The 144,179-nt window shown below is 43.2% G+C and overlaps 4 protein-coding genes across 8 annotated transcripts in view; all 4 read right to left on the reverse strand.

The window, feature by feature from the left end:
* Positions 1-11,389: 11,389 nt before the first annotated feature.
* Positions 11,390-56,280, reverse strand: LOC138767243 (uncharacterized). 5 transcript variants are annotated; one of them, XM_069944633.1, is made up of 9 exons: positions 56,188-56,280; positions 37,382-37,536; positions 35,578-35,715; positions 33,547-33,642; positions 28,458-28,577; positions 28,094-28,346; positions 27,837-27,892; positions 17,008-17,124; positions 11,390-12,962 (listed from the first exon to the last, which is right to left on the reverse strand). In XM_069944633.1, exons 1-9 carry the CDS (start codon positions 56,237-56,239, stop codon positions 12,447-12,449), a joined length of 1,503 nt encoding a protein of 500 aa, XP_069800734.1. In that variant the 5' UTR covers positions 56,240-56,280; the 3' UTR covers positions 11,390-12,446. The 5 variants fall into 5 exon arrangements, with proteins under 5 accessions (XP_069800734.1, XP_069800736.1, XP_069800738.1 ...); XM_069944635.1 differs by lacking the exon at positions 56,188-56,280 and adding an exon at positions 47,913-47,995; XM_069944637.1 differs by lacking the exon at positions 56,188-56,280 and adding an exon at positions 40,333-40,392 and having other exon boundaries at positions 37,501-37,536.
* Positions 56,281-61,617: 5,337 nt separating this feature from the next.
* Positions 61,618-72,118, reverse strand: LOC138767804 (uncharacterized protein C3orf38 homolog). The gene is made up of 3 exons (XM_069945582.1): positions 72,009-72,118; positions 65,324-65,364; positions 61,618-63,396 (listed from the first exon to the last, which is right to left on the reverse strand). The coding sequence occupies exons 1-3, from the start codon at positions 72,097-72,099 to the stop codon at positions 62,968-62,970; spliced, it is 561 nt and encodes a 186-aa protein (XP_069801683.1). The 5' UTR covers positions 72,100-72,118; the 3' UTR covers positions 61,618-62,967.
* A 4,594-nt stretch (positions 72,119-76,712) lies between these two features.
* On the reverse strand, positions 76,713-97,358 carry LOC138767980 (uncharacterized protein C3orf38-like). The gene is made up of 8 exons (XM_069945930.1): positions 97,195-97,358; positions 89,475-89,647; positions 89,242-89,380; positions 87,637-87,864; positions 86,355-86,578; positions 85,283-85,373; positions 82,127-82,234; positions 76,713-78,195 (listed from the first exon to the last, which is right to left on the reverse strand). The coding sequence occupies exons 1-3, from the start codon at positions 97,316-97,318 to the stop codon at positions 89,294-89,296; spliced, it is 384 nt and encodes a 127-aa protein (XP_069802031.1). The 5' UTR covers positions 97,319-97,358; the 3' UTR covers positions 76,713-78,195; positions 82,127-82,234; positions 85,283-85,373; positions 86,355-86,578; positions 87,637-87,864; positions 89,242-89,293.
* Positions 97,359-138,831: 41,473 nt separating this feature from the next.
* Positions 138,832-144,179, reverse strand: part of LOC138767976 (oocyte zinc finger protein XlCOF8.4-like) — an 18,943-nt gene continuing 13,595 nt past the window's right edge. The window contains exon 8 of the mRNA XM_069945926.1: positions 138,832-141,094. Coding sequence (XP_069802027.1) covers positions 140,421-141,094 — 674 coding nt within the window. The 3' untranslated portion in view covers positions 138,832-140,420. The remainder of the gene's footprint in view (positions 141,095-144,179) is intronic.

Here is a 144,179-nt window from a genome sequence, read left to right on the forward strand (position 1 = left end):
GTCTCCTGAAGGCTTCTATATAACAGCTATACCTCCTGTATCCAGGTCCAGTCTCTTAAAGGCAGCTATATTACGGCTATACTTACTGTATTCAGGCCCAGTCTCCTGAAGGCTTCTATATAACAGCTATACTTACTGTTCCAGGTCCAGTCTCCTGAGGGCAGCTATATAACAGCTATACTTACCGTATCCAGGTCCAGTCTCCTGAGGGCAGCTATATAACAGCTATACTTACTGTATTCAGGTCCTGTCTCCTGAAGGCAGCTATATAACAGCTATACTTACTGTATCCAGGTCCAGTCTCCTATATAACAGCTATATAACAGCTATACTTACTGTATCCAGGTCCAGTCTCCTATATAACAGCTATATAACAGCTATATTACTGTATCCAGGTCCAGTCTCCTGAAGGCAGCTACATAACAGCTATACTTACTGTATCCAGGTCCAGTCTCCTATATAACAGCTATATAACAGCTATATTACTGTATCCAGGTCCAGTCTCCTGAAGGCAGCTATATAACAGCTATACTTACTGTATCCAGGTCCAGTCTCCTGAGGGCAGCTATATAACAGCTATACTTACTGTATCCAGGTCCAGTCTCCTGAGGGCAGCTATATAACAGCTATACTTACTGTATCCAGGTCCAGTCTCCTGAAGGCTGCTATATAACAGCTATACTTACTGTATTCAGGCCCAGTCTCCTAAAGGCTGCTATATAACAGCTATACTTACTGTATCCAGGTCCAGTCTCCTGAAGGCAGCTATATAACAGCTATACTTACTGTATCCAGGTCCAGTCTCCTGAGGGCAGCTATATAACAGCTATACTTACTGTATTCAGGTCCAGTCTCCTGAAGGCAGCTATATAACAGCTATACTTACTGTATCCAGGTCCAGTCTCCTAAAGGCTGCTATATAACAGCTATACTTACTGTATCCAGGACCAGTCTCCTGAAGGCAGCTATATAGCAGCTATACTTACTGTATTCAGGTCCAGTCTCCTGAGGGCAGCTATATAACAGCTATACTTACTGTATTCAGGTCCTGTCTCCTGAAGGCAGCTATATAACAGCTATACTTACTGTTCCAGGTTCAGTCTCCTGAGGGCAGCTATATAACAGCTATACTTACTGTATCCAGGTCCAGTCTCCTGAAGGCTGTTATATAACAGCTATACTTACTGTATTCAGGTCCTGTCTCCTGAAGGCAGCTATATAACAGCTATACTTACTGTATTCAGGCCCAGTCTCCTGAGGGAAGCTATATAACAGCTATACTTACTGTATCCAGGTCCAGTCTCCTGAAGGCTGCTATATAACAGCTATACTTACTGTATTCAGGCCCAGTCTCCTAAAGGCTGCTATATAACAGCTATACTTACTGTATCCAGGTCCAGTCTCCTAAAGGCAGCTATATAACAGCTATACTTACTGTATTCAGGCCCAGTCTCCTGAAGGCTTCTATATAACAGCTATACTTACTGTATCCAGGTCCAGTCTCCTGAAGGCAGCTATATAACAGCTATATTTACTGTATCCAGGTCCATTCTCCTGAAGGCCGCTATATAACAGCTATACTTACTGTATTCAGGCCCAGTCTCCTGAAGGCTGCTATATAACAGCTATACTTAGTGTATCCAGGTCCAGTCTCCTGAAGGCAGCTATATAACAGCTATACTTACTGTATCCAGGTCCAGTCTCCTATATAACAGCTATATAACAGCTATATTACTGTATCCAGGTCCAGTCTCCTGAAGGCAGCTATATAACAGCTATACTTACTGTATCCAGGTCCAGTCTCCTATATAACAGCTATATAACAGCTATATTACTGTATCCAGGTCCAGTCTCCTGAAGGCAGCTATATAACATCTATACTTACTGTATCCAGGTCCAGTCTCCTGAAGGCTGCTATATAGCAGCTATACTTACTGTATTTAGGTCCAGTCTCCTGAAGGCAGCTATATAACAGCCATACTTACTGTATTCAGGTCCTGTCTCCTGAAGGCTGCTATATAACAGCTATATTTACTGTATCCAGGTCCAGTCTCCTGAAGGCCGCTATATAACAGCTATACTTACTGTATTCAGGCCCAGTCTCCTAAAGGCTGCTATATAACAGCTATACCTCCTGTATCCAGGCCCAGTCTACTAAAGGCTGCTATATAACAGCTATACTTACTGTATTCAGGCCCAGTCTCCTAAAGGCTGCTATATAACAGCTATACTTACTGTATCCAGGTCCAGTCTCCTAAAGGCAGCTATATAACCGCTATACTTACTGTATCCAGGTCCAGTCTCCTGAAGGCAGCTATATAACAGCTATACCTCCTGTATCCAGGTCCAGTCTCCTAAAGGCTGCTATATAACAGCTATACTTACTGTATCCAGGTCCAGTCTCCTGAAGGCTGCTATATAACAGCTATACTTACTGTATCCAGGTCCAGTCTCCTGAAGGCTGCTATATAACCGCTATACTTACTGTATCCAGGTCCAGTCTCCTGAAGGCAGCTATATAACAGCTATACCTCCTGTATCCAGGTCCAGTCTCCTAAAGGCTGCTATATAACAGCTATACTTACTGTATCCAGGTCCAGTCTCCTGAAGGCTGCTATATAACAGCTATACTTACTATATCCAGGTCCAGTCTCCTGAAGGCCGCTATATAACATTTTCATTCTTGTGCTGGTTGAAAAAAAAGAGACTAATCAGCCAGTACAGAATCACATGACTGCCTTCTCTGTGAGGGCTCAGATGGCCTGGGATACACGGGACTTCCTGGGTTTAGATACTTGAGAAAAAAAGAAAAAAAAAGAATCAAAACACAGGAAGTGCTGTGTTCTCCATGATAACTTAACAAAAAAAAAATAATTATAAATTGCAAACTTCCCATATCTCATCTACTGCTGATTTAGGTTTTGAAAGTTCTAAGATGGGTACACTTCAATTACAGGTGGGATGGCTAAATATGTGTGAATCTGCCCATTTGTATTACGACTTCCTTCTGCAATGTGAGCCCAGCCTTACTCTCATAGTAAAATTGACATCCAAAATGTATCCTACATGTCAGTACGAATCCAATAATACCAAACTTGGCAGTTTTTATTTTGTTTTCCTTTTTTGTTTTGTTTTGTTTTGTTTTAATCGTTCTTACCTCTATAACTTTTTTTTTTATCACTTTTTATTTAAAAAAAAATTCTGCAGTGTGATGTAATAAAGCCTATATAGTATAACCCGCTAAGGCTATGTTCACACTACGTATGAGTCCGGCCGTAGTTCGTACGCAGCCGTACATGTGGGAAAAATAGACATGCGGCCGGATTGCGAACATGCTGGCGAACCGCCCGTAGTACAGTTATGCTTCCCTAGCTTGTTTCGAAGCGATCTGAAACAGGTCATTTACTTGGAAATCTTCGCCCAGCCCCGTAAAACACACAGAACCTTTTTGATCTAAAAATCAAGTTCAATTTGGCTGAAATAAGTACTCCGTACGGGACCGCATGGAAATCCACGGCCGTGAGTTGGAACATTTCCGTCCTCAAACAATGGTCTTGTTCATTTTTCACAGCTCCGTATACGATCCGGCCATGAGCTCATATGTAGTGTGCATTGTGCGGCCGTATATCGTATACTTACGCATCAACCTCAAAACTACGTGCGTATATTCGCGGTTCGCACTACGTAATGTGAACATAACCTAAATGTGTAAATGTGTGCATAAATCATCAAAGTAAAGGAATAAGCTGCCCCAGAGAGGCAGTTACTTTTGTTATTTATTTTGTTACTGCTTTTATCAGCATAAGGGACATAATAAAGAAATCACAAAGGAACAGGAAGATGCCATTCTCCATGTTGTCTTGCAAGTCCTTCAGCTGACTACTGGTGGCCATACATATAGTTACTGTATGGAACAGCAGCCATGGACTTGACTTTTTAAAAAACAAAATTAATTCCTCTAAATTGCTTTTTGCAGTTTTTTTACGCAGCTACATTTTAGGATGCAAGCTAGTGCATTGTTTTTAATCACAAATTAGAAAAAGAGGACTTGGATCTGTATTGTGTGTGTAATAGGCAGGTAGTATAGGGAATAACGGAGAGAAGTAGATCTTCAGAATTGATGGAGACTTACATGAATTGAGCCAAAAGGTTTACAACAGATTATAGATGTGACAATATATTCATTGAAAAGCAAGAGAGAGGCTGTATCCACCGCAGGCAGGGAATAGAGGTGTCACCAGAAGTGAATGTTATGTCAGGCAGGAATCTAAATGGAGAATGGAAAAAATGCGGCTCACAACAGAATACAAAAAAATTCTGATTCCAAAAGAAAAAATTGTGAAATATAAACACCCATGCATATTTGTCATGGACAAAGTATCTACTTATTAGAGATGAACAAACCTCAAGCTTGTTGGGGTTAGTTTGAACTTGAACTCACAGCATTTGATTACTGGTGTCTGAAGAAGTTGGATGTAGCCCTAAGAAACATAGATACATTATTTCCTAGGGCTGCATCCAACTTCTTTGAGGTTCGCTTATCTCTATATCAGTACCATCTATCTATGGAAAATTATGTGCATCTTGTTTGTGGAGGTGCAATGCTGCCCCCCCCCCCCCCCCCCCCCCGGCCTCCCAGGTGCAATGCTGTCCAACCCCCCATGCGATTAAAGGGAACCAATAGGCATGGTCAAGCGTGCTGATATAGCTCTCAGTTGCACTAAGTACTGCTCATACACAGCTTTCCTACTCTATGAGCTGGGTCTTGATTGGTATGCAGAGTTTGGAAAAAAAAAACTTTGTTTTATTCCAGCACAGAGAAAAGGCGAGAGGGTGGGATTAAGACATTTGGGCAATGTTCAGACTGTAAGTAGTCTCAGCTCTCTGCCTATAAGTGCGCTCAGAGGTGATTGACAGGCAGAGAGGCCTCTCTGCCTGTCATTCACTGATGCAGAGCATAGAGGGGGCCTAAGTACTATTTAAGGGCCCAAAAAAGGGCAAAAAATACATGGGACCTGATACACGGGAGCACAAAATAGGCACCGCTATAGTGTGGAACAATATAGATGGGGAGTTTGTATAGAAGTGAGGATGGTACTGGCGTATGTAATATTATACTGGGGGCCTAATACTGGGGTCTGTAGTATTTTGGGGCCTGATACTGGGCTCTGTAGTATGTTGAGATCTGAAAGTGGGGTCTGTAGTATGCTGGGGAGCTGATACTGGGGTCTATAATATGCTGGGACCTGATACTGTGGTGTGTAATATGCTGGGAGCCATATAGTGGGATCTGTAATATGCTGGGGGCCTGATACTGGGGTCTATAATATGCTGGGGGCCTGATACTGGGGTCTTTAATATGCTGGGACCTGAAACTGTGGTGTTTAATATGTTGGGGGCCTAATACTGGGTTCTATACAATGGCGGATTATAATGTAGGCGGTTTGGGCGGCCGCCCGGGGCCCGAGGCTCCGGGGGGGCCCATGCCTTGCCGCCCACATTATAATGCCGCCCGGGAGGCCCCCTCGCCACTGCACTCTTGTGACCGCAAGTTTCGCTTGCGGTCACAAGAGTCTCCGGCTGCCTCCGGCTGATGCGCGGCTGCCGGGGGTGTCCCGTCCTCTCCCCGGCAGCGCGCGCATCTCACAGCTCCTAGTGCCGCCTGGGGCCCTGACTTCCAGTACTGGGAGCGCACGTACCGGAAGTCAGGGCCCATGCGCCACTAGGAGCTGTGTGATGCGCGCGCTGCCGGGGAGAGGACGGGACACCCCCGGCAGCCGCGCATCAGCCGGAGACTGCAGACGGAGAGAGGATCGACGGGGGAACGCAGGGTAGGTGAGTTATATTTTGTTATTTGTGTGTTATTTACTGACTGGGGGGGCTTCTATAAAGGGGAGAAGAGGGGGACCAGCTATAAGGGGGGGGGGGGGAAGAGGGGGACCAGCTATAAGGGGGGGGGGAGAGGGGGACCAGCTACAAGGGGGGGGGGGGGGGGGAAGGGGGACCATCTATAAGGGGGGGGGGAGAGGGGGACCATCTATAAGGGGGGGGGAGAGGGGGACCATCTATAAGGGGGAAAGAGGGGGACCATCTATAAGGGGGAAAGAGGGGGACCATCTATAAGGGGAAAAGAGGGGGACCATCTATAAGGGGGGAAGGAGGGGGACCATCTATAAGGGGGGAAGAGGGGGACCATCTATAAGGGGGGAAGAGGGGGACCATCTATAAGGGGGGAAGAGGGGGACCATCTATAGAGGGTGAAAGAGGGGGACCATCTATAAGGGGGAAAGAGGGGGGCCATCTATAGAGGGGGGAAAGAGGGGGACCATCTATACGGGGGGAAAGAGGGGGACAATCTATAGAGGGGGAAAGAGGGGGACCATCTATAAGGGAGGGGGGAGGGGGACCAGCTATAAGGGGGGAAAGAGGGGGACCATCTATAAGGAAGGGGGGAGGGGGACCAGCTATAAGGGGGGAAAGAGGGGGACCATCTATAAGGGGGAAAGAGGGGGACCAGCTATAAGGGGGGAAAGGAGGACCAGCTATAAGGGGGGAGAGGGAAGAGGGGGACCATCTATAAGGGGGGAAAGAGGGGGACCATCTATAAGGGGGAAAGAGGGGGACCATCTATAGAGGGGGAAAGAGGGAGACCATCTATAAAGGGGGACTATCTCCTATAGGATTAGCACCCTCCTCTCCTGACATCCTCTGTGCTGCTGGGACCTCCCCTATAGATCAGCACCCTCCTCTCCTGACATCCTCTGTGCTGCTGGGACCTCTCCTATAAGATCAGCACCCTCTTCTCCTGACATCCTCTGTGCTGCTTGGACCTCTCCTATAAGATCAGCACCCTCCTCTCCTGACATCCTCTGTGCTGCTGTGACCTTGGGGGGGGCAACATCAGGGGACCAGGTAAGGTGGCGATATGTTTATTGGGGGCAGTGGAGGTGGGGTGGGCAATGCTTACTGGGGGTAGCAGTAAGGGACCAAACATTATGTTTATTGGGGCCAGCAGGGAGGGGAGGCAGGCAGTGTTTATTGGGGACAGTGGGGGGGGGGAGGCGCAGTAGCAGATTATAATGTGGGCGAATTGACTGGGGGGGGGCCCAGGTTGGGTGGACAGCCCAGGGCCCAGGGTACATTTAATCCGCCACTGGTTCTATAATATGCTGGGACCTGATACTGCAGTGTGTAATATGCTGGGGGCCTTATAGTGGGGTCTGTAGTATGCTGGGATCTGATACTGGGGTCTATAATATGCTGGGACCTGATACTGTGGTGTGTAATATGCTGGGAGCCTTATAGTGGGGTCTGTAATATGCTGGGGGCCTGATACTGGGGTCTATAATATGCTGGGACCTGATACTGCAGTGTGTAATATGCTGGGGGCCTTATAGTGGGGTTTGTAGTATGCTGGGATCTGATACTGGGGCGTTTAATATGCTGGGACCTGATACTGTGGTGTGTAACATGCTGGGGGCCTTATAGTGGGGTCTATAATATGCTGGGGGGCCTGATATCTGGGTGTGTAATATGCCCCATCTGTATTGTTCTAACTGTAAGGTCCATACAATAAGAACAACATAGGGAGAATTATGGAGGAAAAAAAAAACACCTGTGACCAGCCACACCCACTGCAAACCCCATCTACTAAAGGCCACACCCCCAGAAACCTCATCTACTAAAGGCCACACCCCCACAAACCTCATCTACTATAGGCCACACGCCCATAAACCTTGCAGACAAGAAGCCACACCCCTCACTGTCAAAGCCAAAATGTCCCTAAAAAAAATTTCAAATGTCAATGTATATCCGTTTGTACTTCCATAATGTAGAAGAACTTATTTTTGCCAGTGCAAAGTGCCAAAGAAGCATTCCCAAACCTCTGAAGTGCTGCGAGCTGTGATGCCTCCATGCTCCTCCCCCCCCCCCCCTCATTCTGTACCTGCCTGCCTAACAGCCGTCTTTATTTAACTATTTTTGCCATATGAGGAAAATATGGTATTGAGACAATTCTACTTTTTTGATAAATCTCACCCACTGTCTTTTTACATGGGTTACCTGAGTATATAGTATCAGATTGAGAAACATATGGGGATGTCTGTATAGTTGTAGGATGTCTTGATGTTTTGGGGGGGCAAGGTGAAAAAAGAAATAACCCCCCCCCCTCCCCCCAGAAATTCTGGTGATGGTGTTTTTGTTTTTTCTCTTTAAGGCATTGACAGTGTCAGACAAATAACATTATATATAAATATTTTTTATTTATTTTGTTTTGTTTATTTTATTTTTTTTCCTAGTTAAAATTTCTTATAAATCATAAATGGGACCAGGTGGGTGTTTTAAATTTTAAATAATAATAATAATAATAATGATAATAATAATAATAATAATAATAACATGATGTAATAGTATTGTTATACTAGGCATTGTTGAGTGGAGAGGCCGAACTGTTCAGGTTGGCATTTACAGCCATGCTGTAGAATATGTTCACATACCGTCAAAACAACAGCCATTTTTATTGGAGGAATAACGGTCGTAGTTATAAAATAAAGGCCGTTATTTGTCATTTTGATGGTGTGTGAACATAGTGATAGGCTGTCTCCATGTTTTCCAGGACTCTCTAGTACTGTATCCAACTTCTGCAGATGCGGGGAGTCAAATGCCGATAGGTCGGGTTCAGCAACATTCAATTCTGCCTCTTCAGTCCACATTAATTCTAGGCCCTCGGCTGCCATGACAAAAACAAGCACCTCCTCTCTTTAGCTTTATCTGATCCTGGGAAAGTTGGGTAACAACCAATATGGCAACTCTCCCCTAGCTTGTATTGAACTTTTCTAGGGTTGTCTACTATGACACATCCTCTTCTGTATGACCATATACAAATTTGCTATATAGGACATTGAGAAAGTTTGACTCTTACATCGTTGCCCATTTTCTCCTCAAAAAAAAAAAACCCACAAATATCACCACACCAAACACTTTCCTCAGATACCTGTGCTCCAGTTCTGCTGCTTTATTTATGACTTCACTAAAAAAAAACAAAAAAAATGCGAATGCATCCAGTCGGCAGATATGTTAATGAAACTCTTCTCAGACTGATTTGAAAATCAAATAATCATATTATTTTCATTCACAAAATCTGCTCGAGTACAAAACTTCAACAATCAGCAACAGATTTAATTTTCCCTACTGAGTCAAATGGTGGAATTGACAAGTAATTCATTTACAGACAATGTAATAACTGTGACAACACTGCCCCTCAGTGGTCAAGTGCTAAGATGGCATGTAGGCTGCAATTGTGGGTTTCTGTGAATGTGTTCAGATTCTTCAGTTGATAGTTTAGGATGTAGCAATAATAAGGGGCTCACAGTAGTAGTCAGACCTGTTTGTATTTAACTGTGAGCCCTAAAGGGGGCAGGAACAATGTAAGCTATATAAAGCATTTCCGGAATATGTTCATGTATACACTGTACATGTTCATATATAAATGAAGGAATTATTATTGTAAACAGTAAGCTGGGGGAAGAAGCTGTAGTAGATATTGCTTTGAAGCTTAGAAATATTGAATTCTATCTCTAGGATAGACAGGGTACACCCAGATGCCTTCAGCATGGTATGGAAGCTGTATTGTATACACCCCAAACATATATAAACAGTTCTGCATTATAACTACAATTGTACTATGCCCCGAATTTTCAAAATTTTCCTGTGAAAAAATGTGTCACTCGATACATAGACAATAGTCATAAAAACCACTGCAGACATAGGGGGAATCGGATACAGCATGAAAACCATAATTCACCAGTTTTCTGGTAAATCATACTCCCCTTTATGATCGGCTGTTTTCCAGAACAGTGCTGCTAGTATACACAGTGAAGCAGAAGAGGAAGCAAACAGCTCCATCCACTGTGTAGTGGCCAAGATCAGCTCAGATCCCACTGACTTTAATTGGAGCTGAGCTAAAGTGACTGATGACATGATATTGATGACCATTCTTAAAAGAGAAGTCCAGTGAAAATTTTTATTAAAGTATTGTATTGCCCTCCAAAAGTTATAAAAATTACCAATTTACACGTATTACAGGAAATGCGCATAAAGTGTTTTTTCCCTGCACTTACTACTGAATCAAGGCTTCACTTCCTGGATAACATGGTGATGTCACTTCCTGGATAACATGGTGATGTCACTTCCTGGATAACATGGTGATGTCACTTCCTGGATAAACATGGTGATGTCACTTCCTGGATAACATAGTGATGTCACTTCCTGGATAACATGGTGATGTCACTTCCTGGAAAACATGATGTCACTTCCTGGATAACATGGTGATGTCACTTCCTGGATAAAATGGTGATGTCACAACCCGACTCCCAGGGCTGTGCGGGCTGTGGCTGCTGGAGAGGATGATGGCAGAGGGATGCTGTGGGACACAGGGCGCTGGAGGGACACTGAGCATCCCCCTGCCATCATCCTCTCCAGAAGCCACAGCCCGCACAGCTCTGGGTGTCGGGTCGTGACATCACCATTTTATCCAGGGAGTGACATCACCATGTTATCCAGGAAGTGAGTCACATGATTGCAACATGATTTCCTTCCCTCTCTGAATCTATTAAGTCTGAAATGTCACAGATTTTCCAATGATTTCTCTATGCAGAGTTACGCCCGGGGAAAGTGCACAGCATATGGTAGAATGTTGAGCTTTTGAGCAATGGTCTCCATACACTTTATACTAAAATTGGCCGCTGGTTGCGGGTTCGGCCATCAGTATAAGGTGTAGGGAGGCCCCCTGAGTCTTAGATGATGTCGGTGAAGACAAGGGCCAGGTATGATGGATTTTTAGTGCCTTATCTCTTTGTTCTTGGAGATATAATCTAGTGCCACAGCAGTCTAGATGTGACTTAACCCTTCCTATAGAAAACTTCTTGGCAAACGTTCTGTGTATAGGGAGGGCCAGAAGAGATAACTGGTATTGAAGATGCACATACAGTATAGGCATCTATACTGGTCAGTGGAGATCATCAGGTGGGGTGGGGGACTGTGGAGTGATGCAAGGGGATGTGGAGTAAAACAAAAGGCGAGATTTATCACACATGGTGTAAAGTGAACCTGGCTCAGTTGCCCCTAGCAACCAATCAGATTCCACCTTTCATTCCTCACAGACTCTTTGGAAAATGTAAGATGGAATCTGATTGGTTGCTAGGGGCAACTGAGCCAGTTTCACTTTACACCATGTTTGATAAATCTCCCCCAAAGAGGCGAATCATGGGAGATGTAGTCTCTTTCAGTTTCCTATCCAGGGCCACCCAGATTTATCACATATATTAATAGTAAGAACGATGAAAACATAAAAAACTGAACAAAGGCAAACAAAAGGACAAGGAGGCATGAATGAGTATGAATTCTGCCATTTCTGTATTTTATTTATTTCAAAGGTTTTATTTACATTTTCGGCATCTTGACAAAGATAAGTAGAAGGCACAAGAATACATTACCATCATCATGAAAGAACTAGCGGCATTTCAGTCTGTTTACAAAATGAGTCCAATATAAGGCTATGTTCACACTACGTCAAACTACAGCCGTTGTTGCCCATGGCATAGTTTTTGCGAGGTGGAACAATGCCTTAGTTTCAATGGGATCCCGCCCAGAGCGTATATACACATCGTATACGCTCCGGCCGGGATCCCATGGGGCCCCGCACATAACTGACATGTCAATTTTCTGCGGCCGCAATTCAATGAATTGCGGCCGTAGGAAACCCTGCATCAGAGCTCTGCGGCCGGACAAATCATCCGGCCGATACTTAAGTACCGGCCGCGATGATCCGGTAGACATAAATGCATGTAGACATAAATACCGTAGAACATGGCAAGAGTTAAATGCATAATATTCCATATTCCAAAAAAAAAAAAGTTACATTAAAAGATAAAACTCTGTATTTTATTGAAGACAGATAAGTATTTCTAACAGGCTAAATATTATACTTTCTCTTATTAAATGAATAACTATCTACGGCATGTGATAACATTAGGCTTGATTCACACCGTGTTTATTGGCAAATATTGTTGGTGAACATTAGAGGAAACATATATGGAACCTTGCGTCCATGGCATGCGTCAGGGAGAAGACGTCGATTCGCCACTTCTCCCTAGCGTACGCCTGCCATATCCCCCATTGGGCGGGGGTGGGCGCAGCAAGGCTGGAAGGAGGTGTGGCCACCTGATTAATCCTGATTTATGCCTGCTCACATATTTGTTGCAACGCGCACAGGGCCCGCCATGTTTACTAAGAGTAGAATCTGGCTGGGGGGGAAGGGGCGGGCCTAATTTAAGACCAGCATGCTGGTCTTCATAAATGTCCCCCTAGGTGCCTCAGTTTATATGTATTAAAAGAAAGCAATAGCGCACATACATACTGCCCTCTACTCTATGAGCATAAGTTGTTGCTCATTTGAATTCCTGCAGTTCTTCGGTGGTATACTGTAATGGGGGCACGTGAGAATTATGATCGAAAATGAAATCCACTTCTAGATAAATTGATCTGATCCTGTAGGTACCCAAAGATGGACACTTAATAAGTCCAAATTTCTGGCTAAAAATCCCTGAAAAGTTGTCATTGTTGGATACAACACCAGTGACGGCCACCACCACCAGTCCATGCTTGGAGTTCACACATTTAAACCTTTCGCTGTCGAGCTTCGCAGTGAATGTTAGTTTTTCCCTTTGTGACATTTCGAGCAGTTTTGGGCTCACACATTCCACTCCAATGTATTCTTCGTGGTTATTACCATGTACAAATACAAACTTTACTTCATCCCAGAACATATCGGTTGTCCAGTCAAGTCTCTCTTGTCCATGAGAGGGGTTCTGAGCGTTCAGTCGGCTGTAGAACCACTTACAGAACTCTTGTCCAAGTTCATAACACTCAAATAGCTGAGACGGTTTCTTGTCTCTATTAGCTACCTACAAATAGAGAATTTTTAAGACTGAGTTTAAACAGTAATTTAATGACGATAGAATGACAGGAATATACAGTGGTACCTTGGTTTAAGAGTAACTTTGATTGAGAACATTTTGCTAGAAGAGCTCACAGTTTTTCAAAATTGTAACTTGGTTTAGGAGCATTGCTTTGGTTTAAGAGCTCCCTGTACTGGGTGGGAGCGCGAGTGGGGGAGGGGCATGGTCTGCATAGCGGTCTACAGCCCTCTACTCTGACCCAGGAAGTCTCCCTCACCTTCCAAATCATAGTAGATCCAGGCTGGGTGTTACATCAGGGGACAGGACTGTGGAGGTCATCTCTTCATAGATGTAACCTCTCTCTTCCCGGACAGAGAATGCTGCATTTATGTGCCCACATATGTCCTGCTCATTCCTTCCTGCAGTCTGTCAGCCCTTGTATTTCCCATCCTCTACATTCCTGCTATAATGTGCCTGCACTTGCACTCAGCTATACACACTGCTGCTATAATGTGCCTACACTCACACTCAGCCATTCACACTGCTGTATAGAAAAGTTTATGTTACTGTCCTCCTGCACAGCTCTGTGATTCTCATTTCTTTGTATCTACAAACTGCTACTGTTTTTTTCAGGATTATGCACTTACTATACATTATACTCCACATTATGATATGACATATCAAGCTCTTTCTAAATGTTTGTTTCATTTGTTTTGCATGTTTTTCAGAATAAAAAAAGGATTATTTTGGGGTGTGGAACCAATTGTCTGCATTTCAATGATTTCTTATGGGAGAGTTGGCTTTGGTTTAAGAGTGGATTTGGATTACAAGCGCGGTCCCGGAACAAATTATTATATAATTATTATAATTATATTAATGTCTGGGTCCTGCTAATGGTCACTGTGAAATCATTAGTTGCTGCATGGGACTTTAGTGTTTCTATATGCTGGTTACAATACCCTATAATTTCACTGTGACCATTGGTCTAAATGTTGCTCAGGAGCCATATGCTAAATAATAAGAACACTGCAACAATAAAGACCGTAGTTTAATTTTTTTTTCTATGCAGTTCTACTGATTACAATTTACTCAACAAAGCACTTAAAGGGGAACTCCAGCAAAAAAAATTAAAATCTATTTAAAAATCTCCAGTCTTCCAGTACTTATCGGCTGCTGTGTAAAGGAGGGACTTGACATGAAGAGGTGGATCCCCTGGATCACCGAGGAGTGCTGACATACCTTCTCCAAGGAGCGGAGTCCGAGGAGCCTCCAGTTTTCACCAGAGCCCACCGTAAGGCAGGATGGGCTTCGCTGCAGGAAACCCCCAGGTCCCTAACCTCAGAGAAGGTCCCTGGTGACCACCGACTGATGGTGGTGAAGGAGTATAGGAGCCTGGAACTAAATTCTCTTCAACAGGACAACAGGACAGAGCGACCTGCAGCACGTAGGAGATATCGGACATGACTGCATGCTGTTACATGCTGTATTACCTGCAGGAAGTGGTGTAATCTTTCAAGTCTGACACAGTGCTCTCTGCTGCCACCTCTGTCCGTGTCAGGAACTGTCCAGAGCAGCAGCAAATCCCCATAGAAAACCTCTCCTGCTCTGGACAGTTCCTGAAACACACAGAGGTGGCAGCAGAGAGCACTGTTTCAGACTGGAAAGATTACACCACTTTCTTCAGGACATACAGCAGCTGATAAGTTCCAATGTCTTATAAATAGACATGTATTGGTAAATAAAATTATTTTACTACCTTTCTGTGGTCTTTCGTGCTTTCCTCCTGCCTTTAATGCAAACTGTCTGCTCTTTCATATTCTTTAGCTTAACTTCCTGTCTGGAGTTTATCCTGTTCCTGTGGGCAGCAGAGAATCCTATGTCCCTCCCACTATACCTTCTTTACTATAAACCTGTAAGCAACTCACCTGCCGTGGATCCAGCGGCGTCCTCCTCGACCTCAGCCCCGTCTGACGGCGCTAGGACACAGCGCCGCATCAGCCGCAGGAGCCGCGTGACGTCACGGAGACCCGACGGCGTCCTTGACAACCTGGGACGCCGCGGCTCCGTGTCACGGCCGGCTTCCGCCCAGCTCTCACAGCTGAGTGCGGTCACACTCGGGCTGAGGGGCAGATCGCTCTGCCATTCAGCCTGCAGTGTCTCAGCTGCACAGACTTTGGATTCAAGAGGCCGGACCAATGAGAGGCTGGTCTGGACTCCTGATCCAGTATAAAGTATAGCCAGTATCAGACTCATTTGCTGGCTATTAGATTGTTCTAGTCCCAGCTCCCCTGATCCTGGTTCTGCCTTCCCTGCCCTATCCTTCCTCTGTTGTTGCTGCGTTTTCTGACCTTCTGCCTGTTACTGACTTCCCGCTTGTCTTTCGATTTTGTACCTCGCTGCCCGTGTGTTACTGACTTGGCTTGTTGACTTCGCTCTATTGGGTTCGTTTGTCTGTCTTTGTTTCATGTTTACACTTATATCAGTATAGGGACCGGCACCGTGGTTGTCCGCGACCGTTTAGGGTCGTTGCGGCAAGCAGGTAGGGTCAGAAGGTGGGTCTAGCTTCAGGGCTCACTGTCTCGTACTATTTCTGCCTACCGAGTCTGACAAAACCCTCTCACATAGTGGCAGGAAGATGGCATCGGCTGAATCTAGTTTTTGGCCAGGACTGTCCCGGTTTTTAAGGGACTGTCCCGGCAAAAGAACGTCCCCTGTCCTGAGGTGCCCTGCTTCCTCTCTGCTCCGGAAAGCCCCGGCTTATGTGCTTAACCGTAAGTAGTCCTAATGAGTGCCTATTGTTGAATAGTGCAGAGGGAGGAACCATTGGCTCCCCTCTTTGACAGTATCTCTTGTGGCTGCAGGCAGTATTCTGCCTCTAGCCACAAGAGGGTGCTCTCTCCTCCCACCTCCTGGTGCATCGCAAGGCGAGGAGATGAGTCACTGGAGGAGTGCTGAAAGCAGGTGAGTATGGCTTTGTTTTTTGTATCATATATTTGGGGATGCCTACCTGGTCAGGAGGTGGTGGAAGGGGGGCTTAAAGGGGGATGTCCACAGTGGAGTCCCAACTACATTACATATTAGGAGAGCTAAGTGCCAGGGAGAGTGCCTTCAGGGAATGCTACTGGGGAGGGGGGCAAACTACTAGGGGGATTACACTAAGGGGATGCCTACATGGGGAAAACTACATACTGAGGGAAACCGTCAGGGGGTGAGAACCTCCTATGAAGGCTATCTACAGGGGAAGAGAGGTACAGAAGGACCTAACTACTATATGGGAGGAACAGAGGGGGCCTAAGTACTATATTGGGGCACAGACAGGTGCCATCTTCTATATGGTGGCACAGAGGGGGAATATCCACTATAAGAGGGTACACATAGGGGGGTTATTACTATATGAGGGCACAGAGGGGGCCTGAGTACTATTTGTGGGGGAAAAATTAATGTTGGCAATGGCAACTATGGGTTAAGGTCTGTTCTACATTTGAAAACTTTACTATACAGTTTGGCTATGGATGCCAACAAGGCTTTATTAAAGTACCCGGCCACCCCCTCACATGACACATATATCCATTGATCCTTTATATTTTTATTGGAAAAAGAAAACCCATAACTGGGCCCAATACAAAATCTGTCACTGGGCCCCCATCTATCATATATCATGTGTATAATATTCCTGTCTGTCCATGTGCTAGAGAATCACTTGGAATAAAAACTTTCAGCAACAAATCTGCCCTAAAATCTAAATCGTTTGGTGTAGCAAAATCTGAGCAAAAAAAATCTGCGCAAAATCGGCTGAATTCCGCCACAAAGCTCTCCGCAACGGAATCCCGCCTGCCTCAGTGTCCCACAGTGTCTCTATGGGAGGGCTTGAATGCCTCCCGTGTCAATTCTTTGAATGGAGAGTGGAGGAAGTGGAGGAAGAGGAGGAAGCGGAGGCGCACAAGTCCTCCCATAGACCCACTGTGGGATACTGAGGCAGGCGGGATTTCCGCCGATTTTTCTCAGTATTGAACATACCCTAAATGAATGAGAAATGAATGTGAAGCTTTACCTCAAAATGTGCAAATGGTGGAAATTGTTTAGCGCAGCCTCTTCCAGAAATAATATTGTGCCCTGTATTGGAATTATATGTGTCTTCTGGTCTGGAAGTCTGATAACACGATGAGTCCTGTGGATGTTAAAAAAAACATTTTATTTAGAGAATTGTAGCAGATATTGCCCATTGACCTTAATGCGGAAGTTAAAATTCACAATAAAATATACACACAATGACGTATTGTTGCAGATTAACCACAAATTCACAATAAAATCTACAACTGCAGATTTCAAAACGATTTGATTTTTTTTTTGTTTTTTGAGGTTTTTGTTTTTTTTGCAGGAAATCTGATTTAAAAGGGTACTCCGGCCCGGGGGTATTTTTCAGCTATGGCCGGGGATGGGGTGGTTATGGACGGCGGAGGTCACTTACCTACCCCATTCCAGCGCCAGGTCCTGGATTGCGCCGCCTGGTACACCCGTCCCGCGGCCGCTTCCTGGTTTGAGCTGCCGCATGAGACGTGACGTCTCAAGGCAGCTCAGCCATTCAGCGGCCGTAGCAAAGTCCCGCCTCGGCCGCTGAATGGCTGAGCTGCCTTGAGTCTCATGCGGCAGCTCACACAAGGAAGCAGCCGTGGGGCGGGTGTACCGGGCGGCGCGATCCAGGACCCGACGTTGGAATGGGGTAGGTAAGTGACCTCCGCTGTCCATAACCACTCCACCCCCGCCATAGCTGAAAAATACCCTCGGGCCGGAGTACCCCTTTAAAGTGTACCTGTCGTGGTTGGAAGTTTAAGTGTCTATGTATACATCCATGCCAGGTTGGTACAGCGCGTGACCCCTATTTTGATACAAATGGGCTTGTGCACAGTCAGCGTGCTTTGCGAGAGATACACTTTAAGTGAACTTAAAGGGAACTTGTAATAAGAAAGTGATTTATTGTTTAAATAATGTTTTTATGTTAAACATATTTGTTTCATTTTCCATTTTTCTATCTATATTATAAAATAATCCTGATATCTTGCAGTTTTCATTCTCACCACTGGCACTAAAACTAAGCTGAGACTTCCTGTTGCATCTGTGGTGATAAAAGGAGGCTGCTGTAAAGTGATCTGTACAGCATTACAGCGACATGCCCTGTGGAATGACCTCCTCACAGGTCACAGAGTACGCTCAGTAATGTTTCACAATTATCTCAAGGGGACAGAGTCTATAACATCCATGTTCATAAGGCTTGCTGTAAAGCAGGTCACTAAATGCTGCAGGCAAGATGGAAGCCGCCATAACAATGGAATAAAAAAAAATACATTCAGAAAATAGAAACAGATTAGAATAAAACAACAAGAAATAAGATTTTGTTACTTGGTTATTGTATGTGAAATCTCACCTTACAATGTGCGAATGGAGGGAATTTGTTAGCAGATCCTCTTTCGGGAATAGAACCATGGCCTGTATTGGAATCATACATAGTTTTTGGGCTGGAAGTCCTATATTGTGTTTTATTAGATATTTTTTCTTCAGTTTGTAGCCCATCACTCATCGACTTGGAGGAGGAGAAGATAAAATCCACAATAATGCAATGTATTGTTGCAGATTATTTACAAATCCACAGCAAAATACGCAAATACAGATTTCAAAACTGATGATTTAGAGGCGTGTCTGGCTGCTCAACAAGATGGCCGCTTAGTTGTGGAGCTCCGCTCATCACCGCCGGCTACATCAGCTTAACTTGAGCTGCTACACCCGTTACCTGACCCCAGAGTGAGGAAACGGCTGGGGGAACACCCGGGGCACCTCCGATCCCTGAGACACTCCTGGTTGGACGTCTGGAGGCTGCAGAACCTGACCTCGCTTGGCGCCCGTGCAGCAGCGCCCGCCATCTTGGAAGCAGGGAGACTCGCTACAGACTCATCCCGTGCGGCCCAGAGCCCCTGCACTGGACTTACCGGCTGGTCTTCACAGTGAGTAACGGTGGCATCCCCCTCACCTCCTCCGGTACCCGCAGTCTGCTTCTCCTCAGGGGTGGCGGCGGCGGCAGTGAAGGACGGGCGCTATCTTAGGTCCGCCGGCGCAGCACTGAGGAGTGCGCCTCCACCCCACGTGGCATGGTGAGACCTGCACCGGCAACTGCCTCCTACAGCTCCCTGGGGGACCCGAACTGATCCACCAGCCACCCCGAGAGCCCCACGATTCCCGGCATTCACGGCCTGCAGGGACAGCGAACGGACGCCATCTTACATACTTGAGCGCCATTACAGGAGACTTAGGTGACCTCTTCATAGTCTCCCTGAGGGAACTGCCTTATTTCCCCCCCTGGACCTTTATCCACCTCCCCCTTGCACCTTGGACTGTAACCTACTGCCATCATTTCAACTGCCTGCAGTGTATCCTCCAATATATCACACATAGGTGGGGACACACCACCGTTATACCCACCATCGGGCTGGAGTGGACAGGGCCTCGATCCACCCCTCCGCTGAGGGACATAAACCCACTGACTTTTCCTGCTAGACATACTCCTCCTTTCAAGTGGCCTCAACAATCATTACTGCGATTCTTTGGCCCAAAAAGAGTGTCTTTACCACTACCTGAGAGAGGCCTGCACACGAGAGAACCCTCTCCTGAACTGGTGAGCAACAGAGGAGTGGAACCCGACTGTGACCCCGACTCCACCATGCCCCTTAAAAGCTCTAGAAATGCCAACTCGGCAAAAAAGGGGACAGCAACTCATGCCCGACATCATGGGGGAGGGCCCTCACAACAGGAAGAGGACTACGGCCTGACCCCCTCCATTCTAGCCCCCGCTAAGGGATGGCGCTCTTCATCTGAATCCTTCCAGGAAGAGGTCCCTGACCCCCAGTCGTCCTCAGCCCCGCCGGAATGGCGTACAATTTTGCAAGCCCTACCCACTAAAATGGACTTCCAGGCCTTGGTCACAGAAGTCAAGGAAACGTGCAGAGCTGAAATTGCCCACATCCGCAAAGATTTAAACTATGTGGCCTCAAGGGTAGATGGCTTAGAGGAAGCCAATGATCACACCAGGAAATACACCTCGGCACTCCAGAAACATGTAACGCTTACCACTAATCACTTACAGGAGACAACGCGCCACCTTGAAGACTTGGATAACAGGGGCAGGAGACACAATATCAGAGTCAGGGGGTTACCTGAAACGACCGCAGAAGACCTGAATATCACCTTGCAGACCATCTTTAATGACGTCTTAGGCCGACCGACGGATGCTACTATACAACTGGACAGAGCACATAGGGCTCTTAGGCCTAAAAGCGCATCCACACAACCCAGGGATGTGATATGTTGTGTCACTGACTATGCTACCAAGGAAACTATCATGGCTAAGGCGCGACAGATAGACGTCATAACCTATCAAGGGGCCACCATACAGCTTTTCCCAGACTTATCCTGGCTGACTCTACAAAAAAGGCGTCACCTAAAGCCACTGCTCTCAGTTCTACGCGACAATAACGTTCCCTATAGGTGGGGGTTTCCTTTTGCCCTTATTGCAAGAAGAAATGGCCAGACAGCCACACTGATTGCTCATGCGGACTTGGAGGACTTCTGTGGAATTCTAGACATTCCGCGTCCTGAATTATCCGACTGGGAGATACCGATGCCACCTAGACCTCCACCACCGGAGTGGCAACGAGTGGAACAGCAGAAGCGGAAATCTACTCCTTCTAAACATACTCCCTCGCCCTCGCCCCGCTGAGGCCCTCTACCTGTGCGACACACTACGCAAGGCGGGCGGGCCCTGAGGGATTCCCTCTTTCCATTAAGATAGTGCCCGAATAGACACTGTTAATTCGGCCTTGTTGACCGGACACTAAGGTGGCCACTCGGTTGGAAGTTGAATGTACCAGCTTATATTTTAGGTTAACGGGTTTAAGTATATTGCCTGGCGTTGCAGCAACGCCATGATTCATACAAAAGTGAAAACTTATTTGGCGGTTGAGTGAATGTTCTATCACAGCTGTTGTTGTTATTATCTAATTGTGCTATCTGGGTTGTAGATCTTGTTGAGTCACCCCAGACTTCGTTTCCCCACACCCTAGGGGTACCTTGTTGGACTCATCGATTCCCTCCTTACCAGATTGGATTGGGGGGGACTGATTGGTCCGTACTGCCCTGATATAAACAATCTTAATACTATCACCCCATAATGGGTTTCCCAGGACGACACTCAAGGAGTTACTGAGTGTCTCCCTGGTCTAATTGCTTATAAATTTAGTTGATCCTCTCCAACGTTCTTCTTTGGACTGGACTACACTGTAAATTTACCTAAATCTTATTTGGTTCTCATTTTTGGGTTTTTTCTTTCTTTTTGACTTAGTATCTGTGTGTCTGCGTCTTCTGTCTGACCCCTCCCTGGTGTTTTTCCCTAGACTGCCCCTGCTCGATCCGACCCCTACGCTTGGTGAGTACTACCTTGTCCTTCGTTTTGGCTGGGGTCTACTGGTACTTGTGCTGTGTGACGATGGTCCGGCTGATATCACTAAACGTCCACGGCCTTCACTCTAACGCTAAACGTACACTAACTTTAACTGAGATTATAGCGGCGAATGCAGAGGTGGTTTTCTTACAGGAAACCCACTATGACTCGTCAGGTAACTTTAATTTCGCCAAACATAAATTTCCTACCTCTTATTCGGCTAGCTGTGATAGAAAACGTGCAGGTGTAGCAATTTTACTCTCCAGACACTGCCCTATCCAAGTCACCGCCACGGATCTGGACCCTGGTGGTCGATATGTCATTCTTCAAGGCCTCTACAGAGGCAACCCCATAACCTTGTGCAATGTGTATGCCCCTAACTCCCACCAAATTAGATTCCTGAACAGACTACTACTTAAGCTATCTCGGCTGCCCCCTTCCACACTCCTTCTAGGGGGAGATTTTAATATGATTTATTCAGAAAAAATGGACCGGTTCTCTCCAACTCAGACACAAACCCCACCCTCATCCATTGCACTAGCTAGGGAGTTCCGCAAATTACTCCGTAAGTTCTCCTTATATGATTTGTGGAGGATTAACCACCCTAGAGACAAATCATATACCTTTTTTTCGTCTCCCCACAGTACATTCACGAGAATAGATTATTTCTTTGGAAACACCCTAGGACTCCGGAGTATGGTAGATGCCTCTATGGGCATAATTACATGGTCCGACCATGCCCCCATCTTTTTAGAACTGAAGGACACTGTTCCCCCTCTGAAATCTTGCCATTGGCGACTTAATGAATCCCTACTAAAAACCCCTCACTTGAAAGAAACCCTCTCTATACACCTACAGACTTTCTTCTCTGACAACGTAGGTTCTGTCGAGTCTCCAGTGGTATTGTGGGAGGCACATAAGGCAGTGGTAAGAGGACATTGCATCTCAATGAGCGCCAAACTGAAAAGGGATAGAAATCTGTTGATAGAACAGCTGTCAGCCCAATTGCGCAAGCGAGAAGCTACATTATTGAAGGCTCCTTCCCTATCTACTCTACGGAAGGTGATAAGCCTTCGAGCGCGAATTAAGAGTTTAACCTTACATAAAGTGGAGAAACTACTCTTATATACTAGGCAAAAATACTATGAGAGAGGCAATAAAGCCCATACACTTCTTGCTAAGCAGTTGAGGGACCGCACAGAACAGCAAACACCGCATGTTGTTCGAGATAATGATGGCACTATGATACATGATCCTACAGCCATTGCTGAGAAATTTCGGGAGTATTTTGCCCGCCTGTACCACCTGCCTTCCACACTACCTGACGACCACACAGACCGCACAAAACTCTTCGACTCCTTTCTTGCTGACTGTCATCTTCCTACTCTCCCCCAGGAGGCCCACGAGGAACTAAATGCAGACGTTACGGCCGAGGAACTAGGAGACATACTAAAATCCTTGCCCAAGGGTAAATCCCCAGGCCCGGATGGATTTACCTATCTTTATTATCTAACCTTTGCTCCTATCCTGATTCCTCACCTGCTATCTATGTTCAATGCCTTTTTATCTGGTGCCCCACTCCCCACGTCTCTAACCCATGCGTATATTTCTTTAATCCCTAAGCCAGGGAAAGACCCAGCGGATTGCGGAAGTTATCGCCCTATAGCTCTTCTAAATGCAGATCTGAAGCTGTATACTAAAGTGTTGGCTACCCGCCTGTCAAAGTGGCTGCCTCAGCTCATTGACAAGGACCAGGTTGGTTTTGTCTCGTGTCGGCAGGGGGGTGACAACACTAGAAGAGTGGTAAATTTAATAGACGCAGTCAATAAGGAACATGGCTCTGCACTCTTGCTGGGCCTTGATGCGGAGAAGGCCTTCGACCGCCTGGGTTGGCCCTTCATGACGAGGGTCCTAGAGACATTCGGTTTACGGGGAGCCTTTCTCAGAGCGGTTGGGGGCCTCTACTCCAATCCGACAGCCTCTATCAAATTCCCTCACGCCATGTCAAATTTGATTCACATTCGCAATGGCACCCGCCAGGGATGCCCTCTCTCGCCGTTAATTTTTGTAATGTGCATAGAGCCCCTGGCGGCTGCCATACGCAATCACCACGACATCCATGGGATCCAAATACGAGGGAAAGAATATAAATTATCCTTATTCGCGGATGACGTACTACTGACACTAACCCAACCCCACATTTCCCTTCCCAACCTACACACACTCCTCTCCACTTTTGGGCGCCTATCTGGATACAAAATAAATGCCACTAAAACTGAAGCTCTCCCTATAAATATCCCTAACTCCTTACTATTAACCCTACGCGCAAATTTTAGCTATAACTGGAAAGATACGTCTCTTAAATACTTGGGAGTGCACATCACGAACACGTACTCTTCCCTCTATATACACAACTTCCCCAAACTATTTGCGGAAATCCGTGCCCTGCTGGACAAATGGAACGCACTGCCTATCTCCCTATTGGGAAGAATAGCAGCAATTAAAATGACGATTCTCCCTAAAATTCTCTATTATTTTGAGACCCTTCCAATCCCTGTTCCTATGAGTGCGCTAAAGGCAATCCAAGCTTCTATCCTGCGTTTCATATGGGCACATAGGCGACATAGAGTTGCAAAAACTATCCTACAGGCTCCCAAGTCTCTAGGAGGCTTGGCGTTGCCGGACCTATCCTGCTATTATTGAGCAGCTCACCTACGCCATATTCCGGCATGGTCAACACCTTTGGCTTATACGAAGTGGATGATGATTGAGAAGCTTTGGATTGCCCCGGTACATCCTAACTCTCTTTTGTGGGCCACCCCGACTACGGCACTACATGGACCAATGCTAGGCCCCATAGTACACACCCGACAGATTTGGCGTACCTGTGTTGAAAAGTTTCCCCTGGTCTCTAAAAACTCCCCTATGACCTCTTTTCTTTATCATCCTGATCTTCCAGCCAGTATGACTAGTGGTATGACTAGAGTCTGGCAGGCTAGTAAACTATTTAGATTTGCCGACATCGTCAATCCCAGAGATAAAACCCTCCTACCATTCTCCACATTAGCCGCTGACCATGGGCTACCCCCTACAGCACAGTACCAGTACCTTCAGATCAAACATTTCATGAGTACACTCTTCACGTCTACTACGGTCTCCTCGCCCACAGACTTTGAAAGGCTGTGTAAAGCGGGAGTCTCTACTAAAGGTTTAATTTCCGATATATACCGCATCCTAAAGAGCCCCTCTCCTAATGAAGACGTTAGATATCCCTATATGTCTAAGTGGGAGGCACTCTTCGGGAGGCAGTTACCTCAATCTATATGGAGTATTATCTGGGACAGGGCAGCCAAGACGTCTATATGCACCACTTATAAAGAAAACCAATACAAGCTGATGTTTTTCTGGTATCACACACCCGAATTTTTGCACGCCATGAACCCAGGGTTACCCAATATTTGTTGGAGATGTGGGAGGGGAGTAGGCACTTTGCAACATATCTATTGGACATGCCCTATGATTGCTTCTTACTGGGCAATGGTACGGGACCTGATACAGGAATTCAGTGGATTGGAAATCCCCCTAGATCCAGTTTTCTATTTATTCAATGTGCCCCCTGTAAAATTAGGCCGCAAGATTATGAAATTGCTGCTCCATGTTCTTACCGCAGCCAGATGTTTGATAGCCAGATTCTGGAAGAGAACAGTCATACCCACCAGGAATGATCTGTATGCTCGTATTCTAGACGTTAGGAATATGGAGCAGTTAACAGCAATGATCAATAATAGACTCGATTACCTTAATAAAGTCTGGAATCTGTGGGACGTCTTTTGGGCGGAAAAGGAATCAGCTCGTGCAGGGACTCACGGATCGGGCAGATTTAAGGATCTATAAGTCCCCAACCTACCCCCCCCCCCACTCCCCCTCCCCCCCCCCCCCCCCCCCCGTTAGGTCTTTTGTCTCTTGTCTTATTTTTCTTATTTCCATTGTTTGTTGTTGATATAATGTTGATGGTTATGCATAACTAGGATTATTGGAAAAGCAGATGATGCTTTAATATTGACTGTATGTTGTTTGTTGTACAATATTGTTCTATCTGGATGGCCGTTTACGCCTTCCAATTGTCAACTTTCCTTATTGTATAAAACAAAACCCCCAATAAACATACAATTTAAAAAAAAAAAACTGATGATTTTTTCCTAGTGCATATTCTGCAAATTTGTACCAAAATGTATATATCTCAGTACAAATTAAGGCTATGTCCACACAACGTATCAGACCGCCCGTTCCGTAACCCGATGTGCCCGGATCATCGCAGCCGGTACTTAAGTACCGGCCGGATGATCTGTCCGGCTGCAGAGCGCGCGCCCCCATCAGAGCTTCCCATACCGCAAAAAGTACGACAACGGCCGTACTTTTACGTAGTGTGAACATAGCCTAAAGTAGTACACCAAAAGAAAAAAAAAATCTTTCAAATCATTCTAGTCAGAAGTCAGAGTCAGAAAGTGCTAGAGATTTGTAATTTACTTTCATTAAACCAGCTGTTGGATATCCTGCAGGAAGTGGTGTATTCTCTCCAGTCTGACACAGTGCTCTCTGCTGCCATCTTTGTCCATGTCAGGGACTGCCCAGAGCAGCAGCGAATCCACAAATCCCCAAAGGAGAAAACATCTCCTGCTCTCCAGACTGGAAAGAATACACCACTTCCTACAGGACATACAGCAGCTGATAAGTACTGGAAGACTGGAGATTTTTAAATTATTATTATTTATTTATTTTACAATAGCTGTACTACTTGTAGTTATTATATTTGTGAAATCTCACCTCAAAATGTGTGAATGGAGGAAATTTTTTAGCAAACCCTTTTTCATGAATAGAACTGTGGCTTATATTGGAATTATATGTACTTTCTGTGTCGGAAGAATTATAACATAATGCGCCCTGTAGATAGACTGTTTTTTTTTTTTTGTTCTTGTATCTCTTTGGCAACATTGTCAAATCCTATGTTGATTGACTGCTTGGGATTGCACAATGATTTGTATGTAAGCAATGTGGCCTTTTTGTTCAATAAAGGTTTCACAGAGCAACATTGTATTATGATTATGAAGATGGCTATTGGTAGAGCCCCATAACACGTCCTTTAACCGTTATTATCAGTAATAACTTGAAGCACCTAGAACCCAGTACAAAACCTTTAACAGGGTGCCCCCTTACCATTTATTATACTGGTGTCTTTGTACAAGAGAAGCCTTTGGGGCCCATCAGTTACCAGAGGGAAAAATATCTCTATCTGCCCTATAACTAAAGTGGTGCTTGAGTTTGTCAGCCCTGAACCATCCGGTGTAGTTATAGGTCAAATTTATGCAGAAATGTACAGTAGAAGGTTCTGGAGGGTTTACAAATGTTTGAACCATTGGACATCCTTCATAACAAATTATCTGTGTATCTAAGAGCCATTTTACATGGGCAGACGCATATAAGTGCCATTCTAAGAGTCTTTCACTCGTTCCCCTACATCATTGTCGTCAGTCCTCCACTCCATTCAAAACAAAGGAGTCAGGGCCCCATTCTGGAGCTGTAAAGTCTCAGAATGAAACCTGAAGTGTCATTTAAGAAAACCTTTTGCATAGCATAGAGACGTGTCAGAAGTTTTCCTGGGGGGGGGGGGGGGGGGTTGTGAACAGACACCTAGTGATCGATAAAACAAATTGATTATAATATGATGCTCCAGAGCAGGTGTAGATTTCTGTGCCCGCTATGCAGCATGCGCAGGTCCCGCCAGATTTACTAAAAAATTTGCGCCTCTTAGTAAACCCGCTGGGGTCAATGTGGGCCGGGCTTGTTTACAAGCGTACATGTACACTAGTGTTAATAAATCCCCCCCATGGTATATACCTGCAGTTCATCCAACTTACCATTAAGGCAGACCATGCAACTGCTATGGGGTCCTGGGCCCCACCTGGCAAAACATGGTTTGCCTCCATGGTAGCTGCGGCTCATATCACCCAGGGTCCCATGAGTAGTAGCTTTGCAGTAGCTGCAGAGCCACGGGAGTCAGGGCATGCTGAGAGATGTAGTTCTTCAATGGCTTCCCAGCACCGACCCTGCCATGGTTTCAGGATAAGAAAACACTGCAGGACTGTGCTGGGTCATGTAAGCATGGGGAGGGGGGACTACAGGATTCATTGGGCCCCTATACAGTTTCTTGCTATGGGACCCCATAAATCCTAGCTACTCCACTCTCTCATATATATATATATATATATATATATATATATATATATATATATATATATTTTATTTATTTTTTTTTTTTATTTTATTTTATTTTATTTTATTTTTTATTTTTTTTTTGCATGACCTATACTGGTATATATAAAAATAATAATTATTACCGTTTTATTTACAATGACTACATCATCATCATCATGAGACGGCTTCTGTGTTTTACCTGTAAGAGAATACATTGTTTCAGTTTCTGTTATAGGGCTATTATCCCACAAAGCATAACTGAAACAAGAAGATGAACTAAAGTTCTGATGATGAGCGGTGGGGACAGGGATGACTCCTGACACTCTGGGGATAACCCTAAAGTTATCATCACTGAAGAAACCTAAAAGTATAGTAACTGGAGAGAAACAAGACGACTCACAGTTACTCAGTGCCTGGGAGAAAAGGGTAACTTGGTTCTCTGTATATTTCATGAAATCCCCCATCAGCTTGGACTGGAAGTCTTGTTGTTGCTGGAGGAGAAGTTCATAGACTTTATTTTGCTGCTGTTGCTTGTGCTGCTCCTGATGGCTCAGGTGGTCCAGCAGGGTCCTGAGTAGCTTCTCCTGGGATTCTTGCTGTTCCTTGTGATGTTCAGCCATCAACTTCATAAATGGGTCCACATCAATGATAATCTAACACACAAGAAAGATTCAGGATTATGGGTACATCTATTGGGAGTCTAACTGACCAGATATTCTATAAATGTGCCGTTTTCTATACGTATGAGGATAAACATAGAGAACCTTGGAAGGACCGGTTGGGGACTGATCTGTCTGGGAAGGCTCCATACATTCCTTGTGTTCAGAACATTTCTCTTCTAGGATATTCTGTTCTCTCTCAACCCCATTGTTAATGTCTGGAATCTGTAATATGAAACACAGTGATTTCCAATATACGACTTAAGACAAAGTTTCTTTATATAATGATCATGTTTCTAGTTGTATATAATTAGATTATTTATATGGAATGATCCAATGTAGCATTCTAAATGATTACCCCACCTGATAGAGAATAGAGACGATTATAGGCTACCTAAAGGGGAAGCGGCTCTTAAAGGGGACCTGTCATTACTCTGGTCCTGTATAATTAACCCCTTAGTGCTGCAGCTAGTTTGGTCCTTAATGTCCAGGCTCATTTTTCAAAATCTGACCTGGCTCCATTTATCCACTTATAGCTCAGTCATGCTTTAACGTATCCTAGCGATTCTGAGATTTCTTTTTTTGTCACATATAGTACTTTATGACAGTGGCAGAATTTGGTCACTATTTTGTGTGTTTTTTGTGAAAAACATAAAAAATTAGCATTTTATGAACTTTGAAATTCTCTGCTTCTAAAAAAAAGGAAGTCATAGCAAATTAATTAGTTACTAAGTCACATACCCAATATGTCTTCTTTATTCTGGCATAATTTGATAAACATATTTTACTTTTTTAGGATGTTACGGAGCTTAGAAATTTATCAGCAAATTATCACATTTTTGTGAAAGTTTCCAAAACTGATTTTTCTAGCGACCAGTTCTATTTTTAAATGGATTTAGGAGGCTTGTATCCTGGAAACCCTCATAAGTGACCCCATTTTGGAAACTACACACCTTAAAGAATTAATCTAGGGGTATAATGGGCATTTTGACCCAACAAAGGCTTGAGGAAAGTATTCACCATTAGTCCATAAAAAAATGGAAAATTAAAATTTTCCAATAATATATCAGTTTAGATTAAAGTTTCTCATTTTGAAAAGGAACATGAGAGAAAAAGTAACGCAGGTTCTCCTGAGTAAAATGGTACCTCAAATGTGGGTATAAACCACTGTATGGGCACACAGCAGGTCTCGGAAGGGAAGGAGCGCCAATTAGCTTTTTCAATGCAGATTTAGCTGAAGAAGTTTCTGAGCACCAGGTGCGTTTGCAGCGCCCTTATAGTACCAGCGGAGTGAAATCACCCATAAGAAACCCCGTTTTGGAAAGTAAACCCCTCAAAGAATTCATCTTGGGATGTGGTGAGCATTTTGACCCCACAGGAAATAGAGAAAAGTATTCAAAATTAGACAGTAAAAATTAAAAACTCGAATTTTTCCAATAATATGGTGGTTTAGTTTGAAATTTCTTAATTTCATGAGGAACAGGAGAGAAAATACACCCAAAATCTGTAACACAGGTTCTTCTGAGTACAACGGTACCTCATATGTGGGCATAAACCACTGTATGGGCACACAGCCGGGCTCAGAAGGGAAAGAGCGCCAATTAGCATTTTCAATGCAGATTTTGCTGAAGAAGTTTCTGAGCGCCAATTGCGTTTGCAGCGCCCCTATAGTGCCAGCGGAGTAAAATTCCCCCATAAGTCACCCTATTTTGGAAATTAAACCCCTCAAAGAATTCATATTGGGGTGTGGTGACCATTTTGACCCCACAGGTATTAGAAGAATGTATTTAAAAACAGACAGTAAAAATGAAAAACACAAATTTTTCCAATAATATGTTTGTTCAGTTTAAAATTTCTTAATTATATGAGGAACAGGAGAAAAAAACGTTCCCCAAATTCTTCTGAATACAACAGTACCCCATATGTTGGCATAAACCACTGTATGGGCTGACATCGGGGCTCAGAAGGGAGGGAGCGCCAATTAGCTTTTGCAGTGCAGATTTTGCTGAAGAAGTTTCTAAACGCCAGGTGCGTTTGCAGCGCCCCTGTAGTGCCAGCGGAGTAAAATCCCCCCATAAGTCACCTCATTTTGTAAAGTAAACCCCTCAAAGAATTCATCTTGTGGTGCAGTGAGCTTTTTGACCCCACAGGTATTAGAGGAAAGTATTCAAAATTAGACAGTAAAAATGAAAAACTCAAATTTTTCCAATAATATGTTGGCTTAGTTTGAAATTTCTCAATTTCACGAGGAACAGAAAAGAAAGCGCACCACAAAGTCTGTAACACAGGTTCTCCTGAGTACAACGGTACAACACATGTGGGCGTAAACCACTGTATGGGCACACAGCGGGGCTCAGAAGGGAAGGAGCGCCAATTAGCATTTTCTGTGCAGATTTTGCTGAAGAAGTTTCTGAGCGCCAGGTGCGTTTGCAGAGCCCCTATAGTGCCAGCGGAGTGAACCCCCTCCCATAAGTCACCCAATTTTGGAAAGTACACTCCCCAAATAATTTATCTTGGGGTGTGGTGACCATTTTGACTCCACAGGTATTAGAGGAAAGTATTCAAAATTGGCCAGTAAAAATGAAAAACTAGAATTTTTCCAATATTATGTTCTTTTAATTAGAAATTTCTCAATTTTCCAAGAAACAGGAGATGCACACCAAAATCTGTAACGCAGGTTCCTCTGAGTACAACGGTACCTTATATGTGGGCATAAACCACTGTATGGGCACATAGCCGGGCTCAGAAGAGAAGGAGCGTCAATTTGCTGGAGCAAAACCGTAGCTAATAATAGTTATTAGAATAGCACAGTTACTAAAATAAAATAAAAAAATGAGATAACACATAATCTGGAGGTGGTTACGGGCAACCTGCGGTGGTTACGGACAATCTGGGGTGACCACGGGCAATGTGCGGTGCTTACAGACAATCTGGGGTGACCACGGGCAATGTGCGGTGCTTACAGACAATCTGGTGTGCTTACAGACAATCTGGGGTGCTTACAGACAATCTGCGGTGGTTACAGACAATCTGCGGTGGTTACAGACAATCTGGGGTGGTTACAGACAATCTGGGGTGGTTATGGGTAACCTGCAGTGGTTTCGGACAACATGGGGTGGTTAAGGACAATCTGGGGTGGTTACGGACAATTTGGGGTGGTTATGGATAAACTGAAGTAATTATAGGTAATCTGGGGTGGGTACATGTAATTTGGGGTGGTTACGGCAATCTGGCTTGGTTATGGACAATGTGGAGGGGGTCACTGGCAATTTGGGGTGTTTACGGGCAACATGCAGTAGTTACAGGCAACGTGCAGTAGTTACGTGTAATCTGGGGGTTATGTGTAATCTGGCGTAATTACGGGCAACCTGGGGCAGTTACGGCAACCTGCGGTGTTTATGGGTAATCTGGGGGGCTACGGACAATCTTGGATGGTTACGGACGATCTGGGGTGGTTACAGATAATCTGGGGTGGTTACGGATAAACTGAAGTGCTTATAGGTAATCTGGGGTGAATACATGTAATTTGGGATGGCAATCTGGCATGGTTACGGGCAATCTGGAGGGGGTTACTGGCAATTTGGGTGGTTACGGGCAACATGCGGTGGTTACAGGCATTGTGTGGAAGTTACAGGCAACGTGCGGTAGTTACGTGCAATATGGGGGTTACGTGCAATCTGGTGTGATTACGGGCAACCTGGGGTGGTTGCGGGCAACCTGCGGGGGTTACGGGTAATCTGGGGGGGTTACGGGTAATCTAGGGGGGTTACGGGTAATCTGGAAGTAAACCGCAATTGTTACTGTAATAAAAAGTGTGTGTTTTATTTTATTTGTATGTTTTTAACTTTTTGTACACTTATATTTTTTTTTTACTATATTAGTATGATCACTGTGATATTTCTAGTAGTTCAGTAACAGGGACCAAATTGGTTTACTGCTTCTGAAGCACATGCACACTTCAGAAGCAGTCTGGACGCTGAGGAGGAAGGACCTCCCTGGATCAGGTGATTATATCTGCTCCAGGGGTGGTGGGGTGACCAGGGGGGATTGGGGGCGACTTGGGTTGGGGGGGTGCATGTATCACTTTTTATCCCCTGTCACATGCTTTTACAAACAGTAAAAAAGATTTAAAAAACACATTGCGAATCATTGTGTTTCATATAACAGATTCCAAAATTCAATGATGGGGCCACAAATGAATGAGGGATTATAGAAGAAGAAATATATAAATGTAGAATTTTCCTTATAAACACAGAATGATATGTAACCAACCATATGTGACCATGACCTGGATGTTACTAGTTGGGGGTGTGTCCCTACGCTGTCCGGCACCGTGAGCTCTGATTGGATAGTGTCAGACTGTCACATATAAAAGAAATTGGTGAACGGCACATCACCTTAAAATGATTCCACCTTTTTTTCCATCATACAGTACAACATAGAAACATCTGAGAGGACCTAACTACTTGCCCACCAAGTGCGTGGGCAAAGAGTGAGGTCCTCTCAGATGTTCTTACTTTGGTCTAGGTGTGTCAGTCTGATTTTCTAAGATGAATAAATAAATGTACAAAATACCATAAATATGTGAATATATAAATAGATGTATGAAAATGTGGGCATAGATAAAAACAAAAAGCAGTAAGGGGGTATTGTCCCTCTGCTGCCACCAGTGGCAGTGTTGGGAACTGTAGGGCTGCATAAGGCCTGAGCTGTGCACAGTTACATATTGTTGCCACTGCTGTATTAAAATAAAAATTTGTTGCGGCTCAGTATTGTTGATGCTGCATGCAGCCGCTCTAGTAATCTGTAACCTTGTCCGCACCAGGGCTTGAGCAACCTTGCAGTTCCCAACACAATCATTGGTGGAAAAAAGTGGCCAGGTTGTCCCTGTATTAAGAAAAAAAAATAACATCAATATGCAAGAATATCCCTTTAAATGTGTTATATAAAACTGGAAAATCATGGCATGTATTTCTTCCAGAACAGAAGCAGCACCCATCTTGTCCATGCCTGGCTCTAAGTCTTGTTCTAATGATTCTCTTTTACAAACGAAAACCTTTTTTCCCTCCTTCTTGTATATTTGAGCTCCTAATGGGACCTTCATAGTACAGTGTGTCTGATCATTACATAATAACTCTATCAAAATAACATAACATTTGCCACGTTTTGTGTATTTGGGGAAGGTATACAGAACCTTGGGAGGAGCGCTTAATGGCTGATGCATCTCTGCTGCTTCCATACACTTCTCCTGTTCAGTACTTTCTTCTTCCAGGGTCTTCTGTTCTTTATTCTGTATTTTCAAATATAATAATTTACAATATGTGTCGAAAAGCTATCTATCTATCTATCTATCTATCTATCTCCTATCTATCTATCTCCTATCTATCTATCTATCTATCTATCTCCTTATCTCCTATCTATCTATCTATCTATCTCCTATCTCTCTATCTCCTATCTATCTATCTATCTACAATATCCAAGCAGAAATGCAGCACTACAATGTAGATAAAAAGTGGATCAGCACTTTTGTGACCAAACAAGTGCTCGTATATACCAAAGCTAGAGGATCGCAGCACTCAGAAAATGGTGAAAAAAAAATGTTTATTTACTCAAAAAACCCGCGATGCTTCAGCTCTACAATTGAGCCATTTTCAAGCCATTTCTCATCACTGCTTGAAAATGGCTCAATTGTAGAGCCGAAACGTCACGTTTTTTTGAGTAAGTAAACACAGTTTTTTTTCACCATTTTCTGAATACTGCGATCCTCTTGCTTTGGTATCTATCTATCTATCTATTGTATCTTACATATCTCTCTATCTAATTTGAATCAGGCTAAAATTAACAATAATAAAAATAACTACAACAGTAATTAATTATAATTTGATTAAAAAGTATTATTATTAGAGATGAACGAGCATGCTCGTTTTAGTATTAGGGTACCCGAATCATCCACAAAGAACCCAGCAGTCCTTCTAAGGGCTACAACTACATTTTTTTGGCCTTCTCTTGGCTGCTGACTGGGACTTGTAGTGCAGCTACCGCCATCTTAGCTGCCCACTGTGCAGAGCGACTGGTGCCAGAAAGGGAAGAGCTTGTGGTCCACATAAACCCCAAAGAAATTGCACAAAGTCCTCTAAGTACAAATGTTTGCTGCTGCTGTACCTTGGCTTGCTGAGATCTGTAGTGCAGCTACACCTATCCTGGCTGTGCAGTGTGCAGTGTAACAGGTCCTCTAAAACAAACAGCACCTGGTACCTGGTACACAGAGACTCCATAGACTACACCAAAAGTCCTCCCAGTTGCACCTAGTTGGGTGCTTTAGGCAGCATCAGAGGCATCCATGCATGCTGCCCCTGCTGTTTCCTGTCCATTTCCATCCATTTTCTGAGGTTTCCAGGTTTTCACGCAACTTTCCCTGTGCAGAGGTTTGGTCCCCTGCAAAAATGCTTGAGTTTCCCATTGACTTCAATGGGGTCCGTTACTTGAAATGAGCACCCGAGCATTAAGAAATATTCGTCTCGAGTAACGAGCACCCGAGCATTTTAGTACTTGCTCACCACTAATTATTATTATTATGCTACTTTTAATGTGAAAGAAATCATCAATTTCTAAAATATAAAAATTTTCTGTACTGTAAAGGAAATTGATAGATAGAAAATAGAAACACATTTTTACTCTATTCATTTATTTATTCATTAATCCATCCATCCATTTATTAATCCTGACAGTTAACCCTAAAGATGTAGGACCAAAGAATCTGTAGGGATAACAAAAGGAGAAATTTCCCCTCTGTTCACCATCAGGGCTCTGCAAAAGGATTGCAGAATCCTCATTGTAGCCTCACTGAGGAATCTGATGTCATAACTATGGAAGCCGATCCCATCCTACTAGCTTCACCCCCTAGATGCTGTAGTCACTAGCACCCATTTTATCTAGTGATTGGTTACCAAGTGTTGGCACCTTCTGGATGCTGCATAGGAGTCAGCCTGGGAAATAGTGAAGACCCATAGCTCTGCCTTCTTTGTGCTTCTAGTACATGCTTCCTGGTTCTGGTGTCCTGCTGTAGCCATGTGAGACACTTCTCTTTTGTCATGTACCATTTATTTAAAACATACTGTATATTCTTAATGAGGAGAAATTCTTCTCTTAGAATGTACTGATGTGACTTTCAGGTTTGTCTGATTTTTATACATTCTGCATATAAACAAGGAAAAATATACAGAACCTGGATAGGACTAGTTGATGGCTGCTGTAGCTCTGCTGATTCCATACATTTCCCTGGTTCAGTACATTCTTCTTCTTCTTCTTCTTCGTCATCCATGTCCTGCAGTGCTCTTTCATCCCTATTTTTACATTTTGAAATCTATAATATGAAACACAATGATCTACAATTTGAGTATAAAAGCTATTTCCAGTGATGTGTGTGTGTGTGTGTGTGTGTGTGTGTGTGTAAATGCATGTAATAGTGATCATTTTAAACTTCAAAAATCATCTTGTTACTGCCAGGCTAGGTGTATCAGCCTGACTATCTAGGGTGAATAACAAGATGTGCTAAATACAATGACTATGGGAGGCATTTATTAAGTCCGGCGTTTTTTACGCCGGACTTAAAAATGCCCCCGCAGCTCCGGCGGTACGGGGATTTATGTAGAGGCGGACTGCCTGTACATAAATCCTGTGCGCGCCGGTGCGCACCGCCGAAAACCTACGCCAGCTGAGGACTGGAGTAGGTTTTCGGCGTACATTTGGGCGGAACGGATGATAAATCGCGCGGACTCTGAGTCCGCGCCCTCCGTTCCGCCCACTTCCCGCCTACTTTCCGCCCCCTTTCCGCCCCCTGGCGTACTCGGCGGAAAGTGCCGATTTGCGATTATTTTATTCGCAAATCGGCCATTTGCGTATAAAATAATACGCAAATCGGCACTTTCCGCCAAAAATCATCCGTCCGCCGGATGATAAATGTGGCCCTATGTGACTATACAAATAGATATTGTTTTAAATTTTAAGCATTGTCTATCAGGTAATAGAAAGGATTTGCTAATTCAGAAATTATTAACAAGAGTGGCTGGATCTCTGTCTAGGGGACTATATGCATTACACATTGGTATATTAACCCCTTAAAGAAGTATTCTGCTCAGATAAAATATATGGTGAATCATCCCCCCTCAATTCATCCCATAGTTGTTATTACTTTTTTAGTCTCCTTCCCCCAGTTCTGAGTTGCTGCTTTCTGCTGAAGACATGAAAATCTGTGTGAGCTTTTCTCACTGTCTCCCCCTCCTCTCCCCTCTCTTCAGAGACAAATCCCCATGAGGGCGGATGATTATCCATATATTTTACCTGAGAGGAATACCCCTTTAACCCATAGCTGCACCAGGACGTTACTAAATGTCCTGGTGCAGCTATGGGAGTTCAGAGGGGAGTCGCGCGGCGAGCCTCCTAGAAACTGCCGCAATCCCGGGTGCCGCTTGTTGTCCAGGACCGCGGCTATTAGCAGGCACGGTCCGATTGCCGTGCCCGCTAACAAAGTACTTAGATGCAGCTAAGTACTTACTGTGCCCTATACCTGGTGGTCTAGTGGGGGGATCGGGGTGGGGGGGGGGGGGCGATGAGCCGCTGATATCGGCTCGGCATTCTATTGCAATAGAGCACAGATCTCATGGATCTATGCAGTATACCTATACTGCATAGATCTCTATGAGAGATCAAAGCAGGTATACTAGAATTTCTCCAGGGGGGCTTCTAGTATGTGTGTAAAGTAAAAAAAAAAAAAATAAATAAACATATTTGGTATCGCCATGTGCGTAATCGCCTGAACTACATAACAGTGCCACAGCATGCTAATAGGATTGCTCAGCACAGAGCACCTCTCCCTACAGCAGTGTCCTACTGTCATAGCTCATTGCCACTTATGAGGTACAATGTGTGTGACTGACTATAAAGCCATATTGGCTTCAATCCACAAACAGCCAAGCACTGGATTAAAGGGTGCGGGTGCTATATTTTAAGGAAACTGGACTCTTGCTAACCTTGAACAATGACTGGGTAATTCTAGTCCTGCAATAAGCTGTCACATGGCGCTTTACAAGATCCAGGTGTTTTGCTGGGACAGATGAAAGGTTATTTTTCTCTGCATACTGTTCTATACCTTCTTTGATGACTTTGTTGTATGTAGAAATGAAATCTATAAGGAAAAAAAAATTTAATATATAATGATCACGGGTATCAACATAAAAATTATAAGGTGCTGAATTCTATCTATATCACTTTATATTACAGAATATATATATATATAGTGGTCCAAAAGTAGGAGAACAGTATGTGTAAAAAGGGTTGTGAAGGGGAACAGTTGTCAAACATGGTGTAAAGTGAAACTGGCTCAGTTGCCCCTAGCAACCAATCAGATTCCACCTTTCATTCCTCACAGACTCTCTGGGAAATAAAAGGTGGAATCTGATTGGTTGCCAGGGGCAACTGAGCCAGCGTCACTTTACACCATGCATACCTCCCAACCGTCTCGTTTTCGGCGGGACAGTCCCGATTTCGGGGTCATGTCCCGCCGTCCCGGAACGGGCCCCAAATGTCCTGCTTCCCAAAACACAGCTGGCCCTTTAACTACGAGTGCTCCTGGTGAGCGCTCGCAGATGCGGGGCTGTGATTGGCTGGCTCCTGTGGCCGGAAGCTGCATTCTGCCTCTGGTCACAAGAGTGCGGGAGATACAAACTCCCTCTGATGAGTCTGTTCCCGGCCTCAGGAGTGTATCAGCCGGCTGCACCAATGAAGCAGGGGAACTACTCCCTGCTCCCGCCCACCAGAAGACAGTGAAGGAGGGAGAAGAGGAGCACTGCTGGGAGAGAAGCACTGCTGCTGCATGGCCCAGTATCAGGGGATTGGGGGAGGTTATTGAGGCCGAGCAGGAGGCAGTTTACAAGGAAGGGGTTAAGTTACCTTTGGAGTCAGAACATCCCCCACCTTCTGTGCTGAGCACACAGAGCACTGTACCTGGCTCAGCAGAGAAGGGGGGAGGGGAGGATGGGAGTGACTTAACCCCTTCCCTGCTGTGCACTGAGGTTAGCTGTCTGCTATCATGTCTGTCAGCCAGCTGCTGACACAGACCAGGCACTGCCAGGAGGGAAGGAGTTAAGTGTGATGAATGAGGCTTCTCTGCCTGACCAGCCTGGACCCAGAAAGTGACCTGGAGGGACTGTGGAAATGCTAATTATCTGTGTATTGTCTGATGTCCCCTAAAGTCACTATAAGGAAAACCCCTTCTCTAGGGGGAGTAATCAGATGACTTCTAATACTACTACTCCTAGCAGGCTGCTGCATTAGGCTGAGTAGGCAGAGCCAGAACACATGGCAGCCCAGAGGGTACAGAGAGATGATAATAGAGAATCACTCCTAAATGAGAGGATATCACCTTTAATACTGTTTCCCCACAATTGTGGTCCATGTATGTAGTTTAATCCATGTCCCTATGTGGTCACCAATAGATGTACAATGTTGCCATTATTGCGCAGCTACTGGTGACCACATATATGTCCATACGCTGTACAAACAACGGCCGTTCCATGTGAACAACTGTTGTTTAACGCTAACTATGGTCAAAAGTAATGAACATGTTCAATAACTCCAGCCGTAGGTTGTCTTAAACAACAGCCATTCAAGCTGAACGGTTGTTTGTACAGCATATGAACAAAGCCTTAAAGTGTAACGATCATCTTTTACTGGTGGCAGGATGCTGCCACCATGCTACAGTACCTGTGAAGGTGCAAGTCAGAGGCAGAATTCTTCCAACAATACCATCAATTGCACTGTATGCAACGGCACTGCCGGAAGTATTCCATCTCCGGTGCGCGCATGTACAGGATATCCTGCCACCAGAGAAAGACGATCAGTACACTTTAAGTTTCACAAAGATTTGAAAAATAGGCCTTGGTACTTTTGGCCAAAAGTGGGGAGTTAACAGTTAGAGAAGAACTACAAGAATTTTTTTTTCTTGCTTATATAATGCAACTTGGCAATTACTAGAGGTACTTTAGTTATCATGCTATGCAGTTAGTCTACAGTAGCGGCATTAAAGTGACTGTACCACCAGGCCCAGGCTGAAGCACTGGAGGCAGGCCAACCCACCCTTAGTGGGGGGAAACCCCCGCCCCTCTATGATAGGGTTCCATTGATTCTAATGCAGTCACGTCGTGGAGGGGCTGGAGTTTCTTCCCACTAAGGTACTATTATACCAACAGATCTGACGACAGATTATCTGCCAAAGATTTGAAGCCAAAGCCAGAAACAGACTATAAACAGAGATCAGGTCATAAAGGACAGACTGGACTTCACCTCTTTTCAAATCCACTCCTGGGTTTGGCTTCAAATCTTTGGCAGATAATCTGTCATCAGATCTGTTGGTGGAATAGTACCCTAAGGGTGGGTCGGCCCGCTTCCAATGCTTCAGCCTGGGCCTGTGGTACAGTCACTTTAAGTTATTGTATGGTGGCATTATTTAGTCATATATGTTGGTGATATTTGATCTTTAGCGATAATTGGCGTGTTCAAATGGGCCTTCACAACGGGCGTATTGAGACCTAGTGCAGCCCAAGCTGTAAATACAGCCCTGGTGGTCAGCAGTGTATTATATACTTATCTTCCTCCTGAGTGAGTATATATCTCTCCATGCTATGTAGGCAGCAGTGTATTATATACTTATTATCCCCCTCCTGTATGAGTGTGTATATACAGTATCTCTCCATTCTGTGTAGGTATACAGCAGTGTATTATATACTTATCCTTCTCCTGAGTATGTATATATCTCTCCATTCAGTGTTAGGATGTAATCCACAATATGTTAAATTCTAGGTTTTATCACTTATTGCCAGCTAAAGTCTTCAGAAATTAAAAAGATTTTTTTGCAGAGGAAATGAGCCAAAGCCAAGAGTTAGCTCAGAAGGAAAAGAGATATAAGTTAAAGTGCTATACTTACCATCCTGGTCAAACCATTTTTTTCTGCAAGAAAACCAGTGTGGCACTACAGTGGAAGACGTGATATGGAAGGGTAGGGGCGTGTCTTGGGGGTTATGGGGCGTGTCTTGGGGGTTAGGGGCGTGTCTTGGGGGTTAGGGAGTGTCTTTGGGTGGGGTTAAGGGTGTGTCCATGTCCCTCTTTCCTCTCAGCCAAAGTTGGGAGGTATGCACCATGTTTGATAAATCTCCCCCATGGTGTAAAATTAAACTAGCTCAGTTGCCCCTAGCAACCAATCAGATTCCACCTTTCATTCCTCACAGATTCTTTAGGAAATAAAAGGTGGAATCTGACTGGTTGCTAGGGGCAACTGAGCCAGTGTCACTTTACACCATGTTTGATAAATCTCCCCCATGGTGTAAAGTGAAACTATCTCAGTTGCCCATAGCAACCAATCAGACTCCACCTCTCATTCCTCACAGACTCTTTGGAAAATAAAAGGTGGAATCTGATTGGTTGCTAGGGGCAACTGAGCCAGTTTCACTTTACACCAGTTTTATAAATGTCCCTTTAATGGTATTATTTTTTGTCCATCTACTCTTGGACCTATATATATATATATATATATATATATATATATATATATATATATATCTACTGCCATTGGAGTCTCCCCATATCAATAATAACTTACTGAAGCTTATTATCACATTTCAAAAAAATCCATCAGCCCTCCTTTGACAGATGTATTATGTGTTATATATGCATTGACATAAGTATTTGTGGGAAAATATTCAGCTGAAGTATTTGTTATTCATTTTAACCTCTTTTGGGGGGTTGGGGAGTCCAGGGGGCAGTTCTATGGATTGACTGACAGCTATACATACAGGTTGTCAATAACTGTGTGACACCGCCCACTGGACCTCAAAGCAAGGAAAGAACAGAGGTAAAAATTAATAAATCCCTACTTCTGCTATTTTTTCCCCACATATAGGGAACATTTGAATCAGGCAGGGTCTCCGTGCTGAGACTTTCTGTGATCATAAGAGCCAGGAGTGTGCACTCTTACAGGAGATTATATTATATTTTATAGGTTTATGGAGTCTGTCTCTTGCAATCAGTCAGATAAAGCGCTGAGCCAAAGAGTGAAGAGCGCTGCCAGACACTTCACCTGGCTATCTGTATTGATCATTCAGAGCACTGGCTGTCATGGACTGAACAGGAACGTGCTTAGTTTCGGTTGGAATACAAATATATCTAGCTGTGTTTTAAGGTTATATGGAAAGCAAAACAAGACGTCACTTCTCCTACAGGAATATACATACGCCTGTTTAATTGCCTATAATTGAAGTTGAGAAAAACATTTCTCCCTCAGCAGCCGGGGAATTACTGTCAGAGTGTTTCTCCTTGTTGGCCAGCAGGTGGCAGATCAGCCAAAGCTTTTCACATTCAGGAAATGGGTTAAACTTCCTAAACTAATCCCACGCGAGTTCTGATGCAATTGGGCCACAAATATAATACTGTGCAACAGTTTATAAAAACATTGCGAAAAAGAGGAACGCTTTAGAGAAGTTATAAAATGAGATGTGTGCAATATTATTTTCATTGGTGCAAAATATTAATGCATGTGTATAACGGCAATGATGTGGCTTATCAGATTCCCTAACTTGATCAACTCTTATCTGATGTTATAAAAACATGGCCACTTTTTTCCAGAGACACCACCACTCTTGTCTCTGTTTTGGGTAGTTTTGCAATTCAGTTCCAATAAAGGGAATGGAGCTTAACCCTCTCCCGCCTATGCTGCAGCGACGTTAATTAACGATCCAGGATGACACAGTTGCAGGAGCTGTGCCTGTGTCATCCGCAGAGGGTCCCGGCTCTCAGTGATAGCCGGGGACCCGCCGTAACTCTCAGCACCGGAACCGCGCTCCGGTGCTGAGAGTTAACCCTATAGATAGAAATCTATAGGGCTCCTCTACAGAGGGAGAAATCTCTGCCAGTGTCCATCAGGGCCCTGCGAAGTGATCGCAGAGCCCCGATGGTAGCCATGGAAACCGCAAGTGAAGGCTGGGCGTGTAGGGCGCACGCCCCTGAGCTTGCCCCTCCCCTCTTTCCCCGGCCCTCTGTCACAGGATTGTAACAGCGGCAGGGGATAGAAGAGAGGGGGCAGACATACGGACATCAGCTTATGCGATCATTATGATCCCATAAGCTGATGTCCAAACTCGACCTGGGCATTAAGGCATCAATGACCCCAGGTCATGAAAGGGTTAAGGGAGAAGTCCGACCCAAAGCTAAATGAAAGTATGTTATTGCAACATAAAAGTTATACAAATTCTCATTAAACACTTATTAAGGGAAATGCTTATAAAGTGCTTTTTTCCCTTCTCTTACTACTGTATCAAGGCTTCACTTCCTGGATAACATGGTGATGTCACGACTCACTGTATCAGTCCGTGAGGTGCGGGCTGGGCTGGACAGTGGCGGTTGCTGTGGTGTGCACAGCCTGCCTAAAATCCTGATTTCTGGGGACCTGTACCACCTGCACAGTGTGGTCAGTTGGATCCCCCTTGGGTGTCAGTCAGTTGGTCACTAGAGTGTGTGCCGCTCTGCCTCCTCTCCTACACCCGCCTGCTTGCTGGGACTGGAGTCTACAGTGAGCCACGGTAATCAGGCTACTTGGTGGTGTGGGGCTGCTCCAGATGGCCCTGTCCCCCTCCCACTCCAAATGTCGGCGCTGTCATTCTGTTTACACCCACACACACACTGTACAGCTGGCACCGGGACACAACGGAAGCTGTGGGCTGTGCGGCGGCTGCTGTGTAGGTGCAAACAGGATGACAGTTCCAGCGTGAGGAGATGGAGGGAGACAGAGCCGTCCGGAGCAGCCCCACACCACCAAGAAGCCTGATTACCGCAGCAGGAGGATGCCTTGGCTCATTCAAGACTCCAGTGCAGGCAAGCAGGTGGGAGGCGGAGAGGAGGCAGTCTGGCACTCACTCAGGGGACCAACCAACACCCGAGAGGATTCAGCTGACGGCACAGTGCAGGTAGGACAGGTCCCCAGAACAGGGCCGATTCTAGCTTTTCTGTTGCCTGATGCGAATATAAAAATGGTGCCCCCCCCCCCCCCGCACTCTTGATTGACACCAGGATCAATTGTGTATGAAGTATTCCCTGCTATCAATAAACATATTATTTTGTCATTGTCTATTAAGAGGTTCTGCAACAACTGTGGTGTTGTATGAGGTTCTGCAGCAGCCGAGGTGTATTGGGAGGTTCATTATACACCTCAGCTGCTACACAACCTCATAATACACCTCAGCTGCTGCAGAACCTCACCTTAATACACCTCAGCTGCTGCCTCCTAAGCCTCTTACTTTATAAAGAACTAGACAGAGGGGCTGAGAGCTGCATCCAGTTATGCACTGTTTTTTAACAATTCTTTTAAAATCTTTTTATTTTACAAAAAACTCCTAGTAGGCAAAGAGAGGAGAGAAGCCAGTGTCTGTATATACAGAAGAAAGAAAGAAGAGAAGAGAAGAGAGAGGATAAAGACCTAGACAGAGAGAAGAATCAGCAGGCTTACAGCAGGGACAAAAGATCGTGGACGCTGCACAGAATTGCTGAGGAGGAGGGAGGAGACACACCATCGGAGCAGAGGTCGAAGGTCACCACACTGATGGGGAAGCACGGCCTGCGGTACAGAGAACTTTGCAGCCGACTGATTTATGTCCTGGTGACCTGTCCAGCACACAGCAGCCGCCGCCCCCCCCCTCCTCGGTGAGGAGCCGACCAGGTCAGAGATGGAATACTGTAAGGAGGCAGGGGCAGCTGTCATTTTAGTTAAATTAAACTAAAACGAGAGTGACTGGGAAGATTCTGCCGCCCCCTGCAGGACCACACAATCTGCTGCCTGAGGCAGAAGCCTCATTCCGCCTCATGGCAGAAGCAACCCTGCCCTAGAAATCAGGATGTTAGGCAGGCTGCACACACCACACCCGCTGCACAGCCCTGCCTGCTCCTTAGTGTATCATGATGTCACCATTTTATCAAGGAAGTGAAGACTTGATGCAGTAGTAAGTGGAGGGGAAAAAGCCTTATAAGTGCATTTCCCATAATAAGTGTATATTGAGAATTTGTGTAACTCTTATGATGCAATAACATACTGACTAACATGCTAACATAATAGCTTCAGGGTGGACTTCTCCTCTTGCAAACCACACCTGAACTGGAGACAAAAGACAGAAGCCATGTTTTTGGATAACCCCTTTAAATCCACTTTCCCCTACACTCTAAGCACTTAAATATGCAATAATTAGATTACATATTAAGTGCTACCTTGGTTTAAGAGTAACTTGGATTGAGAGCGTTTTGCTAGAAGAGCTCACAGTTTTTCAAAATTGTAACTTGGTTTAAAAGCATTGCTTTGATTTAAGGGCTCCCTGTACTGGGTGGGAGGAGGAGGGGCATGGTCTGCATTGAGGGGGCTACAGCACTGTAGTCTGACCCAGGAAGTCTCCCTCACCTTCCAGATCATAGCAGATCCATTTCAGGCTGAGGCTTGCATAAGGGGATAGGACTGTGTAGGTAATCTCTTCATAGCTGTAACTCCTCTCTCCCCGGACAGAGAATGCTGCATGTATGTGCCCACATATGCCCTGCTCATTCCTTCATGCTCCCTGCATCCTCTGTTAGTGTTTGCCATCCTCTCCATTCCTGTGTATAATTCCATTCCTATAATGTGCCTGAACTTACACTCAGCTATACACACTGCTGCTATAATGTGCCTGCACTTACACTCAGCTATACACACTGATGCTATAATCTGCCTGCACCTACACTCAGCTGTTAACAATGCTGTATAGAAAAGTTTCTCTCACTATACTCCTGCACAGCTCTGCAATTCTTACTTCCTAATTGGTCCATGCTGAACACACACCCTTCCCTATTGCTGTCATGTGACCACACAGACCTCTGACAGTAGCCCTGCTTCTCTATTTTAACCTGTTGTACTACACTACTACATTATAGGGATCTGCAGTTCCATCCTGTATCTACAAACTGCAGGTGTTTTTACAGGTTTATGTAGTTACTATACATTATACTCCACATGCTGATTGCTATACTGTACAGTAACTTATAATATGACATATTTAGCTGTTTCTGATTGTTTTCTTCATTTGTTTTACATGTTATTTAGGATTTTAAAAAAATTATTATTTTTGGACGGTGGAGCCGTTTTTCTGCATTTCAATGATTTCTTATAGTAAAATCTGCTTTGGTTTAAGAGTGATTTGGATTACTCGTAATCCAAGGCACCACTGTACAGATTAATGCTATGCCATTGCACATTACTGATCACTATTATAGTCAATCTTCTCATAGAGTCTGTCTGAGGCAGATCCAACAGGATGGAGGTATTACTCCTCTGCCTGTCAGGGAAAGTCACACTGTGGGGGTTTTGATCAGTCAATGACAGGTATTTATCCTTCCTCTTGACCCCTTAAGGACCCATGACATATCTCGTACTGCATGGCGCCGTTAGGGGAGTTCAGAGAGGGGCCATACCGCGACCCCACTCTGAACCGATGTGATCCCAACAATCTGTGACCATGTGATCTGTGGACTGCGGCTATTAGCAGGCCGATTGCCGCACCTGCTAATTACGGAAAGTCACCGCAGGGCATTTAAATGCCTATGTTTGACAGCTGCATTTAAATGCCCTGCGGTGTCCTTCCGTAGTAATCTAGTGGGGGGATAGCATCTGTGATGCGATCGCAGAGGGCATATCCCTTCTCCTTACCCAACTGGGCCTTAGCGTTGAAATGACGCTGATCCTGGCTTGTTAATCTATAGATCTGGTCTGCTGCAGACCAGACCAATACAGTACTGATCTAATATACTAGACTGAAATATATGATAGATCAGTGCAGTTGTATTAGATCTAATTAATGTGTATGTAAAAAAAAAAGTTGACAACTGCATCTAAATACTAGCTGTCCCCCATCATTTGTGATTTAGTGGGTGGGATCGCCCCCTACAACCCCCCCCCCCCCCCCCCGGCAATGCATTCACAGAGGAGCAATCCCTGTATATGTCCCAGGCCGGGGTCTGCACCATAATGGCGCTGGTCACGGCTCGGTATTCTATTGCTCTAGGCTGCAGCAGCCAAAAGCAATAGAATACTGATCTCATGGGTCTATGCAATATATCTATACTGCATAGATCTCTATGAGAGATCAGTGTAGTAATACTAGAAGTCCCCCAGGGGGAATAACCCTAACCCCAGGGGGACTTCTAGTATGTGTGTAAAAAAGAAAAATTATTAATTAAAAAAAATGCTCCCCTAATAAAAGTTTGAATCACCCCCCTTTTCTCATTTAACCCCCTCCTACAGTAGGACGTTCCGACACATCCTGCTGCGGGTGGGGAGGTTCAGAGAGGCGTCGCGACCCCGCTCTGAACCGCTGCGATCCCGGCTGCTTTCTGCAACCAGGGACCACGGCTAATAGCAGGTGTGGCTAATTAGGACAGTTAAAGGCAGCTGTCTTTAAATGTCCATTATAGCCCCCATTCCTGGTGTCTAGTGGCTGGATTGCGGAGCAGGGGATGCGTTATACTGTCCGGGCCTAGCCTCAGTGTCCAAATGACGCTGATCCCGGCTCGGCAATCTGTAGATCTGGGCTGCTACAACCCAAGGTAATACAGTGCTGATTTAATGGTTTAGTGCTCTATTAAGTATACTATACTGATTTCTATGAGAGATAGCCGAGGTCATGGATGCCAAATAATAAAGAGTAGTTAGATACAATAGCCGGGGTCAGGGAAGCCAGATAACAAGGGTACAATGATAATACAAGGATAAAGAAGCATTGGACAAGCTGGTAAACTAGGCTTATAGTCAGCAAAGGGTTAACAAACTGGAGGCGTTATACAGGAGGTCAGGGGTCTGGTCCAGAACGTGATTGGACCACCCCCTTGAGTTCCAACCATAGGCAGCTGTGTAACTAGTCTACTGACTGGCAGGCAGACCAGTCACAACAGTACAGAGGGAGATTCAAATCTGCCACTAAGGTGCGCCATTGAGTCTAAATTACATCACCTGGCCTGGAGCGCCGCCTGGAGGGCTTGGAGCAAGTTCATTATGAAGCTGCCAGAGTGCAAATATATGAAAGCCCCACCTCTTCATGTCAGAAATAATTATACACGTTCCTACTGCAAGGCCCATCTCGACTTAAAGAGGTTAACTAGTATTTTATTCATAGAATTCTCTGGTCATTTCTGGCTAAGTAGTCAGTTGGGCGGTCCTACTCAGTGAGTGACAGCTCTGTATGGACACTTGTACATAGATAGTGATCAGTCACTAGGTAGGACCACCCACATGACCCAGAATGAGCAGAGTTGCATGAACACAGTTATCCTGGACCTTTTCTCATTGACTGTATATCAATCTGCTCAGCTCCTCCTGCTCTATAACAAGCTGCCTGGAGATTATAATGTGACAGATTTCCTTTAAGCACACATTATGTTCTTCTTATTTTTATAATGTATATACTGTAGTTATTATATTAAGTAGTTAGTTATATTATCCCTTACCTGCAAGTGATAATGTTTCCATGTTGAGTAATAGATCTCAGTGCTGCCGTGTTGTTTCCTCTATCGACAGTGTTTGGTGAAATGAAACTTAGAAGTGAAAGCTGCGTGGTGTTCTGGATGTGAGGGAGGAGCCGAACAGAGAGGGAAACAGCAGAAACATAGGAGTATCGTAGTATATTAGGCTAAATTACTACTGCGCTCAGTTTATGTCTGGCTGTTCACGCATATGCTGAGATGTATGCAGCTGTGTATCATATGACTGGTTGTAAAGAATTTTATAGATCACAAAAAATACATAAATAAAAATGCATAAACATACAGTATGAGGGACATTTACAGAGGAGTCTAATAAGTTCAACTATTCTAATGGAGATTGGTGTGTATTGTTTTAATATCTTGTGGCTGATTCATTAAAATGTAGCACTGCCATAGTAAATGCATCTAAATAAAAAGGCGCAACTTTAAAAAAAATTACACAGTTTTATTCACCTGGTACTGACCAGACGTAAGATGGCGCCTGTTTATGCGACTTTTTAAAAAGTCGCAAATGATAAATTGGGCGCTAATGCCGGATTATGCAAACTTTTGGGTGAATACTTAAAACAGGCAGATTAAAAAAAAGTTGCATCTAAAAATATTCACTTGTCGAAAACTGGTTCATAAATAGAACTTAGACTAAAAATGGGTGATAAAGGATAATTTTTTACTCACCGTAAATTTTCTTTCCTGTAGTCCGAAGCAGCAGCACAAATGGGGAAGATCCTATTTTCCTGCAATGGTAGGACAGATGGTACTAATAAAAGATTGATTAGGAGCCCTATAAGAAGGCCATACAGACCCCTCCTCCTTGTGTTAATTCTAACGACAAAAAAATTTAAAATTCATAATAAAATCTTAGTTAATAAGGCATTAAAACAATCAAGGTATGCTGCATAAATAATAGTTTGTTTAAATCAGGGCGGGAAGTCTGTGCTGCTGCTTCGGACTACAGGAAAGAAAATTTACGGTGAGTAAAAAATTATCCTTTCCCTTACGTCCTCAGCAGCAGCACAAATGGGGATATAGCAAGCTATGAAAACAGACTAGGGAGGGCCATTACATTACAGAAGACAGAATGGCTGAGCCAAAAACTGGTTGACTCGTGAATATCTAGTCTATAGTTCTTGACAAAGGTAATGACGGACGACCGTGAAGCAGTCCTGCATATTTGTTCCAAGGGTACAGATCTTTTTCCAGCCCATGTGGATGATATTACCCTCATTGAATGTGCCTTGATTGCACCAGGTACCTGTAATCCAGCTTCTTGTTAGCATATGGAGATGACTTCCCTATGGAGAGGACTTCCCTTATCCATCTGGACAGAGAAGCTTTGGATGACTTGCATCCTTTGTTTTTCCCTGCAAAGGATAAAAACAAGTGGTTAGATTTCCTGAAGGAGTTTGCCCGTTCAATATACATGCTCCAAGCCCTTCCCACATCTAAGGGATGAAGCTCCTTCTCTCCCGTGTTGGCAGGAGTAATGGATTGTAACAATGGAGATGTGGAAGAGACTTTCACCCACCAGGCTTCAAACATCTTCTTTACCTTCAGGTAGGTTCTGTAGGCAGTTGTGGCTCTGGACTACAGAAGAGTGGTCACCACTTTGACAGCATATCAATTCCCACCTTGTTGACGGCAGTCAAGCTTCGGACAAGCCTGCCCTCTTGAGTTATTAACTGAGGGTATACAGAAGCCTCCAGATTATTCCTATGGAATTAGCGCCATGCTTTTAGATAATAAGAGGCCATCATGAAACCAGAGACTTGCTACTTGCAAGATTTTTAGACTCTGCCCACACCTGGCAGGGACGCTGGGAGTAATCTCTGCTACTCTGTGTCAGTAGCTGGGGAGACTGGGAGAGTTCCCAGAAGATTCTTAGGCAGGGGGCTCACCATTGTGAACCATGCCCTCTTGGGTCAATAGGGGCAAATGAGGCTGACCAAGGCCCAACCTTGTCTCAGATTCTGCAAGACTCTGGGCTTTTTAGGAGTGAGGAAAAAAGGTTTTCCAATTTGAACCTTGAATAGGAATAGGTCTATCCTCCATGCGATTTTCCAGAAAGCTTCTGGTCCAGAGACCGTTCCTCCGACAGGGTTACATCGCAGCATAGTTTGCCAGTAGACAAAATGCCCCTGCCTCCAGTAGTGCCCCTATAAAGATCGGTATGCGCCATCCTAGATGCGGTTTTGATCTTATACTGATAGCTTACCATAGATTGGTGTGCTGGAGTGGACTAGTATTCCCTTCATATGTTGGATGCCAGCAACATCTCTGATGGGGATTAAGGCTCCTTTGCCCTTTGCTCATACACGCACCCCACTGCTTGATATATCAATGGTTTTCTCTACCCACTTCATTGGGAGACTGCTGCCATTGAGCAGGAAAAGCTATCCTTGTCTCTGGGTGTTATTTCCAGTGTAGACATAAGACCCAAGGGTATCAGATGAAGTGACAGCAACTGGGGAGTGCTGAGAACCCCGACTTGTGTCAACTTCTGTAATCTCTCTGGAGGAAGAAAGTCACAGACTGGGGATCTATTCTCCTCCTTAGGAATTGTTCGATGCCAGAAAACAATGATGAGCTTCAATTTTCTCAAACAGTCAAAGTACAATAGACATTACGTGGTGACTGTAGATGGAGCCAAGATTATTCCAGACAGAAGGGCTGTAAATTGAAAAGAATGCCAATTGCCTTGTACAAAAGGTCTTGATGTAAAGGAATATGCAGCTTTTGTCTGTAGACAGGTACATGCGGGTATACATGGCCAGATAACGTCCTTCTTCTAGGAGGGAACTACAGAGCATAAATCCTCCATACAACCGCCTTCTCAGAGGAGGCTGTATACAGGTACATGCAGGTATACCTGGTCACATAACATCCCTCTAGGAGGGACCTACAGATCATAGATCCCACATACAGCACCTTCCTCAGAGGAGGCTGTATACAGGTATACACGGTCAGATAACATCCCTCTAGGAGGGACCCACAGATCAAAATTCAATATGGTAGCCTTTCCTATCATATAACACTGGTACAGACCTCTCTCATTATGGAAATAAATTGTCAGAAAAGACGTAGTCACAAGTTCTTGTCCCCATCCCCAAGGCCTCCGAGACGTCTGGTCCTTCTTGTGCAGGATTCTTTCCTTTACCTTCCGTACTAGAATTCCTACGGAATGTGGAACAAAAGTAGAAGTTCCTTCTCTTATTAGACTTTCATGAGAATGTCCAATACAGATCCAACTATCTTTATATTGGAGTGAACATCTGCCCCCTTACAACGAAGGACCAGTCTCCAAACTGTGGGGATCGGGCAGCCAAGTATACTGCTCAGCTATAGTAATATAGACATTTTATTTATTTATTTATTATTTTTTAAATTACTAAGAAATTTTTTTTTTTTTTTTTTTAACAAGGACTTTGTGCGTCTGAAGGAGCCATGACCTCGGACTCCATCCAGTTCAGCCTGTAGATTATCATTCAGATGTAAAATCTTAAGCAGTCATTGTCTCTTCTGAGAAAAAGTTGCAATCCACAAATGAATTCTCTGCCACCTGAGAGTGGAATCTTGCAGGATCTGTACGCCAAGAAAGCTTTTTCCCCAGAAGTTCTGTTACCAGAATCCTGCTACATCCAAGGATGGAAGTTGTGCCAGACTGACCGGCCGACTAACAGACTAGTGCAGAGTGCCTGGAATCAGACACACAGGTGCAATGAATATGCAACCAGCAATCCTAAAGCAGTGTTCACACATCGCTTCATAGCTTTACTGCATCCTTCAGTACACAGAAGCTCCATAGGGTCACTGCATCATCTGATATCAGTATTACAGAGAGTAACTAGACAGCAGGTGTACACAGTATTACAGAGTAATTATACTGCAGGTATACACAGTACACATCCAGCATCTCTAAGGATGTAGCTTCATAGGTCACTGCATTATCTGATAACAGTACTAATCAGATAGTACACATCTACAATCCTAAGGCCATGTTCACACACAGTAGCTTTACTGCATTCTTAAATAGCAGCACTGGAGCAGCGCAAAAAAGCTCCATAGAATCACTGCATCATCTGATGGCGGTATTAGGGAAAGTAATCAGATAGCAGGTGTATCCAATACACATCCAGCAGCTGTAAGGCCGTGCTCACACACATAGCTCCATATGGTCACTATATAATCTGATAGCAGTATTAGGGAAAGTAATTAGATAGATGTATCCAGTACACAACTAGCAACTCTAAGGCTGTGTTCACACACAGTAGCTTCATAGGGCACTGCATCATCTGATAGCAGTATAGTGAAAGAAATCAGACAGCAGGTGTTACACAGTACACTACAATGCTAAGGCAGTGTTCACACACAGTGGCTTCATAACTTCACTGCATTCTTAAATAGCAGCACACAGAAGGTCCACATGATAACCATCATCTGATAGCAGTATTAGTGAAGGTAATTAACCAGCAGGTGTACATAGTACACGACTAAATTCTAAGGCAGTGTTCACACACAGTAGCTTCACTGCATTCTTAAATGTCAGCACACAGAAGGTCCACATGATCACTATATCATCTGATAGCAGTATAGTGAAAGTAAATAGACAGCAGGTGTATAGTATACAACTAACAATTCTAAGGCCGTGTTCATACACAGTAGCTTCACTGCATTCTTAAATGGCAGCACTGGAGTAGCACACAGACGCTCCATAGGGTGACTGCATCATCTGTTAGCAGTATTAGTGAAAGTTATTAGACAGGAGGTGTATCTTCCACTACACAATAACTCTAAGGCTGTGTTCATACACAGTTTTATAGCTTCATTGTATCATCTGATAGAAATACTGGAAAAGTAATCAGACCGCAGGTATACACACTACACAACTACAATTCTAAGGCTGTGTTCACACACACAATTTCACTGCATCATCTGGTAGCAGTACTATAGAAAGTAATTAGGCAGCAGGTGTTCACAATGCACAAATAGCAGCTCTAGGGTTGTGTGCACACACAAACACACAGTTTTATAGCTTCACTGCATCATCTGGTAGCAGTACTATAGCAAGTAATCAGGCAGCAGGTGTGCACACTGCACAACTAGCAGCTCTAGGGTTGTGTGCACACAGTTTTATAGCTTCACTGCATCATCTGGTAGCAGTGCTATAGAAAGTAATCAGGCAGTAGGTGTGCACAATTAGCAGCTCTAGGGCTGTGTTCACATACAGTTTCAGAGCTTCACTGCATCATCTGGTAGCAGTGCTATAGAAAGTAATCAGGCAGTAGGTGTGCACACTGCACAACTAACAGCTCTAGGGTTGTGTGCACACACACAGTTTTATAGCTTCACTGCATCATCCAATGGCAGTACTATAGAAAGTAATGAGGCAACAGGTGTACACAATTAGCAGCTCTAGGGCTGTGTTCACACACATACACAGTTTCATAGCTTCATTGTAGCAGTACTGGAGAAAATAATGAGACAGCAGGTGTACTAATACACAACTAGCAGCTTTAAAGCTGTGTTCATGTATACACACTATAGTTACATAGGTCACTCATATAGTGAAGCAGTCTAACAGGACTTGCACAACCAATGTTAAAAAAAGTGAAAGACATTGAAACAAAACATTTGAGGCATAAAAGCCTCATACAACATATATATATATACATATACATACACATATCCATATATCCAATAATCCTCCTGACACACAGGCCAGGCTTCCAGCTCAAAAGAAAAAGCAGCATATCTTACCTTGCTGAAGTATCAAGAAACATTAGCAGCCGCCCAGGTGAGGACACAGGTCTGGCAGCACCATGATACTTACTGCAGCAGCTTCATGGCTTCCCTCACACAGCGGCTCCATACAGCAGAGAAGCTGAGCGATAACTCTACTAAAAAGTAAATAATCTCCTCTCTGATACAGCAGAGCAGGAAAAACAACATTTCTATAAATTTCCCCTCTCCACACGACCATGTGGAAAGGAAGAATCTTTGGAAAGGAAAGTCAGACACAAACATAGGCCTGAGCCTGCTTCCCTCTCCTACCACCTGTCCCACAGGAGGACAGAAAAAAACACAAGGAGGAGGGGTCTGTATGGCCTTCTTATAGGGCTCCTAATCAATCTTTTATTAGTACCATCTGTCCTACCATTGCAGGAAGATAGGATCTTCCCCATTTGTGCTGCTGCTGAGGACGTAAGGGAAATGCAATTATTCACCAGAAATTAGGCGCAAACCCCTTGATAAATGCCCCCCTACTGTATGTCTCTATTTCTCGTAGTAACCAATCAAATATAGCAGCTTTAAATTTTTAGGCCACATTCTTACTACGTATTTTTACATTAAACAACGGCCGTTGTTAAATGACAGTGTACAATTACATTACACTGTATGGAATCAAGGCCGTAGTGTATACACTCTGTTCTCTTTGGCCGCACAAAATAAATGACAGGTCTATTTTGTATTCAGTGAACAGCAGCTGTACAAGATAGGCTGAGCACATAATGTAAAGTGTGGCTCCTGGCTGTACTTTACATTGTGCTTTATGGCTAATTGGAGTGCGGGCACACCCGAATGTGCCCAAATTTTAATTAAAATAAAGTGATGCTTACCTGGCCCATACTGCAGTATCAGCCGGGTAAACATCTAACACCTCGGCCATTGGTTGACACGTCAAACAACGCCATTTCAAACAACGGCCAGTGTTCATACAGAATACGAAAATGGCTTTAAAGAGCAGAATATGAAATAAAAGCTGAGCTGTCATTGGTTGCTGTGGGTCATTCTTATATAGAGCACTGGGTGTTAGCCAGTCTAAAAAAAAATTAGATATCATACGCTGACAATGTTTTATTTTTATTTCTGCTTCAATTGTGCCAGAATATGTAGCGTGTCACCACAGATCTCCCAAAAGCAGGGACGTCGCAAAGCATAAATGTCTGGGGTCCGAAAGTTTAACCAGCTTGAGGGGGAGACCCATCAACTCACTTGTCACCCGCTCCCCAGCAACTCCTCTCACGGCGGGCATTCTCCTCTCTCATCTCCAGGCACAGGCAGCATAGTAGAGAGAAACTGCCTGCGTCGGAAGTGCCCTGAAACCCCTCGATCATTCATTTGTGTGTGTGCCTTTAAGATGCACACATGCAGATGAAACAAAGAGGGGCTTTAGGGCACATGAAGATGAGAGAGGAGAATGTGTGCCGTTAGAGTATAAGCCGTGTTCCGTGGTTGGCTCCCCAAGATACAATGAAGTCACGAACGCGGAAAGTGACTCCAACACCAGGTTTAACAAAACTGTACTTCACTGAAAAGTACTAAAACTGCAAAGGTAATAAAGGTAATAAGGTAAAGGTTATAAATTTGTCATTGCCTTAACTAGCCAGAATCCTGCTCCACACTGACGAGGGGCAAATACCCCGAAACTGCTGTCTGTGGATGGATGCCTGCCTTGGCAAGCCCTTGTCATGATCGCAATACTCGCACCTTGAGTTAGACATTGACAAAAAGGGGCCACCCTGTTGTTTCCCTATTTATGTTCCAATACTCGCTACCGAGAGGGACTAGGGGCTACCGATCAGGGTGGTGTGGTGCTCTCCCCATCATGGAGGCACCCCGTGGCAACAGGCTAGAGATATCTGCCTATCCCGTGTTTTGAGAGTCCGACCAAGGCTCCACGGACTCTTGTTTTGCAAAGATAATAAAGGTAATAACAACTCAAATATCCCAAAATTATATACAATCAGGCTTAAGCTAAGACTTACATCCTTCCTACCCAACGTGGTGCACTAGCAGTCTCTGTACACCGTCCTTAGCCATATTGGTGTACACTACAGGCCTGATGTTGGTCTTAGAAAATATGGCGTGTACGCTTACTGACCCGGGTCTCCTTTAGATATATGGCCAATCACGGTTAATGAGTGGGGGCCCCCTCCTGCCAAAGTTCTGTACCAAAGATGGCGGTCGCTCCTATTCACAACTGGATTTAACACAGCGTCTATGCTTTCTCAGCAAATTTCTCCTCTCTCAATGGGACCCAGTCACAGACTAGTATAGCTGCTATATACAGCAGTTGGGGAATCCCAGAAGAAGGAAACTTCATGTGGATGGCATCAGGTTTCTCAGTCTTCCTCATCTGCTCTTTCTTCTTCCCTAAGGTCACATCTTCCAACTGTCAGGTTCATCTACCTTGACAACAGCACAGCCTTAAATCAACCATAAATATAGTTTTCCCACTTACCATCCCTCCAGAGTCTGTCTCTGTTTGAATTTCCCGCTGTTTGCAGGTCCATGAAGCTCCAATTGGTGTCTTTATTTTTTCTTCCCTTCCTGGTTTGGGGTTTCCCATGATGCACTGCATCTCCTGTGATGTCTAACTGACTCTGTAAAACTGTTAGATGGCTTACAGCTTGCTAAGCCAAGTAGAGCTGAGCAACCTGAGTCATCTGACAAAGGCAGGCTGGCCTAACAGGGCTTAGACCCGCCTCCCTCTTAATGATGTAATTGCCACAAAATGGCCGCCACAAAGCAGCCTGGGGTCAACAGTCATTAGGTAAGAATGAGTTTACTTCACTTCCTGGTGGGAGGTTTAGGGGGGAAAAGATGGGCAGACAGGTGATTGAAGCATAATACAAAGTTATATAACTTTGTAATGTGTTTCAATTACTGGGAAAAAGCTTTTCGCTGGAGTACCTCTTTAACAACACAGGCTGTGTACTGCAAAACAGCGACATCTTGTGGCCAAATGCTGAATGTCAGTTTAAAACCATATATAGTACTATTATACACAGTTACATCTCTCTGGTTGTTTCACCATCTCACAAGAGGATGTGCTGGGGAACAGGTGACAGGCATTAGTATTGTGGCATGTGGAATTGTCAGATCTATTAAAATTTTACAACATTGCTCCCGCACAATGAACAGTAAAAACAAAAAAAGCAAGGGAAAAAAAAAGATTGCTGTTTTTTCTTTTTATTAGATATCACAGGGGGGAAAAATGATAAAAAAACAATCAAAAACTCTCATTTACACCAATCATGGCACAAAAAAATTAGCCCCAACCAGCCCCGTAGGTGAAAAATTAAAAGCGTTATAACTCTTAGTAGGTAAGGAGAAGAGCCCTGCTTCAGAGCTACCTGGACATCCATTCCGTTTCAGGAAAAATTTTATGTTCAAAAAAGTGGTACTGCGATGGGCAGTAATGTTGCACAGACACATGCTAATATGTATATGTTGACACTTAAGAACAGGGCTGTCTATGTATCCCACCATGTCAGGCAATTCCTGAGGTGGTGGAGGTACATATTATATTTCATCATTTGGAAGGGCTCACACAGTCAGCTGGAATGAACCATCTTCACGGATGACAGAAGTTACAGCATATTCAGAGGCAAATAGACAGATTTCTTGTAATAGTCATAGACAATGGCAGGAATTAGGAAGAACTTAAGAATTTCCTCATAATTATGGATTTAAGATGGCCCCAAGGATGGCGCATAGATTTCCAGGAAATTTGAAGGACATGTTAGTTAGGCTGGATATTGGCCCAATAGTGCAGAGTGTACAAAGGTGCATTAGTAACCCTAGAGGTGAGTGCTATCCTTGTCTTAGTTGCAGTAATTGCCCCCTATTGTTGAAAGGCTCTACTTTCACTCATCCACAAACATGTCTATATGATTTTGTAATTCATGTCCTTATCTGCCCTTGTAATGTGCTATATGTGGACAAAACAACTGTGAATTGGTCTGTAGATCTTCCAGGGCCTGGGCATTTTTTTGAAATCCTGAGATTTCCAACGCAGTAGAAGAGGTGGTAATAGAATGGCCCAACTGAAAAGAAAGGAATTAAAGTGGATACGCACATTAGATAATTTGGTAGTTTGGGGACTTAGGGCATGTTCACACTGAGTAATTCAGGTGGAATTCCACGGCGGAACTTTCTGCCACGGAATCCTGCCTGTCTCAGTGTGTCATAGCCCGTATATGGGACAGCATGTGCTCCTCCGCTGCCGTTGCTCTCCACTCATAGAAGTGACACTACATTGATGCTCGGCAGTAACATTCATTGTGAAGGATTACCAGGAACAAGAATCCAGAATGTATATTGCCTCCACATTATTATATTATTTATTATTCTTTAAAAAAGAATTGGTGACTATATGGTCTGCTTTTTTATAGAATAGATCCTTATGCCTGCTATTATATGTAATGATATATAAGATTGGAGGAATTGTGATTTACAGCGGCATATGAGGCCTGAAGACACAAATCTGGCCAAAGTATACCCCTTAACATGTCAGTGGGCCTGCGGTCAAGTCAACCCTGGTGACATGCTCCTGTGGATACAGGAGGAGTTCTAGGGATTGCTGTGAACTTAGTTGGTTATAGCACATGAAAATGGAGATGCCACCAAGGACATGAGGTTTACCAAAGACCAACTAGTGGCGGGTGAATACGGATAATTTATATATCCCCCTTTACTAATGGGGTTCAATGATCACACATACAGATGTGTCGTTTCCCTATATTTATGCAGAATAACCCCTTAATGACAAAGATTGTATATTTACGCCCTACTGCCGGTAAGGGCGTTCAGAACGGGGCCAAGCTTGGGAAGGGAGCGATTTTAAGGAACATATATTTGTTAACAATGGTTTGAATTTTTTACAGGCCATCAGATAAAAGAAAAGTTATACATGTTACATATCGTTGTAATCGTAACGACTTGAGGAACATATATAATAAGTCAGTTGTACCCCAGGGCGAATGGCGTAAAAACAAATACCCCCCAAATAAACAAAATGTGTTGGGTTTTTTTTCAGTTTCACCACACATTTATTTTTTTTCTGGTTTTCCAGTGTACTTTATGAAAAAATTCAGCCTGTCATTGCAAAGTACAATTAGTGGCGCAAAAAATAAGGGCTAATGTGGGTTTTTAGGTGAAAAAATGCAAGTGCTATGGCCTTTTAAGCACAAGGAGGAAAAAACGAAAATGCAAAAATCGAAATTGGCTCTGTCCTTAAGAGGATAACTTGGTCAAGGGTCCTTCTATATACACAATCTTACTAGTTGTGGATACTACCGATTATACATGATCTTGCTTAGATCTGGTGTCTATTTCATACAATACTCACCTAAGTCAGGCCCTGGGCGACACAGCCCTTTTCCAAGATGGCACCCATAGTCTCTTCTGGCGATCTGCCCTTCTGGTGATCTTCTGGTGTTGTTGGCGGTGCATGTCAAATGTTCCTTGGATTGTAATTGATATGCATGGAACTTGACATGGTGGTAAATCATTCAAATGCTTTTTTTTATTGATTTATTGCACATGTAAGACTGACTTATGTACTTAGGGACACGTAGGATAGTTTAAAAACTGTAATATGGACTGATGAAATGAAGTTCACTGTATGAGATGTAGATAATTGAGATGATCACTATAGTGTATACACTGTTATGTACATTTGAATAATTTTGAATAATTTTGTTTTTGAATAATTAGGTGTCATGTGGTCAGAGCTGCTATTGTGTTATTTGATTGCTGTGTAACATATGCAAGTATATTTAAAGTGTCAATGTCGTTATAACGTTCAAAATCTACATCAACAGTAGATGGGATATAAAGCAAGTCTGCAATCTACATTAAAGGTGTTGGCCACTTTTTAGAAAAATAGTCCAGTGTACAGTATTGGGCTGGGTTCACACACAGTACATTTCAGGCAGTATTTGGTCCTCATGTCAGGTCCTCATAGCAACCAAAACCAGGAGTGGATTAAAAACACAGAAAGGCCCTGTCCACACAATGTTGAAACTGAGTGGATGGCCGCCATATAACGGTAAATAACTGCCATTATTTCAATACAACAGCCGTTGTTTTAAAATAACAGCAAATATTTGCCATTAAATGGCGGCCATCCACTCAATTACAACATTATGTGAACATAGCCTTTCTGTGTTTTCAATCCACTCCTTGTTTTGGTTGCTATACAGCCTCAAAAATACAGCCTCAAATATACGTAGTGTGAATCCAGCCTTAGTAAGTGTACTCAGAGCCCTTACTGGCAGCAGCTCCCTGTGTACCTCATAGAGCTATAATCAGACTCCCCTCCTCCATGCTGTGCTGCCCTGCTCTGTGGTGATTCTGTCCATAAGACATGGCCGACATGGGGGAGCATGTGACCGAGCCCCGCCTCCCAGTGTCCTTCATAGGCATATACAGGCTCAGTGTTGGACACTTGGAGAGCGGGGCATGGTCACATCCTCCTCCATGCCGGCCATCTTATGGACAGAATCACCACAGAGCAGGACAGCACAGCCTGGAGGAGGGGAGTCAGGTTTTAGCTCCATAAGGTACACAGGGAGCTGATGTCAGTATAAACAATGTGTACACTTACTAATACTGTACAGTGAACAATTACTATAAAGTGGCCAACCCCTTTAACTTTTTTCAGTTATCATGGAAAATACAGCACTTCCTGTGTTCTGACTATTTTTATTTTTTTCAGAGTCTAAATACAGGAAGTCCAGTGTTTCCCAGTCTCCCCCATCCTCAGATCATTGCTGCCACTTTTACACTGACTGATAACCCATTTACAGCAATCACTGTACATTTTAGACAATCATTTCAGATTCCAATTTACTATAGGACAAGAGTCACTTTGATAAATTAGATGGAAAGGTGCGTGTTCATATCTTGTATAAGAACAACAACATATATGCATGGAATAATCACTTCCTCCCATCTTTTGAAAAATGAAATGAATCTCACCCACTACTTATTCATTTATAACTGTATATTTTATTAAAGTAAAAATACATAGAAAAAGTCTGAATACCTCTCAAAGTTTTGATTACAATATAAGCAGAAATAAGACAGAATGATATTTAAGGATTTTTTTTTTATATTGGAAATTATTTTTAGTAGAAGGATCCTCCAGTAACAAGCTGATCACTGGATGTTTAACAGCTATAACCCCCGCCATGAGATGGAATTCAGCAGAAGTGTTAAAGCAACTCTGTACCCACAATCTGCACCCCCCCCCCCCCCCCCCAAACCACTTGTAGCTTCGGATAGCTGCTTTTAATCCAAAATCTGTTCTGGGGTCCGTTTGGCAGGTAATGCAGTTATTGTCCTAAAAAACAACTTTTAAACTTGCAGCCCCGTGCCAAACAGGAGTATTTGTGCCCTAACTTTGCACCACCCCTCCATCCCTCCTCCCCACCCTCCTCATCATTAGGAATGCTCCAGGCAGATTGTCTCCTATTCCTCAGCTGTGGCAGCCCGGCACATGGTCTGGATTGTTAAGGACCTGTGCAATGTTCAGCATGAAGAAAATGTTCCAGTGGCATTCAAAATGATGAGGAGGATGGGGAGGAGGGATGGAGGGGTGGTGCAAAGTTAGGGGACAGATACTCCCATTTGGCACAGGGCTGCCAGTTTAAAAGTTGTTTTAGGACAATAACCTCATCACCTACCGAACGGACTCCAGGACAGATCTTGCATTAAAAGCAGCTATCTGAAGGTACAAGTGGTTTGGGGGGGGGGGGTCAGATTGTGGGTACAGAGTCACTTTAAATTTGCATATATCTGTGCTGTCCGTTTCGAGATCACACATCAGTATATACTTACTTAATGTGCTGCTGCTGTGATCAGGCATTCTCTTCTCCGGCTCTCCCGTCCAGCCACTGTGTCTTCAGACCCTACCTCCTCTCACTGTCAATCATTCTGAAGGAGGCAGTGCTCTGAAGATACAGCGACTGGATAGGAGAGCAAGAAAAGAAGATGCCTGATCACAGCAGTAGCGCACTAGGTAAGTATGTACTGCTGTGTGATCTGGAAACTTACAGCACAGATATAGGGATAGTAGTGCTGCTAGTTTGACTTTTTTGTTATCGACCCCACATCCCCTATTTACACATGGAGAAGTGCGACCGATAATAAATTTTGATGCCTGCTCTAAAGACTCGATCAGCCGAGGATGGGGCATTGCTGTCACTTTTACACTGGCCGATTATGGGCCCATGTAAAAGGCCCTTTAATGAATGGCAGTACTATCTTGGCTTACTTATATATTTAGATACATTGTTTGAAAAGGTGTCATTGTATTATATATAGTCTACATCAGAGCTTCTCAATTCCAGTCCTCAGGCCTCACCAACAGGTCATGATGTACCTGATGTAAAACAGTGTATAACAGCGTATAATAGTGTATAGCAGTGTATAATAGTGTATAACAGTGTAGAACAGCGTATAATAGTGTATAGCAGTGTATAATAGTGTATAACAGTGTAGAACAGCGTATAATAGTGTATAGCAGTGTATAATAGTGTATAACAGTGTAGAACAGCATATAATAGTGTAAAACATGCATGAGTATAATTATATCACCTGTAACATACTAAGGGTGGTATTACACAGGCCGATGGGGGCCTGATAATACCTGTATACGAGCGCCGATTTGCTAGATCAGCGCTCGTTTACTGGGCCTATTACATGGCCCGATAATCGTTTAACAAGGGCTGCAAGGACATCGTTGCCGATGTCCTTGCAGCCCTTGTTTGAACTATATACATTACCTATCCATGCTCCAGGGCTGCTACTGCGGTCCGCTGCTTCCCGGGTCCCGCGCGCTGTAGCCTCAGAGCGGCCTGTCACCTGTGATTGGCTGAGTGGCCTGTCATCTGACAGGCCACTCTGAAGCTAGAGCGCACGGGACTCAGAGAAGAAGACCACAGGAGCAGCCCTGGAGCGTGGATAGGTAAAGTATATCGTCAGTCGCCGGCCACGCACCGCTATTACACGTAGCGGTGCGTGGTCGGCGCCTGACAAATATAGGTTCTAACCTATATCAACAAACAGCCAATGACAACGATCATCGGCTGATCGTTGTATTTATTACACGGAGCGATTATCGTTCTGTGTAATAGTACCCTTAGGAAATCCTCAAAACATGACCTGTTGGTGAGGCCTGAGGACTGGAAGTGAGAAGCACTGGTATACATAATGTTACTCAGTTATACTGCTACTTATGCATGATGAGTTTTGCTGATTTGATTTCAAAGGTTCCCTTTGTTGGACTACGAACCAATTCAAAAGTGTGTTCAAAGCGACCAATACAGGAATTGCCCTTGTGTACAGTCCCAGAGACTTCCACAGTCAGTATTCCATATCTGTCCATTTGAGACTGCAATCCTCCATAATCCAAGTTTGGACTGAAGCTGAGATTCTCCTCTTTAAATATTCCATATAGAACCCAAATGGTCATTTTAAGTCCTGTGCTTTTTAATCGATTGAGTCCATCTATAGTATATGTGCACTCAAGGTCTACATTATCAGAGAAACAATTGGATGCAAACGTACTGGAAGGTTGTGGAAGCTCCTGTATTTGCCTGGGTAGTATAACGTAGAACCAGTAACAGAACTCCTTTTTTATATTGTCGGCACTGATGTTCTGCAAGACAACAATAATATTTTCAGACTGTATGTTTGTCTCTGACTATAAGCATAGTCAGTGCAGTTATTTGAAAACAGTTGCAGCCAATGAAAGTGACTGGAAAAATGATTACTGTGCACATTCCTGCACTATAATCATTTTCAGTAAAAATGGCTTTAACACCTTAAGGAGGTGTCTCCCTTTGTTTTATGACTAACAGGCCATGTATTGATAAGATTGAACAAAAACATTTTTGTTAGTATTTAGTTTTTTGTTAACATTCAGTATTTCAGTAACAGCCTGTGTCATTTAGGGTACATTCACACTGAGCAATAGGTGAGCAATTTCCAATGAAATCCACGCTTAAATTAGGCGTATTCTGCTTGAAATTCTACCTGTAAAATATGTACATTTATGCTGAATGCGATTTCTACTCTGCTGTTCACACGGTGGAATTTACACGCTTAATATTCTGCCGCGGATTCACTTTCCGCCCAAAGAATTGACATGTCAATTCTTTGAGCAGATTTCACTACAGAAATGCCATAGAAGTCAATGAGATTTTAAATTTTCGCTTTCCACCTGTATGTTTCGGAATACACACGGAATATGTGCGGAATAAGTGTGGAAACTCATAATGTGGAATTCCACTTCAATTCCTCGCCATTGCTCTGCCATTATAAATAACAAAAATAAGGTTAATATCTAATAAGTATTCAAAAAGTACATTAGCCCTTTGATGACCAGGCCAATTTTAATTTATGCACTTTTTCCCCCCTCCTTGTGTTTAAAAGGCCATAGGGCGAGTGTTCACGCCATTCCCCCTATAGTAAAACTGGCATGTTACCTATGTTCCTCAAGTCAGTGTGATTACAATGATTTGCAACTTATATACTGTAACTTTAATTTTATTTGACGGCTTTGAAAAAATTAAAACCTTTTTTAAAAACTTAAAGATTTTTTTAAAATTGCTCTGTTACCATCCTTATAACACTTCACTTTTTTTGTCTATGGGGCTGTGTGAGGTGTCATTTTTTGTGCCATGATCTGTACTTTCTATCAATAGCATATATGCGACTTTTTGAGCACTTTTTGTTACAATTTTGCCTGATTTGATGTGCAGTTTTTGTGCTTACATCGTTTACCATGTGAGATCAAGAATGCAATAATTTAATAGTTTCTACATGCAGCGATAGCAAATATGTATATATATATACATATATATATATATATATATATATATATATATATATATATATATATATATTTATTTATTTTTTAATTTAGAAAATGGGAAGGGGGGTTTATTTAAACATTTATTATGGGATGGGAGTTTTTTATTAATTTAAAAAAAAATTCTTTAACAGTAACTAGAAGTCCTTTTGGGGAACTTCTACGATGACTGCACTTATCTCTTATAGAGATCAATGCGGTACGTTAGCACTGCATTGATGAATTAGATCAGTGCTCGATTACTATGGGCTGCTAGAGCCCAGAGTAAATGAGTGCAAAACCGGGATCAGCGTCATTGTGGCACAGAGCCCTGCCCGGCCAAAAGCAGGGATTACCCCAGCGCAATCCCATCGCGTGAAGAGGGGGGGGGCTGATCCCACCACTAGACCACAAGGTATGTTTTTTTTTTTAGCTTTTTAAATGCCACTGTCAGTAAGCTTACATCATGGGTAGTCAATGGATAAAAACACCCATGTAGCTACGCTACAAAGTCAAAGATATGGCTGTCAGAATGTTGAGAGATAAGAGATAACAAAATGAAGGCCTCATCCACACATCCGTTTTCCTGCAGGATTAGTGAATCTTAGTGGCCTAGCTTTTCATTTCACCAGAGCTGAAAACTGAGCTGTGATTGGTTGCTATGGGCAGTTTACACCAGTCTATATTTTACACACTTAAAATCTGGGCAAGTAATTTTAGAGACACAACTTACTCCAATAACATTATTGTTGCCATAGGAAACCACTTCGCGTCCTGAAATACAAAATAAAAATGTATAAAATAGTTATAGACAAGAGGCAATTACAAAAAATGATATCACACCAATGACAATTCTACTTTTTTAATTTGTTTCATAGAGCTACTGTATATACCTTTGTAATATATGTAACTATTGCTGAGTCCAACAGAATAAGCATCCTCGCCCATCCAGGTCCAGAGCTTTCACAGCTCTTCATCTCCCACTGATCTCCTGTAATTTCCCAGTTCCTGTTCCATGACACCACAGGAGCTGCTTGCTGAGCCAATCAGTGACTGCGGTGGGAGATCACTGCAGCAATTAGTTCTATCTTGTATATTATGGCCTGTTCACTGCAGAAAAAGGCATCTAGATGGTCTGTTGAACAAACACCAACAGACCAATGTATGGATCCTATTGATTTTTTTAGGGCAAATCAGATTTTTGTCTGTTGTCTATGTAGCAGACGTAAAAATACAGCTCACAGCCTCTAAGCTCTGGCTGTTTATTCACATTCTGCAGCAGAGTACCCTGAAAGGAGCTTTAAAGGGTACTCTGGTGGAAAACTTTTTCTTTTAAATCAACTGGTTTCATAAAGTTATATAGATTTCAAATTTAGTTCTATTTAAAAATCTCCAGAATTCCAGTACTTATCAGCTGCTGTATGTCCTGCATGTGTTTTCTTTTCAGTCTTACACAGCACTCTCAACTGTCATCTCTGTCTATGTCAGGAACAGGACAGTTCTTGTCTCGGATAGAGGTGGCAGCAGAGAGCATTGTGTCAGACTGGAAAGAACACACCACTCCCTGTAGGACATACATCAGCTGATAAGTACAGAAAGACTGGAGATTTTTAAATAGTAGCAAATTAACCCCTTCAAGACCAAGCCTCTTTGTACCTAAAAGACCAGGCTCATTTTTCAAAATCTGACCTGTCTCACTTTATGCGCTTATACACTCACTGGCCACTTTATTAGGTACACCTGTCCAACTGCACGTTACCCCTTAATTTCTAATCAGCCAATCACATGGCGGCAACTCAGTGCATTTAGGCATGTAGACATGGTCAAGACAATCTCCTGCAGTTCAAACCGAGCATCTGTATGAAAGGTGATTTGAGTGCCTTTGAACATGGCATGGTTGTTGGTGCCAGAAGGGCTGGTCTGAGTATTTCAGAAACTGCTGATCTACTGGGATTTTCACGCACAACCATCTCTAGGGTTTACAGAGAATGGTCCGAAAAAGAAAAAACATCCAGTGAGCGGCAGTTCTGTGGGCGGAAATGCCTTGTTGATGCCAGAGGTCAGAGGAGAATGGGCAGACTGGTTCGAGCTGATAGAAAGGCAACAGTGACTCAAATAGCCAACCGTTACAACCAAGGTAGGCAGAAGAGCATCTCTGAACGCACAGTACCTCCAACTTTGAGGCAGATGGGCTACAGTAGCAGAAGACCACACCGGGTGCCACTCCTTTCAGCTAAGAACAGGAAACTGAGGCTACAATTTGCACAAGCTCATCGAAATTGGACAGTAGAAGATTGGAAAAACGTTGCCTGGTCTGATGAGTCTCGATTTCTGCTGCAACATTCGGATGGTAGGGTCAGAATTTGGCGTCAACAACATGAAAGCATGGATCCATCCTGCCTTGTATCAACGGTTCAGGCTGGTGGTGGTGGTGTCATGGTGTGGGGAATATTTTCTTGGCACTCTTTGGGCCCCTTGGTACCAATTGAGCATCGTTGCAACGCCACAGCCTACCTAAGTATTGTTGCTGACCATGTCCATCCCTTTATGACCACAATGTACCCAACATCTGATTGTCAGGATGGTATCTTTGCGGAGCGTCATGCGTCCCTCTGCTCATGCTGTGCGGCCGAGAAGGTGCTGATTTTCTTATCCTGTTTCTGTGTTTTGTTTGCAGTGTGTGAACACTGGTTTATATGCTCACCTTTGTTGGGAGACACACCCGACTTCACCTGCTGAGTTCTGTCTGGCCATGTCATGGTTAATCTGTGTTCTGGTTCTGCTGTGACTGACAGGTCATCCTGCCAGTGGATCTGTCTTGTTCTCAGGTGTCTGTGCTTGGAGATCAGGGGGATGGTCCAATTACATTCTGGACCAGAATCCTGGCCTCCTATATAACTAACCCAGTCTGTGCTCTCATTGCCGGATATTGAGCTTGTCTCTGCCTGGTTCTGTGTTTCTATTCTTGCTCTGTTGATTCTGACCCTGCTTTGCCTTTCTGACCATTCTTGTTTGCTGCCTGCCCCTGACCATACTGCCTGTATATTGACTTTGCCTTCGGATTGTGATTTTGTACTTTTGCTGCCCGTTTGTTGTGACCCGGACTGTTGACCATTCGTTATTGTGTTTTGTCTGTCTGTCTTGTCCTTGTGTCCCACCTAGCCAGCGCAGGGACTGCCGCCCAGTTGCTCGCCGCCATTTTAGGGCGGATTGTGGCAAATAGGTAGAGGACAGTGGGCGGGGCTGAGCTTAGGGCTCACTGTTTGTCTTGTCCTGCTGTCCGGTTCCTAACACTGATGGCTACTTTCAGCAGGATAATGCGCCATGTCATAAAGCTAGAATCATCTCAGACTGGTTTCTTGAACATGACAGTGAGTTCACTGTACTCCAATGGCCTCCACAGTCACCAGATCTCAATCCAATAGAGCATCTTTGGGATGTGGTGGAACGGGAGATTGGCATCATGGATGTGCAGCCGACAAATCTGCGGCAACTGTGTGATGCCATCATGTCAATATGGACCAAAATCTTTGAGGAAGCTTCCAGCACCTTGTTGTATCTATGCCACCAAGAATTGAGGCAGTTCTGAAGGCAAAAGGGGGTCCAACCCGTTACTAGCATGGTGTACCTAATAAAGTGGCCAGTGAGTGTAGCTCAGTGATGCTTTAACGTATGCTAGCGATTCTGAGAATGTTTTTTCGTCACATATGGCACTTTATATTAGTGGCAAAATTTGGTCACTACTTTGTGTGTTTTTTGTGAAAAACATCAAAATATCATGAAAAATTGAAAAAATTTTCATTTTATGAACTTTGAAATTCTCTGCTTCTAAAAAAAGAAAGTTGTATCACATAAATTAGTTACTAAGTCACATTACCGATATGTCCTCTTTATAATGGCTTCATTTCATAAACATATTTTACTTTTTTAGGGTGTTACGGGGCTTAGAAATTTATCAGCAAATTACCACATTTTCGTGAAAGTTTCCAAAACTGATTTTTTTAGGGACCAGTTCTTTTTTTAAGTTGATTTAGGAGGTTTGTATACTGGAAACCCCCATAAGTGACCCCATTTTGGAAATTACACACCTTAAAGAATTAATCTAGGGGTATAATGAGCATTTTAACCCTACAGGGGCTGGAGGAAAGTATTCACCATTAGGCCGTAAAAAAATGAAAAATTAACATTTTCCAATAATATATACGTTTAGATTAAAGTTTCTCATTTTCAAAAGGAACATGAGAGAAAAAGCACCCCAAAATTTGTAACGCAGGTTCTTTTGAGTACTACGGTACCCCATATGTGGGCTTAAACCACTTTATGGGCACACAGCGGGGCTCAGAAGGAAGGGAGCGCCAATTAGCTTTTCCATTGCAGATTTTGCTGAAGAAGTTTCCGAGCCCCAGGTGCATTTGCTGAGCCCCTGTAGTGTCACCAGAGATAAAAAAAAAACATAAGTCACCCCATTTTGGAAAGTACACCCCTCAAAGAATTCATTTTGGGGTGTGGTGACCATTTTGATCCCACAGGTATTAGAGGAAAGTATTCAAAAATAGACAGTAAAAATGAAAAACTCTAATTTTTCCAATAATATGTTCCTTTAGTTTGAAATTTCTCAATTTCACGAGGAACAGGAGAGAAAATTCACCCCAAAACCTGTAATGCAGGTTCTCCTGAGTAGAACGGTACCCCATATGTGGGCATAAACCACTGTATGGGCACACAGCTGGGCTCAGAAGGGAAGGAGCGCCAATTTGCTGGAGCAAAACTGCAGCTAGTAATAGTTATTAGAATAGCGCAGTTACTAAAATACAATAAAAAAAATTAGATTACAGGTAATGTGGGGTGGTTTCGGAAAGTCTGAGGTGGTTCCGGGTAATCTGGAGGTGGTTATGGGCAGTCTGAGGTGGTTACGGGTATTCTGGGGTGGTTACGGGTAATCTGGGGTGGATACGGTCAACATGGGGTGGTCACAAGCAACCTGCTGTGGTTACGGCAACCTGGGGTGGTTAGAGGCAACCTGGGGTGGTTACGGCAACCTGGGGTGGTTAGAGGCAACCTGGGGTGGTTACGGGCAAAGTGGAGTGGATACGGACAACCTGGTGTGGTTACAGACAATCTGGGGTGGTTACAGGCAACCTGCTGTGGTTAGAGGCAACGTGGGGTGGTTACGGACAATCTGGGGTGGTGACGGACAATCTCCGATGGTTACGGACAATCTGGGGTGGTTACGGACAATCTGGGGTGGTTACAGACAATCTGGGGTAGTTACAGACAATCTGGGGTGGTTACAGACAATCTGGGGTGGTTACAGGCAATCTGGGGTGGTTACAGGCAACCTGCTGTGGTTACGGATAAACTGAAGTGCTAATAGGTAATCTGAGGTGGGTACCTGTAATCTGGCGTGGTTACGGGCAATCTCGAGGGGGTCACTGGCAATTTGGGGTGGTTAGAGGCAAGGTGCGGTGGTCAGAGGCGACGTGCGGTGGTCAGAGGCGACGTGCGGTGGTCAGAGGCGACGTGCGGTGGTCAGAGGCGAGGTGTGGTGGTCAGAGGCGAGGTGCGGTGGTCAGAGGCGAGGTGCGGTGGTCAGAGGCAAGGTGCGATGGTCAAAGGCAAGGTGCGGTGGTCAGAGGCAAGGTGCGATGGTCAGAGGCAAGGTGCGGTGGCCAGAGGCGACGTGCGGTGGTCAGAGGCAACCTGCGGTGGTTGCGTGCAATCTAGAGGGGTTACATGTAATCTAGAATTGTTACGGAAAGACTAAAGTGCTTATAGGTAATCTGGGGTGGGTACATGTAATTTGGGGTGGTTACAGGCAATCTGGGGTGATTACGGACAATCTGGAGGGGGTCACTGGCAACGTGCGGTGGTTACGGGCAACGTGCGGTGGTTACGGGCAACGTGCGGTGGTTACGGGCAACGTGCGGTGGTTACGGGCAATCTGGGGGGGTTACGTGCAATCTGACGTGATTACGGACAACCTGGGGTGGTTACGGGCAACCTGGGGTAGTTACGAGTAATCTGGGGGGGTTAGGGGTAATTTGGAGTAAACTGCAATTATTACTATAATAAAAAGTGTGTGTTTTATTTTTTTTGTATGTTTGTCACTTTTTGTACTTTATACATTCATTTTCACTGTATTACTATGATTACTGTGATATTTTCTATCACAGTATTCATAGTTTAGTGACAGAGACCAAATTGGTCTCTGTCACTTTAAATTTTTAGCCAGGACATCGAGGAGGAAGGAGCTCCAGGATCAGGTGAGTATATGGGGTGGGGGTGGGTGACTGGAGGACGGGGGGGTGACTGGGGGGGGGGCGACTTGGGAGGTGGGCGCACATCACTTTTTATCCCCTGTCACCAATCATTCATGGTGACAGGGGATAAAAAGTTCCGGGGAGCACATGGCACAAGCGATCAGCGGTATATAGTATATACCGCTGATCGCTTGTACCGGGACCCCACAGGGGGGTCCCCGATGACTGCCCCATGCTCTCCGCTACCTCCGGTGGCGGAAAGCATGGGGCTTTCATTCATTTTTCACCTTTGATCACTGTGAACAGACATTAGTCTGTTCACAGTGATGGCGGCGGCCATCTTGGATCTGATGGCCGCTGCGGGGAGGGGGGATAGTGATCGAGGCACTAGGGGGGCTGATCTGGGGTCTGATTTTACTTATTTCATCTCCCCCCACCGTGGATTTACGGTGAGGGGAGATGAAATACAGCGGCGGCACCGGCCCGTTAGTGACCGCCGTTTCGGCGGTCACTAAGGGGTTAATGGGGGTCAGCTGCAGGATCGCAGCTGATCCTCATTATCTCCGGTGCTGTACACAGATGAGAGCGGGATCGCTATCCCTGCAGCGAATCTGCTCTCATCACAAAGCCCCCTAAAGTCAGGAACATATATATATATATATATATATATATATATATATATATATATATACACATTCCTACTGCACGGGGCATGTGTAATAGGAACGTATATATACAGATTGCTGACGTGAAGGGGGTTAAAAATCTATATAACTTTTTGAAACCAGTTGATTTGAAAGAAAAAGATTTTCGCTAGATAACCCCCTTTAACACAGATGTGAATGAACCCTTAGCTGCAAGATAGTGTGACCAGACCCCTAATATTGCTGGATCATTTCTCCAGATGAACACCACCTTAGAATTAGTTAACACAAGAAGTGTATAGGAAAAGGTTACGTTGCTAAAGGTGGACAATCAACTGGAAGTCAATGTAAAACGACCATGTAAAGATAACTCCCGACAAAGTAACACTCTACATTCACCACAATGCAATAACGTTACCGTAAATTGCTGTCTTGTGGCTTTACAAAGAATATTACAGGGTTAAAGATCTTGGTTATAATGCTGATGTGGAATATCAATAAACTAGTAACATACCTGCAGGACATAAGCGTGTTTCACATGCCCCCATTTCTATTTTCACCTTGGAGGTATCCAGATGGAACTCACCTTCAGCGTACCCTTCCATTCTGACAGCAGCTGCACGTCTGTCTCTGCATATTGGTAAAACTGGGTAAAGCACTTGTGACTGAGGAATCGAAACTAAAAGAAGGGGAGGGGTGTTTGTGCAACAGAGTGACTCCAGTGTATGTGCCTTGCGAATAGATTTGGCTCTGGTAAATGATTTTTTTATCCGTTATATAAAGGATATAAGGTATAAAACTCGGGCGGTATCAGATCATGCTCCTTTGTGCGTGAATATATACTCAGGGGAGGAACAAAGATCTACGGGATGGAGAGTGAATGCATACTGGTTTAAGTTAATCAATAAGAATATCCAGATAAAGGGTGAACTAGAGGAGATGCTAAGTAGAAATTGGGGGACAGCACCGGATAACATAGTATGGGATGCCATGAAGGCTTTTCTCCGGGGCGTCCTCAAGAAAAACATTGAGATTAAGAAAAGGGAGTTTAGAAGAGAAGGAATAGAGTTAGAGAGTAAGGTGGAAAGAATGGAGAAGAAATACCAGGAGGACCCCTGTGAGAAAAGTAAGATGGATCGGTTACAAGTACAGGAGGAGTATAACAAAATGCTAGAAGAAAAAGCTAGAAATAAGATCTTTTTGGGGGGAAAGGAGAAGTACTTAAGTGGAGGTAAACCCAATAAACGAACAATGGCTATAATAGAGAACCAAGAGCCTAGGAAAGGAATATCAGTAATAAAAGATAGTAATTGGAGGCTGACCAGTATGCAGAGGGAGATCAAGGAAGTGTTTGTAAAATACTATGAGGGGTTGTATAGATCAGAGGGGAAAAAGACAGCAGAGGAGTTGGAGAAGTATTTAGATTCAGGGAAATTCCCAGTAGTATCTGAGGACCAAAGAGCGGAAATTGGGGCCCCATTGCAGATTTCGGAATTTGAAAACGCATTGAAAGAAGCAAAAGGGAATACTTGGGAGGAGATGGTCTGCCTTTCGAGGTTTATAGGAGGTTTGGGGATGTACTTTTACCAGCACTATGTAGGGTGATTAGAGGGGCACTGGAAACGGGGCTACTACCAGACACCATGAGAGAGGCGAGTATAACACTCATACCCAAGGAAGGTAAAGATCTACAGGAGGCAGGGGCATACAGGCCAATTTCACTTTTGAATGTAGACGTTAAGCTGTTTGCAAGAGTGTTAGCAAATCGTCTGAAAAAAGTAATACCAGAGCTGGTGCATGAGGACCAGGGGGGTTTTGTGCCCGGTAGAACGATTATGAGGAACATCGGAAGAGTCTTCCATAATATGCAGATAGCTGAGGGGGGGGGGGTCCCACTCCATCCTGTCATTGGACGCTGAGAAGGCCTTTGACAGGGTGGAGTGGGACTTCCTATGGAAGGTATTGGAGTGGTTTGGGTTGGGAGATGAGTTTGTGGGAAAAGTAAAGCTCCTGTGTAATGATGTAAAATCATGTGTAACTGTGAATGGGACTCAGAGTGTTTTAAGTTAAAAAGAGGTACCCGGCAGGGTTGCCCCATAGCCAAAATAAACAACAGGTTTATTTTGGCACTTGAGCCGTTAGCAATAATGATTAGAGCCAACAGGGAGATTGAGGGTTTTGGAGTACGCGGGGAGATGACACAATCAGCCTATTCGCAGATGACACTCTGCTTTTTGTTAGTAATCCTATGAGGACTGTTAAATATGTAGTGAATGTGATCGAGGGCTATGGGGCCTTTTCAGGTCTCAAGATCAATTGGGACAACTCTATCTTGCTACCATTATCCGAGGATTCCGCCAGAGGGGGAGATGTGGGGTATGGGAAGATGAAAGTGTTGAAGCAAGGAGAAAGCTTCAGGTACTTAGGAGTAGAGATCACAGGGAAGATTAATAAATTCCATGAAAAGAACACGCTTAAAGTCTTAAAAGTGATTAATGATAAAGTGGATATATGGATAAAACTAGTGTACTCTAAAGCGGATAGAATCATGCTTGCCCAAACAATAATCCTACCAAAATTGTTATATTTATTTTGTGCCACACCTGTATGGATAGATGAGAATACCTTCAAAAATCAATGCTAAATAGACTCATCTGGGGAAGGAAGCGGGTGAAATTACGACAAAAATTTCTCTGCCTACCCAAAGGAGAAGGGGGAGTAGGGTTTCCCGACATGAGATTGTACTTTTTAGCGTCACAGTTAAATTATCTGTGGAATAGAGGGGAGATAGATCTGTATAAATACCTGAAGAGAAAATTGGGCAGTATTTACAGAGGCATGATGGAGATACTGGAGTCAGGATGTCTAGAAGGGGCAGAATGGAGTAAATATCCGGCAGTACATATGTTAGTGAGGCTATGGGATAAAATTAAAAAGCTATTTAGGAATAAAAATGCCATAGACAATACCCCCATATGGAATAACACGAGATTAATAGAAATTTATAAATTAGGAACCTTAAAAAATAAAAAAGAGCGGGTATTGCAAGAGTGAGGGATGCTTTTATAAATGGACAGCTGAAAACATGTCAACATCTAAAGGAGGAATTTGGTTTGGAGGGGAAAGAGTGGTATGAATATGCCCAACTGTAAATACTGAAGATAGGGCCCTGTTTATGGTTGGGTCTACCCCTAAAAATGATGGTTGGGTATTAAAAAGGGGGTGCCCCGAATTTATGGGAAACTAGTGGAAGGGGCCCAAGTAGGAAAGGAAATGGGATGTAGTGGGAAGTGGGAGAAAGAATTTGGAAAATTCTCTGATGTACAATGGGAGAAAATATAAAAAATTTTTAAAAAAGAGTGTTGGTAAATCAAAACCATCAAATAATACAATTGCATATTTTATATCGATTATATTATACCCCACTTTTTCTGGAAAAAATAGGTATAAGGAATACAGCCGACTGTGTGAGGTGTGGGGAAAGAGCAGAGGACTAGTCGCATATTTTTTGGATCTGCCCGGCCCTGCAAAGCTTCTGGAGGGAAGTAATAACGGCAACAGAGAAAGAACTGAAATTAATAATAGTACCGTACCCATCGTTGATAATCTTGGGGGACGACTCCCAGTTAGTGAGAATAAACAGCAGGTTGAAAAGAATTTTGAGTAGGAGATTGTTTGTGACAAGACTCATGATGTGCGTAGTTGGAATTCAAATGAGATATTGCAAGTAGAAACCTGGAGTAGTCTGGTTAAACAATATGCAAGTTATAAAGAAGTTTGGGAAAGTAGGAGTGAATAGAATGGGAGGATAATGTGAGTGAGGAGAAATTTTTATTTTACCTACTGGTGCGTTTTGGGCCACCCGGGGAAGGGAGGAGGGGGTGGAAAAGAAGGGGAGGGGGATGGGGAGGGAGGGAGTATAAGGGGGCTTTTGTAAAGGGTAAAATATGATAATGTTATTGTTTGTAAACTTGGATTTTGTAATAAAAATTTTCTAAAAAAACACTCCTGACATTATAGGGCTATTACTATGGAAAGAGCACAAGATGGGTCAAAAGAAGGACATTATTATTTTATGGCATCATAAAAGGGACTCTGTTACCACATGGGGCACCAAGTTATTACCCTGTGAAGGCTCAAAGAGGAAACTATTACCTTGTTGAACATTTTTACCTTGTTGGGGCACAAAAGGGGTAACATCACCCTGTAAGGACACTAGCAAAGGGGCAGTAAGGGTAGCATCAGCACAGAAAGATTGTTGGTAGAGATGAGTTGCAGCTGTTTGTGCCAGGGAGAGTAGAACTCAGTTCAGGAAAGACATTTCCTGTGAGGCACTTGATATAATTGCACTGTAATCACTTACAGTATATACTAGGATCCAAGTCAACATAAGAATATATCTTTGATTATGCCATATATTTTAATAGGTGAACATGTAAGCCACAGCTGGCATTTATCAAGCTAAGAATGAACAAAAATAAACATATTCAGAGAGGTGTGAGCATAAACCATTTTATTGAATAGGATTGTATTGATCTACAATGATAAAATATTTACTATTTGATATAAAGAACTAATATCCATTCTTCTTCCATAAGACATTCAATGTAACTATATTATCAAGTTAAAGAAGCATGAACTACTGGAAAACACTGGAGGTCCCATTTTACTTTGCAGAATATATAAATGGAGACTAAACATGATATATATACATGTATTAAACTTCATCTGCTTTTAAATAATACGACCCAATAGCTAACATGCAATATTTGTGTAGACGAATGTAATATACAGACACTGTACAGTGTGGCACAGGTATAAATGCTTTTTTACATAAATTCCGTGTAAATTTTAACAGACAATAATGAACAATACATATAAAAAGTACATAATTTTTCTTTTCTTACGCTTCACACATGTATGAATTGAATCTGTTTTCTCCAGTTTTCTGCTAATTTTAATGGTCATAAATCTAAAGGGGAACTCTAATGTCAGGTTAAAAAAAATGCTGAAGCATATAGCATTGCTTACATGTCTACCCCAGTTTAAAAATCCATTTGTTTTGTGGCTAGGAAATCTTCTCCCCTACTATGCCCTCTTAACATCCCTTGGTTGAGCAGTTGCTCAGTACTACAATTCCCAGAATGCATTGCTTTCTCTTAGCTCTTCATCACAGTACTCCCACCCAGCCTACTACCCCCCTCCCCCCAGCACTCCTACCAGTTCTAAGCCTAGGGCTGCTGCAGAGCATTCCACTACACAACAGACTATTAGGCTGGTATTACATGGAGCGATTATCGTTCGAAAAATCGTTAAATCGTTCGGATTTGAACGATAATCCTTTCATGTAATAGCAGGCAACGATTAAACGACCAACGAGAAATCGTTGATCGTTTAATAGGATCCGGACCTATTTTTATCGTTTGATCGTTCGTACATCGTTCGCACAAGAATTTGCAGCTGAAATGTACTCAATACCGACGACTAAACGACCACAAGAACAATCATAAATAACGATCATCGTTCCATGTAATTGGGCGAACGATTTCGGGTCGTTTGCCTTAGCGGTCGTTTAAGATCGTTTATCATTAATCGTTAGTCGTCGAAAAATTGCTTGGTGTAATAGTACCCTTACTTTGCCGCATTCATTGCCTGGTGGCTCTTCTGGCTGAGGCATCATCCAGCACAAAGCAGCATGCTGTAATCACACCTCATTCTCCTAGATATATATGTATCTGTGTATATGATGGAGAGATAAAGATGTAGGCTAAAGGGTCAGAGGTCACAACGTCACTAAGAACATAATAGTGCAAGTGATAAAAATGAGCCAAGAAAATGACAGGGGTCTTAGTAGGCAGTTCTGCAAATCCCTTAATTCTGAGACCTTTAGTGTTTAGTGATTCTAGATCACGAGAACATAATAAACCTGTTTCCGAGACCTGTTTTATCCCATCAATGATATCTTTTGTATTTTAAATATCTATACCATACATTTCTGGCTTATTAAAGAGTTGCACTTCTCTTCCCATCTGTTTCCGAGCTGCAGAAAATGGGCATGGGCCCATAGACTTTATGTAGATTCTTACACCAGCAGCCACAATAGAGATGTGGAGAGAAGCACCCAGCTGAGTACTTCTCCCCTGCTCTTTCTAGCTATAGGTCTTAGCACTCAGGTCTCGACCAATCAAAACATTTGACAAAATTTTTTATAGTGATAGTAACATTATATGATGTTTTTTTCCTGTAGAATCTTAAGATTTTTTTTGGATTCTTAGATGGACTTTTTTTATTTTCCAATTCTTGGTTCTAGAGTCCCAAACTACTTGAAAGACTTGATCAAACATACCCAGGAAGGACTTATTCTGGAAGATGGTGCCGCTTACCATCATCAGCACACCTTGTGGAGACGTCTCATACTTTATGTCCCGACTTAAAATATTTGGTTGGAAAATAAGTTTTTCTTCTTGTACGAGAGCAAGTAAACATGAACTGGCGCTTCTGCCAGTGTTGTATCTCCTTATGGCTGAGATGTACGTTAGCTGAAGTTCAGCATTCTCCAGGAAGTGCTGGGAACCCCAGTCTCTCTCGTGTGATCCTGAGGATGGATGCTGGGAGTTGAGGAGAGTGAAGAACCATTTACAGAACTCCTTCGTAAACTTTTCACAGTCAGCTGGCCAAATCGATGATGGATCTTTTGCCTCCTGTAAAAACAATACAGCATAAGCCGGGGGATAGCTGATGTTTTTTACAAAAACAGTGTGGTTTCCTGGTTTTATAACAAACCTCAATGATGCATAGTATGAAAGTACAGTGCAGTATGAAAAGTTTTGCAACTTTCTAAAAAACTGTAGATTGGCCAAGATTTACAGACAGGACCAAACAAAAAGTGACCCCGTACGTTATAGGCGCAGAGTATATGAAGATGGCAGGAGAGCCTAACTTTATAGGCAAACTCACAAGCCTGGAGACTGCACATCGCACCCATAGTTGATACTGAAGCTTGTTCAGCTACATTAAAAACCAACATCAGAAGTTAGTATATAATTTGATCAAACCATATTGCTTAATGTACTACGTGCAGGTCTTCTGATACACATGAGTCCCTACTCTAGTCATGGTGCAGTGCCGGCGACCACCACCTGTCCCTATTTCATGTGGTTTTGCACTCCTCCCTGTAAAGGCCCTATCCCACGGAACGATTATTGTTCATAAACTCGCTTTAACGACGCTTGTTAACGATCACTAGACGATTTTTTTAGTGAACGATAACACATAACACACGTGGGAACGTGAACAAAATATGTAGTGTAACGATTTTTTTTTGCGGTCGTTACATGGTCGTTTAAAACGTTCGCTGGGGTGATCATGACCACACGACACACCTAATTTATTTTAAACCTTTTTACGAACGACTAAAAGATTTCTAATTTTATGAACCCATTAGTGAATCATCTTTCAAAGACCAATGATTTTTTTTTCAACATGCTGAAAAACAATTTTGAACGACAAAATAATGATTTTGCCTTTGTCGTTCGCTCGTTTACACCTCTTCTACGAAGCGATTATCGTTAACGAGCGGTCGTTGGAGCGAGTTTATGAACGAAAACACTGGTCAACAGCCAAAAAGGTTCCGACATGAAAACAGTTAATTTTAACTAAATTTGGGGTGCTGAGATCGAAAATGATGTTCAAATTTTGAAATTGGCTCTAATTTTCAAGATATAGACGTACTTTCTATACTTCTCACAGCCTGTGATACAATACTGGGAAAAGTTTGCATCATCAGTATTGTATCATCCAGTGGTATATTGCATCATCTTAGAATGACCAATATGGAAAAAAGGTATCAGGGTAAGGCTAGGTTCACACTGCATTTTTGCAAAAAACGGATGAAAAAAAAAAAACAGATGCATTTGTGTGCATCCGTTTTGATCCGTTTTTCCATTGACTTCCATTATAAAAAATTCTAAACGGATCCGTCTTTTTAACGGACACAAAAGTAGTGTCAGGTACGTTTTTGTGTCCGTCAAAAAAGACGGATCCGTTTTGATTTGTTTGTTTTTTTTATATTGGAAGTCAATAGAAAAACTGATCAAAAAGGATGCACACAAATGCATCCTTTGCAAAAAACGGATTGCAAAAACACAGTGTGAACCTAGCCTAAGGTATCGTGGTAAATGGAACCCATCAATGCTTGCAGAATACTGTTGGACAGTTATCAGAGACAATCCCATGTATGAATACAAAAGACGTGTAAGTGCACCGAGAAGCCATTGAATAAGGACCTACATTCCAGAGTTCAATAAACATAATTAATTTGTAAAAATTCTTGGATCTGCTTGTAAATTTTAGTTGATTTCAGATAGAAGTTCCCTATGAATATATTTCAAAAGTTTATGAACAGTAAACTTGCTTCCTTATGATTGCAGAAGTAATAGATATGTCGGCTATTATACTGTATTCTATACAATTCACAGAACAGTAACATGGGAACTCTTCCATATCATAGAAACTAGAGACAATTAACATTTTTCCTTGTGATATTTGAATTCAGCACATAAAAATCATTAAGAAATGGATAATTTTATTTCTGAACCAAACAACTTTTGAATATTTGTTGGCCAGTGATAATCGTTCCGTGGAATAGGGCCTTAAAACCCATATATGACCAATTAGCAGGAAGTGATGTGCATGGTAAGTTCCTCCTCTTTCCCAGTCTAGCTGGGAGCACATGGAGTGGGCTTTTAGGTCTGTTCACACTAGGTGTTGGCTGACGGCCATTGCTTCTGCTGGCCGTTCCCACAGGCACGGCCAGCAGAGGCCCTAGGGGCTTGGTTCTGCGACCCTTGGGTCTTTGGGCTGCCCCCCCGTAGGCACTCGCTTTGCGGTGGTGGTGGTTGCCGGCCAACGCTGCCAAGAGGAGGCATCAATAAAGTGAAGTTTATTTTACTGAAATTCTTCCACTTTGTTGTAAGAGAGGAGAGACATAAGTACACCTCTCTAAATACAGAAACAAATTTGCCTAAAAATTCTTCAAAACATTATTCAAGTAGTATTGGCAGCTTCTATACAAAATAGCAGATCATTTGCCCCCTTACAAAATAGAAAAACAATACTTACCTAGACCTGGTTCTCTCCCCCCCAGCCCCCCCTCACGGCTCCTACTCCTTCTGGACCCTTTATCTTCTCTCTAATTCCTGCTTCCAAGAGAAGTGCTCGAGTGTAGGACCCACTGGGTCAGTTAATTACTGACCGAAAAAGGACATCAGGACAGCCAGTGATTGGCTGAGCTGGCAGGTCCTGCTCCCAATTGTCTCTGAATCAGATAGAAGAGAGAAGGGAACCGGAAGGAGATGAACAGGAGCCGCGGGCAAAGCAGTAGGGGATCGGGCTAGACAAGTACAGTGGTGCCTTGGAGCATAATTTGTTCTGGGACCGTGCTTGTAATCCAAATCTACTCTTAAACCAAAGCAACATTGTTCCATAAGAAATCAATGAATGCAGACAATTGTTTCCACACCCTAAAAATAATGATTTTATATTCTGAATAACATATAAGACAAATGAAACAAACATTTAGAAACAGCTGAATATGTCATATTATAAGTTACTGTACAGTATAGCAACAGCAGCAGTTTGTAGATACAGGATGGAACTACAGATGCCCATAATGCAGTAGCGTAGTACAACAGGCTAGAATAGAGAAGCAGGGCTGCTGTCAGAGGTCTGTGTGGTCACATGACAGCAATAGGGAAGGGGTGTGTGTTCAGCATGGACCAATCAGGAAGTGAGAATCACAGAGCTGTGCAGGAGGACAGTGACAGAAACATTTCTATGCAGCAGTGTAATTGTGCAGGCACATTATAGCATCAGTGTGTACAGCTGAGTTTAAGTGCAGGCACATTATAGCATCAGTGTGTATAGCTGAGTGTGAGTGCAGGCACATTATAGCAGGAATGGAGAGGATGGGAAACACAAGGACTGACAGAGACTGCAGGGAGCATGAAGGAATGAGCAGGGCATACTGTAAGTGGGCACATAAATGCAGCACTCTCTGTCCAGGAAGAGAGGGGTTACAGCTATGAAGAGATTACCTCCACAGTCCTGTCCCCTGATGCAGGCCCCAGCCTGAAGTGGATCTGCTATAATTTGGAAGTTGAGGGAGACTTCCCGAGTACAGTGCTGTGGACCACTCTTTGCAGACCATGCTGCTCCCCCATTCCCCCTTCCACCCAGTACAGGGAGCTCTTCTTGCAAAACACTTTCAAAGTTACTCTTAAACCGAGGTACCAGTGGATGATTTTTTTTTTCTTTTGTGACCCATCACAATATTCATTTTTAGCCTAGGGCCAGTATACCCCTTTAATGTTTTGGACACAAAAAAACAACAACAACAAAAAAACATAATATATTATTCTGTACTTGCACTGGACCATTATAGTATTAGTTGCAAGTTAGTCCATGCATTGCAGTGGAGAGGAACTGATCTGCATAGAATGCAACCAATCTACGTGGATTTTGCATTGGAAACATTGCATATTTGCAGTAAAATTCTCACCATTTTATTGGTTTTACTAAACCCTAAAATCTTCACTAAAAATGATGCAATAGCTATTTATTATACAGCCTCACCGTGACACCTGTATATGGAATAACAGCTATTTGTTCAGTCTTTGCTACAAAATTGGCAGGTTGGTGTCCAGTCGGCAGCATGGAATAAGTTGTCATGTGTGGCATCAACTGTGAAAGATAAAATAACATTTCAAAAGATTATGTTGAGGGGTTTCTTAAAAATTCTATACATTTTCTGAAATGTTGTTATATTTCTTTAAAAGCATTTTCCAGAACTTTCTTGGACAAACAGCACCACTCCTATCCTCAGGTTGTGTGTGGTATTACAATTCTGCTTCATTCACTTCAATGGAACTGAGCTGCAAAAGCACACCCAAACTGAGGACAAGATTGGAGCTATTTTTAGAAAAAAGTGGTCATCTTTTTCTAAGCCTGGATAACCCCTTTAGGGTATATGTGCACAGAGTAATTCTCGTGGAAAGCTCCGTGCGGAATCCGCCGCTCACTTCCCCACTCTCCCACTTGAAGTTCCGCCCATCACATAGGCTCCATTACATGCTTGGGCGCATTCCGTCGTCCACCCAAAGAAATGACACGTCACAGAGTTTTTTTGGGAGAATTAATCTGTATTCATATACACTTAAGTTGACACTTACTCCACTGAAAGGTGATGGCTAAGGGCCCTATTCCACGGGACAAATATCATTTGCATGATCGTCAACGATAAACGATCCAAACGACCGCTATTGCGAAAGACCTGAAATCGTTCACCCACTTACATGGAACGATAATCGTTACTTATGATCGTTCTTGCGGCCATCTTGTCGCCTCTATTGCGTTCTTCACTACTGCGAACGACCGAACGACGTCTTATTCAATGCGAACGATTTGCCAACGAGCAAAGATAAAAATAGGTCCAGGTCATTAATCGTTAACTGCTATTCAAACGAAAGATTATCGTTTAGATTCGAACAATTTAGCGAAAATCTGAACGATAATCGTCCCCTGGAATAGGGCCCTAAGGCTGCAGGTTCACCTTCCCTCCCATAGTTGCAGTAGATGATGGAATATGATGGCATTCATTTCATGCAGCAGACTACCCTATGCTGCACTATTCTTATAGAATATACACTCACCGGCCACCAATATACACTCACTGGCCACAGGTACACCTGTCCATCTGCACGTCACCACTTAATTACTAATCAGCCAATCACATGGCGGCAACTCAGTGCATTTAGGCATGTAGACATGGTCAAGACAATCTCCTGCAGTTCAAACCGAGCATCAGTATGGGGAAGAAAGGTGAATTGAGTGCCTTTGAACGTGGCATGGTTGTTGGTGCCAGAAGGGCTGGTCTGAGTATTTCAGAAACTGCTGATCTACTGGGATTTTCACGTACAACCATCTCTAGGGTTTACAGAGAATGGTCCGAAAAAGAAAAAACATCCAGTGGGCGGAAATACCTTGTTGATGCCAGAGGTCAGAGGAGAATGGGCAGACTGGTTCGAGCTGATAGAAAGGCAACAGTGACTCAAATAGCCAACCGTTACAACCAAGGTAGGCAGAAGAGCATCTCTGAACGCACAGTACCTCCAACTCTGAGGCAGATGGGCTACAGCAGCAGAAGACCACACCGGGTGCCACTCCGCTCAGCTAAGAACAGGAAACTGAGGCTACAATTTGCACAAGCTCATCGAAATTGGACAGTAGAAGATTGGAAAAACGTTGCCTGGTCTGATGAGTCTCGATTTCTGCTGCGACATTCGGATGGTAGGGTCAGAATTTGGCGTCAACAACATGAAAGCATGGATCCATCCTGCCTTGTATTAACGGTTCAGGCTGGTGGTGGTGGTGTCATGGTGTGGGGAATATTTTCTTGGCACTCTTTGGGCCCCTTGGTACCAATTGAGCATCGTTGCAACGCCACAGCCTACCTGAGTATTGTTGCTGACCATGTCCATCCCTTTATGACCACAATGTACCCAACATCTGATGGCTACTTTCAGCAGGATAATGCGCCATGTCATAAAGCTAGAATCATCTCAGACTGGTGTCTTGAACATGACAATGAGTTCACTGTACTCCAATGGCCTCCACAGTCACCAGATCTCAATCCAATAGAGCATCTTTGGGATGTGGTGGAACGGGAGATTGGCATCATGGATGTGCAGCCGACAAATCTGCAGCAACTGTGTGATGCCATCATGTCAATATGGACCAAAATCTCTGAGGAAGCTTCCAGCACCTTGTTGAATCTATACCACGAAGAATTGAGGCAGTTCTGAAGGCAAAAGGGGGTCCAACCCGTTACTAGCATGGTGTACCTAATAAAGTGGCCGGTGAGTGTATGTCGGCTGCAATTCAGGTTTCAAACTATGAACATTGTTAAATGCTGTTAGGGCAAGGAGACACATGGTACCTTTCATATATTCGTTTGTGCCTCCAGAACATGGAAAATTGCTTTTATTCTATTATATAAAGAGGGAAAGACGTGTTTCTCCGCTTCTGAAGTGCAGAGGGCTGTAGCGCCTCCTCTCTTAAGGGGGTGGGGGCTTAGGAACGCCTCTTTGACACTGTGCACTGGGGAATAAATACATTTTTCTAATTTATGAAAGCACAGACAGACATATGAAAGGTACTTTGTGTGTCCTTGACCTAACAGCTATCTAACAGCAGTTTGGAACTTTAAGGCCCAGTTCCCACTGAGCAAAACTAGCGGAATTCCGCGGCGGACAATTTAATGTTCATTCTTCAGCGCGGACAGAGCAGGAGCGCGCACCTCCTATAGACTCCCAATATGAGCGGGAGGCTAAGGGCATTCCGCGGCGGACAATTCCGCCGCGGAATTCCACTAGTTTTGCTCAGTGGGAACGGTGCCTAACTCTTTGAAACTCCCATATATGACTGCAGGAAGTCTTACAAGGGAGTGTGAGGGAAATTGGATGGAAGGGGCTACTTAATGGTAGGAACTCTAAGACAATTGCCCTTCTTATAATGATCATGCAGTGCTGTTTTGTCCAGTAAAATGGCAACGCAACATTAAAAAAAACAAAAAAACTCCTCATTCAATAAGGTCAGATAGGGTAGTTAGTCTCCATCATTTTTGTTGTTCCTATGTCCAAGCGATTTACAATGTAGATGTATCCAAAAACTAAACTTTTTGAAAAACCTTCACCAAAAATCACAACTTTTTTCTACAGTGCCCAATCTTACCGTAACACCCGTGCATGGAAGGGCTGTCACTATTTCAGTTGTTGCATTAAAAGTTGCTGGACGTTAAGTGGGTTGCGTTGTGCGACACAGTCTATAAAAGATAAAATAACACAAAAAAAGGAGTAGTTCCTAGGTGATAGAAGCTCTTAGTCAGTCACCCCATTGGCCACCCTATGAACTTTAGGCACTATTACCCAAAGCGATTATTGGACGTATTTGGCCGATTATCAGCCAATATGTCCGATAATCACTGTGTAAAAAAAAGGCAATGTTTAGCCGACATGCACGATGTCAGCTGATCGTTGTCTTTCAACATGTTGAAAGACAAATGACCTTAAAGAGGACCTGTCACCCCTGGTGCCGGGGTGACAGGCTCCTGACCCCCCACTGGAGCACCCTATACTCACCTGATCCCGCCGGGTCCCGCTTCTTGAGCCGGTCGGGTGACTGAGATGTCAGTGCCCGAAGCCCGGCGCACTCCTCAGATGAGTCCAACTCCCATAGAGAATGACGGGTGAGTCCGACGCTCCGTTATTCTCTATGAGGAGTGCGCCGGGCTTCGGGCGCTGATATCTCAGTCACCCGACCGGCTCAAGAAGCAGGACCCGGCGGGATCAGGTGAGTATAGAGTGCTCCAGCGGGGGGCCGGGGGCCTGTCACCCCGGCACGGGGGGTGACAGGTTCCCTTTAATAGCAATGATCTACTGCCATCGATCCATGTCACAGGAGCAGTGGCAGCAGTCCGCTGCTATCCCCAATGGGCTCCCCGAATAATCTTTAGATCTTTATCTCCTCGCGCCCCCCTACCCACTTACCAGCTCGCTGTTGGCGCATGTAATAGCGCCGGTAGCAAGCAGGGAACTAGCAGAAAGCGAGCAATGACTTGACAGGTCGGAGCTCGCTTGCTCCCGGAGATCGCCCCGTGTAATAGGGGCTTAACACTAAACCTACATGACTCTGCCCTCAAAGAAGATTTTATCTGTCGATGTAACAGTGGAGATCAAGCTTAGAAACCTTTCTGAGAAATGTCATTCTAACATCATAAAGTTCCACTGAGTTAGGGAAAACTCACCCTCGGGTCCTGTGGTTGCAATTTCATCCTGTACACTTTTCCATCTTCCTTTTGAGAGCTGGATATGGACATTTTAGAAATATCAGACAGAAACGAGGAGGAAAAACACTGGAGACTCTCTGTTCCTGTGGAACTGACACATTGGAGACCTGCTGTTTTAATGGTACTGAAGGAGAAGTAACAGGATCTCTAACTTGTATACGGTTTAATGTCGTAGTGACTTCCTGTAACATAGATAATCCAGGAAAAAATTAAGCATTTTGATTTAATATTTCGTCCTGTTTTGTGACTACAGCTTCTTTGCAGTCTTAAAGCCCTATTACACGAAATGATTATTGTCCGTATTCGGCTGATATCGGCTCTTACGACCGATAATGGTCCCGTGTAATAGAAGACAACGATCAGCCGACATGCACGATGTCAGCTGATTGTTGTCTTTCTACATGTTGAAAGGTAAATGACCTTGATAGCAATGATCTGTTGCAGTCCGCCACTATCTCCTATAAGCTCCCCAGATGATCTTTAGAGCTTTATCTCCTTGCGGCCCTAACCCCCAATTACCCGCTCGCTGCTGGCGCATATAATAGCGCCGGCAGCAAGCAGGGAACGAGGAGCAAGCGAGCAATGACCTGACAGGTAGGCGCTTGCTTGCTCCTGGAGATCGCCACATGTAATAGGGGCTTAACACTAAACCTACTTGACTTTGTCCTTAAAGCGACTTTGTACCCACAATCTGAACGATCAAACCACTTGTACCTTCGGATAGCTGCTTTTAATCCAAGATATGTCATGGGGTTCGTTCGGCAGGTGATGCAGTTATTGTCCTAAAAAACAACTTTTAAACTTGCAGCCCTGTGTCAAATTGGCGTGGCCTAGATTGTGTATGCCCTAGGATTGTGAAACCCCTCCGTCCCTCCTCCCCGCCGTCCTCATCATTAGGAATGATTTCTGGAAGGATTTCAGGGCATTTCTAATGATGAGGAGGGCAAGGAGGAGGGACGTCGCAATCCTAGGGCATGGGTACTCTAGGCCACGCCAGTTTTGACACAGGGTTGCAATTTTAAAAGTTGTTTTTTAGGACAATAACTTGCTGAACGGACCCCAGGACAGATCTTGGATTAAAAGCAGCTATCTGAAGGTACAAGTGGTTTGGGGGGGGGCAGATTGTTGGTACAGAGTCGCTTTAAAAAAATTTTTATCTGTTGATATAACAGTGGAGATCGAGCTTCTAACAAATGTCATTGTAACATCATAAAGTTCCACTGAGATCAGGAAAACTCACCCTCGGGTCCTGTGGTTGCATTTTCGACCTGTACGCTTTTTTATCGATCTTTTGAGAGCTGGATATGGACATTTTCAAAATATCAGACAGAAAAGAGGAGGAAAAACTGTCACTGAAGACTCTCTGTCCCTGTGGAACTGACACATTGGAGACCTGCTGTTTTAATGGTACTGAAGGAGAAGTAACAGGATCTCTAACTTGTATTCGATTCACTGCCGTGGTGACTTCCTGTAACACAGAGACTCATTGCATTATGTATATTTATATAACATTTTTCACATGGTGTGAACCACCACATTGAGGACAATTCAATAAAAATTAAGCATTTTGATTAAATATTTCCTGCTATTTTGTGACTAAAGCTCCTTTGTGTTCCCCACTGCACACAATAGAGCATGCGTCCGGAGCCGCACACTCCATTGTGTGCACTGAAAGGTTCTCTGCGGCCACTATTCAATGTATAGCGGCTGCACAAAACTAACATGTCATTCTTTTGCGGCGCCATTAGGGATCACGGCCAGAGTGTATACTATATGTATACACTCCAGCCAGGATTCCATAGACGGTAGCACTATGTAAGTTCCATAGTAATCACGGCCATTTTTGCAAATTGGCAACAACAACAGTGATTATTACGAAACTTACGTAGTGTGAACATAGCCTTATACTTGACACAGTGCTGCACCATTCTTAACCCTTTCCCGCACGAGGACGTAACTGTACGTCCTCGCACGGGTGCGGGCGTTCAGAGCGGGGCCGCACGGCGACCCCGCTCTGAACCGCGGCGGTCCCGGGTGCCGCTTGTAGCCTGGGACCGCCAGTATTAGCAGGCACGGTCCGATCGCCGTGCCCACTAATACAGTAATCAGATGCAGCTGTCAAACATGACAGCTGCATCCGATTACCGGATTCAGCTTATCCCTGGTGTCTAGTAGCGGAGATCGCTCCTCCGGGATAACGTCACGGGGGAGCGATCTCCGCTACTAGACACCAGGGATAAGCTGAATCCGGTAATCGGATGCAGCTGTCATGTTTGACAGCTGCATCTGATTACTGTATTAGTGGGCACGGCGATCGGACCGTGCCCGCTAATACTGGCGGTCCGTGTGTGCTGCCGGCCGGGGAGCTCTCCACGATGGCGCCGTCCCCGGCTCGGCACTCGTTTACTTCCGGCTGCAGCAGCCGGAAGTAAACGAGTGCCGATCTCATGGATCTCTGCAGCATATCTATGCTGCAGAGATCTCTATGAGAGATCAGTGCACTTATACTAGAAGTCCCCTAGGGGGGCTTCTAGTATAAGTGTAAAAGTTAAAAAAAAAAGTATTGTTATTAGTAAAAAGCCACCTCCCCTAATAAAAGTCAGAATCACCCCCCTTTTCCCAGGTCATAAATAAAAGTAAATAAATAAATAAACATGTTTGCTTTTATCCAGCGTGCATCCCCACCATATACTGGACCTGGTTCCTTTGTGCTGTTGGACTTTTGGTTTTGTTTTTTGTTTTTTTCTTTCTGACATGTCAAAGGTTTTTTGAAACAACAGTGACACTTTAAAAAAACTTTAAAAGAAATGTCAAAAAAAAAAAAAAAAAAAAAAAAGGTACTTACATCCAACTCCTTTGCGGGAGTTCCAGGATTCCATGTTTTGCTGGCACCTTGTTTAGATGATGTAGAGAGGATGAGGGAAATTGAACCCAGGTGTTACTGAAGATGGAGTGAAGGGTCTTATATCTAGTACTGAGAAACTCTGCAACATTGAAAACAGCAATAGTCTGGTTAATTTATTAAAACACATAAAAATAAATACAATAAATACAGCTTTTCAGGAATCTCTCGCTCACCGGTTCACTCCAATGTGCAAGAGTTTTCTGAATGACATCCGCCTTTGTGATGCTTGGTTGCATAGAAACCCCCTCACTTTTCAGGTATGTAATAATGGTGTCACGAAGAACCTTTTTACGGTTTAGAAGCTCATAGGCGCTCAAACTGTGCTCTAGTATTGTGTCTATGGCTCCTAAAATAACAAGGCACAAACTAGAATTTACCATTGTGATACTGGCTATTATAATGCCATAACAATAGAAGAAGAAATCAGGTCAGTTATAATGACTACACATAACATATGTTCAGTGACTTTGCAGCGTCACCATAGGACAAATTAAAGGGGTAGTTCACAAAAAAAAATCTTTCAAATCAACCGGTGTCAGAAAGTTATATAGATTTATAATTTACTTCTATTAAAAAACTCAAGTTTTCCAGTACTAATCAGCTGCTGTATGTCGTGCAGGAAGTGGTGTATTCTTTCCAATGTGACACACTGCTCTCTGCTGCCACCTCTGTCCATGTCAGGAACTGTCCATAGCAGTAGCAAATCCCCATAGAAAATCTTTCCTGCTCTCCAGACTAATACCACTTTCTGCAGGACATACAGCAGGAATTCCCCATGCAGCAAGAAGCCCCTAATGGGCCATGAGCTAGGAAGCTGGTGTCAGGCCTCTCTGCTCAGAAGCTTTTGGCTGGTCCAACAGAAAAATACAATATACTCTTAAGGCCCTATTCCACTGAACGATTATCGGCCGTATTTGGCCGATAATCGTCCTGTGGAATAGAAGGCAACAATCAGTCAACATCGTTCATGTCGGCTGATCGTTGCATAGTTTGTCTTTCAAACATGTTGAAAAACAAATCACTCATACAGCAATGATCTGCTGCTGCTGCTCTGTGGAATAGGAGCGGCGGCAGCAGACCGCTGCTATCTGCTGTGGGTTGCCCGGACGATCTAGTGATTACCCGGACAGCCCCCCCGCACCTCCCGCGGCCCCTCCCGGACTCACCCGCTCGCTGCTGCCGCGTGCTGTCTTTCAACATGTTAAGAAATGAACAATCTGATTGCAGCGATTTGCTGCCATTGCTGCCAGGAGTGGCGGCAGCAGACGGCCACAACCTTCTATGGGCTGCCCAGACAATCTAGCGATCTATGTACACATATATGTACAGCATTTATATCTGTGTATGTATTGTACATATTTGTAATGTAATGTAATGTGCACTCATCTGTAAGATGTGTGTTTGTTTGTGTGTCTATGTATTGACTTGTGATGTGCTCATTTGTGTAGATGTACACATGTATAATCAATATACATCTGCTTAACCCCTTCAGGACCAGGCTTGCGTTTTCATTTTTTCCTCCTTGTGCTTAAAAGGCCATAGCAGATGCATTTTTACACCTACAGACCCACATGAGCCCTTATTTTTTGCATGACTAATTGTACTTTGCAATGAAAGGCTGAACTTTTGCATAAAATATGCTGCGAAACCAGAAAAAATTAAATGCCCAGTGAAATTGAAAAAAAAAAAACAATTCTTTTTCTTTGGGGGGGGGGGGGGGGGGGTCGTTTACGCCGTGTGTCCTATGGAAAAACTGACATGTTATATATGTTCCTCAAGTCGTTAAGATTACAACGATATGTAACATGTATGACTTTTATAATATCTGATGGCCTGTAAAAAATTCAAACCATTGTTACCGAATATATGTTCCTTAAAGTCGCTCCATTCCCAGGCTTATAGCGCTTTTATCCTTTGGTCTATGGGGCTGTGTCAGGTGTCATTTTTTGCGCCATGATGTGTTCTTTCTATCGGTACCTTGATTGCACACATGCGACTTTTTGATCACTTTTTATTACATTTTTTCTGGATTTGATGCGACCAAAAATGCGCAATTTTGCACTTTGGGATTTTTTGGCGCTGACGCCGTTTACCAAGCGAGATCAGGAATGTGATTAATTAATAGTGCGGGCGATTACACATGCGGGGATAGCAAACATGTTTATTTATTTTTATTTATAACATGGGAAAAGGGGGGTGATTCTGACTTTTATTAGGGGAGGGGGCTTTTTATTAATAACACTTTTTTTTTTACTTTTACACTTATACTAGAAGCCACCCTGGGGTTAGGGTTATTCCCCCCTGAAGTTAGGGTTATTCCCCCTGGGGGACTTCTAGTATAAGTGCACTGATCACTCATTGATCTATGCTGTATATACTTAGACAGCATAGATCGATGAGATAGGCACTAGTTTGCTTTCGGCTGCTGCAGCCGAAAACAAACAAGTGCCGAGCCGGGATCAGCGCCATCTTGGCAGAGACCCCGGCCGGCACTACACACAGAGATCGCTCCTCCGGGACAACGTTCCGGGGGAGCGATCTCCGCCACTAGACACCAGGGAAACGCTGGATCCGGTAATCGGATGCAGCTGTCATCTTTGACAGCTGCATCTGATTACCTTATTAGTGGGCACGGTGATCGGACCATGCCTGCTAATAGCCGCGGCCCTGGGCTACATGAGGCACCCGGGACCGCGACGGTTAAGAGCGGGGTCGCCGCACCTGTGTGAGGACGTACAGTTACGTCCTCGTGCGGAAGAGGGTTAAAGGAAACTAACAGCAGTTTAGAGATCTCCTACCTGCTACATTCCCATAAAGCATAGGGATGCTGAAGGTAATTTCCAGTGCATCCTCCTTCCTGACAGCACCATGAATGAAGGAGGATGCTCGCTTTATCTTTGTAGGTACAGGACACAGTTAAAGCGACTCTGTACCCACAATCTGACCCCCCTAAACAGCTTGTACCTTCGGATAGCTGCTTTTAATCCAAGATTTGTCCTGCGGTCCGTTCAGCAGGTGATGCAGTTATTGTGCTAAAAAAACAACTTTTAAACTGGCAGACCCGTGCCCTACGGGAGTGGCCTAGATTGCGTATGCACTAGGCTGGCACAACCTCCTCCCCACCCTCCTCATCAGATTGCCTACTATTCGTCAGCTGTGTCAGATCGGCACATGGGCTGGATCGTTAAGGCACCTGTGCAAATGTTCAGCATTGAGAAAATGTTACAGTGGCATTCCTAATGATGAAGAGGGTGGGTAGGAGGGACGGAGGGGTGGTGCAAAGTTAAGGCACAGATACTCCCGTAGGGCACGGGGCTGCCAGTTTAAAAGTAGTTTTTTAGGACAATAACTGCATCGCCTGCCAAATGGACCCCACAACAGATCTTGGATTAAAAGCAGCTATCCGAAGGTACAAGCGGTTTTGGGGGGTCAGATTGTGGGTACAAAGTCGCTTTAAGTATAAAAAGCCCCTGCACATAGTACACCCCCAGTGTTCCTGCCCCTGGGAAAAGGACACAACTTTTTCTTTCTCCCTGTGGAGAGGTTCGATCAGGGTCGGCGGTGACCCTCCTCCTCCCGATACACAATGTATTCTGTGTGATATTATGCCAGCAGCAGCTCTCTCTGCAGAGGTCTCTAGGGATCGCTAGCTTCTTCTGGAGGCAAGCCTGCAGCGTTTTCCTTCTGAAAATGAGGTGGTTTGGTGCCCTGGGGACAGAAATACCACCAAAAGGGCACCAACCCACCAAACGGTCCTCATCTCCTGAAAAAAATAGGGGCATCAGATAAATATTTGTTAGAAGGGGCACGCTGGCTGGGGTGGGTCACTGCACTGAGGATGGTAGTCCTGCACTACACTGCCTCATTTACATATCTTATGACCTACAATGTTCCCAAAAATGGGACCATGGAAGAAAATCACTCATCCTCAGCGCCCCATGCGCTATAGGTTAGGATGCTTCCAACTAGGGAAGAGCGTATTTAAAGTGCTAGCAAACCACTCTTCTCTGCTCGGTCTGCTTGTCAGCCAACGGCCTCTGAAATTCATGCTGCTCCACTCCGAGTGCCTGGAAAAGCTGGATCCAGTCCTGGGAAAAAGGTCCAACCTCTTCTGCTCTCCAATGCTCTACTTCCTCCCCCTGACAGTGATAACTTTTGTGATAGGAGGAGGGCAGAAGCATATTGCAGGCATTGCATGAGGTCAAACCACTCTGGCATGTAACGTCCAATAGATACCCAATGTTGCTGCAGCTATTGGGTAGCTATTTATCATTGACCACAACATGTTCCCACCTGAGAGCCAGAGTGTAGAAACCCTTTAGGAAACCTATGTAGAATTATGTGCTGTTTATGAGGTGGGCTCGGCCAGTGATGTTATGGTCATGACCCCAGTTCTAGTCCAGCACACAGGTGTGATGTTGATACCTGCTTTATATATGGCCGGTTTATGTCCCCTAATGGTCAGTAGCCTCTGGGTTTGTTGTGGGTCCCTTGGGCTCTTATCACGATAACCTGGAGTAGCAACTGACCCACCTGGATTGTCAGTACCACCACCCACAGAAGGGGGGGGGGTTAAAATAACCCAAGGTGTGCGGTAGTGTGTGTATAGGTGCAGGTACAAGCAGAGAAAAACAGTAGACAGAGTCCTGTGCATTGAAATAAAAGTAGAACAACCAGGGGCGGTCTTGGCATTTCTGGGGCCCCAAGCAAAGTTATGTCTGGGGCCCCCCACTCGACACGCGTTCCAAAACAATAAAAACCAATAAAGAAACAACTGAACCTCTGACATATTATAATAATGATATGTAAATTTTATTGTTAAAATTACAAACAAATGACGAAATAACAAAATACATACACAATGAACCATGGCTGACAAAAAATGTTAAAAACGGAAAACATACAATGAGGGGGCCGCCGGTGGACACCTTGATTCTGATTCTTATTGTTTATGGTAGGATATCTAGTAATCCTTTGTACTTATTGAGATTTATGCATTAATTATTGCACTTTTTTAGTCTATCCAACATATATTATCCACGCATAGTTCTCTTGGTATTATATTCAGCACTTTAGCCTACCATTTATTTATTCACTTATTTATTTATTTATTTAACTACTTATTTATTTACTTGTGTCCACCTGCAGCAGCCCCCTCATTGTATGTTTTCCGTTTTTAACATTTTTTGTCAGCCATGGTTCATTGTGTATGTATTTTGTTATTTCGTCATTTGTTTGTAATTTTAACAATAAAATTTACATATCATTATTATAATATGTCAGAGGTTCAGTTGTTTCTTTATTGGTCTTTAGCTTGCTACTAGAACCCGAAGTTTTTAAACCTCATACTTATTCCCCATACATTAGAGCAGTACAGGTAGTGTCTTGTATGGGGGAGTTCTACAGACTTTATATATGTGTTATTGTTCCAAAACAATAGACCGCTGTGTGTTGCCCCCAGTAGTATATACCCCTTGTGCGCTACCGCCAGTAATATATACTCCTTGTGTGCTGCCCCCAATAGTATATGCCCCTTGTGTCCTTCCCCCAGTAGTATATAGACCCCTGTGTGTTCCCCCAGTTATATATAGCCCCCCCGTGTGCTCCCCCAGAAGTATATAGACCTTCTGTGTGCTGCCCCAGTTGTATATAGACCCCCTGTGTGCTGCCCCCAGTTGTATATACCCCCTGTGTGATCCCCCACTAGTATATAGGCCCCCTGTGTGCTCCCTCAGGGGTATTTAGCCCCTCTGTGTGCTTCCCCACTTGGATATAGACCTCCTGTGTGCTCCCCCACTTGGATATTGACCCCTGTGTTCTCCTCCAGTAGTATATAGACCCCTTGTATGTTCCCCCAGTAGTATATAGACCCCCGGTGTGCCCCACCAGTAGAATATAGACCCTGTGTGCTCACCCAGTAGTATATAGCCCCCTGTGTGCTCCCCCACTTGGATATAGACCTCCTGTGTGCTCTCCAAGTTGTATATAGACCCCATTCTGCTGCCCCAAGTAGTATATAGACCCCCTGTGTGCTGCCCCCAGTAGTATATAGACCCCTCTGTGAAGCCCCAGTAGTCTATAGCCCCCCTGTGTGCTCCCCCTGTTATATAGCCCCCCTGTGTGCTCCCCCCATTTATATAGACCCCCGACTTGCGCTCCCCCTGTTAAACAGACTCCTGTGTGCTCCCCCTCCCATATAGTATATAACACAATAAAACAAACACTTATACTCACCTGGGTCCGGACGTCTCCTCTTCTCTTCACTCTTGTGGCCGCAGGAAGGGTTTTCCCTGCGATCACAAGAGGCCGCACTCCCCTTGTCCTGGCGCCGATGCTCCAGTGATGTCACTGGGGCACCGGCACCACAAGGACAAAGCTGCCACTTGTGACCGCAGGGAAAACCCTTCCTGCGGCCACAAGAGTGACTGACAGGAAGGGGGCCAATGTCTCCTGCCCTGTAAGTGCTGCTGCATGTAACTATGAGCACTCATTACGAGTGCTTATAGTTACAGTTCAGATGGTAGCAGCGAGCGGGGCGAGCGCGGCCCTGTCCAGCTGTCTTGAGCACAAGAGCGGGGCGTGGGGGCCCCCCTGGATGTTGGGGGCCCCAAGCGATCGCTTCGGGTGCTTGGTGCCAAAGACCGCCACTGAGAACAACTTCACTGTAGAACTTTTGCAGGTTACAGTACACGTTTTACAGACAATAATCTGGATACAGGCTTGAGTGCTTAACCTAGTGCTTGAGGTAGGTGCTTGAGAAGAGCCAAAGAAGTAGTAGTGCTTTGTAGAAGGTAGAGAGAAGAAGAGCGGAGTTTGACGAAGGAGCCCAAAGCCCAGTGTAGCCTTGTACGAAACCTTTGTAGACATCTTTATTAGTGAAGTGATACTCCTACTCACGTTTACTATGTCTGACCGCCTTCTGCCCCCTAGTGTCGTAGACATCGTCCTAGGTAAGTAGCACGAGCCCCAGCAATGGTTATCTGGGTGTAGAGAGGTGCTAGTTGCTTTTGAAAAACTCTTGGTCTCTAGCTGCATCTGTTCAAACTCAGTATCTAGTCTCAATTGAACTAACTCACTTCCTCTTGCACAGAGCTATCTCCTCCTACAGGGTGTGTATGTGTAGAGAGCAAGGATAGAGAGGATAGGTAGAAAAGAAAGAGAACTTCCTAGTAGTCAGCACACAACACATGGTACAAACAACTTAACCCATTACCTCCTTCAGCTGTGTGATAGTATACGTACATATAAATATAAGAAATGCTGACACCTAGTCATTGTACTAACATGAAGGAAAAGGGTGCTGGTTTTATCTGTACATTTAGGGTGGGCAGCTATCAAGTTTTCCAGTACTTATCAGCTGCTGTATGTCCTGCAGGAAGTGATGTATTCTTTCCAGTCTGACAGTGCTCTCTGCTGCCACCTCTGTCCATGTCAGTAACTATCTGAGGGAGAAGTTTTTGCTACTGCAATGGGAAGTTCCTGACATAAACTGAGTTGGCAGTAGAGAGCACTGTCTCAGACTGGAAGGAATACACCACTTCCTGCAGGACACGCAGCAGCTGATAAGTACTGGAAGACTGGAGATTTTTAAATAGAAGTAAATTATAAATTTGTATAACTGTCTGACACAAGTTAATTTAAAACCTTTTTTTCTCTCCAGAGTACCCTTTTAACTATACCACCCTGACAAATGACATTCTGTATAAAACATAGGAAATGGAAAAAAAAAACCAGCAAAGTGAACTTATCGGGGATCTTAAAGAGAACAAGGACATATAAGAGAGGCATAAAGTTCCTCAATGATCTATTTTAGCTATGAATACTATATAAAACACACATAACACATAACCCTGTTCTATCACCAGTAAGCAGCACACAGCCTCAGCATCCTACCTGTCTTTGTATACACTGTAGATTTTTTCTTGATGACAGTGCCAGCCAGGGAGAACAAGTCTGCTAAGTTCAGTAACTCTAGTAGCCTCCTGCCGCCTGTTCTTTCCCGAGTACTTAGCCCCATGGCTCCTGTATTATTACAATCTTTATATTATATAAACAGATAAAAGTGAAAGCAGCTAACCAATCCTGTCCGGCCCTTTAAATTCAGGAAATCAGAAACGAAACTTTGGCTTATTGTAATTCCAGGTCCTGCCAGCAGAGGTCACCAGTAACACATCTTTCTTCACTAGTGATGCGTGTTGACAGTTTCATATTTCTACTGAGAACAAATTATCATAATTCTTGTATTTTTTCAATCAGGCAAACAAACAAATCCATGGGCAGAATAATATATGCATATAACTAGTCAAGCCAAAAACCCAACTCAGCCAACAACGAAACATCACAAGACAACAACAAGCAACAAACATAGAGACAAAGGGAAAAAACATTAGGAGCTGGATGAGGTCCGAAACTGAGCATCCCAGGGGGCCCAGATCTCTGAAAATGTATCTATGGCGTTAGCATTTAGGGCGGTTAGGTACTCCATTTGCCTATTCTCTGTCAGCCTTTGAATTAGTTGAGGTCGGGTGGGCGGCTGCGTCTGTTTCCACTTAGCTGATATTAAGCACTTAGCGGCGGTATGTGGAGAAGTAACCACGCAGCAGGCTTACGAAGCTGCTTAGGCGGGACATTACGTAAGCAGGTCAGGACGTCTAGTGGGATCACTACCCGGAGCATCTCCACAATGAGGGTACGAACCTCCTGCCAGTATGGTGTCAGACTAGGAAAATCCCAAAAAATATGGAGCAACGTCCCTCTATCACGGCCATATCTCCAACATGTGGATGGCGTCTGCGGAAAGATACGGTTTAGCAAGTCAGGAGTGTGATAACAATGCATAAGTATCTTAAACTGATTTTCTTTGTAACTAACACAAGCCGAGGACTTTGCAGCCTCAGGACCAAATTATTTGCCACAGGGCATAGGGAATCGGTCGATTTGGGGAGGTCTGTAAGCAGACCAAGTTTGGGGTTCCTAACTGAAAAAACTAGTTTAAGTCTAAGACTAGTTTAAGTCTTTAAGACTAAGTCCAGCTTTTTACCCCCCCCCCCCCCCATTTTAATTACAATTAAGTTTGAGGGCACTTTTAAGAGACTGGCGGGAGGTCTGTAAGCACAACTTGTTTGGGGTTCCTAACTGAAAAAACGGCCGCTGGCCAGTGGTCCAAAGTATGGGGGGGTAAAAATCTGGACTGTCTTTTTTTTGACAATTTTTCCCAAAAGGGTTATTTTGCCGATTTCGGGGAGCTGCCAAACGAGAACCATAGGGGCTAGAATTAAGTTTGAGGGCTCTTTTAAGAGACTGGCCGGAGGTCTATAAGCACGCCTAGTTTGGGGTTCCTAACTGAAAAACAGCCACTGGCCAGTGGTCCAAAGTGGCGGGGGGGGGGGGGGGGTAAAAAGCTGGACTCAGTCTTTTTTTTTTACATTTTTTCCCAAAAGGGTTATTTTGCCGATTTTGGGGAGCTGCCAAACGAGAACCATAGGGGCTACAATTAAGTTTTAGGGCTCTTTTAAGAGACTGGCGGGAGGTCTGTAAGCACACCTAGTTTGGGGTTCCTAACTGAAAAAACGGCCGCTGGCCAGTGGTCCAAAGTATGGGGGGGTAAAAAGCTGGACTCAGTCTTTTTTTAAAAAATTCAAAAGGAGACAGCACTTCTTAGTGGAAAAACGTGAAGTCTTTATTCACATCCTACTCCCGCAATGTTTCGGCTGAGAAAGCTTGAGAAAGGCTGAGAACCAGCCGAAACGTTGCGGGAGTAGGATGTGAATAAAGACTTCACGTTTTTCCACTAAGAAGTACTGTCTCCTGTTGAATTTAAAAAAAAAAAAAGTCTTAAGTCGAGCTTTTTACCCCCCCCCTGCCCCCCCCCCCCCAAATTTGGACCACTGGCCAGCGGCCGTTTTTTCAGTTAGGAACCCCAAACTAGGTGTGTTTACAGACCTCCGGCCAGTCTCTTAAAAGAGCCCTAAAACTTAATTGTAGCCCCTATGGTTCTCGTTTGGCAGCTCCCCAAAATCGGCAAAATAACCCTTTTGGGAAGAAATGTAAAAAAAAAGACTAAGTCCAGCTTTATACCCCCCCCACTTTGGACCACTGGCCAGCGGCCGTTTTTTCAGTTAGGAACCCCAAACTAGGCGTGCTTACAGACCTCCCGCCAGTCTCTTAAAAGAGCCCTGAAACTTAATTGTAGCCCCTATGGTTCTCGTTTCACAGCTCCCCAAAATCGTAAAAAAAAATGTCAAAAAAAGGACTAATAATAAAAGTAGGAGACAGCACTTCTTGTGAAAAAACTAGATTTTTTTATTCACATCAGACACAACGTTTCGGCTGGTTCTCAGCCTTTCTCAAGCATGACTACATGGTGGCCATTCAGTGCCTTATATGTGCTACACAGCAAAATCACAGCAAAAACAGTATTGTATTGTATCATACATTATATATCTGTGAAAAACTAGTCAGATTATCAAATAATCACATTATGTGCATAAAAAATCCCCTCAATCAGTTAATTGGTGCATAGTGATAAATAAAACATAAACATATCATACCAATCCAGCATGACGTACAAAGAGGTTACAAACACCAGTGTGTGGGCGTCACTGCACAAGCACCATCCTATCACGTCACTGCACAGCTCTGTGTGTGACTGGCACATGTGCAGAAGCGTCCACGAGCTTCCGGGCGCCATTTTGGATGTGGGCAAGGAGACTGTCTCTGCAAACAGGCTGAGGGAACCGCATAAATAATATGTCAAACTATCTCAAAGTCACAAGGGGCAGTAGAAACCAGCAGTATTATTATAGTGCTTGAAAATCCCTATATTGTTATCCGTATTGTTCTTCTTCTTCCGTTTCTTCCGATTTTTCTGCGCGTAATATAGCCCGAACCGCTTTGCGCACAGACTCCGTTCAAACTGCGTTTCGAAGCCCTCGGCGGTGTGAGGTGTGCTATCTATTTTTTTCGTTTCGATCGGATTTGTCGTTTGTAAGAAATTTACGTTTAAAAACCCAGAATTTCCCAAAGAAAATAATGGCCCATTGGAAATAATGGCCACACTCTAACTGCTGACAGCCAATCACAGCACATATGCAAATAGCTGAAATAAAGCAGCCAATAGGAACTCTAAGGTCTCGTCAGGCAATGTATCACAACATCCACAGTCACATGTCCACTATTGGCCAATAGAAGATGTAATATATGGAAGGTCCTTAACGATTTTGAGTAAGATTGTCATGGTAACCGAGCAATGATCTTTACCATTATAAGTAGCAGAGTTCAGTCAGTAAAACAGCAGAGCTGAGGCAGGCATGTAGCAGGGACAGTACACAAGCCGCTCTTAAAGCGACGGTACCCCAAGCCACTCTTAAAGGGAGGGTACCCAAGCCGCCCAAATGAGTCCCTTTAAGAGAGACCCGGGTCCCTTTAAGAGCAGCCTGGGTCCCTTTAAGAGCGAAATATGTCCCTTTAAGAGCGATATATATCCCTTTAAGAGCAAAATGGGCCCCCTTAAGAGTGTCCTGGGCCCCCTTAAGAGCGAAATGGGTCCCTTAAAGAGCGACCTTGGTCCCTTTAAGAGCGACCTGGGTCCCTTTAAGAGCGAAATATGTCCCGTTAAGAGCGACCTTGGTCCCTTTAAGAGTGACCTGGGACCCTTTAAGAGCGAAATATGTCCCTTTAAGAGCAAAATGGGTCCCTTTAAGAGCGACCTGGGTCCCTTTAAGAGTGAAATTGGTCCCTTTATGAGTGAAATGGGTCCCTTTAAGAGCGACCTGGGTCCCTTTAAGAGCGACCTGGGTCCCTTTAAGAGTGAAATGGGTCCCTTTAACCCTTTAAGGACATGGCCCATTTTCGTTTTTACGTTTTCGGTTTTTCCTCCTTGTGTTTAAAAGGTCATAGCACTTGCATTTTTCCACCTAGAAACCCACATGACCCCTTATTTTTTGCGTCACTAATTGTACTTTGCAATTACAGGCTGAATTTTTGCATAAAGTACACTGCGAAACCAGAAAAAAATTCAAAGTGTGGTGAAATTGAAAAAAAAAACGCATTTCTTTTATTTGGGGGAAATGTGTTTTTACGCCATTCACCCTGGGGTAAAACTGACTTGTTATGCATGTTCCTCAAGTTGTTACGATTAAAACGATATATAACATGTATAACTTATATTGTATCTGATGGCCTGTAAAAAATTCAAACCGTTGTTAACCAATATACGTTCCTTAAAATCGCTCCATTCCCAGGCTTATAGCGCTTTTATCCTTTGGTCTATGGGGCTGTGCGAGGTGTCATTTTTTGCGCCATGATGTGATCTTTCTATCGGTACCTTGATTGCCCATATACGTCTTTTTGATCGCTTTTTATTAAATTTTTTCTGGATTTGATGCGACCAAAAATGCGCAATTTTGCACTTTGGGATTTTTTTGCGCTGACGCCGTTTACCGTACGAGATCAGGAATGTGATTAATTAATAGTTCGGGCGATTACGCACGCAGCGATAGCAAACATGTTTATTTATTTATTTATTTGTTTACTTTTATTTAAAACCTGGGAAAAGGGGGGTGATTCAGACTTTTATTAGGGGAGGGGGCTTTTTACTATTAACAACACTTTATTTTATTTTTTTACACATATACTAGAAGCCCCCCTGGGGTTAGGGTTATTCCCCCTGGGGGACTTCTAGTATATACACTGTGATCTCTCATTGAGATCTCTGCAGCATAGATATGCTGCAGAGATCCATGAGATCGGCACTCGTTTGCTTTCTGCTGCTGCAGCCGAAAACGAACGAGTGCCGAGCCGAGGACGGCGCCATCTTGGACGCGTCCCCGGCCGGCATCAGTAACGGAGATCGCTCCTCCGGGACAAGGTCCCGGAGGAGCGATCTCCCCCACTAGACACCAGGGAAACGTTGCCTCCGGTAATCGGAGGCAGCTGTCAACTTTGACAGCTGCCTCCGATTAGCTAATTAGCGGGCACGGCGATCAGACCGTGCCCGCTAATAGCAGCGGTCCCGGGCTACACGCGGCACCCGGGATCGCGGCACTTCAAAGCTTTGAAGTGCAAGTGAGGACATAGGACGTACCGGTACGTCCTATGTCCTTAAGAGGTTAAGAGCGAAATATTTCCCTTTAAGAGCGACCTTGGTCCCTTTAGGAGAGACCGAGGTCCCTTTAAGAGCGAAATATGTCCCTTTAAGAGCAAAATGGGTCCCTTTAAGAGCGACCTGGGTCCCTTTAAGAGTGAAATTGGTCCGTTTAAGAGTGAAATGGGTCCCTTTAAGAGCGACCTGGGTCCCTTTAAGAGCGAAATTGGTCCCTTTAAGAGCGACCTGGATCCCTTTAAAAACGACCTGGGTCCTTTTAAGAGCTACCAGGGTCCCTTTAAGAGTGAAAGGGGTCCCTTTAAGAGCTAAATTGGTCCCTTTAAGAGCGACCTGGATCCCTTTAAGAGCGACCTGGATCCCTTTAAGAGCGACCTGGGTCCCTTTAACCCCTTGCCGCAAAATGACGTCTGGGAAACGTCATGTAAAGCAGGTAGTTCCTGCAACATGACGTTTCCCAAACGTCATTGTTTCCCTGCCTCCCCCCGCTGTCCCTGACGGTGATCGGGCAGCAGGAGGAGGCTGTGTCACACAGCATCCTCCTGCTGCCACTGCCCGGAGGGGAGCCGCGCTGCCCCCAGGCAGTTAACCCCATAAACGCAGCGGTCAATGCGACCGCAGCGTCTATGGGGAGATTCAGTGTCCCCTGCCGATTGGGCGGCGGGGGGAGGCTGCAGAAGGAGGCTGCCTCCCCCCACCGCCACTCAATATGTGTCCCCCGGCCCCCTCCCCTCGTCCCCCGATACCGGTACCGGGCATTACCGGCGCCGCCGATAGCTTTCATCTCCCCCCACTGTGAATCCACGGTGGGGGGAGATGAAAAATGTCCCCTCAGACCCCAGATCAGCCCCCCGATCAGACCCCAGATCACCCTACCCGGGCGGCCATCAGTTCCAAGATGGCCGCCCCCATCCCTGCGAACAAACGATGTTTGTTCGCAGGGATGGAAATGAATTAGTGATCAAAGCCCCATGCTCTCCGCCACCGGAGGTAGCGGAGAGCATGGGGCAGTGATCGGGGACCCCCCCCCCCCCCCCCCCCCCCGTGTGGTCCCGGAGCAGGCGATCGGCGGTATATATATATACCGCCGATCGCCTGTTCCCAGTGCTGATCAGCACTTTTTATCCCCTGTCACCATAAATCATTGGTGACAGGGGATAAAAAGTGTCACCGTGCCCCCCCCCCAAGTCGCCCCCCGTCCCCCAGTCACCCCCCCCCCTACCCCACATACATTACCTGATCCAGGGAGGTCCGTCCTCCTCGACGTCCAGGCTGATTCTGAAGTGTGCATGCGCTCCAGAATCAGTTATGTCGGAAAATTTAAAGTGACAGAGACCAATTTGGTCTCTGTCACTGAACTATGATTACTGTGATAGAAAATATCACAGTAATCATAGTAATCCAGTAAAAATTAATGTATAAAGTACAAAAAGTAAAAAACATACAAAAAAATAAAACACACACTTTTTATTATATTAATAATTGCAGTTTACTCCCAGATTACCCCTAACCCCCACAAATTACCCGTAACCACCGCAGGTTGCCCATATCCGCCCCAGGTTGCCCGTAACCACCGCAGGTTGCCCATATCCGCCCCAGATTGCCCATATCCGCCCCAGATTGCACGTATCTGCCCCAGATTGCTTGTAATCACCGCACGTTGCCCATAACCACCGCACGTTGCCCATAACCACCGCACGTTGCCACTAACCACCGCACGTTCCCACTAACCACCGCACGTTGCCCATAACCACCGCACGCTGCCCATAACCACCGCACGTTGCCCATAACCACCGCACGTTGCCCATAACCACCTCACATTGCCCATAACCACCACACGTTGCCCATAACCACAGCACGTTGCCCATAACCACCGCACGTTGCCCATAACCACTGCACGTTGCCTGTAACCACCCCAAATTGCCAGTGACCCCCTCCAGATGGTCTGTAATCAGCCCCGATTGCCCGTTACCCCCCATATTGCACGTAACCACCGCACGTTGCCTCTAACTCACACACGTTGCCAGTGACCCCCTCCAGATTGCCCGTAACCACACCAGATTGCCGTAACCATCCAAAATTACATGTACCCACCCCTGATTACCTATAAGCACTTCAGTTTATCCGTAACCACCCCAGATTGTCTGTAACCACCCCATGTTGCCCGTAACCACCGCAGATTGTCTATAACCCCCCCAGGTTGCCCCTAATCACATGTAATTCCCCCCAGATTGCCTCTGACCACCGCACGTTGCCTCTGACCACCGCACGTTGCTTCTGACCACCGCACGTTGTCCCTCCGACCACTGCACGTTGCCCCCGACCACCGCACGTTGCCCCCGACCACCGCATGTTGCCTCCGACCACCGCACATTGCCTCCGACCACCGCACGTTGCCCCCGACCACCGCACGTTGCCCCCGACCACCCCAAATTGCCAGTGACCCTCTCCAGATTGCCCGTAACCAAGCCAGATTGCCTGTAACCACCCCAAATTACAGGTACCCATCCCAGATTACCTATAAGCACTTCAGCTTATCCATAACCACCCCACGTTGCCCGTTACCACCCTACGTTGCCCGTTACCACCCTACATTGCCCGTTACCACCGCACTTTGCCCATAACCACCACACATTGCCCATAACCACCGCACGTTGCCCATAACCACCGCAGATTGTCTGTAACCCCCCCAGGTTGCCCCTAATCACATGTAATTCCCCCCAGATTGCCTCTGACCACCGCACGTTGCCTCTGACCACCGCACATTGCCCCCGACCACCGCACGTTGCCCCTGACCACCGCACGTTGCCCCCGATCACCCCAAATTGCCAGTGACCCTCTCCAGATTGCCCGTAACCATCCCAAATTACAGGTACCCATCCCAGATTACCTATAAGCACTTCAGTTTATCCGTAACCACCCCACGTTGCCCGTTACCACCCCATGTTGCCTGTTACCACCCCACGTTGCCCGTAACCACCGCAGGTTGCCCGTAACCACCGCAGGTTGCCCATAACCACCCCAGATTACCCATAACCACCGCAGGTTGCCCGTAACCACCCCACATTACCTGTAATCTCATTTTTTTATTGTATTTTAGTAACTGCGCTATTCTAATAACCATTACTAGCTGCGGTTTTGCTCCAGCAAATTGGCGCTCCCTTCCTTCTGAGCCCCGCTGTGTGCCCATACAGTGGTTTATGCCCACATATGGGGTACCGTTCTACTTAGAAGAAGCTGCGTTACAGATTTTGGGGTACGTTTTTTCTCATGTTCCTTGTAAAATTTACTGGATAGAAAGAAGAAAAAATACTGCGGGAGCGGCTAGGTCCTTAACAATGAAAACTCCAAAAAGGAAAAAAAAAAAAAGGAAAAAAGAAACACACTTACACTTGGTGAGTGGTGCAAACACCACTCACAAAGATACAACGGCCATATACATGGATCTGATGATTTCCGCCGGGATCGCTGCACCCTCCGGACGCTGATAAGAGCTCCGGCTCGTATAAGCAGAAGGAAACGGCAACACGCACAAGAAAGAACAAAAATGGGGAGCGATCAACTTCAGAACCAGCTCTACTATGTAATCAAAGGAAAGGTAAAGATAAACCAATATTCACTCACTTCTCAGAGGGGAGATCGACCTACTCCCCTCCGTTGCCCGGATAGCTTGTATTGGGAAAGGTGATATTCTGCTGCTTGAAGTCCTCCCAGAGTCTTCGGTTGCGGCCTGTGTGTAACGGATACCTGTAGTGATCCTCCCGGGTGAGTTCTCCCTACACCCGGATTGGTACACACCGTACTTGGAAATGAACTGTGAGTATTACTATAACAAATATAAAACTTTATTCTGTCCGACGCGTATCAGAACTACAAGTTCCTTCCTCAGGGACGATAATACATATACTGCGCACACACATTTAAATATAAGAGGATACCCTCCCTTTTGTGATGTCACTTCCACTTTCACCTTGTTGGAAAACCCTTCCCTTATTAACCCCTTCCTTTCATACTCGTTCTATTGTTTCATTTAACCCATTTGGTACTAAAGTATTGAGTTTAAATATCCAATAGCTTTCTCTTTTACATAATTTAGCAAATATGTTCAGTGAAAAATGTATTTGCTCTATTGGGAAAACTTTCAGTAGGCTATCATCAGCATTATGAAACATAGCGAAATGACGGGACACGCTATGTTTCCCGTATTTATGTTTAATGTTAAAACGATGTGTATTAAATCTTTTACGTAGCGTTTGACTCGTTCTACCTACGTATTGGAGGCCACACGGGCACTCCAGCACGTAGATCACATATTCTGATCCACAGTTTAAGTGATCTTTAATCTCTATTTTTTCTTTGGAGATCCTGCTTTCAATACTTTTCGTATTATTCTCTAAATAGTGACATGTTTTACACATTTTTTTATTGCATTTAAAGATACCAATATCTTCTTTTTTTGTTTTTACCGTATTTATTTTTTCTCTTTTTAACTCTGGGTATGAAGGAGCTATTTTTTGTCCTACTGTTTGTGCTCTCCTATATATCATGCTGGGACTTTTTCCTATACAGTCTTTTAAAAACGGATCCCTCTGTAGGATACTCCAATTTTTCTTTAAAATATTTTTTATTTGAATATGATTAGATGAAAATCGAGTGATAAAATTTACATCATTCCTTTTATTATCATGTATGTCATTTTTCTCTCCTTTCTTTTTGTCGTCTTCTTTCTTCCTTCCCAAATGTTCTTTTCTATTTAATTCCATAGCTCTTCTCTTAGCCCCTTCTATGATCTTACGAGGGAACTTTTTCTGTAAAAATCTTTTTTCTAGAATATTGGTTTGTTCTTCAAAGATTTTCTCTTCTGTACAGTTCCTTTTCATTCTTATCATTTGTCCAAAGGGGATGTTTTCTTTCCAGCTCTTCTTGTGTTGACTGGTAAAGTGCAAGTAGCCATTGGCATCTATTGGTTTAAAAAAAGTTTTTGTGTTGATAAAATTATCTTTTATATAAATATTTATATCTAAAAACGCAATTTCATTTTGACTGTAACTCTCACTAAATTTAAGACCCCATGTGTTGCTGTTAATAAAAACCATAAAATCTTTTAGATCCTCCTCTGTGCCCTTCCATATCAGCAACAGATCGTCTATATACCTTCCATAAAAAACTATAAATTTTTTAAAAAAACTTTCATAAATGAAAAGATTTTCAAACATGGCCATATACAAATTAGCGAAAACTGGTGCGCATTTAGCGCCCATCGCTGTGCCAAGGTGTTGTATAAAAAATTCTTCTTCAAAAATAAAAAAATTATGCTTTAAAATAAATTCCATTCCATCTACAATAAATTGTTTTTGTATATCTGGCATAAAAACATCCTCTGAGAGGATATCTCTGATTGCTTGTAGACCTTTTTCATGAGGGATGTTTGAATAAAGTGCTGCTACATCAAGTGTTACTAGATAGTACTCTGGTTTCCATATAACTTTATCTAGTAACATAAGTAGATGTCCTGAATCCCTGAGGTATGAAGGAAGGGAGATGACATATTTTTGTAAGAGACGGTCTATATATTCACCCAGGTGGCTAGTAATCGAATTAACACCTGCTATGATCGGTCTTCCTGGTGGTTTCTCTAAATTTTTTTGAAGTTTAGGGAGAAAATAAAAATAAGGGGTGGAGGGGTTATTCAAAATCAGGTAATCTTGTTCTTCTTTTGTTAGGACTCCTTCAATGGCACCCTTTTGTACGAGACTAATAAGTTTCTTCTGAAAGAGTGGTCCAGGATCTTCCTCTAATTTATGATAATAGGTGTTGTCTCTAATAATTCTATACGATTCCTCTATATAATATTCTTTGTCCATGATGACTATTCCCCCCCCCTTATCAGCTTTCTTTATAATGATATCTTTATTATCTCTCAATGTTTTTAGTGCATTCCTTTCCTCCCTTTTTAGATTTGACTGTTTCCCTTGATTAATAGTACCCTTTTTATTACCTTCTTCTAATTCCCTCAAGTCTGCTAAAACCATTTCATAAAAAGAATCAATATAATTTCCTTTGCTTTGTATGGGATAAAAATTCGATTTTTTTCTTTAGTCCTGATGGGATAGGGGTATTGAATAAATTATCTGTTAAAATTTCTATGTTCAAATTATTAGAAATGTCTTCAGAGGGCATGTGAGAATAGATGGGAACCATCTCTTTTTTGTCCTTTATAGAAAAAAACCTTTTCAATGTTAGTTTCCTGACAAAATCATTCAAATCCAAAAACAGTTCAAATAGGTCCATATTTGCTGAAGGGCAGAATGATAAACCTTTTTTTAAAACATTTAATTCGTCCCATGTGATGGAATGGGAAGAGAGATTGAATACTCCTCCTTCTCGAAGACTAAGTGTTCCTGGGACCGTCTCTTCCTTCCTTCTTCTACTCTTTGTCTTTTGAATTCTTTTTCCTCCTCGTTTTCTTCTTTTTCTATATCTGTTTGTTGTCTCTTCCTCGTTCTCACTCTCCCTACTGGTAAAAAATATTGGGTGACCTTTCTGGGACCTTGTAAAATTTAGAAATTTTAAACTAAACGAACATATTATTGGAAAAATTCGAGTTTTTCATTTTTACTGTCTAATTTTAAATACTTTCCTCTAATACCTGTGGGGTCAAAATGGTCACCACACCCCAAGATGAATTCTTTGAGGGGTGTACTTTCCAAAATGGGGTGACTTTTGGGGGGGGTTCTCTTCTACGGACACTACAGGGGCGCTGCAAAAGCACCTGGCGCTCAGAAACTTCTTCAGCAAAATCTGCACTGAAAATGCCAATTGGCGCTCCTTTCCTTCTGAGCCCTGCTGTGTGCCCATAAAGTGGTTTATGCCCACATATGGGGTACCGTTGTATACAGGAGAACCTGCTTTACAATTTTTGGGGTACTCTTTTTCTCTTTTTCTTTGTGAAATTGAGAAATTTCAAACTAAACGAACATATTATTGGAAAAATTCGTGTTTTTCATTTTTACTGTCTAATTTTGAATACTTTCCTCTAATGCATGTGGGGTCAAAATGCTCATCCTACCCCAAGATGAATTCTTTGAGGGGTGTACTTTCGAAAATGGGGTGACTTTTGGGGGGATTCTATTCTGCTGACACTACAGGGGCACTGCAAACGCACCTGGCGCTCAGAAACTTTTTCAGAAAAATCTGCATTAAAAAAGCTAATTGGCGCTCCCTTCCTTCTGAGCCCTGCTGTGTGCCCATACAGTGGTTTACGCCCACATATGGGGTACCGTTGTACTCAAGAGAACCTAAGTTACAAATTTTGGGGTGCAGATTCTCTCATGTTCCTTTTGAAAAGGAGAAACTTTAATCTAAACATATATTATTGGAAAATTAAAATTTTAATTTTTTTTTAAACAGTCTAATTGTGAATACTTTCCTCCAGCCCCTGTAGGGTTAAAATGCTCATTATACCCCTAGATTAATTCTTTAAGGTGTCTAGTTTCCAAAATGGGGTCACTTATGGGGGTTTACAGCATACAAGCCTTCTAAATCAACTTAAAAAAAGAACTGGTCCCTAAAAAAATCAGTTTTGGAAATTTTCACAAAATGTGATAATTTGCTAATAAATTTCTAAGGCCCATAACACCCTAAAAAAGTAAAATATGTTTCCCAAATTATGCCAGAATAAAGAGGACATATTGGTAATGTGATTTAGTAACTAATTTATGTGCTATGACTTCCTTTTTTAGAAGCAGAGAATTTCAGAAGTTCATAAAATGCATAATTTTCAAATTTTTCATGATATTTTGATGTTTTTCACAAAAAACACACAAAGTAGTGACCAAATTTTGTCACTAATATAAAGTGCCATATGTGACGAAAAAACAATCTCAGAATCGCTAGCATACGTTAAAGCATCACTGAGCTATAAGCGCATAAAGTGAGACAGGTCAGATTTTGAAAAATGAGCCTGGTCATTAAGGCCAAAACAGGCTTTAGAGGCAAGGGGTTAAGAGCGACCTGGGTCCCTTTAAGAGCGAAATATGTCCCTTTAAGAGCAAAATGGGTCCTTTTAAGAGCGACCTGGGTCACTTTAAGAACAAAATGGGTCCTTTTAAGAGCGATCTGGGTCCCTTTAAGAGCAATCTGGGTCCCTTTAAGAGTGAAATGGGTCCCTTTAAGAGTGAAATTGGTCCCTTTATGAGCAAAATGGGTTCCTTTAAGAGTGAAATTGGTCCCTTTAAGAGCGACCTGGGTCCCTTTAAGAGCGACCTGGGTCCCTTTAAGAGTGAATTGGGTCCCTTTAGGAGCGACCTGGGTCCCTTTAAGAGCGAAATATGTCCCTTTAAGAGCAAAATAGGTCCCTTTAAGAGCGACCTGGGTCTTTTTAAGAGCGACCTGGGTCTTTTTAAGAGCGACCTGGGTCCCTTTAAGAGCGAAATGGGTCCCTTTAAGAGCTAAATGGGTCCCTTTAACCCCTGAGGGACCAAGCCTATTTGGACCTTAATGACCAGGCTTATTTTTCAAAATCTGACCTGTCTCACTTTATGCTCTTATAGCTCAGTGATGCTTTAACGTATGCTAGCGATTCTGAGATTGTTTTTTCGTCACATATGGCACTTTGTGTTAGTGGCAAAATTTGGTCACTACTTTGTGTGTTTTTTGTGAAAAACATAAAAATATCATGAAAAATTTGCGCTTTACAAACTTTGAAATTCTCTACTTCTAAAAAAAGAAAGTTGTATGACATAAATTAGTTACTAGGTCACATTATCAATATGTCCTCTTTATTCTGGCTTCATTTCGTAAACATATTTCACTCTTTTAGGGTGTTACGGGGCTTAGAAATGTATCAGCAAATTATCACGTTTTCATGAAATTTCCCAAACTGATTTTTTTAGGGACCAGTTCTTTTTTTAGGTTACAAACCCACTTGCCGGATCTGCAGCGAGTCTCCTTGCTGCGTTTTTGCAGCGAGACTCGCTGCAGACCCTGGCCCTATACTTTCAATAGCAGAGAAACTCGCAGCAGGGATGTACATCCCTGCTGCGATTTTGTCTGCAGCCCGCCCCATTAACCCCCCGGCCGCCGGACATTATACATTACCGGGTCCCCGTTCCTGCTTGCTTTGGGGCTCCCGGTGTCTTCACGGCCCGCCCGGCCAATCAGTGCGCTGCGGCGGGGCAGCGCACTGATTGGCCGGGCGGAACGTGCCGGGAGCCGCTGAAGCAAGCAGGAGCCGGGATCAGGTAATGTATATCGCCCCCGGCCGCACGATCGCCCCCAGCCCCGCAGCCCCCGACCGCACCATCGCCCGCAGCCCCCGGCCGCACCATCGCCCCCAGCCCTGCAGCCCCCGAACTCACGATCGCCCCCAGCATCGCAGCCCCCGGCCGCACGATCGCCCCCAGCGGGCAATCGTGCAGCCGGGGGCTGGGGGGCTGCAGGCGATCATGCGGCCGGGGGCTGCGGGGCTGGGGGTGATCGTGCGGCCGGGGGCTGCGGGGCGATCGGGGCTGCAGGGGGGCGGGCAGGATATACATTACCAGGTCCCCGCTCCTGCTTGCTTCGGCGGCTCCCGGCACGTTCCGCCCGGCCAATCAGTGCGCTGCCCCGCCGCAGCGCACTGATTGGCCGGGCGGGCCATGAAGACACCGGGAGCCCCGAAGCAAGCAGGAACGGGGACACGTCAATGTATAATGTCCGGATGTACATCCCTGCTGCGAGTTTCTCTGCTATTGAAAGTATAGGGCCGGGATCTGCAGCGAGTCTCGCTGCAAAAACGCAGCAAGGAGACTCGCTGCAGATCCGGCAAGTGGGTTTGTAACCTTAAGTTGATTTAGGAGGCTTGTATACTGGAAACCTCCATAAGTGACCCCATGTTGTAAACTAGACACCTTAAAGAATTAATCTAGGGGTATAATGAGCATTTTAACCCTACAGGGGCTGGAGGAAAGTATTCACAATTAGGCCGGAAAAAAATGAAAAATAGAAATTTTCATATAATATGTTTATTCAGATTAAAGTATCTCCTTTTCACAAGGAACAGGAGAGAAAAAGCACCCCAAAACTTGTAACGAATGTTCTCCTGAGTACAATGGTACCCCATATGTGGGTGTAAACACTGTATGGGCACACAGCAGGGCTCAGAGGGGACGGAGTGCCAATAAGCAAGTTTTCAGGCGCCAGGTGCGTTTGCAGTGCCCCTGTAGTGCCAGCGAAGTGAACCCCCCTCAAAAGTCTCCCCATTTCGGAAAGTACACCCCTCAAAGAGTACATCTTGGTGTGCGGTGAGCATTTTGACCCCACAGGTATTAGATGAAAGTATTAAAAATTAGACAGTAAAAATGAAAAACTAGAATTTTTCCAATAATATTTTTGTTTAGTTTGAAACTTCTAAATTTCACAAGGAAAAGGAGAGAATCCACACCCCAAAATCTGTAACACAGGTTCTCCCGAGTAGAAAGGTACCCCATATGTGGGCATAAACCACTGTGTGGGTAACAGCGGGGCTCAGAAGGAAGGGGGCGCCAATTAGCATTTGCAGTGCAGATTTTGCTGTAGAAGTTTTTGAGCGCCAGGTGCGTTTGCAGAGCCCCTGTAGTGTCAGCAGAAGAGAAACCCCCCCCATAAGTCACCCCACTTTGGAAAGTGCACCCCTCAAAGAATACATCTTGGGGTGCAGTGAGCATTTTGACCCCACAGGTATTTGAGGAAAGTATTCAAAATTTGACAGTAAAAATGAAAAACTAGAATTTTTCTAATAATATGTTTGTTTAGTTTGAAATTTCTCAACTTTACAAGGAATGGGAGAGAAAATGCACCACAAAATCTGTAATGCAGGTTCTCCTGAGTACAATAATACCCCATATGTAGGCATAAACCACTGTATGGGCACACAGCAGGGCTCAGAAGGAAGGGAGTGTCATTTTGCTGGAGCAAAACCGCAGCTAGTATCGGTTATTAGAATAGCGCAGTTACAAAAAATTTTTTTTTTTAAATGAGATTACAGGTAATCTGGGGTGGTGACAGGCAACCTGGGAGTGTTTACCTGCTATCTGGGGTGGTGACGGGCAATCTGGGGTGTTTATGGGCAATCTGGGGTGGCACGGGCAGTCTGTGGCAATCTGGGGTGTTTATGGGCAATCTGGGGGTGTTTACTGGCTATCTGGGGTGTGTCTATATGCAGTGTGCACGTGTATGTGTGTAAAGTGGGCTTATGTATGTAAGGTGCAGAGTGTAAAAAATTACACAAAACAAGGCTATGTGTTTTAAAAAAATTTTTACATAATTTTATTAACACGATTAAAAAATCTCATAATGTAATAGTGTAAAAAGGATCCAGCAGAGACAAACAGGGGGAAGAACAAATGAATTACGGAAAGGAACAAATGGAATATGGTCATGAAAAGAAAAAATGTACTGTAATAGGATAATATGAGATCTATTACTGCGCCACTATAGCACTTTATCTATTTTTAGGATGTTGGTGCACGGTTAGTTTTTAAATGACACATTATATATGGCACTTTATAATAACAATATAATCATGTTTAGGATAGTAGTCACCTTGATTGTTTTTTGTATTTGTGTATTGTTGTTTTTTGATTATGTAGTGAATTAATAATATGTACACTTAGCACTGTTTGATTATAGCACTTTAAATTATTTATATATACACATGTTTACATTGATATAGTATTTATTGCACTTTATTTATAAATTGGTATTTCTGTCGTTTGCAAGCTATAGAAGACGTGTCCCATTTCAACAGCACTGTGTAAATACATGGCCTCTCAATAGTGTAGAACGAGTACCTTCCATGTACGCGGGTCTCGGGAGAATTTGGCACAGGCGCCCTTCCGACATGGCCTCAATAGTTCGCTGTGCGCATGCCCGCCTGCGTTCCACCGGCGGGCGTGCGTTCCAGTGACGTAGGCCGGGAGGAAGTCGCGTGATTCCTTGCCCCTCCTGTGACCTGCGTCGCTGCCCGGAAGGAATCCTCATCCACATCATAAATAGCGCGAGTTACAGGAGTTAGACACGCCCCTTGAGAAAGCGATCTTACGCGAAACGTGCGTCGGGGTTACAGACACCAGACTCCACTATGGGTAAGGGATATTTATACTTTCCATCTTAGATAGACATCCTCAGGTTATGCAAGTCTGCGTTTAGCAGCCCTGAGGCCAAGTGGATACACTGCATGTGCTGATATTTATGCCCTGTAGACGCTTGGCCATACTTGATTATGTGATTATATGACCGTAATACTGTGGTTTCTGTTTGTCTCTGCTGGATCCTTTTTACACTATTACATGTTATGAGATTTTTTAATTGTGTTAATAAAATTATGTAAAATTTTTTTTAAAACGCATAGCCTTGTTTTGTGTAATTGTTTGCTAAGAAAGGCTATTATATGGTAAATTTCTGGACAGAGTAAAATGTGGTGAATCAATCTCTGCTAGGCAGAAACCAATATAATGATGTAAATGTCCATTGGAACTATTGTGTATAAAGGTGCACAGTGTGTGTATTGTACATGTAAAGGATGTATGAATGCATGTACAGTATATGATATATGTGCAGTAAGTGTATGCATGTAAAGTAATTGCATATGATGTATGTATATGTGTATGTGTACATGTGCAGTATGTGTATATGATGTATGTATATATTATAGTGTATGCATGTTCAGTATGGGTGTATATGATGTACAGTATGTGCAGTGTGTATAGGGTGTTTGTATGTATGTGCAGTGTGTATATCGTGTTTGTATGTATGTGCAGTGTGTATAGGGTGTTTGTATGTATGTGCAGTGTGTATAGGGTGTTTGTATGTATGTGCAGTGTGTATAGGGTGTTTGTATGTATGTGCAGTGTGTATAGGGGTGTGTGTATGTATATGAGGTGAATATGATGTATGTGCAGTGTGTATAGTGTGTGTGTATGTATATGGGGTGAATAGGAGGTATGTGCAGTGTGTATAGGGTGTGTGTGTATGTATATGGGGTGAATATGATGTATGTGCAGTGTGTATAGGGGTGTGTGTATGTATATGAGGTGAATATGATGTATGTGCAGTGTGTATAGGGTGTGTGTGTATGTATATCGGGTGAATATGATGTATGTGCAGTGTGTATAGGGTGTGTGTGTATGTATATGGGGTGAATATGATGTATGTGCAGTGTGTATAGTGTGTGTGTATGTATATGGGGTGAATAGGATGTATGTGCAGTGTGTATAGGGTGTGTGTGTATGTATATTGGGTGAATATGATGTATGTGCAGTGTGTATAGGGTGTGTGTGTGTATGTATATTGGGTGAATATGATGTATGTGCAGTGTGTATAGGGTGTGTGTGTGTATGTATATGGGGTGAATATGATGTATGTGCAGTGTGTATAGGGGTGTGTGTATGTATATGGGGTGAATATGATGTATGTGCAGTGTGTATAGGGTGTGTGTGTATGTATATCGGGTGAATATGATGTATGTGCAGTGTGTATAGGGGTGTGTGTGTATGTATATTGGGTGAATATGATGTATGTGCAGTGTGTATAGGGTGTGTGTGTATGTATATGGGGTGAATAGGATGTATGTACAGTGTGTATAGGGTGTGTGTGTATGTATATGGGGTGAATATGATGTATGTGCAGTGTGTATAGGGTGTGTGTGTATGTATATCGGGTGAATATGATGTATGTGCAGTGTGTATAGGGTGTGTGTGTATGTATATCGGGTGAATATGATGTATGTGCAGTGTGTATAGGGGTGTGTGTGTATGTATATTGGGTGAATATGATGTATGTGCAGTGTGTATAGGGTGTGTGTGTATGTATATGGGGTGAATAGGATGTATGTACAGTGTGTATAGGGTGTGTGTGTATGTATATGGGGTGAATATGATGTATGTGCAGTGTGTATAGGGTGTGTGTGTATGTATATTGGGTGAATATGATGTATGTGCAGTGTGTATAGGGTGTGTGTGTATGTATATGGGGTGAATATGATGTATGTACAGTGTGTATAAGGGGGTGTGTATGTATATGGGGTGAATATGATGTATGTGCAGTGTGTATAGGGTGTGTGTGTATGTATATGGGGTGAATATGATATATGTGCAGTGTGTATAGGGTGTGTGGGTATGTATATCGGGTGAATATGATGTATGTGCAGTGTGTATAGGGTGTGTGTGTATGTATATGGGGTGAATATGATGTATGTGCAGTGTGTATAGGGTGTGTGTGTATGTATATTGGGTGAATATGATGTATGTGCAGTGTGTATAGGGTGTGTGTGTATGTATATGGGGTGAATATGATGTATGTACAGTGTGTATAGGGGTGTGTGTATGTATATGGGGTGAATATGATGTATGTGCAGTGTGTATAGGGTGTGTGTATGTATATGGGGTGAATATGATATATGTGCAGTGTATATAGGGTGTGTGTGTATGTATATTGGGTGAATATGATGTATGTGCAGTGTGTATAGGGTGTGTGTGTATGTATATGGGGTGAATATGATGTATGTGCAGTGTGTATAGGGTGTGTGTGTATGTATATTGGGTGAATATGATGTATGTACAGTGTGTATAGGGTGTGTGTGTGTGTGTATGTATATGGGGTGAATATGATGTATGTGCAGTGTGTATAGGGTGTGTGTGTATGTATATCGGGTGAATATGATGTATGTGCAGTGTGTATAGGGTGTGTGTGTATGTATATGGGGTGTATATAATGTATACACAATGGGACTACCAGCAGGGAATATTAAACCACCTGGGATGGCGGCCAAATGGGGTAGTGTGTGTGTGTTAGGGATGTACGATGCACCAAAATATTGATACTACTATCGATATTTCGGGCAAAAAAACGATTTGATACCAGGATTTCCTGGTATCAATACTCTATGTTAAGTTGTGTAATAGAGCAGCTTAACATAAAGTATAGCTGGCGGCTAGCTGAGTGCCAGCCATGTTCTCTGTGTCACCCCCAGCCCCCTAGTGTCACCACCTCGGGCCCGCACACTGTTTGAAAAAAATGCTTAAAAATACAAATATAATGCCCCCCCCCCCCCCCCCCCCCCCCGCCTGCGGCTATGATGCTAGGAGTTGTGCACAAGGAGGTATGCTGGGAGTTGTTGTGCACAAGAAGGTATGCTGGGAGTTGTTGTGCACAAGGAGGTATGCTCGGAGTTGTAGTGCAAAAGAAGGTATGCTGGGAGTTGTAGTGCACAAGGAGGTATGCTGGGAGTTGTTGTGCACAAGAAGGTATACTGGGAGTTGTTGTTGTGTTGGGAGGCTACTGCAGCAAAACTGCAACTCTGCACAACAACTCCAAGCATACCTCCTTGTGCACTCCAACTCCCAGCATACCTTCTTTTGCACTCCAACTCCGATCATACCTCCTTGTGCACAACAACTCCCAGCATACCTCCTTGTGCACAACAACTCCCAGCATACCTCCTTGTGCACAATGACTCCCAGCATACCTCCTTGTGCACAACGACTCCCAGCATACCTCCTTGTGCACAATGACTCCCAGCATACCTCCTTGTGCACAACAACTCCCAGCATACCTCCTTGTGCACAACAACTCCCAGCATACCTCCTTGTGCACAATGACTCCCAGCATACCTCCTTGTGCACAACGACTCCCAGCATACCTCCTTGTGCACAATGACTCCCAGCATACCTCCTTGTGCACAAGGAGGTATGCTGGGAGTTGTTGTGCACAAGGAGGTATGCTGGGAGTTGTAGCGCAGTCATTGGGATTACTAACTTCTGCACTGGGCTCCTTCGCTAATCTTCGGGCCCGTGCTCCCGATGTTTTAGGACCCTAGCAACGCCCCTGCTGCTATATACCCAGTGTTTGCCCAGATTCTCCCATCAGACGTCACTTAATGTCACAGGGATCATAGTGTGGTAACTTTGCTTGAATTTTATACTGTTGAGACTGATATAATTGTAGTGTGCCCCCCGGATGTGTTATATCGGAGGGAAGGCCGGTCACTTGCTAGGGGTTATAGCGTGACACCACTCCTGTGGTGGATGGCTGAGATACAGCCGGACCTTGGAGTGTTACTTGGTGATGCCAGTGCCTGGTGGGCACACAGGTGTGATGGCACGCATGCTTTTATTTTATAAGGCCGGTTGTACCCTTTTCCTCTGTGGTCAGTGTCCTGCCGGCCTGCTACTGGCTCCCTTGGGATAGTATCATGGATGATGTAGTCACGGATGGCCAGAGTGGTGTAATGACCCTCCCGGATAGTAGGACCCGCCACCCACAGAAAGGGGAAGTGTCCCAAGGTTGTGGTGTGGATGCTGTGTAGGTGGTGGCAAATGATCAGACTCTTGGAATAAAGTTGAATTGGTTTACTACTTGTAAATGTGCAGCAGGTAATACAGAGAGTCTCTGAGATACACTTGACAAAGTTCCAACACACCCTTGATAAGAGAATGACCAGATCTGTAGGATAAGTGCAGTGTAGGAGATAGTCGTGTTGGTTAAGTTGTGCTGAGGTAGAGTAATAGATAGGAGGATGCCGTGAGAGTCTCAATTCATGTAGTAGTGTGCTCTGCCGGGATGTTGGAGGATGAAGAAGAATACTTGTAGAAGAAGAAGAACACCAGTGCCTGTGTATTGACCTTTGACTTCAGTCTTCACACCACCTTATGCCCACTAGACTCGGCCGTAATAATGGGTGACACAGGCCCCAAACCTTGTTACCTGGGTTGAGCGGAATTCTGAGGATTACCTGCTGACACCCACGCTGCGAGACAGAGTTCCTAGGCTACTGCAACTTTGCTCTGTCCGGATCAGTTCCTGGCTCTGTAATGGATACTGTCCTGCTCTGTGACTTCTTGTTCACGGCGTTGGTTAAGGTTATCTTTTGGCTAGTCCTCTCCTAAGAGGAGTTTAACAGTGCATAAGACTTTGGAGTGTCATAGGTAAAGAAGTAGGTGACAGTGTGCTGTCCCACGTCCTTCCCATATGGGGTACTAAGACTGACTAACTTTTCCTGTCTTCCGCGTGACTCACTTCCTCTACGGCGTGTAGGGTGTGCTGTGATTGGTTGAAAGAGTGCAATAGAAGAAAAGAGAAGAGAGGTGATAGGAAAGAAGAAAGCAGAAATCCTACTGGTCTACAGATTCTGGTAACACATAAACACAAAAACCTTTTGCGATCCTTCAGCTGTGCAGCTTCCATATACTCATATACATAATACAGCGACATCTAGTGCCTAACTCCCAATACTACTTTTACCATAATAAGACCACAAAAAGTACAGACGTTTGCGATGGGTGTATATAACTGTAACTACACAATAATACATAATACACTACATAATAAGTAAGTTTTGTCTAGTGTAATGCTTATTGCTTAATGATTACATTGTATTCTATTTTTGTAATTATTATGTCTTTCTGCATCTTTATAGCTTTGTACACTTCTCGTAACAACTATAAAAGCAAAATTCCACTCTGACAGTATGTGATTTACCTTACACTCACTCTTGTATTTCATTTACTGGCCCAACTTCGAATCTAGACCGAGTAAGAGGGTGGTGTGTGCGTATGTGTGTATATATATATATATATATATATATATATATATATTCATTCTACATTCTAGGTATAAATTTGTATATAAATAATAATTCTTACAATAGGACTGGTAGGAAATGGAGTTATAGGAGTGGTAAGAAATGGAATCACAGGACTGGACTTCCAATCTTGGGTTACCTAGTATGTAGATATTGGCTGATTACAGAGAACAATAGTGAGTGAGAGTTGTATATGCTTTGCAGGGTCAGGACCTCTATGAAAACCATCCTGAACACCCAATGTACAGTACCTACCGTGGTTTGCAATAAATAAGAATTCAAGCGTTTATTTCTGTTAAAGTTAATGATTATGGATTACAGCCAAGAAAAACCCAGTCAGTATTTCAGAAAATTAGAATATTATATAAAACCAACTGAAAAAAATGTTTTTAACACAGAAATGTCGACCAAATGAAAAGTCTGTACAGTACATGCCCTCAATACTTGGTCGGGGAACCTTTTGCATGAATGACGGCATCAATGCGGCAATGTGGCATGGAGGTGATCCGCTGATGGCACTGCAGAGGGGTTATTGAAGCCCAGGTTACTTTGATAGCGGCCTTCAGCTCATCTGCATTGTTGGCTCTGGTGTCTTTCATCTTCCTCTTGACAATACCCCATAAATTCTCTATGGGGTTAAGGTCTGGCGAGTTTGCTGGCCAATCAAGTGATGCTGTGGTTAGTAAACTAGGGATTGGTACCTTTGGCCGTGTGGACAGGTGCCAAATCCTGCTGGAAGATGAAAATTCCATCTTCAAAAATCTTTTCAGCACAGGGAAGCATGAAGTGCTATAGAATGTCCTGGAAGACAGCAGAGGTGACTTTGGTGCTGATGAAACGCAGTGACCCTACACCGGCAGATGACATGGCTCCCCAAACCATCACTGATTTGTGGTAACCTTACACTAGACCTCAAGGAGCTTGGATTGTGCCTCTCCACTCTTCCTCCAGACTCTGGGACCGGGATTTCCAAATGAAATGCAAAATTTACTTTCATCTGAAATCAGCCCCTTGGACCACAGATCAACAGTCTAGTTCTTCTTTTCCTTGGCCCAGATAAGATGCTTCTGGCGTTGTTTATTGGTCAGGAGAGGCATGACACATAGAATGCAACACTTGTAGCCCATGTCCTGCAGATGTCTGGATGTGCTTGTGGCTTTTGAAGCAATTACTCCAGCAGCAGTCCACTCTTTGTGAATCTCTCTCAAATGTTTGAATGGCATTTTTTTTACAATCTTGTTAAGACTGCGGTTCTCCCGGTTGCTCATGCTCCTTTTTCTACCACACTTTTTCCTTATACTCAACTTTCCATTAATATTCTTTGATACAGCACTCTGAGAACAGCCAGCTTCTTTAGCAATGAACCTTTGTGGCTTACCCTCCTTGTGGAGTGTGTGAATGACTGCCTTCTGGACATCTGTCAAGTCAACAGTCTTCCCCATGATTGTGCTGCATACTGAACCAGACTAAGGGACCTTTTATTACACCTAGGAAGCCACTGCAGGCGTTTTGGGCTCATTATTCTAATTTTCTAAAATACTGACTTTTGGGTTTTTCTTGGCTGTAATCCATAATCATCAACTTTAACAGAAATAAACGCTTGAAAAAGTTCACTCTGTATGTAATGACTCTTTAAAATATATGAGGTTACTTTTTGAATTGAATAACTAAAAAAAAAAATAATAACTTTTTGTTGATATTGTAATTTATTGCAAACCATTGTAGGTCGTAACCCTGGAGTTTATAGTTGGAGTTCTATTGAATTCTTCTAAAAGTCCCTAGGGGAACTATTAGCAGGTTAGACGAATCTAAACTGATACCCTCCTCCTCTGCGCAATTGGGGGCTATGTGTCTCTAACCTTCCTCTTTGGTGCGGCTCCCGTGCGGTTAGCAGTGTAATCTTCGGTCATGAGAACTGTTAGAAGTGCTGCCCCAGAACGCCGTTATCACTCTGGGGGCGGGGCAGTGCTCTGGATCAAGGATTACACTACTAACAGCACGGGAATGGCGTGGAGGAGGAAGATAAGACATACCTTCTTTCTCAGCGCCCTATGTGCAATAGGAGGCTATCAGCAGGTTACATTCGCCTAACCTGCTGATAGTTCCCCTTTAAAGCACATCTGCCACATCAAGATGATCCAAGCTGCACACATAACTAGATTGCTTATGAAGGGACATAGGTAAACATAACCGTTTTTAAGCCAGTGATTTGTTGAACATTTTTTAAAAACTAGTTTTTTTCCCCCCATCATTCAGGAGGCGGGCTCTTAGAACACAATTCATGCAGGAGGGAGGCTCTTGGGACATAGGTCATGCAGGAGGGGGGCTCGTAGGACACAGGTCACCCATGAGGCATGCTCTTAGGACATAGGTCACTCAGGGGGCGGTCTCTTAAGACACAGGTAACAGGGGGGTGGATCGGGCATATGGGGGGGCCGGGGCGTGCGGGCCGTGCGGGGTTTAAGGGGGCCCATTGAGCTTCACAGTGCAAACTCGCAGCATGAAAATCAGCTGCAGATTCGGTAGGTGTGAACGCACCCTAAAGCTTAGAAAGAGGCAATCAAAACAGGACCGGGTGATTAGTTGTCTCTTCATAAGCAATTTGGCTTTGTGTACACCTACAAATTTCAAAAAGAACCCTGAGTAATTAGTCTTTCCAGTGGGTAGAAATCTCTATTAAGAACCATAAACACCTATATTTTCCACCCTCAACAAAATAAAAACAACATCATACAAAAATAATTAATAAATATCCATTTTATTAGCACAAAAAATCCACATCCAAAAATACAGTAAGTTGGGACTAAGTACCGGTATATTCAGGGCAGAATAGGGCAGAGTAGGGCAGATAATGAATGATGAGTAATAGATGTCACTATGCATTAGATATAATCAAATGTTGTATTAGAATGATATTTTATATAGATGGGGTCCGTGAGGAAGTAAATATAATGTCATGAAAATAAATAAAATTCATGAACTGTGCCAAGTAACCTGTATAGGAATTATATCCAAAAGTATAACCTCAAATATTGTCATACATCCAAATTCATTAGTATACAAGTAAAGTGCAAGTGCTATAGAGTAAATCAAAATGAATCTGAAGACATAATGACCCAATTTGACATATATAAAGTGCCAATGCAAATGAGGTAGATGGTAAAATTGACAAGTTACAAATTTACATAGAACTCAATCAGGCACATAGAGTCCCACTATAGACCCACATCATAAGCCTTCTGCATAAGCCGACCAACGTCACACACCCTCATTACCATGTGCGCCTCGACGCACGTTTCGCTGTCGCTTTGTCAAGAGGCTAATGTTTGTTACAATACTCCAAAGTTTTATAGTGAGGCATATCCAATCACAAACACACACACACACACACACACCCTAATGCAATTTTTCCACCTGTGATTTGGAGAACAAGTTCTCCTTCCGGTCCGCACGTATGCTCCCATCATGGTGCCGCGCAGTGTCTAGCGCCGCACGGCGTCACATCTGTGCGCCCGCTAGACGTCACAGAGTCCGCGTCATCAAAGGATGTCAGGCCCGCCACCCACGCATGCGCATCCAATCCCTAGGCGTGCCGCTTACATCACGCCAGTCCCCCGTAAGCAGAGCTCTGTCTGCCATCTTGAATGTGGCCAATACTGCCCCATCCAAGTGTCAGACGGAAAATACTGCAGATTCAAAATAAAGCATCGGGTACCACCTTAATACACATACTGCTAGCCGGACAGCATCACACTCACATTAAGACCACAACAAACATATCATACCACAAGATACTAGGAAATAACATAGATGACATACATAGATAAAGTGCAGGTACAGTGACCCATATAAAGTGACATGAGAGGTGAAAAGAGTTTATGTGAAAAAAATATAATAGTGTGTGTAAAATATAATAACACAATGTGTAAAGTAGTCAATCAAGGTGATGGAAAGGTGAAAAACAAATAATCCCATTCATATATATAAATACTATGCAGTGATAGGTGCAAGTGAAACGTGCTGAACGCAACAAAACATATATTAAAAACATGAACACAAGTGAACATTAGTGAGAGAGAGAGTACATCATTAATAATGTAATAATATACTGAATTCAGATCAGATCTGAACCAGGCATAACAGTAGCTGAGCCCAACTCTGATCTTAAGAGTACAAACACACACACCATATACGCAGCAGATACGCAGCAGATTTGATGGTGCAGATTTGATGCTGTGTTCAGTTATTTAAATCTAATCTGCTGCGGATCTGCTGCTTATCGCAGCAGTAAATACGCTGCGTATACAGTGTGTGTGTTTGTACCCTTACAGTAAGAAGTTACAATGACGTGTAATATATTCCCAAAGAGTGTCTGGTAGACATAAGTCAATAGATAATAATGTACAAATGCATAGTGAAGTGTAAAGAGGAAAAGGAATATATATAAATTTCAATAAATAAATTTTCATAAATATGTATAAGTACATAACATGTGTAATATGAAATGTGTACATATAACTGGCCGTTTAGGGCTAGATGCGGGTGTGATGTCCCAATGCGACACTAGGACCAGCGTGTGCAGGTGAATCAGGAAACTTTTATTGTGGACCCATAAGATCATGGACACATCAACCACTTCTCATATAGGTATGTCTACGCGTTTCTGGCGCATACGCGCCCTTGTGGTGACCACTCATGTCAATACTGGCACCCACACCTCCGTTCCTCATAAGAATACAGGTACACCAAGTATGTCCCATATTTAACACAGGGCCCCGGAACAGAGATAGGTCACACGTGCATCTGATCCAAGGATTAAAAATTCCCAGACATGTAGTTACCCCATCATTAAAAAAAATGTGTACAGCTCAGATTATATCTTAAGTGACCAATTCACTGTAACGTTTAAAAATAAAAAATAACCAACAATTTGTTGGGATTTTTAAAATATCCCTAACCCTGTCAATAAGCAGTGCAACACATCCCCTGACCAAGTCGCTGCTAGAAGCCGACTGCCAAGGAACTTCTGCCCGAAGCAGAGGGGAACCCCACCCGGTTTTTTTTTTTTTTTGTACTTCTTTGTTTAAAAAACAAAAAACATGTAGGGTTCTCCCTAATTCCATCACCAGCCAGGTTAAAAAACAGCAGCAGCCTAGTAGTACCAGGGTGGGAAGAGCCCTCTATTTGTGCCCTCCCCAGCCTAATAATACCAGCCTGACACTGTCCAGTCAAGGAGCGCCAAATTTGGCGCTCAGGGACTATTGGTACCCAGCTCTTCCCAGTACCCCTTGTGCGGTGGGTACTGGGGTAATAATAGAGGGGGGGGGTAGTGTTAGCCACTTCATACTAGCTAACTCTATCTAACACTATCAGGCGGCTTCCACTACTAAGCCTGTAAAGTAAATAAAAGATAACAACAAAATAAATGAAAAAAATAAAAATAACACTGCCACAACCCTTGTTGACAATTTTTTTTTTTTAAAAGCTGGTCATAAGAGATAAGCGAATGTTTAGTAGGAACAAAGAGCTTTGTTCCTATCTGGATTATGCTCATCAGGCTGCAGAGCTTTGAAGTCTGCCCCACTCACTGCTGTTCCTCACCGGGTGCTGGAAAACAATGGATCCAGTCCTTGGAAAGTGGGAGAAGTTTCCCAGGACTAGATCCATCTTTTCCCAGCACCTGGGAAGGAACAGCAGTGAGCGGGGCAGACTTCAAAGCTCTGCAGCCTCATGAGGAGAATCCCGATAGGAACAAAGCTCTTTTCTCCTACTGCGCACTCGCTCATCTCTACTGGTCATCAATGAAGTCCAACGAATCCTCTGGATACTGATATCTGAAAAACAAAAGGGGAGACACAAAAAACAAGCAGGACCAGGACACCTATCATTTAGACAGGTATTCTGCACCTTACAAGTATGCAGCATATTTCCACATGCGGTGTACAGTCTGGTGCACAAGGGGTTAAGTGAGGATGCATTGCATCCACACTAACTCCCCTGGGGTCCGGACTGATCTCACACTACACCCATACCAGCAAGGAAGTGGAATACGTGCCCCATTCCTTGCTGGGATGGGTGCAGTGCAGAAGAAGGGGAAAGGTCCATACTCACCTTCAACATCTTCCTTCTTCACCACAGCCCGACACACTGAGCTTAAAGTGTTTTGGGCTCAGGCTCTTCAAATCCGCCATCAGCCAATCAGTGGCTGAGGCGGGACTCTGCTACAGAGGCTGTAGCAGGGTCCCATCTAACTCTTGGCCAATCCCCCCCAACGGAGTACAGTAATGCCCACAAGGGTTAAGTTAACCCCCTCTGGCTTTTTCTGCCCAGAAAAGGGCCACTAAAAATGCCATACATATAAGCTATGGCGTTTCTTTAGTAAATCCTGTCCTATTTTCTTTCAGAATTCTGGACACTTCCCTGATGCACATCAGGAAAGCGTCCAGACTTCCGGTGAAAGGCTGGGGCAGGAGGCTGCACGGAGCGTCGGGTGCAATGCCCCCTGCCCCTTTGGGGAGTTTCAGTGCAGCGGACGTCAGACTGCAGCTGGGAGCAGACCACAGGCGATCAGACCCTGGAAGCAAGCAAACCGCAGGCCCAGCAGTGGTCCTCCATCTCCTCCCCTGACCACGGCAAAGTGATAAGGTTCCCCAGGCTGCAACAGTGATGTATGTATGTATGTATCCACCCCGACATGGTTTTGTTTTGGTTGGGGGGGGGGGGTGTCTATGACTATGGGAGAAGCCTGTTGCCATCCAGGTTACAAAAATACAAAACTACCCCCCCCCCCCATAATTTATTTCTTAATAGTTGTAGTTCTGCAACAGATTAGAAGATAAAACAGTATAGGAGGGGGCGGCAGTGGCAGAGTAGAACTACATCTGTCAGCATGGTGTTTGGGGTAATATTCAGGACTACATCACCTAATGGGAGGAGATGATGTGGAGACAGTGGCACAGTACACAAGGGTAAATATGATGTACAGTATGTGCAATGTATGTTGGCCTACTAGACCATATTGAAAATCCTGAAGGCAATTCCCGCAGAACATTGCCCCCCAAACAGCCCTGACCCTGCAGAACATCACACAACAGTGCCCCCCCCCACACACACACACACTGACCCTGCAGAACATTGCCCCCCACACACCCCTGACCCTGCAGAACATCGCATAACAGTTCCCTCAATGTGGCTTACCACCTGCTGAGTGTATACACTGCACAAAAAGCCTGGGAAACCAGCTTCCTCATAGAAAGCCTAGCAGAGGAAGATAGCTCCTCCCACACGAGACTGGTCACATGGGCATGACGTCAAAGGTCCTTTACACCTCCTTCTGGACACGCCATTCTAGTTTCTACCATATCCCCTCCAGATTTCTCTCCTGCGGGGAGGACTGCACAGTTTATCCAGCCTTATGGACCATCAGGGAAGGAGACAGGGCAGTTTGACAGTGTCGGACTGCCCTGTCTCCTGAATATAAGACGCAGGCACTTTTTAGCAAGATATTTTCTTGCTAAAAAGTGCGTCTTATAAACCGAAAAATACGGTACTGAAAAAAAAAAAAAAAACTTTTTGTTGATTTTCTAAGTTATTGCAAACCACTGTATGATTAAAAATTTTATTACTAAAATATTATTCTTTCTTCCCAGCGGCCAAATTCAACCACTTTTCGGCGTTGAATGATTTACAGTTATTTGGCAGAAAACTATTTTTTAAACGTCTTTTTGAAAATAAAAAACAAGGTTTAATGCCTACAAGGGAGGAACAACATGCGATGCAGAATTTGATGGATTTACTCACTGAAAACGAGAGGGAGATGGATGCAACAGTGACAATGGGTAAGTTTCCCCAACATCTACTTCCCCGATCCACCAGGTTTCCAGTATTAGCCACATGCCCGGCTATTGATATGTTTATCAAAATGGTCACCCGAGAATTTGAATGTATCCCCGAGAATATAAAAAATGACAATTTGACTGATAGAGAGAGAACAGCGTTACTCCAACTTTCCCGATTGGAGGGGGTAATCATAAAACCGTCAGATAAAGGCGGGAATGTTGTCATCTGGCCTACAGATCTATATGAGAGGGAGATGTATAGGCAATTGCGAGATACATCTTGTTATAAAAAACTTACTTTTAACCCTCTCTCTAAATTCAGGGAGGAGCTGTACCAACTCACATCACAAGCTGTGGAAAAGAGCATACTGAGTAAGAAAGAAGCTATGGCATTGAATATCGAGGAACCATCTATTGCCACCATATATCTGCTTCCTAAGTTACACAAGGACCAGCGAAATCCGCCAGGCAGACCCATTGTATCGGGCAACAACAATCTATGTGAACCACTTGCCAAATATATTGATTATATTTTACGCCCTCTAGTGGAAGATCTGCCTTCCTATATTAAGGATACGGGAGACTTACTTCTGAAATTTGACGGAGTGCAATTGGAGCCCAATATGTACATTGTTACATGCGATGTGGAATCATTATATACATCTATAAGACATCAGGACGGCCTAAAAGCAGTGGAATTCTTCCTTGGATCAAGTGCAACATCTTCGGACCTCTGTGATTTTACGGTGAGAGCTCTATCTTTTGTTCTCACTCATAACTTCTTATTTAAGGGGTCCCTCTTCCTACAGCTCCAGGGGACGGCCATGGGGGCGGCATGTGCCCCCTCTTATGCCAACCTATTTCTGGGGCTCTGGGAGAGGGAAATTTTTCAGTCAGATCCAGTGAAGGGAATAGAAAATGTTCAAATGTGGGGTCGATACATCGATGATATTGTGATGGTGTGGCAAGGTTCCATTGTGGACCTGGAAGCATTTATGTCACGTTTGAATCAGAATCCATATAATATCAAACTGACCCACAAAATAAGTCGAGAAGTGATTGACTTCCTTGATGTCTCCCTACAGGTCGACACGGCAGGATTTGTACAAACAGACTTGTATAGGAAAAGGACATCAGCGAATACTGTATTACATGCACAATCATCCCATCCGAATCATCTGGTAAGAAATATCCCAGTTGGTCAGTTCTTGCGAGCAAGGCGGATATGCTCTAACGATGCCGCTTTTGAACGACAGGCAATAGATCTGACCCAACGATTCCGTGAAAGAGGTTACAGTAATCGTATTAAGAGAGCCTACATTCGAGCCAAAAATGCTGACCGTCGGGAGTTACTAAGACCTAAAAGTAAACCTGATCCTTCAGATTTGAAGGTAAGATTTATATCGGAATTTAGCTCACACAGCAGGGAGATGGTAGATGCTTTGGACAAACACTGGCCTATCCTAATAACGGACCCAATACTAAGGAATATTCTTGATTCCACAGTGTCGGTAACATACAGGAGATCTCGTAATCTCTGGGACCATTTAGTTCGTAGTCACTACAATCCAAGAAGAGTGGCTGGGATTTTTGGCTCGAAGGGTCCAAGATGGGGGTCAGGCCCCTGCAAAGGATGTGTAGCCTGCCCAAATATGGAAAAGACGACGGTCTTTTTTACATCTGATGGAACCAGAGAATTCAAGATCTGCCATCCTATATCTTGTGAAACCAAAACTGTGGTATATTTTGCTACATGTCCCTGTAATCTAATTTACATTGGAATGACCTCTTGGCAACTTAGAAGAAGAATACGCGAACATGTGTTGGACATCAGAGCGGCAAGAGATGTAACAGAGATGGAGGAATTGAAGACCATTCCCCGTCACTTTAAGTCCGTTCACAATTGTGATGACTCCCTTCTCAAAGTTCGGGGGATTGATGTCCTATACCGTAGCGAAAGAGGGGGCGACATTAAAAAACGACTTGCTCAAAGAGAGACCATTTGGATTTATCGATTGAACACCCTAGCACCGTATGGCCTGAATGAATATAATAGTTTTGCACCATTTCTGTGAATAAATCCTTGTATATATGAACGTTCTTACAGTACTCCAGTTAAGAAATACTTGCTTTCTCAGGTTTGTCTTGTTTTTAGACTCATATTTTTTAATTGTTTTTAGTGTTGGTTGTATGGTTTTACTTGAATGGTTGTGTGTTGGCCTATTGTTCTTCTTTCTCTTGGATCACTATTATTATTATTATCATTTTTTTCTTATGTTTTCTTTTTTCTTCTTCCCCTTTACTCTTTAGGTGTAATATTATGGGATCTCCTGGCGCAGCATGCTTATATCTTGGAGCCTTCTGTTTACATGGAAAACATCTGATTGCTATATTTTCCCTGTGACTGTTTGAATTATTATTTGCGCTATTTGCACTTTCTATGGTTCATACATACTTCTATCCCTGAGAAATTTTTCTTTTGGTTTTTGTCTCCTCCTCTATTTAGTGGTTACTTGAGCTCTTGGCATATATATTTTTTTCATGGCCCCAGTTTTGCACTTTATGCACTTTTTTATATCTATGCTATTTCATATTGGTGGTATATCATTTTGCCCACATGGTTGGATACGGTACACTAGGTTACCTTATTATTGTATTATATGAGTTAGCCCTTTGGGGTGAGGCACCATGGTCCGCTATATATATTTTTTGTTATTCATACTTTCTTTTTATATACTATTTTACATAATATATATGGGCGACGCACTTTACACAGTAGGGTTTATGATTTATTGTTATTACCAATGCACTTTATGACTATTTATTAGGGGCTAATTAATTGGGGTATAGCTATTATTATTAATTCTTTCACTGGGAAAAACACTACACCAGTTAGTGGGGTATATACATCTCAGTCATAATTACATGCTAGGGGACATACCATTTAGTTTAGTGGGGTTTATGAATTATATATGTATTATTTTTATTTATATATATATATATATATATATATATATATATATATATTATCATTATTAAATAATTATTTATTTATTTATATGATCTATTTATTATTATTCTTTCTTTCTTATATTTATAATATGTTTCACTTTATTTTATTTATTTCTATTTTTTTCATTTATTTACTTATTTATTCATATATCCTTTTATTATTCTTTATTAGCTATTCAAATATTGATCATATTTACAATATTTGTGTATATTTACATGTACTTCTAGTGCAAATTATTTATCACATATGATTCGTATTCTATAATTCAAGGGGATATTTTATTGATTCGGATATACGGTCTAGGTTGTGGGTATCACACTTGTAGACGTGTGTGTATGTATATGTATGCATGTTTATATGCCTGTATATATATATATATATATATATATATATATATATATATATATATATACACATGTCTCTTTTTACCAGTACACACGTACACGTTTCATTTCACTTAGGCTATAATTAATGTATGTCCAGATTTTTTTCACTTTCAGACTCGATAGTGGGTACGTTTTTGAGTGGGTATGTTCATATGTGTTTGTGTTTTTGATTTTTTCACGCGTGGCACCTTGCACTCTATCACTCTTCTTATCACTTATCAATTCATCTATTCCTTACTTCATTATTCTTTGTCACTGGTCACCTTTCTATGTCTTCCTTTTTTCACATTTATATGGCTGTATATGTGCTCCACGTCTAAGTCTCGTTTATGTCTTATTGCGCATGCGCTGGGTCCGGACTCTGAGGACACGTGATGCGACCTCGGTCACATGACCGGGATCGCATACACGTTACTATGACACCTAGGCATTTGGCCACCGGGTGATGTGGACTCCCTCCGTCACTTCCGCTGTGACGTACATGTCACGTGACTTAGGGGCGGTCATGTGACCGCACGCGTTTCCGGTCTCGTCCGGAGATGTCTTGGAAGGGGTGGATGGCGCCGATCAGTACGGTGAGCATGATACACCTGGTAAGGGGTGGGAGACTTTGCAGGGGAAGTGTTTTCTTATTGGTTTCTGGAATGATTAGTGATGTGATGGCCAGCTGCATAGATGTGATGTGATTGGTATTTGGATATATAAAAAAGACAAGTGACCTGATTCTTACTACCCTTGATAAAGCTTGTACAGCGAAACGCAGCGTTGGGTGAGTGGTGGTACTGGGCAGGACTATATGCTATATACCCAGAGGTTTGATTATATACTTTAATGAATTAGACACTATACGTGGTATTGCACTTGGTTGCACTTTAGACTGCACTTGCTGCTTTATACATATAGGTTTATTCTATTTTTTCATATTTATTAATTGTTTGGACTATTACTATTTATTATTTACCTTTTGCACTTTTTTGCCTCTGTGGGTCGATTGATATACCTTTAATGGTTTAGTATATAGTATATTATTTATCCATTTGCTCTGCCCCGTATACCATCTGATGTATGTATTGTATGGTTTTCTGCTCCCTTTTTAATGTGTTTTTAAACAACAAAAATTTTTTTGTATGTAATAAATAAAGTATTTTCTGATATATGTAGAATACTGTCCAGCATTGTTTATTTGTAGGTAGTGTGCATCGTTTAGATGCGTATGGACATAGAAATATTTGGAGTTCAATTTTTTCGGTTAATTAAACCACTGTATGTGCCACATTTAGAGAAAGGGTCCAGCATACATTGTATCTCCTTGGAGTGCTGGACCCTATATTTGAATTCCATGCTGCCTGGTTCCGGGCTTTACCGTGCACCAACAAGGGAAATTAGGACTAGTGAGCTGACTACTTGTTACATTTGTATGCGTCACATTTGGGATCAAATACTCCAGACATTCAGATGCCTAGAGAGGAAAAAGTGTGATAATGGCTGATAACAGAGAACAATGGTGTGCAAGAGATGTAACACATCCCTCACTGCTCTGATATATAATATAATGAGATGTAACATATCACTGCTCTGATATATAATATAATGATGTAACATATCACTGCTCTGATATATAATATAATGATGTAACATATCACTGCTCTAATATATAATATAATGATGTAACATATCACTGCTCTAATATATAATATAATGATGTAACATATCACTGCTCTGATATATAATATAATGAGATGTAACATATCACTGCTCTAATATATAATATAATGATGTAACATATCACTGCTCTGATATATAATATAATGATGTAACATATCACTGCTCTGATATATAATAATGATGTAACATATCACTGCTCTGATATATAATATAATGATGTAACATATCACTGCTCTGATATATAATATAATGATGTAACATATCACTGCTCTGATATATAATATAATGATGTAACATATCACTGCTCTGATATATAATATAATGAGATGTAACATATCACTGCTCTGATATATAATATGAGATGTAACATATCACTGCTCTGATATATAATATAATGATGTAACATATCACTGCTCTAATATATAATATAATGATGTAACATATCACTGCTCTAATATATAATATAATGATGTAACATATCACTGCTCTGATATATAATATAATGATGTAACATATCACTGCTCTGATATATAATATAATGAGATGTAACATATCACTGCTCTGATATATAATATAATGATGTAACATATCACTGCTCTGATATATAATGAGATGCAACATATCACTGCTCTGATATATAATATAATGAGATGTAACATATCACTGCTCTGATATATAATATAATGAGATGCAACATATCACTGCTCTGATATATAATATAATGATGTAACATATCACTGCTCTGATATATAATATAATGAGATGTAACATATCACTGCTCTGATATATAATATAATGATGTAACATATCACTGCTCTGATATATAATATAATGATGTAACATATCACTGCTCTGATATATAATATAATGAGATGTAACATCACTGCTCTGATATATAATATAATGAGATGTAACATATCACTGCTCTGATATATAATATAATGACATGTAACATATCACTGCTCTGATATATAATATAATGATGTAACATATCACTGCTCTGATATATAATATAATGAGATGTAACATATCACTGCTCTGATATATAATATAATGATGTAACATATCACTGCTCTGATATATAATATAATGATGTAACATATCACTGCTCTGATATATAATATAATGAGATGTAACATCACTGCTCTGATATATAATATAATGATGTAACATATCACTGCTCTGATATATAATATAATGATGTAACATATCACTGCTCTGATATATAATATAATGATGTAACATATCACTGCTCTGATATATAATATAATGATGTAACATATCACTGCTCTGATATATAATATAATGATGTAACATATCACTGCTCTGATATATAATATAATGATGTAACATATCACTGCTCTGATATATAATATAATGATGTAACATATCACTGCTCTGATATATAATAATGATGTAACATATCACTGCTCTAATATATAATATAATGAGATGTAACATATCACTGCTCTGATATATAATATAATGATGTAACATATCACTGCTCTGATATATAATATAATGAGATGTAACATATCACTGCTCTGATATATAATATAATGATGTAACATATCACTGCTCTGATATATAATGAGATGCAACATATCACTGCTCTGATATATAATATAATGAGATGTAACATATCACTGCTCTGATATATAATATAATGAGATGTAACATATCACTGCTCTGATATATAATATAATGATGTAACATATCACTGCTCTGATATATAATATAATGAGATGTAACATATCACTGCTCTGATATATAATATAATGATGTAACATATCACTGCTCTGATATATAATATAATGATGTAACATATCACTGCTCTGATATATAATATAATGAGATGTAACATCACTGCTCTGATATATAATATAATGAGATGTAACATCACTGCTCTGATATATAATATAATGAGATGTAACATCACTGCTCTGATATATAATATAATGAGATGTAACATCACTGCTCTGATATATAATATAATGAGATGTAACATCACTGCTCTGATATATAATATAATGAGATGTAACATCACTGCTCTAATATATAATATAATGATGTAACATATCACTGCTCTGATATATAATATAATGATGTAACATATCACTGCTCTGATATATAATATAATGATGTAACATATCACTGCTCTGATATATAATATAATGATGTAACATATCACTGCTCTGATATATAATATAATGAGATGTAACATATCACTGCTCTGATATATAATATAATGATGTAACATATCACTGCTCTGATATATAATATAATGAGATGTAACATATCACTGCTCTGATATATAATATAATGATGTAACATATCACTGCTCTGATATATAATATAATGATGTAACATATCACTGCTCTGATATATAATATAATGAGATGTAACATCACTGCTCTAATATATAATATAATGATGTAACATATCACTGCTCTGATATATAATATAATGATGTAACATATCACTGCTCTGATATATAATATAATGATGTAACATATCACTGCTCTGATATATAATATAATGATGTAACATATCACTGCTCTGATATATAATATAATGATGTAACATATCACTGCTCTGATATATAATATAATGAGATGTAACATATCACTGCTCTGATATATAATATAATGATGTAACATATCACTGCTCTGATATATAATATAATGATGTAACATATCACTGCTCTGATATATAATATAATGAGATGTAACATCACTGCTCTAATATATAATATAATGATGTAACATATCACTGCTCTGATATATAATATAATGATGTAACATATCACTGCTCTGATATATAATATAATGATGTAACATATCACTGCTCTGATATATAATATAATGATGTAACATATCACTGCTCTGATATATAATATAATGAGATGTAACATATCACTGCTCTGATATATAATATAATGATGTAACATATCACTGCTCTGATATATAATATAATGATGTAACATATCACTGCTCTGATATATAATATAATGAGATGTAACATCACTGCTCTAATATATAATATAATGATGTAACATATCACTGCTCTGATATATAATATAATGATGTAACATATCACTGCTCTGATATATAATATAATGATGTAACATATCACTGCTCTGATATATAATATAATGACATGTAACATATCACTGCTCTGATATACACTCTCCGGCCACTTTATTAGGTACACCATGCTAGTAACGGGTTGGACCCCCTTTTGCCTTCAGAACTGCCTCAATTCTTGGTGGCATAGATACAACAAGGTGCTGGAAGCTTCCTCAGAGATTTTGGTCCATATTGACATGATGGCATCACACAGTTGCCGCAGATTTGTCGGCTGCACATCCATGATGCCAATCTCCCGTTCCACCACATCCCAAAGATGCTCTATTGGATTGAGATCTGGTGACTGTGGAGGCCATTGGAGTACAGTGACCTCATTGTCATGTTCAAGAAACCAGTCTGAGATGATTCTAGCTTTATGACATGGCGCATTATCCTGCTGAAAGTAGCCATCAGATGTTGGGTACATTGTGGTCATAAAGGGATGGACATGGTCAGCAGCAATACTCAGGTAGGCTGTGGCGTTGCAACGATGCTCAATTGGTACCAAGGGGCCCAAAGAGTGCCCAGAAAATATTCCCCACACCATGACACCACCACCACCAGCCTGAACAGTTGATACAAGGCAGGATGGATCCATGCTTTCATGTTGTTGACGCCAAATTCTGACCCTACCATCCGAATGTCGCAGCAGAAATCGAGACTCATCAGACCAGGCAACGTTTTTCCAATCTTCTACTGTCCAATTTCGATGAGCTTGTGCAAATTGTAGCCTCAGTTTCCTGTTCTTATCTGAAAGGAGTGGCACCCGGTGTGGTCTTCTGCTGCTGTAGCCCATCTGCCTCAAAGTTGGAGGTACTGTGCATTCAGAGATGCTCTTCTGCCTACCTTGGTTGTAACGGTTGGCTATTTGAGTCACTGTTGCCTTTCTATCAGCTCGAACCAGTCTGCCCATTCTCCTCTGACCTCTGGCATCAACAAGGCATTTCCGCCCACAGAACTGCCGCTCACTGGATGTTTTTTCTTTTTCGGACCATTCTCTGTAAACCCTAGAGATGGTTGTGCGTGAAAATCCCAGTAGATCAGCAGTTTCTGAAATACTCAGACCAGCCCTTCTGGCACCAACAACCATGCCACGTTCAAAGGCCCTCAAATCACCTTTCTTCCCCATACTGATGCTCGGTTTGAACTGCAAGAGATTGTCTTGACCATGTCTACATGCCTAAATGCACTGAGTTGCCGCCATGTGATTGGCTGATTAGAAATTAAGTGGTAACGTGCAGTTGGACAGGTGTACCTAATAAAGTGGCCGGTGAGTGTATAATATAATGAGATGTAACATATCACTGCTCTGATATATAATATAATGAGATGTAACATATCACTGCTCTGATATATAATATAATGATGTAACATATCACTGCTCTGATATATAATAATGATGTAACATATCACTGCTCTGATATATAATATAATGATGTAACATATCACTGCTCCGATATATAATATAATGATGTAACATATCACTGCTCTGATATATAATATAATGAGATGTAACATATCACTGCTCTGATATATAATATAATGATGTAACATATCACTGCTCTGATATATAATATAATGAGATGTAACATATCACTGCTCCGATATATAATAATGATGTAACATATCACTGCTCTGATATATAATATAATGATGTAACATATCACTGCTCTGATATATAATAATGATGTAACATATCACTGCTCTAATATATAATATAATGAGATGTAACATATCACTGCTCCGATATATAATAATGATGTAACATATCACTGCTCTGATATATAATAATGATGTAACATATCACTGCTCTGATATATATGAGATGTAACATATCACTGCTCCGATATATAAATATAATGATGTAACATATCACTGCTCTGATATATAATATAATGATGTAACATATCACTGCTCTGATATATAATATAATGAGATGTAACATATCACTGCTCTGATATATAATATAATGAGATGTAACATATCACTCACTACTGGGATATAAACTCCTGACACTTTCCATACTGACGTTTTGTTTTCTGACAAATAACATTCAGTCCTAATACACACAATAGATATCACTGACATCACACCAAGGAATAATGGGTTTGAAGATATTTATTTAGACATAAAAAAAACACATATGTTCCTCTTGTATAAAGAATTAACTGATTATCTAAATACAAAATGGATTGTACAAAGTGTAAAAACGAAAAAAAAAAAAAAAAACACAAAATCACTCATTACAATTGCACTAAATGTCCTTAAAGGGGTAGTGTGGCGCTAAAAAATTATTCACAGAATAACACACATTACAAAGTTATACAACTTTGTAATGTATGTTATGTCTGTGAATCGCCCCCTTCCCGTGTCCCACCACCCCCGCCCGTGTACCCGGAAGTGTTGGTGCATTATACATTACCTGATCCGTGTCAAGCCCGTCCGCCATCTTGTGCCAAACGTCATCTTCGGATGGACGGACGAATTGCTGCCGCCGCCCCCCCTCCGCCGTGTCATAACTGTGCTCAGCCGCGATTGGCTGAGCACAGTTATGCTCAGCCAACCGCGGCTGAGCAGCTGATGACGCGGCCGCGATTCGGCCGTCCGTCCGAAGATGACGTTTGGCACAAGATGGCGGACGGGCTCGACACGGATCAGGTAATGTATAATGCACCAGCACTTCCAGGTACACGGGCGGGGGTGGTGGGACACGGGAAATGGCGATTCAGACATAACATACATTACAAAGTTGTATAACTTTGTTATGTGTGTTATTCTGTGAATAATTTTTTAGCGCTGCATTACCCCTTTAACTCAACATAAAAAGTGAATGTAATCCACAAAATATAAAATATCTTACCAGAGAAAATGACTTCAAAAAATTTGTATATTATACTTTAGATTAAGTCAGATCTGGGAAGTAAAGTAGAAGTGACTGAAGACTGAATTAATTTAGTGAATAATTTTATTAGTGTGAATGAAGAGACTGGGAATGAGCATAGAAGCGATAGGACTAAGAAGTCTTAGGGCTGATATTGAGAAGGAAATAAGTGCTGACCTGTTAGGTCATCGCTCGCTTCCTCCTCCTTTCCTGTTTGCTGTCTGTGCTATTTTATGGGAGGGGGCGGGGCATAGAGAGCTGTGGGAGGGGCTGCACTGTCAGGGTAGCCCATAGAGGAGAGCAGTGGTCTGCAGCCGCCACTCCTATTGCATATTATGATCTGGATTTTAGATCATGCTGAAACATGTTCAACTTGACCCATCACACCAAACGATTATTGGCCGGAACGACCGGAAATCAGTCAAGAACGGCCGAAAATGTTTATGTGTAATGGAGTTCATAGCTTCAAACTTAGGAGACGTCGTCTGGAGTGGATCAAGAGGAAAATCTACAATGAAGACATCACCTGTGAGTCACTGGATCATTACAGGGGTAGTAGACTCCCCAAATGTCTGGTATCGAAAAATCTTTAAAATCCAAAAAAAAGTCTACAAAAATTAAACATTGTAGCCCAGACCCTGATAACTGGTTGATACCATTCTGTTTGTCAATACGCTGTGTCCCTGCAGAGACTGATACTGATGGGGGACACTGTCATGTTATAGGGACACAGTACTAGGACATATCAATGGTAACACCCAGTTGTCAGTTTACTCATACAAGCTAAGCAAGGGCTAACAGCTGAACCAGGATGACACCTTTCTAGCACAGAACAATAGGAGCAGTGGGGGAGGAATAGGGACCAATTCTGCAGCCCGGGATCTATGGTCCATAATCCAGCACTGGGCTTCAAAATATAATCACATAGGAGAATTTGAGATACAGAGCATTTACTCTCAACCCAATTCAATAAAGGCAGCAGGTCCACACCGCCGTATTTCCTGCACTCTGTACATTAGAATGTCTTCTCTCCTGAGAGAGATGCTCCACAATAACAGATTCCTGAATGAAAAATTTCCTATATACTGCATATTACTATTGTCTCTTCCCTGTGTGTGTCATGAGTTCTCTCATGTCTCACAAGATTTGTTTTTTTACTAAAACACTTCCCACATTCAGGACATGGAAAAAGATGGAACAAGATTCATTATCCGGCTATAACATTTTCTACATTCAGAACAGGAAAGTGGAATCTCCCCTTCGTGAGTCGTTATATGTTCCGCAATTCTTGATTTCTGACTAAAGGACTTCTCACATTTAGGACACAGAAATGGCTTCTCTCCTGTGTGAGTTCTGAGATGTTCAGAAGTCTTGATTTCTGAATAAAACATTTTTCACATTCAGGACATGAAAACAGCTTCTCCCCTGTGTGAGTTTTCATATGACTAACAAGTTGTGGTTTGTTATTATAACACTTCCCACACTCAGGACATGAAAATGGTTTCTCTCATGTGTGAGTACTCTGATGGATAATAAGAAATGATTTCAGACTAAAACACTTCCCACATTCAGGGCATGGAAATGGCCCTCTGTGAGTTTTTTTATGCTTAAGAAGAGTTGATTTCCTACCAAAACATTTTCCACATTCAGAACAGGAAAAAGGCTTCTCTCCTGTGTGAGTTGGTATATGTAGCACAAGACTTGATTTATGACTAAAACACTTCTTACATTCAGGACATGAAAATGGCTTCTCTCCCGTGTGAGTTCTCTGATGGACAAAAAGATTTGATTTCATAGTAAAACATTTTCCACATTCTGAACATGAAAATGGCTTCTCTCCCGTGTGAGTTCTCTGATGGATATTAAGAAGTGATTTCTTACTAAAACATTTTCCACATTCTGAACATGAAATTGGCTTTCTACCTGTGTGAGTCCTCTGATATTCCACAAGACATGAGTTTGGACTTTCTTCTGCCCGTGACAATGGCCTGTCCTTTACATGAATTGTCTTATACACAGAGAGATGAGATTTCTGTTCAGAAAGTTTCCCACATTCAGGATTTGGAAGAACATTACCCAGTCCACATCCCGTTCTTTTTTTGCCATTCTGTGATTGACTATTTTCTAATTCATAATTAGAAGATAGAAGATTTCCTTGGCCACCTCTCATCCCATCGTCACCTGGAAGGAACAACATCATAGATGACACAAGGTTGGGGGAGGGCGGCGCTGGTCACCACCTGAGTCATAGCTCCTCTCACAGCAGCTTTAATCACCGCTGACACTCAGATAAAGATGCATAACAGGCATCACATACAACTCAGGGGGCTCAGTATATTGGGGCATCAGCATGTTATATCTCATTCAGTGCCTGTATATATCCCATTGGATGCTGTAAACTACAAACAACTGATTCACAAAGAGGGGAAATAAAGTTGCGGCTGTGGCCTGTATTAGTTATATATGTGTGTGGACACCGATACATAAAGCCTGTATTCCGTGACTGTGCAGGATGGATGGAACAGCAGCACCGGGGTCAGTGACTGGATGAATGGGCTGTCAGTGTAGAGGCTCGGAAGTGTCTGGAGACAAGGCAGGAGAACACAGGAAGCATGGAGAGGTAAGTATAACATCATTGTTGTTTTCTAGCAAGGGCTGCACGGACATCACTAATGTGGAAGCTAGAACATCATGTCTGCTTCTTTGTACATTTCACCCTTTATGGGTGTTTTTAAATGCTTTTAATTTTTTCTTTGTCCATTTTTTTGTATATGATGAATTATTATTGAAACAGCTGCATCTTTCTTATTTGCAGCCCATTCCAGGTGTCTAGAGGCAACCGCGGAGGGGGATCCCTTCATCTTACCGAGCCGGGCCTCAGCGTTGGAATGACGCTGATCCCGGCTTGGTATTCTATTGCAATGGTCTGCAGCAGATCTCATGGATCGGTGCTGTGTCATACAGCTACACTGATCTCTATGGCAGATCAGTGTTGTTGTATTAGAAGTCCCCCATAAACATGTTTGGTATTGCCGCGTGCGTAATCATGTGGACTATTAATTTATCACATTCCTGATCTCGCACGGTAAACGGCGTAAGCGAAAAGACCCGCGCAAAGTGTAAAAATTGTGCATTTTTGGTCGCATCAAATCCAGAAAAATTGGACTAAAAAGCGATCAAACAGTTGCATATGCGCAATCAAAGTACCGATAGAAAGTACAGATCATGCCGCAAAAAATGACACCTCAATCAGCCCCATAGACCAAAGGATAAAAGCGCTATTAAGCATGGTCATAGAGGAATTTTTTTCTGTAAAAGGTTTTATTTTTTTAAAAGCCATCAAATAATATAAAAGTTATGCATATCGTTTTAATCGTACCGACTTGAGGAACATATATAACATGTCAGTTTTTCCATAGAAGGAATACCGCAAAAAAGAAGCCCTCCCAAAGAAAAAGCAAGAATTATGACTTACCCATAATTAAGTCCATCATGACAGCACCACATGGAGGATGTCACCCTTGACCTAGCAGGAACAGGAAATACAGGGAGAGGTTAAAAGGGCACTCCCCCAATCCCACCTCAGTGTTATTATAACGAAACCATAGGATCAACAACACATAGGGGAGGGAAATATAAGGGTGCTGTCATGATGGACTAATAAAAATGAATTATCGGTAAGTCATAATTCTTATTTATAAATCGTCCACATGACAGCACCACATGGAGACATAGCAACTTAGACTTTTAGGGCGGGACCATAGCTTGTAGCACCTTTCTCCCGAAAGCCATGTCTTGGGAAGTGCCCACGTCCAGCCGGTAGTGCCTGAAGAAGGTGTGAGGCGAGGACCAGGTAGCAGCCTTGCAGATCTGTTCAAGAGAGGCTGCTGATTTGGCTGCCCAGGAGACTGCCGTGGCTCTGGTAGAATGAGCTTTGAGACCCGATGGGGCGTCTTTTCCTCTGGCTGAGTAAGACTCACAGCAGTCTTTATCCAAACGAGCTATGGAACCTTTGGAGGCTTTTTTACCTTTGTTAGGGCCTTGAAATTGGACCAAAAGATTTTCATCCTTTCTCCACGATTTAGTGGTTTCCAGATATTGAAGGATAGCACGTCTCACGTCCAGGTGATGAAACGGTTCTTCTTTCTCATTCTTTGGATTATCACAGAATGAAGAGATTATGATGTCCTGAGACCTGTGAAAGTTAGTCACAACTTTTGGAAGAAAAATAGGATTCAATTTAAACACTATTTTGTCATCTAAAATAGTACAGTAAGGTTGCATAATAGACAATGCCTGGATCTCTCCTACCCTTCTTGCTGTTGGTATAGCAATAAGAAAGGCAGTCTTGATGGTAAGTAACTTGAGAGGAATCTCATGTAGGGGCTCAAGTGGTTTATCTGAGAGGCCTAGTAGAACAGTATTTAAGTCCCATGGAGCTGTCAAATTTTTTATCTTAGGCTTGATTCTAGATACTGCTTTAAAGTGGCACTGTCACCTCCTTTGTGCATTTTGACATCTCTACACAGGTGTACAGGGTAAATTTAGCGGTTTTCATACCTTATTTTATATCATACGTCATGGTGGTTGTTCAAGTAAAAAGTAATCTTTTATTAACTGCAGATTGTGTTAAGTGGGCGGGGCTCGCGGCATTAGCGCCACTTAGTCCCGCCCACAATGTCCCAATTGGCCCCGCCCCCTCGCCAGCCATTGGAACAGGCTGGCCGAAAGGTCTAGACCCCACCCCCTTTACGTTGGCCAACCAATGGGCACAAAGGGGGCGGGGCCAACGGTGCAGTTGTGGGTGGAGCTAAGTGGCGTTAATGACGCCAGGCCACGCCCACTTAATATAATCTGCAGTTTATAAAAGGACACTTTTTACTTGAACAAACATGGTGGAAGGGCATCACCATGACTTATGATATGAATTAAGGTATGAAAAACGCTAAATTTACCCTTTACACCTGTGTAGAGATGTCAGAATACACAAAGGGGGTGACGGTGTCACTTTAAAGAACCTTTTTATCCATTGATGATCTGCAAGCTGGTATCATAGATACATCCTAATGCCGAGACTTTTACTTTCAAAGTACTCAAGGAGAGACCTTTGTCTAAACCATCTTGAAGGAAGTCCAGTATTTTTGGAATGTCTGGTTGGGTTAGGTCCGGTGGAGGGTCTCCATACCAGGAGCAAAACTTCTTCTGTTGTTTAAGGTATATGGTCGATGTATCCACTACTCTTGAGGATAAGCCCTTGGCTGTGAGG

This window comes from Dendropsophus ebraccatus, chromosome 11 (genome assembly GCF_027789765.1).
Source record: "Dendropsophus ebraccatus isolate aDenEbr1 chromosome 11, aDenEbr1.pat, whole genome shotgun sequence".
Lineage (NCBI taxonomy): Eukaryota > Metazoa > Chordata > Amphibia > Anura > Hylidae > Dendropsophus > Dendropsophus ebraccatus.

What these genes read in the sequence shown, in the direction of transcription:
- LOC138767980 (XM_069945930.1), bottom strand. Translation starts at nt 97,318, where the DNA reads ATGGGGCTAAGTACTCGGGAAAGAACAGGCGGCAGGAGGCTACTAGAG. An exon ending in TACAGTGTATACAAAGACAG is followed by an intron (nt 89,648 to 97,194) that starts GTAGGATGCTGA and finishes TTGTTATTTTAG; the next exon opens with GAGCCATAGACACAATACTA. An exon ending in TTGCACATTGGAGTGAACCG is followed by an intron (nt 89,381 to 89,474) that starts GTGAGCGAGAGA and finishes TCAATGTTGCAG; the next exon opens with AGTTTCTCAGTACTAGATAT.
- LOC138767243 (XM_069944633.1), bottom strand. Translation starts at nt 56,239, where the DNA reads ATGGACCTGCAAACAGCGGGAAATTCAAACAGAGACAGACTCTGGAGG. An exon ending in TTACCCAGTCATTGTTCAAG is followed by an intron (nt 35,716 to 37,381) that starts GTTAGCAAGAGT and finishes TTCATATTATAG; the next exon opens with ATTTCAAAATGTAAAAATAG. An exon ending in CACCATTTGCACATTTTGAG is followed by an intron (nt 12,963 to 17,007) that starts GTAAAGCTTCAC and finishes CTCTATTTGTAG; the next exon opens with GTAGCTAATAGAGACAAGAA.
- LOC138767804 (XM_069945582.1), bottom strand. Translation starts at nt 72,099, where the DNA reads ATGGAAGGGTACGCTGAAGGTGAGTTCCATCTGGATACCTCCAAGGTG. An exon ending in AACACGCTTATGTCCTGCAG is followed by an intron (nt 65,365 to 72,008) that starts GTATGTTACTAG and finishes TTTGTATTTCAG; the next exon opens with GACGCGAAGTGGTTTCCTAT. An exon ending in GCAACAATAATGTTATTGGA is followed by an intron (nt 63,397 to 65,323) that starts GTAAGTTGTGTC and finishes GTTGTCTTGCAG; the next exon opens with AACATCAGTGCCGACAATAT.